This window comes from Thamnophis sirtalis, unplaced genomic scaffold, assembly GCF_051295495.1.
Source record: "Thamnophis sirtalis isolate CommonGarterSnake01/CBP01778 unplaced genomic scaffold, rThaSir2_p1.2 scaffold_2, whole genome shotgun sequence".
Lineage (NCBI taxonomy): Eukaryota > Metazoa > Chordata > Lepidosauria > Squamata > Natricidae > Thamnophis > Thamnophis sirtalis.
In genome coordinates, this window is record NW_028261382.1 from 151077320 (window position 1) to 151212500 (window position 135181).

A 135181-nucleotide genomic window follows, 5' to 3' on the forward strand; every position below is an offset into this window, starting at 1 on the left:
TGGTATCAGTTATTTTTCTGCTTCAATAACTATATAGATATGTCAGAAATTGGCCTGGATGGATTTCAAGTCCTAAAGTAGCTGTGATGCCAAGGCCAAAGAGAGGTTGCTGTGATTATTTCTGAGATAGTTAAGGTTAAAAGGAACATAGCTCTGGCAGTGATCAATAATTGCTGTTTTTGTATGAAGGCTGCCCTGGCAAGATGTGAAGTGCTGGTGCACCAACCACCGGCTAGTTGTGCAATGATTCTGTACATACTCCTGAATCTGATTTCAAGGCTCGTACTGGATTCCAAAGCCCTCTAGTCTTGGGGAATTTCAACCTCCATGCACAGACTTGATCTGGTCTTTAGTTTGGGGTGGATCATCTGAGACTGGAAGATATGAATATCTGTCCTTTGCCGTTGTTCTGATCTAGGCTTCCCAAGAGCATAAAGCAAACTCTTTGTCCTGACAAACCCCCCTTTTATTAATTTACATGAATTATGCTCATTCACATACAGCAAAGTCTTTCAAGGGAGGATTTACAGTCACAGACCTTATCTGCCTTGAAAAGCTGCCTTATCTGCAAAACCTGGCAAGCGTTCTCGGAGAGTCATGAGCCAATTAATTGAACTAATTTTGTCCTGCAAACTCTACTTCCCTTTTGCTCCTCTTTTATTTCCTCTGGGAGGGGCCACTCACGGTCTACTTGTGGCCCTTGACCCCTGTTTTTAAGCTGTTCCCTTTGTCTGGCAACTCTGCACATGTGCACACTGGGAATAGGCTCCAGCTGTTCATCTGTCTCACTGATGTCTGCCTCTGAAGGCATCTGATAACTGGCATACAGCTCTGGCTACTTTTCTGCCTTCGACACAGAGCCCTCATCAGATCCTTCCCCAGACTTCAGGACTGGCCCATGTTCCTCCCCTCTTCCTCACTGTCCAAATCTGCTGCTAGGTCCCCTGGCAGGCCACAACAGCCATATCCTACTTATCAAACTTCAGTTCTTGGCAGCCCTAGAATTCTCCAAGGGTTGCAGTTCTTAGACTTCCTAGGTACCTAGTAGTTGCAGAGAATTTTCAGAGGACATTTGAGAAGTATCCTGATAATTTGGCAGAAAGCTCCATTTTATAGAAGAGAATATATGCAGTTCAGAGTTGAAAAAAATGTCTAGAGTAAGGGTGGCTAAAACCAGAACTGCGCATGATTAATCATTGGTAAGAGCTCGTGTTTCAGACCACATAGTGATGATAAAAATGATGAAATGTTGGGTACCCATGTACAGATTCCTGCCTAGTGGCACTGTTCAGAATTACTTCAGCTTTTTGGAGGAAAAATGCTGATATGCTCCTAGGCGCTGCACAACTGCACAACTGATTGCCTGAATATCTAGAATTTAATTTCATGTTTTCCACTACATACTGAACTGCCTATTCCTCAGAGACTCTGAGATTAAATTCTACCAGGATTAAATCCTAGATATTCAGGCAATCAGTTGTGCAGTTGTCTTGCTGGGATTATGCTCTCCTCAGAATTAGTTGGCGCATGACTTGCAGATTTTCCTGTACTCTCAATTACTATTTAAACATCAGGATGAAACCATGGCCTTCAGTTTGAAGTGGTCAGGGAATGCTAACTCATGCTCGTATCATCCTTTGGTTGGAATACCAAAATATAATCTAGTTAGGACTATTTTTGAGGCAGTCTGGAAACTGCAGCTGGTATAGAATGCATCAGCTAGATTCCTGGTGTAATAATTAGGCTAAAATAATAATCATTCTGAGATTCCTGTCCTAGTTGAGTCTAGTCCAAAGTGCTAGTTATCACATTAAAGCAATTTAGAGCATAGCAGTCATATATATCACTCTATCACTCTTACTCGTCCTTTGTTTAGAAAGAACATACAATTATTGAAAGTTTCAAATACTTTGTTTGAAATATTTCATATGATCACAAACTAGAAAAAACTTTTAACAAAATGTGGGACTTGGCTATTTATTTATGTTGTTTAACAATGTGAAAGTAACTTTCATATTTTTGTAATTGACATGTCATGTTTTGGGACTTGAAATGTGGGATATTTTGTCACAGTCTGGTGATGTTAAATAAATAAGAGAATTATCCCACTCATCTGAATCTCCTTTCTCTCCTTAATATTTAGATTGCACATATTGTATCTCCTAAAAATTATCCATTGTATATGCTCAGAATTCTTTATCCATTCTTTTCATACAGCATGTATGGTGGTTTGATTTTCTGGTAGTCATGCTAACTGAAGCTGTACAAAATTGCTGTAAGATTTTAAATATTAAAATTCCCATCCAGTCATCTACTTTACTTTACTTTACTTTAATAAGATTTGTATGCCGCCCACTCCCTTGGGACTCTGGGCGGCTCACAACAAAAGTAAAAACATATAAAAAATTTAAAAATACAATTATTAAAATTAATATATCATCCATTCAATCAAGTGGGGCTGGATATTAATCAACAGCCCCAGGCCTGCCGGAACAGCCAGGTCTTGGTCGCTTTACAGAAGGCCGGGAGAGTGGTAAGGGTCCGGATCTCTGCAGGTAGCTCATTCCACAAGGCTGGTGCAGCTACAGATAAGGCCCTCCCCCGGGGAGCCGCCAGCCGGCATTGTCCAGTCGACGGCACCCGGAGGAGGCCCAACCTGTGCGATCTTATTGGTCGTTGGGAGGTGAATGGCAGGAGGCGGTCTCTCAGGTAGCCAGGTCCAATACCATGTAGGGCTTTAAAAGTAACGACTAGCACCTTGAAGCGGGTCCGGAGACTAATGGGGAGCCAGTGCAGCTCGCGGAGGATAGGTGTAACATGGGTGTATCTAGGTACACCCATTATCGCTCGCGCGGCTGCATTCTGGACCAGATGCAGTCTTCGAACACTCTTCAGGGGCAGCCCCATGTAGAGTGCGTTACAGTAATCCAGTCTTGAGGTGACGAGGGCGTGAGTGACCATTCGAAGTGCCTCCTGGTCCAGATAGGGCCGCAACTGGTGCACCAGGTGAACCTGGGCAAAGGACCCCCTGGTCACAGCCGACAAATGGTGTTCTAACGTCAGCTATGGATCCAGGAGGACACCCAAATTGCGGGCCCTCTCCAAGAGGTGTATAACTTCACCCCCCAGGCTAAGAGGTGGAATGTCTGGACCATCCTTGGGAGGCAACATCAATAGCCACTCGGTCTTGTCTGGATGGAGTGCAAGCTTGTTTGCTCCCATCCAGACCCTGACAGCCTCCAGGCACTGGCACATCACTTCAACTGCTTCGCTGAATTGGCACGGGGTGGACAGATACAATTGAGTATCATCCTCATATTAATGATATTTGATCCTGTGCTGGCATATGATCTCACCCAGCAGCTTCATGTAGATGTTAAATAGGAGGGGGGACAGGACCGAACCCTGCGGCACCCCATATTTGAGGGGCCTAGGGGTCGATCTCTGTCCCCCAACCAACACCGACTGTGACCTGTCCGAGAGGTAGGAGGAGAACCACCTTAAGACGGTGCCTCCCACTCCCACCTCCCGTAACCGTTGCAGAAGGATACCATGGTCGATGGTATCGAAGGCTGCTGAGAGGTCAAGAAGCACTAGGATCGAGGAATGTCCTCTATCCCTGGCCCGTCACAGATCATCGATCAGCGCGACCAAAGCAGTTTTGGTGCCGTAACCAGGCCTGAAACCCAACTGAAAGGGATCCAGATAATCTGTTTCATCCAAGGTCCGTCGGAGTTGAAAGGCCACCACCTTCTCAACAACCTTCCCCACGAAGGGGAGGTTGGAGACTGGGCGATAGTTGTTCAAAATGGCTGGATCCAGGGAAGGTTTCTTAAGGAGGGGTCTCACCACCGCATCCTTTAGGGGGTGCGGGAAGGATCCCTCCCGAAGAGAGGTGTTAACAATCCTCTGGAGCCAGCCACGTGTCACCTCCCTGCTGGATGAGACCAGCCAGGAGGGACACAAGTCCAGTAAACAGGTGGAAGCACACACCGCTCCCATGGCCTTGTCCACTTCCTCAGGAGCGACAAGTTGAAACTCGCTCCATAAAATCTGATCAAAACCTTCCCCCAGCACCTCGGCTGGTACCGTCCAAGTGGAGTCCAGGTCCGTCCGAATCCGAGCGATTTTATCCGACAGAAACTGAACAAATTCCTCAGCTCTACCCTGTAGAGGTTCGTCTGCATCCCTCCCTTTCAAGAGGGAGCGGGCTATCCTAAACAGGGCGGCTGGGCGCAATTCTGCGGATGCAATAAGAGCAGAAAAATGCTCACATTTTGCCTTCCGTATTGCCACTAGATAAGTCCTAATAAAGGCTCTTAATTGTGTTCGGTCGGATTCAGAGTTACTAGCCCTCCAGCGTCGCTCTAGGTGTCTCTTTTGGCGCTTAATCTCCCAGAGTTCCTCGGTAAACCAAGGAGCCCTCCTGGATCCACTGCTGCGGAGAGGCCGTAAAGGCACAATCCGCTTTAGAGCCTCCGTCACCGCTATATTCCAAACAGCGACCAAGGACTCCGCCGGACTGTGGGCCAGAGAGTCAGGTATCTCACCAAGTGCCGTCTGAAATGCCATAGGGTCCATCAGGCGCCTGGGGCGGAACCACCTAATCGGTTCCACCTCCCTACAGTGCGGGATTGGTTTCCGAAAGTCGAGCCTCAATAGGAAGTGATCTGACCATGACAAGGGCAAGATCTTAATGCCCCTCAAATCTAGATCATGTCTCCACTGCTCCGAGAGAAACACGAGGTCGAGCGTGTGTCCCGATGTATGAGTCGGACCCTGAACTCCTGTGCTCCATCAGAGCATTCGCCGAGCGACGGCAGGTTGAAATCCCCCAGCACTATAAGTCTGGGGAACTCAACCGCCAGCTCGGCTACTGACTCAAGGAGCACAGGCAGGGCTGTTGTAACGCAGTTGGGAGGTAGGTACATTAGTAACAACCCCACTTGACCCCCAAGGTCCAACTTCACCAGAAGGGACTCACACCCGACAATCTCCAGAGCAGGGATCCTACGAGGAACTAAAGACTCTCGGATGATGACTGCCACTCCCCCACCCCTTTCTCTGGTGTCGTGACTGGTGGAGCACCCGAAACCCTTCTAGGCACATTTCAGTGAGGGGGACTCCTCCGTGGTGGTGGCAATCCAAAAAGGTCCCTAGGGGTTCAACAAGCCGGGCGGGCACAGTCAAAAGATGTTGCAGGCACTGAGAGTTAGTAGAAAACGCCACCATCATCCTCACGCCGCCGCCATCAAGCGGCAAAGATCGTTTCAAAACCGCTGAGAGTTGCGAGACCTGAGATCATCCGGGAGTGATGACCTCCCCAGCAAACTGGCCTCTTTGATTCCCCCGGATCTCAATCATCCCCCGGGACCTCTCCAAAGGATTATACTGCCTGTTTGTAAGGTTTCCCAGCATTTTCTCCGTCAGCTTGAAATGGAGCGGAAAGCGGAGCGGCCATTCCAAGCTCGCACATGCGCAGAACCCACCAGCAGACCTCAACCTTTGGGCACCAAGGACTGGTTCCACAGAGAGAAATATTTCCACGGACCGCAGGGAGCATGGTTTCATATGCTGCCTGCATCCTGCGGATGGGGCTTTGCTTGTTTGCATGGCCTGGTTTCTGGGATGCTGCAGCCAGGTACCAATCCATGGACCCCTGATCTACACTGATGCAGAATTAGTTCTAAGATCAATTTACAACTTCCAGGAGCTTCAGCTGGAAGGCTCAGTGGTTATAAATAAGGGACCTTATAGGCCAATGCATGCCAACACCATCATATTGAGAAAGGTGAAATTGTGTATATTAGAGAGACATAGGGAGACTTTTGGCGTTCTGGCAACAGATTCCACTGTCCAAATTCCACAGTTTTCCCATGAAAGAAAATTAACTGCAAATTTGGAGATTCCCTCCCCAAAGGAACCTATGAATTTATGTTATTGAATTTAAGTTTATTAAACTATATGCAACAACTTCACTATAGTCTAAGGTGACCAGACGTCCCACTTTTGGCGGGACTGTCAGGCTTTTGAACAATTTGTCCCACGTCATTTTAAAAAAGTCCCGATTTTTAGATGGGCTTTGCAATACTTGCAATGAGGGTTTTTACCCAGGGGTGCATCCGGCTTTTCCAAATAGCAGTTAGCAATAGCAGTTAGACTTATATACCGCTTCATAGGGCTTTCAGCCCTCTCTAAGCGGTTTACAGAGTCAGCATATCGCCCCCACAGTCTGGGTCCTCATTTTATCTACCTTGGAAGGATGAAAGGCTGAGTCAACCCTGAGCCGGTGAGATTTGAACCGCCGAACTGCAGATAACAGTCCGCTGAAGTGGCTGCAGTACAGCACTTTAACCACTACGCCACCTTGCCCTGGAGGCTCCCAGCTGTTTCACCCGCAATAGCTGGGCTGCAGCTGCTCCATCCCCGGAGGGGGACACAGATGGGGGTGGGTGGGCTGAGTGCTCTTGGCATCGGTGCGATGCTCCTCCCAGCTCGGCCCCACGCTTTGCACATATGCGCCTGGAGTGGAGGTCCCTGCAGAAGATAGGGCGTTGCAGCCCGCCTCGGCAATTGCAACAAGCCTGCCGGCTTCCCCAGGCAGCATGGCTGCCCTGCTCCCCGCTGCTCTGCTTGAAACGGCTTCGATCGGGGCAGCTCTGCCTCGCCTTCTGACAAAGACGCTTCCAGCACCCGGGAGCTTTGCTTCAGAAGGAAGCGGGGCCGGCAGAGCAGGTGGACTGTCCCCGGGGAAGGAGCTGAGCCTGGGGTCGCAGCCTGTGGGGCTTTTATAAGACGAGGACAATAAAAGGTGCCCTTCTCTTCCCTTCCTCCCTTTCCCCTTCCTCCCTTTTGCCTCCCTCCCCTCTTTCCTCCCCTCCCATCTTTCCTTCCTTTCTTCTTTTTTCTCCCTCCCTCCCTTCCTCCTTCCTTCCTTCTCCTCCCATCCCTCCAGCCCAGAGGAGAAGCAGCTGCTTCTGGAATTTCTTGAGAAGTTTCCTTGCCTGTTTTTCTCCTTCTCAAACGCCTTCTGATGACTAACCAATTTTAAAATCTGGTCACTTTACTATAGTCACTTCCTGATTCCTACATTAGAATGGTATTTCTTTCTTTCTTTCATTAAACAACTATCAGTACCCTGTTGTTCACCATCAATCATTACATTTTCCTACAGTGAGAATGAAATTAGAATAAATACTTGAATATGTGTTAATAGGTAACTTGTTTAAGATTAAAAATTGCCTTCTATGGTCCAAGTAATCTTTCACACATATATATGAAGTTGACATATGGAAATATATACTGTATTTTTTGGTAGTATTGATGGGCAAAACCTATCCACTTACAAAGGCCATTTGTTAAGAACTGCAGCAAAAAAACCACCAAGAAAGCTTCAGATCCACCCACAGCTTTTTGTTGAGAAGTATATGCAGCCCCTTTAAGATTTGTGGTTCAGCCCAGAAAAAAGGAACAGAAAAAGAAAGAATGTACATGCAATGAAATTCACTTTTGGTTTTTGTCCCTCCTGCTATTTTTGACCCTATAAATGGTTGCAGACACCTGCCATACATGCCTCTAAATATGCTGATAAAATATTCTTGGTATGTTTTTGTTAGAGATGCCAGCTTTCAAACAACAGCTATATTACGGGAACAGATCTAACAGTTCTATCTGTAACTGGTCCTGCTCATAACCTCACCTAAAAGTTTACTTTTATACTAAACACCATAAGAGTATAAAGGTTGTTAATTTAAACATCTATGATTTGGATTTTCAAGGAATGCTTTATGACAATATTTTGGATTTATTTTTAGTTTTAAATCTAAAAATGAACATTGATAAGTCTAGCACGCAGCAAGAAAGTAGCCTATTCTTTTTTCAACAGTCATGTCTAATGCACCCTCTAGCGTTTATTTTTTGATGCATATACACAGAGCAAGAGGCTCAGATTGCACAAAGAAAAAGACATTAGAGTTTAATAAGCAAAGACCCATTAATACGATTAGATAAATAAAGATAAAGATTCCCCTTGCACATATGTGCTAGTCTTCCCAACTCTAGAGGGCGGTGCTCCTCTGTTTCAAAGCCAAAGAGCCAGCATTGTCTGAAGATGTCTCGTGGTCATGTGGCCGCCATGACTAAACGCCGAAGGCACCTGGAAGGCTGTTACCTTCTCACCAAGGTGGTTCTTATTTTTCTACTTGCATTTTTACATGCTTTCGAACATGCAACATGCATCTACTTGCATTTTTACATGCTTTAGAATATTGGCAAAAGCTGGGACAAGTAACGGGAGCTCACTCTGTTAATGGCATTAGGGATTCAAACCGCTGAACTTCTGACCTTTTTGCTCAACAAGCTCAGCGCCTTAGCCACTGAGCCACCATGTCACATGATTACATAAATAGTTCATGACAAAATCTGTGATGTTGATAGAAATTAGAACAGCAGTCTACTTTTCTCTTAACCTGAAGAGAATCCATTAATATTAGTGGTAAATACGATTTTCTGGCAACCTATTTTTGCCACTGAGTTTAATTACAAGTGTATTTTTATTAATAATAATTTCAGTTCCCAATACAAGTTATATGGTTATATACATATTTATAAATATATGTTATATGTGGTATTTTGCACTGATAGTTGTTATATAACCAATTTCATTGTATTTAAGTACAATGACAATAAAGATTATATTTATATATTATGCATTGATAGAAGTTTTAAAAGTTAGCTAATTGAGCTCCCTATAGAAAGACACTTTTAAAGTATGTATTAATCTTAGAAGAAAACGTATTGCAATATTCTTTAATTAGAAAACACTAAATTTCCATTTTATATATTAATTTGCATAGTTGAACTATAAGTTATTAAAAATTGTGTTAACTTCACTGTATTATAGAAATGGAAAACTTTATTACTATTTATAGTCTTCTTATAATCTGGATAATTATAATTAATTAAACTCTTTGAATGGGCTGCCACTTTTGTGGAACTTCCTTTGGAGTGGCTTGTTCATAGACTTTTGTCAGTAAAAACTTCCCCTAACTATGGAAAAGCATTAACTTGTTCTATGGGATTTCCATTCAAGTATCAGTTTTATATGATGCGGCTCAGGCCAAATATCACTTTGGAACTAGCTTTATTAAATAATTATAATTAAAGGGTTAGATAGAGTACATTAATAAAGATGATTAGGGCAGCTGGACATTAAAACATATGATAAATGGTTGTAGGAACTAAGTATATCTAGTCTAACGAAGGACTAGGAGTTAGATCATAGCAGTCTTCCAATAGTTGAGGTCTGTCACAGAGAAAAGGGATCAAATTATTCTACAGAGCACACGAGGACAGGAGAATAGATGATGGGTGGAAACTTATCAAGGAGAAATTTACTGTCAGTAAGAATTAATGTGTAATTGCCTCCAGACAATGTGGATGCTCCATCATTGAAGGTTTTTAAGAAGGGATTGGAGAGCCATTTTTCATGAATGGTATAGGGCAAGGGTATCAAACTCGTGTTGTCATGGCGTTGTCATGGGACGTATCACAACTTTCCTCCTTTGCCAAACTGGGCATGGCCAACATGTGATGCAAGCCACAAGTTTGACAGCTCTGGTATAGGGTCCTTTGCTTGAGCAGTTTAAAGTAGAAGACCTCCGAGGTCCCTTCCAACTCTTATTCTGTTATTTTCAGGCCTACTTCAGCATGTGTCATAAAAATATATCCTGCATATAGAAGGATGTTAATAAATTTCGTAAAGATCTTTAAGTATCTGAGAAGTGGGGAAATTCTGAGAAATCATTTCCTTAATGAAAGAATGTTTGAATATATAATACATCCTTGCCTGACAGTTTAGAAATGGTTATTTTCTGTGTAAAAGAGTTATTGGCTTCAATATGGACTGTACAAGTATCTGTATAAGCATCCAGGTCATGGTTGCCCCAAAAGTGCTGTTGGAAGAAATGTCCTTCTGGGTTCAGTTCCAAGTAGGGAAAGAGACACTGGAAAAATGTAGGCTTCTTGGAAAGATGGTGTTAATGGTGGACAGGACCACATGGTTTGAAGTCCTGAACAGAAAAAGTGATCATGTGCTTCAAGATGTTGGGTGAAGAAGAGACGGAGATGCTGAAAGTTCCTGGCTTTATGCCCTCTCTGGCCTTTGATCTTGATCTTGTATTCTGATTGGTTGTCAGACTCCCATGGGGCCATGCAGGGCTGTGCTTTGAGTCCAAGTTTGATTGAGCATTGCTTCTTCCCAGGTGTCCTGTGGTTTCTGTAGAAAGCTAATCCTACCTTTGTTATGTAGTTATGTATAGTAGACAAGCTTTTTTAATGGCCCATTGCCAAAGGTGGGAGCTATTAAGAGTGAATCTGTTTCCGACCTAAAATCATGTTTCTCCATCCAGGGAAATATAATAGTCTGCCTTTTCAATATTTCCCAGGATATTTCATTTTTCTAGGAGGGGTGGGTTTTAACTTCCTACAGTGCTTTATCCAAAAGGCAACGTGACTTCTTTTTTATTTAGTTCTTTGAAATGTTTAGCTTCTCATCCAAGAAGCTTCTTCAGTTATAATTCTGGCTTCTATATTTAGCTTGATTAGATTTTTCCACAATATATTTTTATTTATGGAGCCAAATGCTGCATGAAACCCTATATATAGATGCTTACTCTTGGCTCTACATTTCACTTTAAAATGGTATCTAGTGAATCAATTGTGTATGCTGGATTGCCTAGATCTAAATGACTATTCTTCTGTTAATAAATTCCTCTCAACATACAATCCTCTATTCTAACCAACTGTTTTTTAGCATACATTTTGGCTACTATTTCTAGGAAGTTGACAGGACTTTATCTTTAGGATGTCCCTTATTATCTTTTTTTTTTATAAACAGGGTCTATGATAGAAATTTCTCATTATTTTGGAATGCAACCAGTATTATTTATGTAGGAGTACAGCCCTATTAATGGTGGCGAGGGCATAGGTGACTTAAGAAAAGAACTTAACCAACATTCTGCTCTCCCCCAAGATGAAAATGTAACAAAAAAGAACAAAGTAATAGTGAAGTAGCAATATCTGAGTCCAGTCATGACACCAGCTTCTATTACTGTACTATTCTTCTAGATCAGTGGTTCCCAATCTTTTTGACCATGCCCCAACCTAAGCATCTTTAAAATCCTAATTCCTCCCCCCATATAATTGTTACTTTACTCAGAAAGTGAACTCTCACATGGAGGAAGCTTAAAAGGCCATTAACTTGGTTTAAACAAGGTTCAAATTGCCCCCATTAAAAATCAAATTGCCCCCTGTGGGACGTGGGCACCAGCTTCTACACATTAGGAACCACTGTTCTAGATCATATGAAATGCATCTTAATGACACAAATATACAATGGTGATACTGCCAGAAGATCAATTTCATGCATACTATACTGCTTCGTTAAGAACAATTAAAATTAGGTTGTCGGTGGCCCTGCTGTTTTTTAAATAGACTAAAACTGATGCTTTGATTTTAACAAGTTAGCTTTTAAACGACATTAGAAACGAGCTTAATCTATGTGTTGTGAAGAGGTAACAGTAAATTCGCGTCTTGCAACAAGCAGATTCAGAACTGGAATGAAAGTCACACCTTTACGTTTTAGATTTGTAAAAAAAAGTATAAACCCACTTTAGAATGGATTGAGAATTAAAATAGCCGAAAATCAAGCAGCTGCCATGAATCTTATAGCTTGAAAATGCAATCAGCAACTTAAGTCAATTGGGATACTCTGGAAAACAATATTTCGCCATATTTGCTAGTTTGATTTGTTTAAAAAAAAGAGCAAGCAAGGCGCTTGCCTCCAACTGAGACCATTCCTCCTCCTCCAAAGTGGGAATGGAGAATAAGCTCGTGGCGCTCTATTCACAACAGTATGTGGAGTTGGAATCCGGAGGGACTGGACGATCAGCCAATAACAATCCAGGCTCGGGGCAAACCTACTCCTTGGTTTCCTCCGATTGGCTTGTCGGAAGATGGGCGGGGAACGCGCCAAATCTAACGCTAGAATTTAGGTCCCGCCAAGAAAGCAGCGCCAAAAAGAAGGCCGCTTCGCTCTTCTACCTCGCAATGCCGGCCGACTTGGACGTACAGGGGACTCCCGCGCTCCCCCAGGAAAAGACCCATGCCGCCTCCGGCTCTTCCCCATGTCACGGAGAGTTCCAGTATCTCCAGCAGGTCGAGCGGATCTTGCGCTTCGGACACAAAAAGGAAGATCGGACCGGGACAGGGACTCTCTCCATCTTCGGGATGCAGGCGCGGTACAACCTCCGAGGTGAAGTTCAGTCCCCCCCACCGACCCCATCCTCTCCTTCGGTTCCGGGCGCCTGTGGCTTTCTTTTGAGGAATTCAGGGGTGGGCGGGAAACCGCTGCCGGTTCTGCAGCCTTGGCGCTGGTCTTGGAGCCTCTCGCTCTCAAAAACGGTAACCTGGTCAAGTCCCTTCTCGGGGAGCTTTAAAGGGCACCGAACTCGCCTTGGAGGATAGAACAATATGCGTTAAAAAAGGCCGATTTTTTATAATCCGTGAGCAAGAGAGAAACGGAGACCACCAGAGCCGAAGGGGCCGTGGGGAAGCCGGAGAAGAGCAGAAGATTTCGAGACCGAGACCAGCACGGTTTCCATTATCCATCTTCGGTTCGTGACTCCTTGCTCCGGTTCTGCCTAATTTGGCGGGCAGCCATTAGGTCCGAAATTCCTTGCTTAGAAGCACTTATGGGTCACTTATATATAACTTGTCTCAAGCATTAAACTTGTCTCAAAAGAGGAGCAGTGATTCCCCCAGGTGGCACTCCCAAAATTTATTTAGTTATATATTTATCAGATTATAGCCCATCTTTTATTTTGGCAGAGGATAACGGTTTGAGGAAGTGCTTATAAAGGTAGTCCTCGACTTATGACCACAATTAAGCCCAGCATTTATGTTGTTAAACAAGACAGTTGAGGAACTTTTGCCACATTTAAATGACTCCCTGCAGTTATGAGTCAGTAACACGATTTAAGTGAATTTGGCTTCCCCATTGGCTTCACTTATCAAAAGGGATCTCATGACCCCAAGGAAATGGTCATAAATCACTTTCAGTGCCGTTGTATCTTCGAACATTCACTAAATGAACTGGACTACCTGTATTTTCCTCACAGCAGCAGCCCTGTAAGATAGTCTGGGCCATGGGGGTCTCCAACCTTGGCAACTTTAAGACTTGTGCACGTCAACTTCCAGAATTCCTCAGCCAGCTTTGCTAGCTGAGGAATTTTAGGAATTGAAGTCCACAAGTCTTAAAGTTGCCAAGGTTGGAGACCCCTGGTCTGGGCTGAAAGAGTGGCTATCTCGTCACCCGGTAGGGCTCCAGCTTCTATCACTCTGTGAGCTTTTTGAGGCAGTGCAGACAAAATACGTCAGGAGTATTGACAGTACCTTTATTGTAAGGTTGCAGTAACAGAATCTTGCAAGTCTGGAAGCATTTCTCCTGTCCTTTGATAAAAATAAAATAAAAGTCTGAATACTATATATTAGTATTCCAATATGATGAATTGATTAAATATTTATCTGGATTGTGTTTAATGGCTCTAAATTATGTACTGCTTAACTTTAGAAAATGTTCAGTTTATATATAACTCAATTATCTATTTTTTTAAAAAATTTCTTTCAGATGATTTCCCATTGTTAACAACTAAAAGAGTATTCTGGAAAGGAGTACTTGAAGAGCTACTTTGGTTTATCCAGGTATAATGCATAGTAATGGTTTCAGTCAAAATTTGATTAGACCCATTGAAAATAAAATAGAAATTGAGGTTTATTATAAATACAAATAATAATGCAATATTAATTCAGCAATAAATTATTCAGAGAGTATTCAGATGAGTCATGTTAGTCTTCTATTGGAAGCCTACAGAGATTTGTGGATAGAAGAGTCCTGGGTTAGATGTATCAGCCTACAAACCACAAAAGGCATGGTACAAACGTGGAATTAAGTATTCAACATTATCAATAATGAATAGTCTTTAAACAACCCCCCCCCAACAATATATAAGTAAACATATCTAAAATTATTGATGAGGCTAACAAATATATGTTAAAATTAATCTAACAATAATACAAATCAATGGGGGTCACCAAGAATAAAGTTAATCTTCAGAGTAGGTGGAACAAACAAGAAATAGAGGCACAAAACTGGACAACCTGAAAAGAGTACATCAGAGTATTGATTGGATAGAAGTGACAGATACGTATGTTCTCTACCAAGTTAATTATTTAAAATATGATACCAATACATGCATGTCTCACTTCTAAAAGAAAAGCATACTTCAGACTTCAAGTGGAGATTTGGCGAACTGAAAGGAGAAGACGAGTGCCCACATATGCTCTAGATCAGGGGTCCTCAAACTTTTAAAATGGGCCAATTCACAGTCCCTCAGACTATTTGGGGGGACAGAACTGGGCGGATGGGCGTGGTTAGGTGATCATGTGACTGCGTGGGCGTGATCAATTTAGCAGTCATTAAACAATACACACAAATGAAACTAATTTGTTATGCTCCTGGGGGTGGAAAGGTTAGTTGGTTGGTTTGATTTATGGTTTAATTTATTTGTATGCCGCCCTTTTCCCTGAAGGGACTCAGGGCGGCTCACAACTCAAAAAGGGAGGGGAAATACAAACAGAGTTACAAAAACATAGAAACCATACATAGTTAAAAGCACAACAATCATACCATTCGAAGTGGGGTAGCGAGTCTTTAGCCCCAGGCCTGTCGGAACAGCCAGGTTTTAAGGGCTATGCGGAAGGCCTGGAGGGTGGTGAGGGTACGAATCTCCACGAGGAGTTCATTCCAGAGGGTCGGAGCAGCCACAGAGAAGGCTCTCCTCCGGGTAGTCGCCAGTCGACACTGGCCGGCTGATGGAATTCGGAGGAAGCCTAGTCTGTGGGATCTAATTGGTCTAGTGGAGGTAATTGGCAGTAGGTGGTCTCTCAAGTACAGGGATGCGGCTGCCTTGGAGGTGTACATCAAACTCCCTCCCTCCCCCCCTCTCTCCCCTCCCTCTCTCTGGCCTCCTCAGTCTCCAGAACCACTCAGCCACTCAAAAACAGGCCCGGTTTTGGCTTCCTGAGGCCTCCATGCATCCCATTTTTGGCCTTCTCCTCAGCCTCCAGAACCACTCTGCCGGCCAAAAAACGGACCCATTTTTGGCCTTCTGAGGCCTCTGCACGTCCTGTTTTTGGTCTCCAGAAGGTAGGTGGGGCAGACTTGTGGTCCCTCGTGTGCCGGATTAATGGCCGTATCCAGTCCCCGGGCTGTAGTTTGAGGACCCCTGCTCTAGATTACTGCTTCTTGCATGGAGGCCACAGAATATGCAAGAGGTTTGAGGGTTTGAATGCTGGCAAACAATGGGACTATCCATTTTGCTCCTCTATCAATAAATAAAATAATTAAACAGGGTGGAGACTTTTAAAGAATGCTAAGAGGAATATACTTCAAATGCTACCCATTGTTCTTTGAAGATCTCACTGGATTAATTTTTCTAATTTTCCCTCTGCCTTGTGAAAAGTGGAGCCTAAAACAACTTCATGATTTGTCTAGTTAAAATCTATTGTCTATAAATCCATTCTAGTACTATTAAAAATTTAGATTACAGTAATGCAATATATTGCATCTTGCTAAATATTATGAATATAATGTACGATACTGAAAAGATTTCCCTATTTTTATTTAAAATCAGTTTTAATTTTTTCCCTATGATATTAAAATAATTATATTTATTATTTTTAATAAAATATTCCTAAAATAGTAGAATAAGAGAATTTGAAAATATAATGCATACAAAGTAATTAACAAGCAGAATCATATTTGGATTAAATTCAATAAATTTTGTAGAATAAGAACAATATAAAATTGATCTGTCAAGGAAATAACTTCACAATCACTGTGTTTCTTATTTATAAAACCATTTATAAGCACCTGCAAAGATGGAGTATATATAGAAAGCAATATTAGACTATCTGTATACTCAAACTGGTACTCTGAATACTGCTTTACTGAATTGTCACGGGCAGCAATTAGAATCTTATCAGTTAATGTTGGGAGATGTTTTCTTCCCTAAGTGTTTGGAAGTATTAGAAATTGATACTGAATTCTACAAATGTAAAAAAATGACAAGAAATCTAAAGAGTTTATGCTAAATGCTGATAAATGATTTCTTTCTCATTACCCACAGGGTTCTACAAATGCAAAAGAACTTTCTGCTAAGGGAGTTAAGATTTGGGATGCCAATGGTTCTCGGCAATTCTTAGACAAACAAGGATTTTTTTCTAGAGAGGAAGGAGACTTAGGTCCTGTTTATGGCTTCCAGTGGCGACATTTTGGAGCTGAATACAAAGATATGAATACAGGTAAACATGGCTGAATATTTGTTTTCAAGTATCCATAAAAGTATACTTTAGGATACTAAAGATGTAATTGTTAAAACTGGCTTGATTCCAAAAAATGTTCAGGTAATCTTCATTTAATTACCCTAATAGGACTGGCAACTACCACAAAATGAAGCAGCTGCTAAGTGGAAAACCACATGACTATGCTTTCTGAATGGAAAAACAAGTGTAAATCGACTTGATTTAAATCAAATCCATCCTGATTGGAAATAATTAATATTTTTTTCAGTAGTTATGTAAATAATACAAGTATGTATTGTTGGTCCTGACCTGTTTAACATGGAGTAAACTACTGTTTACATCTATTGTTAAGTACTTTGATCAGTATGGAGTAGGAAATTTAATTAACAGCTCAAATTTCTCCTAGAATTAAAATGGATTTACACTATCACTAGTTATTAAATGGCTTACATTTCTGCCCTTTTAATCAGATGACATCATAAAAATATATTTTGTATTCTGTTTTCCAGACTATCTAAACACCGATGCACCATAACTGATGCTTCCTATTTGGTTTATTTAGTAGACATTTCCAGAAGGAACTTGCAATTCTTAAATACTCTTGTGTTTAGTGAAATAATCTCATAATAAATGAGCTAAACAACTATTAAGAGTGAGATTAGTTCTTGTATTGAAAAGTATTATAAATAAGCTTGCGTTCACTTTTTTGTAGATTATACAGGACAAGGAGTAGACCAACTACAGCAAGTAATTGATACAATCAGAAACAATCCAGATGACAGAAGAATTATAATGTGTGCTTGGAATCCTAAAGGTATATTATAACATTTAATGCTGAGTCATTAAAGATTTAGTTATCCATGATAACACTTGTTAGGAAAAATAATAATCGCTATCTTAGAAAACAAAGCTATCCAGGATAATTGCACAAGCAGAATTCTTCTCTTGGACTATTCTTTTTTTTTAATTTGGCTTTTTGTTTTGCTTTTCAGATCTTTCTGCAATGGCTTTACCTCCATGCCATGCTCTCTGCCAATTTTACATTTCAAATGGTGAACTTTCTTGTCAGTTGTATCAGCGTTCTGGAGACATGGGACTGGGAGTTCCTTTCAACATAGCTAGTTACTCACTTCTTACTTCAATGATTGCCCATGTTACAGGCCTGAAGGTATTCTTATCTTATTTTCATTGGAAGTAAGGAAAAACATAAACAAATCTCAGGGTTAAAACTAGTTTGGCAACGAGTGAAACTATCAATATTTTCAGAAAGACAAGAGAGAGTTAAATTCTGGCAGGACTTTATACTACTCTGAAGAATGAGAGCTTAACAGCATCAGCAAATGTTCTAGTATTTCTACTTGAAAAACATTAGCTAGCATGAGAAAATTGTATAGCCATTTGAATTCCACTTCCTATGCTTACTGTAAAAGACATGGTATTTGCAATGGGTACAGTTTGGTACTATGTATTTATGAACAATTGGGCACAAGCACCCCCAATTTTCATGGGAAATAGTTTATGTGCTTTAGTGGTAGACTGAATTGTTCTATTTATGATACTTAACAGTGCATTCAACATCTGGCACTTGCCTCAGTTGGAAAAAATTATATACTGAGGCTTAAGTATGGTGAGATGCAGAAGGAATTTGGTTCCGCTTCGTGAAGATGTATAAAGATGAGTGGTAAGGGAGGAAAAAGCCTTGTTGGCAGTATTGAAACCTCTATGTAACAGGACAGAATTACATATCTTATAAACTTTTGCTTATCTGCAAAATTCATTGCAGTATTTGCAATAACTGAAATAAAAGCAATCACTACATGACAAAGATTGATGGATTGTGGAAGTGGGAAAAATGAAATACACATTCAAACTTGATTCAGAAAAAGGAAGATGCAGTCCTACTATGAATCTATGTAGTAAGGAGTTGGACCTTGTTGGTGCAGGATTAAGTTCCCTAAATAGAACATATTGGGTGATTTAAGACATTGTATGAGAAAAATAGGGATTGAATGAGACTGCTCTTCTTTCCCAAACAGGTGAGATCTGTTTAGGAAACTTGCACTTGAATTCAACAAAACATGAGCACAGTTCTACTGCTTAGAGCTTGGAGAGAAAATTGCATAATCCTGATCCCTCCCCATGTATCAGATGAATACCTGGATGGGAATTCTGTCCTAGCCCAATCTATCTCCCTTGGTTAATGCTGTAGTAGATGATAAAATGAGGGAAGGCTCCATTTAAAGCAACCTTGGTTCTCAGAAAAGCTGCGACATAGACGTAAAGATATACTTTTAGAGTATGAACAAACGGGTATAGAGAATAATGACAGTACATTCATAAAACAAAACTTGTCTAGCAGCATATTTCTTCTGTTTATTCTTAATTCATCACTAAATAATACTCTTTTTTTATATAGCCTGGTGAATTTATACATACATTAGGAGATGCTCATATATATTTAAACCATATTGAACCCTTGAAAATACAGGTAATTATATCAGTTGATTATTCTCATTGTTGTTTTAATATCATTAAAAGCATTATGTGTACTGAATACTCCTCATTTCCATCAGAACCTGGATGACGTATAACTTTTAAATCTGTCAGTAGTGCTTGACATTATCAACAATTCATTGCAACACTGCAATTGGAGGAGATAACATGTTAGCATAATCATTATATAGATAATATTTTTCTAACTCCAGTCTAGGTTGGAAAAGAGATGCAGTGAGACTTCTGCTATCAGGATCTGAATGGGTCAAAATAAACAAAAGTTGTTTCCCAACAAAACTGAACACTGGCCTAGAAATCTTTAGGTTTTCTGGCAACTTCTTTTCTAGATCTGGAAAGGGTTGTGCTACCTTGGAAGAAGTTTGTCTGTGACCCTCTGTAGCTTTATGGATATCCTGGATTAATGGTTACTGCAACAAAAAAAAGGTGGAGTGTTTGGCTCCATTTATGTCCCAATTACTTTGTGATTGCTTTATTACAATGTGCTGTCTTTGGGCCTACTTTTGAAAACCACTTGGTACCTTCGGTTGTTGCAAAATGCAGTGGCTTACAATTTAATAGTGTAGCATTTTTAAAGCTGTTGAATTGCTACTGGCACATCATCAGGTACAATTATGTATTATGTTACCCTATAACTGTGATGGCGAACCTATGGCATGCGTGCCACAGGTGGCATGCGAGCCCTCCGGGCATGTGACCTATCACCTAGCTTAGCTCCACCGCACATGCGTGCACACCTTCCACTGGCCATCTGATTTTTGGTCTCTGCCACGCATGCATGGGGGGGGGGTGTCATGCAAGCATGCATGGGGGGGTCATGCACAGGGGAGCATGGGAGGTGCAGCAGGGCACACCCCCGTGCCCCATTTTTGATCCCAGGAAGCTTCAGGGGGGCCTGCTAAGCCCAAAATGGAGCACAGGCAGAGACCAAAAATCAGATGGCCAGTGGAAGGCGTGCACGCATGTGCAGTGTGTATGTGTGTGTGGGCACATTGCATTATGGGTGTGTGCGCACACGCACTGTCAGTTTTAGCATGCAAGGAGAAAAAGGTTAGCCATCACTGTCCTATAAAATAGATTTTTTTACTGTTTTAAATAAAAAACTTACATAATTTACTAATAAAAAGTATATTTAATAAGCAATCAGTTCAACACTTAATTGAACTCTATGTCATGTAATGTATATATTTTTAAATTTCAGCTTCAGAGGCAACCAAGACCTTTCCCCAAGCTCAAAATTCTTCGTAAAGTGGAAAACATCAATGACTTCAGAGCAGATGATTTTGAGATAGAAGACTATCATCCACACCCAGCGATTAAAATGGAAATGGCTGTATAATGAACTTTTTCTGCTACTGTTTTAATGTTCAGCCTGGAGTGAATGCATTTAAGCATTTGTATTCACATCGCTCAAAAGGTCAAAAACTGTTTTTAAATGTTCGGTTTTCGTATGAAGCTTAGATCTGCAGTAGACTATTATATATGCACTGAGCATATAAAGGGTTTCTGTAGTTTGGAATTATCCAATAAATCTTATGTGTTGTAATAAATGTTAGATGAAATCTTAAGGGAAAGATGTACTGCATCACTCATTTTTCAAGCTAACCTGCCAAAGTTCTAATAGGAAAATACTGTAGAATAGAAAAAGCAACAAACATAGCTTGGGGAAGTAGGCAGTCAGCAACTTTAAAATGAAATAGATTACGGTAATTTGAATGCTTTCCAAAATGGCTGTAAAAAAAAAAAGAGAACTATCCAGATTGGTTTACTGAGCTGTCCCGTGCATACTTATGCAAAAGACTATCTGAGCTGTAAGAATTGGGATAAGATTGAATAGCTTATGCACTACCTAAAAGCTACATTTTTTTTTCCAAGTAGTGGAAGCAGATGAACGTTATTAAGACAGGTTCTCCTAAGAGTAACAGCTATTTGTTGGTTAAGCTACAAACTCTGCAATTCTGTGCATTTCCCTGCAATTTGCAGGGAATTTTCATTTTTACCACAGATTGGCAAGACCTTAATCTCGTGCATTTTAACTGCAAAGTGAAACTAGTTTTGCACTTATTTTGAACGGTAAGAAAGCTGGATTATCATGTCTTGACATTCATATCCTAACATTTTTTAACTTCAAATACAGCAAGTTTATAAGAATAACACGATTCTGTTAATGAGCTATACTCTTCAAGTGTATAGAAATATTCTCTATTAAGAACTCTCTGGCCTAGAATAGATAAATTTGGGTGATAAAATAGGTAGAGCCAACAATCCAATATCAGGAAATTAGGTATTTCTGCTACTGATCACACCACCAAGAACAACATGCCTTTCCAGCGGAGCCATTTTATGAAAGAATTCAAGTTACAAGTGTGCCCTTTAGTTCGAAATCTAGCTCATCATCAGTCCCTGATACTCCCATTAAAGTCTCAAAAGCTTTCCTGACTAGGATAAGTTGATTTCACATTGTTTTCAAAAAATTGATGTATGTTTTAATGACTACAATCTGCCATCACTGTTATCTGTCCAAACTGTTGGTCCAATTGCTATTCTATACTAAATATTCACCAGAATTTAAATATCTAGATTCAGGCTTTTAACTTTTATTTTCTATAAGGAACAGCCACCTTAGAAAACATTGCATCACGGCATGCAGTTAAACTTTACTTGGAACATTTAGTCTTGGCAGATACATTTTAAAATGCAATTTCTTCCATTACATAATCCTGTAGTTCTGGAATAGTTTGAAGATAAATGAATCATCTAACTTCTTTAAACTTAGCTATTAAAAGCCTCCTATTTTTAAACTAATCAAGGACATTCATTGGCAATACAATTTATTTTTGTTTTATGTCAACAGAGGAAGCTTTCTAAAAGCACTTATTTGACTCCTGCATCTTGATATAACATCAATGTAAAAAATAGCTGAATTTTATCTTAATTTGGGGAAAAATTGAATATGAACTTGTTTTACGTTGCATTATGAACACAAGAATTTCTGCCAGATTTCTCCTTGTGGAAACAGGTATTTCTTTACAGAATCTTCTTTCATTTCAGAGGAATATCCAGCGTCCTGAAATAAAATTTTCATGTTTAAATGTACACAAATAAACATGCCCTACTACTACTACATATTTTAATAGCAATATGAACTCAATGCATTATTGATTAAATTTGATTTGTCAACAATTCTTGAAAGCTATAAAGAAGGGAATATTTAATGTCTATTAAATCAAGCAGGGGACACTGTAAAACTACTGCCCCACATTAAGCTAGGCTAAGAAAGAGAGTTGTTGAAATTCCCACTGTAATCATGATGAAATGGAAGATTTCACCCTCCCACTTGCTTCAAGGTCCTTGAAAGTATTTTAATAACATATATAAAGATTATGAGGCAAATATGGATGTACAAAGCTCATTTGAACATCCTTTAGAAAACAGCCTGACACAAATTGGTAGATAGTGCTTTGAACAGTGTGGAATAGCAGAATTGGAATGCTAAGAAATCTTGGAATTGAATCTTGCTGCCTTACCTTTTTATACTGTATTAAAAAATCATGGTGAGACCTCTGAAAATATTTTAAATATTTAATGCAAGCAGTACCTGGGGTGGCATGTAAGATGCATTCATGATTACTACAGGAGACTTGAAGTGTTCATGCAAGTGGTCTACATATTCACACATCCTAAAAAGAAAAAAAAATGAAATATATTTACGATACAAACGAACTTGCATTTATTAATTGCTCTTCCATCTATAAAAATATACAGGTTGGCCTTAACTTATGACTATAATTGAAACAGATTTTTGGTTGTTAAGTTGTTCCAGTTAAGTTGAGGCATCTCCATGACTGGATCCAATTTTACGACTTTTGTGACAAAAATGGAGTTAAGCGAATCACAGTGGCATTAAGCAAATCAGTCATTAAGTGCAAACCAATTCTTCACCAATCATAATCATACTACCCTGGGACACTGCAATCAGTGGTAAAGGAGAAAAAAGCACCTGTTCTGGCCCATTGTCATTTCAAGTGGTTGTTTAAGCTGTAAGTTGTAAATTGAGAACTCCCTGTAAATACCAGTTAGATGAACAATGGAACTTGCCATGGCTGGTATTCAATTCTGTTTCCATTTTAAAGACATTTTCAAAGTTATACAAAGAAAGAGCTTTATTCTGAATCTTCTCTAATCAGAAATTAATTTTTTGTTGCTTGATCACAGCTACACACAAGTACTTGCTTTAAGTGTTTCAAGATGCATTAGGGAATGGGAAGTAGTGGTGGGTTGCTACCAGTGGTGGGTTGCAGGTGGTACGCCCCGGTATGACCGTACCGGAGCCTGCCCGGAGGAACCACTACCTGCCCGTACTCCTTAGCTGTCCTTTAAAGCCTTCGGCACTTCCACACACGCACATGGCACATATAGTGCCTTCACAATGCTCTGCCGAACAGCTGGAGTGTCGTGGAGGCTTGCGGAAGCGTCGCTGGAAGGTAAGACGCAAGGGCTCGCGCGTTCATGTGGAGGATACCGGGCCCCGTTGCAACCATACCAGTTGCAACGGGATCTGGAACCCACCACTGGTTGCTACTGGTTTGGATTGATTCTCCCAAACTGGTAGTGCTGCCTTCAAACAGAGCGGACTGATTCTGTTTTTTTTTTTTTAATTGAGCCTGCCTGCCCCTGGGTTATACTTTATTCCAGCTTCCGAAGCCCAGCTGATCTTGAGCAGCAAATTGAGCTGAAAACGGCTCCACAGCTGTTTTTCTTTTCTTTTTTTCTAATTTTTGTTCAATGGTGCACATGTGTGCAGCACGCAGTCACTGAATCGGTAGTAAACTGGTTAGGAACCCACCACTGACTGGAAGCTAAAACATGAAAAACGGTTGCAGGAACTGGGTATGTCTAGTTTAATGAAAAGGACTAGGGGAGACATGATAGCAGTGCTACAATATCTCAGGAGCTGCCACAAAGAAGAGGGAGTCAAACTATTCTTCAAAGCACCTGAGGGTAGAACAAGAAGCAATGGGTGGAAACTAATCAAGGAGAGAAGCAGTTTGGAACTGAGGAGAAATTTCCTGACAGAACAATTAATCAGTGGAACAACTTGGCTCCAGAGGTTGTGAAGGCTCCAACACTGGAATTTTTAAAGATGTTGGATGACCACTTGTCTGAAGTGGTGTAGGTTTTCCTGCCTAAGCAGGGGGTTGGACTAGAAGCCCTCCAAGGTCCCTTCCAACTCTGTTATTCTAATATTAACATGACAAGAAGCAACAAAATCTCTTACCTCTTTTCAAGGCTGCCAGACACTGAAATGTAGTCAAATATTATCAAGTGCTGGACCAACTCACAAAGTCCGACCCCTCCTGCATGAGGACATACTGGAACTGGGGGGGGGGGGGGGAGATGTAAAATTTATTAATAGTTTTTCCTTCAAAATCCCTGCCCAGACTAGATAATCCTTTCCAACTGGCCCTCCATAAATGGGATGAAATTTTCATTTGTCATCTCTTACACTATCTAGATTGGAGTTCAGCCTCTGGAAAGCCACATGTTGTTCATTACTGTTACAGAAATATGTAATTTGTTTTGCTACATAGTTCACACCTCTGGGTGAAGCCAAACTTTCAAAATAACTATAGCAGCTACAAAGAATTATAAAATGTGTTACTTCTTGTGTTTCACTCTGTTTTTTAACATTTCTCTGTTCTCTCTGTGTTAATGCTGTGTTACAGCATTTCCAGGAGTCTTACTTTGAAACTTCTTGGCCATCAGCAATACAGACAAGTTTTCATTGACACTTCCAAGCCTACAACTGTCCACCTGGAGGTAACTCAGACTCTGAGCCTGTAGGAACTGCTTGAACATCACTCTGTTATGGCACTGCAGATAATGAAAACACACACATTCTCTTAATTCAAAACACTGCATGATTAGAAAATGCTTATAAAAATATCTGATAAATCCAAGTCACTTAAGAGTATTTCATTCTGGATATTTGTGCCTTTATGTTCCAAAAACGTACACTGCATATTTCTCAAATATTTGGACTCTGGATAGGATAGAAAGTGACAGTTTCCAGCAGGTGGGCTTCAAAAATTTCAGCAACGGGTTTTCTGCCTAGTTGCTGGGTGGGCGTGGCCTAGTTGATCTCTTGCACCACAGCCAAGGAGGGCGTTTTCACCTTCCCCAGGCTTTGGAGGCTTTTATCGAGCCTTTGGGAGGGCGAAAACTGCCTCCCCAAGTCTCCGGAGGCCCTCTGGAGGCCGGAAATAGCCTGTTTCCAGCCTTCTGGAACTTCCAGGATGCCTGTTTTCCCCCTTCCTTGAGCCTCTACATGGTCCCTGCACTTACCTCGCATCCAAAACGGACTGCATAGAGACTCCTGGGAGAGGAGGGATGGGTGGGGTGGGCCAGCCAGGAGTGGGATTAGGAGGTTCTCTGAACCGGCCAGAACGTTAGCTATGGGTTCTCCTGAACCTGGGCAAACCAGTAGCAGCCCACCCCTGGTTTCCACTCTCTAAAAGTGTAGTATACTATTAAACCAGTTAGTTATACAAATGCATAGAGATATGCTAGTGGTTAAAACAGTCCATTTAAAAGTCGTTTTGTGCTATAATTAACCCTGTTTTAAGCTCATTAAAATTAACTTGTTTACAGCCTAATAGACTTTTTCTTAAACTTATAAACAGTATAAAGAAAAGTGTATTTATGGGTATTACAATAATAATAAGCATGATAAAATAGCAAGATGTAAGTTGACATAGTGCATTGGAATACAAGTAGTCCTTGACTTATGGCTGGTTGCTTAGCGACCATTTAAAGTTACAACAGACCCCTCCCAAGGTACTTACAACCCAGTTCCAAATTTCCAAACATCATCAGCTACACCACGCCCCTATGTGACTACTTTTTGGGCCCATGGCAACCAGCCAACATTTACGGCCATTTGCAGTATTCCACAGTTATGTGACTGGGATGTACAATATTTTTACTGAAAACTGGCATTTACTTCTGGTTTGTGGTCATGGGTTTCTTTAATGACCCACTGCAAAAATGTTGTAAAACTAGGTTTATAAACCTGCTTTATAAACCATTACAACTTACATCATGATGACCTGTTTTATAAACCATTACAACTATCTATAATGTGCAGGTTCTATTACGGTATTAAGTCAAGAACTATCTGTATCTATTTTTCTGCAAGGAAGAATAGACAAGAGTAACAGAAGTGAAGAAGCTGAAATGTTCTGTGACTTTAGAATTCAAACAGAGAAGCATCTACCGCACAATACCCAAGACTTAAGAATTGCTGGATAATGGATGCTGCAGTGCCTGGAAAGACCAGAATAGAGGAAAAAGATCTGGGGAAATACCAAAATACAAAGGTCTGCAAACAGAAGCAGAAGAATTGTGGAAAAAGAAAGCAAAGATAGTACCAATAGTAGTAAGTGCCTTAGGTGCAATCTCAAAACACTACTTGGACACCACCGGCATCAACAAAATCACCATCAATCAATTGCAAAAGGCAGCTTTACTTGCTGCAACAGCTTACACCCTGCAGCAATTCCTTTAATACCATTAAAAAAAACCTAACATCTGCCTATACCATGGGGAGGACTCATAGCTGGATAAAAATGTAAAATCTAATTTAAACATTTAATTGAATGTGATATAAATAATTTCCAAATAAATATTTGACTAAATATAAATCCTAAAATAAACAAAAATAGTTTGCTGAAAGACAATTTTATTGCTGCTTCCTCTTGTTCTACATTTTACATAAACATTGCAAGACGTACCCAGAAGGTAGAAGGAAGAAAGTTTAAGTCATTAATTTAATACAATTCTGAGTACATACCTACTGAGCATGGAGTCCAGCAGGGATTGCTCTATGTAAACAGATTAAATACTGATGCCATCACATACATACATTGTGTAGTCATGTCTGAAAATGTTTGTAATTTAAAAAATGCCGTAAAAATGCATTATCATGATGGCAAAAGTAGTGTCTTCTGCTAGAACTTTACTTCCAATGACTATGTAGCTTTTTCCATATTTTCTTGGTCACAAAATTTGTAATTTGCTACTAATGTCTTCTGCAATCTTTCCAACCTCCTAATCATACTATAATTGTAAAATTTCCTACCCAAGACTCCTCAGAGGATTTGAGATTAACCAAGGTTGGTCAGCTGCTGCCCCCTACTGTAGTCAATTGTAATTATGCAACATTACAATATTCCTGTAAGGGAATGTTGTGAAATGCAGCTAATTTCAACTGATAAGAACTGATAGGATACAAAGAGGCTCAAATCAGCTAGGCCTGGAAAGGGATCCTTTGAAGTCATGGGAATTAGCTCTTTCTCTCAAGGAAATATTTCAGCCATCCCCATCTATCAGACTTCTTATGACAGATCTAACTAGTCAAGAATGAATATGGATCAAGTATATGGTAATTATATCATTTCTGAGAAACCTAGCCACATTTTAAGGTTAAATTAACTGAATGGTAGTTCACAAAATCATGGTTGAGTCCATACTTATTGTTTCTTTAATATATAATGGCACCAAGCAGCAACAATTTTCTGATTTTATCAGAACTATCAGAACAAAATTTCCCAAACAGAATTCAAGACAAATGTAGGTAAAGAAAGCTATGGTGAGGCATCCGAAAGTTATCTTGTCAACATGCAAAATATATAATTAATGATTAGTAAATAAACTTACTTGTTCTCCTGTTGCAACACCAATCCCTAATGGTGCTAATGCCTAAAAAAAAATGTGTCCAAATATAATTATTCACAACACTTAAACATAATGCTATTTCTGCACTTTCTCCATATTATATAATTAGAAGACATTTGAAAGCATCAATAGAACTGCTAGTATTTTTGCTTTTTAATTTTTAATTATTAAAAAACCTACTTTTTAATCCATTAGTTGATTATATAAGTATTACATAAACAGAAGGCATGTGACCATAAAGAATGTGCTTAAGTTATAAATGAGTATAGTTATGTACATTAAACCATCATGAAATCAATAGTTCTTACATAGTACTGTATTTCTACTATGGTGCACAGATAAGCCCCTTATACTCTGTACTCTAATGAAGTTTGAAGTATCTGTTTTGTATATAATTGGGACGTTAGATACAAATATATTAAAACTACATGATTCACAAGAGCAGTGCTGACTAGCTCATGTATGAAAATACATTTCAGGATTTTATTATAGTCTAAAAAACATGAAAATAATTTAAATTTAATGGAATACATGTTGAGTATGTGAAAGAATCTTTTACCAGGCATATGTTAATAACTTTTGCTAGAATCCTGAAGTTCCAATGTAGCTCTCCAGCCAATAAATCAACATGGCTTCCGGTGGATAGCAAGTCTATTAATTGAAACAACTTGTCTTACCTTAGCAATTGTTGCATGTCCTAGAACATCATCAGGAGAAGTTGGTTCCTCAATCCACAGTGGTTTGAACTCAGCTAGTTCAGTGACCCAGTCTATGGCTTCTTCCACCTCCCATCTTTGGTTGGCATCCAACAACTATTAATAAATACAGTCTAAATTCGGGTTGGTGCCATTGATTGTTCCTGTAACTCTAACATTAAGATAGTTGTAAAGTGACATAGGCTTAAGACAAGTTCCCTACTGCTAAGATGGTCAATGGCTTAAATGACATGGTATCTGCTGGCTAACATTGCTGAAAATTTATTTTGAAAAAGGGTTACTGTTCTTTTTTTATTTCATTTTTTTTTAAAAAAAGGTTACATTTAGCAAGCATGCCAAGACTAAAATCAAATTCCTTTATATCCTGCTTTAGGAATAATCCTAAAAAATTCAGGGCACTAATAAGATGACTTGACTAATCTGTTTCCAATAAGTTATTTTCCCTATTTTTTCAAATTCTACAGTAAAATGTAACCTATTTGGCATCATAAAAATGTACATACATACCAGTATATTTTCAGGACCAATCATTTCTCTAACAAGTTTGCATCTCCGAATGTCATCCTGGAGATCTTTTCCGACTTTCACTTTGAACCTAAGCGCACATTTGCAATGAAATATGAACTACAGTATTTCTCAATAACTGACAAACCTATGACAATGTTACTGTAGAAAAACATTCACTTGTATCATTCCATATTATAAATATTATCAGGGGGAAAAAATGAGTGGGAAAGTTCCATTGAGGTTGTCTCAAGTAAGAGGAGACTTTCTAAAATTCAAGGAATTTGACATTACATCAGGATTAGTTTATTTTAAACCTGGGCATTTTGAACTTTCCCAATCCATGTAGGCCAAGCAAGCCATCTGCAAGATGCTGGCAGCATGTGAAACCATAGTTCCTCCTATCTGGAACAACCTCTCCCCATGGAACCAGTCCCAGGTGCCCAAAATATTGGAGGCCGCTGATCCAGGCAATGTAAAATATATCTAGTAAAATGATTCTTCACACAAACATTAAAGGAAGTACCCTAAGATCCTCAAAACTTTTCTTGCTCAATCTTTAAGTTTAATTCCTGATGACTACATGGCCATGGAAACACCATGGAAGTATTTATTTTTAGACGTTTCTTTTCTTTAACATCTCTACACCTTCCAGCAGTGTTTCTGAACTTCAAATCAAAGTTCAAGTTCTATTGCTTTTTCTGAATAGAACATAACAGAATACAATTCTTTATTGGCCAAGTGTGATTGGATAAACAAGGAATTTGTCTTTGCTGCATTTGCTCTCAGTGTACATAAAAAAATACATTCATCAAGAATCATAACACAACATTTTGTGATGGCCATACAATACTAAATAAGCAATCAAATCATACTAGGAAACTAAATAAAACCATATAAAAGTGAGGATGAAAATCACTGCACTACATCCTTGAACTTTCTTGTGGCCTTCCTTCCAAGAATGAATCGATTCCAATGCTGTGTAGCTTGAAGTCAGCCAATATTGATTTGATGCTGCTTGACATCCTAGCTCAAATCGTTATGAAGATCTGAAAGTGATGCACTCAGTGCTGTTTTCCGTGATAAAATCTGAACATAGAACACCAAACCTCTCACTGTGTCCATAAAGAAGGGGGGGGGGAAGAACACTGGCAGAAAGAGAGGTTGGTACCCAGAGCATGTTGATGAATTGAGCCTCAACTCTTAAGATGCCTATTTAGCTTTAGGAATTCAACAGGAACTGTAAATCAAACTCAGCCAGTGATAGTTCTAACATCTTTTTCTCCTTACAAATATTTAGAAAAAAATGAGCTGAGTCAGCATAGAGTTGCCATCCAGAGCCCTAACTCATCAGATTTACTTTCTGTGATAGGCTCTTCACAAACTAAAGGGTATTGGGTGGACGGCAAAACCCACAGATGTATATAGCAATATAGCAGTAGACTTATATACCGCTTCATAGGCCTTCAGGCCTCTCTAAGCGGTTTACAGAGAGTCAGCATATTGCCCCCAACACTCTGGGTCCTCATTTTACCCACCTCGGAAGGATGGAAGGCTGAGTCAACCCTGAGCTGGTGAGATTTGAACCGCTGACCTGCTGATCTAGCAGTAGCCTGCAGTGCTGCATTTAACCACTGCGCCACCTTGGCTCCATACTTGTCAATATGGTATATATGTTCTCAGTTAAGCCGAAAAAATGGGTTTGGCTTATCTGCAAATGAACTTATCCACAAGTATGCAGTTTTCTAAAGTACTCATTTCCCCCTGCATGTTATCAGATATAAACTCATCCATGGATAAGCCAATTGCCTAATCTTTCATCAAAATACCATGAAAAATGCAGATTGGTTTATTCGCAGGTGGCCTTTTCATGGTATTTTGATAAAAAAAAATTGAGACTTGGCTTATCCACAAGGATATATGGGTATGTCACTGCAAGAATCAATGGTGTGAATAATCTGCTTTGGATGGGAAGACAATCATCCATTTGATCTTTCTATCCCAGCAATTTCTGATAGTTAAAAGCCAGTGAGTTTTACTTGTTATGGGACAGCACTAAGGGAAAAACCAGCTCAAGTATACATTCAGTAATACCAGCTCACGAAATGACTATGGACCAGTCTTATTTCTCTGGGTAGTTGCATTTACGGAAAAACTTGCAGAGAATAGCGTATCTGCTGCCAAAAAAAGGGAATGGAATAAAGAAGTATTACTTGTGATACACCATTTTCAAAAAGCAGAATTTCTGAAGTTCATTGAGAAAGTACTCCTGGTAAAATTATAAAAAGCACTGTCAAATTCAGAAAGAGAGCCAATGTAGTGTAATGTTTAGGGTGTTGGACTGACAGTGATAAGACCCAGGATGAATCAGCTGCAGGAAGGAACTCACTGAGTGATTTTGCCCATCATCTCTCTCAGTGTCATCTACTGCGCTTAGAAGCCTGCACAAGAAAAACACTACTGTACCTGGTCCATCCATCCTTGAGAGCTTCAGTGCATAGCTGCCAAGCAAATTACATCAGTCAGATCTCTAGCAAGTATAAACTATCATTTATATGTGTGTGTGTATAATGTATATTATAAAAAGCTGTATGGTTTCCGCAGAAAAACATTACATAAGTGACCCGTCTGTTAATGTCTTCTTTAAGGTTGGCTTTTAAGATTCATTGGTCACTTGGCCTTTTCTAACAAGTTATCGTATAATGGCACCTACTCCAACCAGCAAGGCTAATGACTGGGGTGACTGGTCTGTGGCTCAGCCAAGTCATCTGAAGAACAACCATTAGAGAAGTCTTGATAAGAGCTCTTGCTTAAAAAACAAGAAATGTGGGTGCAAGTAGCAGTTACAACACAAGAGTTGGGAGGGTGATATCTTCACCCCTGTTGCAAGCAGAAACAGGGTGCATACATAAAACTGTAAAAGGAATATGATTGATTTCACAAACTCTGCCTACCATAAGCAAGCCGTCAAATGGGACAAATAAACAGAATTAGTTAAGCTTCTCTTGGCAAATGCTAGAACTGAAAGTGGCAAAGGCAGAATTCGGCAATGCAGATTTCTGATAACTAACCTTACTACATACAACAGCTAATGAAGCTGTTTTGAAAGAATTTTAGCCAGACCTAAGCGTCAAAGCAAGTCATACAGGTAGTCTTCAACTTATGACTATTTGTTTAACAACGGTCCAGAATTATGGACCGTTGCAATCTGGATACTTGGCAATGTGTTTGCACTTACAACCGGTTGCCCAAGCACTCCTGACCATCATTTGCAATCTTTTTGGCAAGCTTCCCCAGTCAATGTGAAGCTGGCAGAGAAGGTTGTAAGTTGCAGCTGCCTGCCAAAAGGACTCCCCCTTGTCTCTGGAGCCTGGCTGAGATGACTGCCAATGGAAACTCAACCTTTCTGGCAGGATGCAGAGATGGAGATCAGAGACTTAAGATTTCAAGAGCCAAAATCCAAACAGAGAGTGGAGAGGCAATGCGGTAAGGTAAGGACCATGGAATGTCTCAGGCAGGGAGGGAGACCCTGGAAAGGCTAGTGGAGATTGCATGCAAATCTTTCTTCAGGGGCTGAAAATGCTTCTTGGATTTCAGCAGGGGATTTTCAGCTCCTGAGTGGAGCCTACCAGGCTCTTCCCCAATCCCCCTGCACACCTTACCTGGGATTGCATCTGCTTAAAGACCCTCAAGATTGCTTAACAACCACAACCAGGATTGTTGGGATTACGGTTGTTGAACAAAACAGTCACATGGCATCTTACTTAACAATGGAAATTTCAATCCCAACTATAGTTGTAAATCGGGGACTACCTGTAGCGAGATCAAATACTGCTGCTTTTTCTTCTTGCCAGTGCAATGTAGTAGATTATAGGATTCTCTTAGTGGGAGAGACTATTATTCCACATGGTAACAGATTAGTTTGGTTTCTGGCTATTTGCTTCTGACTTTGCCAGAACTAATTCATGTAATCTCTCTGCTGCAAAGACATCATGATGAGTGTCAAGATGGCACAATAATAGGCCAGTAGTAAACCATCTACAACACATCCAAGCCAACCAAGATTACATGTCACCATTTAGAATAGAACTTGCTTTCAGAACTTCCCCCGCAGTGCTAATTCAGTTATTTTTTGTGGCATATTTGTGCATCTCAAAGCTGAAATGAGAATAATGTGGAAATAACAAACCTGCTTTAGGCAATGGTCTGGATAACCTAACCAGGCACATGATGTGGTATAAGCTGGGTAGCCATGTTTTAACATTTGTTCTTCTACAAATATATAAAATGATGCAAGCAGTTAAATGTGACATTCTTGCAACAGATTTCATTCTTATTATTCTTATTCCCCACAATGTGATATGGTAATAATTCAGAAAACAATTCAGAATAAATCAAAACCTTAAATTTCACCAAAAAAAAGTAGCGCTGCAAAAGAAGTATCATTGCTTTCCCAGCAGGTTGATGTTATTTTTTAACATCCTAAGACCATCCTAAGATACATAATAATCCAATAATTAATTATTGATTTGACAAGGAAATAAATACTTTGTTGCTTACCCCGTTCTTTTTTTCCTGCCAAACCACTCTGAAGAATCGCTAGTGAAATAAAAATAAAAATCAGACCCAAAACAGATCATTAATTTTGTTTGGTTTTTAAATATGACCTGTTAGAGAGAGAAAAAAACCTGATACAGATCATTTTGCACACAGATAGACTTGCACAATGAAAAAGCTTGTGAATTTTCCTGAAGTGCTGAGAACGGCTATCATTTCTAGGTTGCAAATATCCAAATGACTGCTAGATGGCAGTAAGTAGTTACAAAAACCACAGTTATCTTCTGTTGCAATCTGCAATGGTAGTTATTTGAAGGTTGACATTCCATGTACAGCAGGCATAACAATGAAGTTAAGAGCACTTAGCCTATGAAACAGAGTTGCCATGCAAAAAGTGATGTTTTAAGTCTGCTAAAGCAATATTTTTTTAACTTCATTTCACTTGTAATACATAAATACAGAAAACCATTCCACAACGTGTAGAATGTAAAGGTTGCTGAGTTACTATATCATTATTGATTGAGATATTTAGTTTTTCCTAGTCTGATACACAGACAAACCCCAAAGTATCAAGACTGCAAGTATCATCTTTCATATGCTGCTACTGAACTGGAATATTTAAGGTGACCAAAGAGGAACATGATGAAATATATACAGTAATAACTACAGTATTTAATTAACACATTTAAAAGTTCAAGCATATTCCCTGAGTAAGATAAAACAGCTTGAATTTTTAGGCCTATTAAAACAACTTACAAAAAGCTTCTTCTTCTGTTAATGCATCAGTAATGTATCTGAAATCTATGCAAGATAACAACTGCTTGGGGTCCTATAAAGAAAAGGAGAAGGAAACCATGCTAGAATTAGCTAGTGAAATGACAGAATGATATACAGTCCATCTTCGCTTAAGCTCCCACAGCAGAGGGATACAGTTCTTACATTATGTCATAAGATTTTATATGACTTCAACTTCCAGTAGAGGGCCTGAACCCCATAGAATACATCTTTCTATCCGTAGTTGAAGAATCCCAGTGTAGGATGAAACCAGGCATGTAGCTCCCAATAGTCAATGTAACTATAAAACGCTACACAGGATACATACTGTGTACAAATAGAGAAATGCTCCCCTCTAAGAGAGGGTGTTGAAGTAATAGAAAACAGGGTGCAGACTACCTGCACATGAAGGATTCCAATGCAGGACAGTGGCTCCTGGTGGTCAGTGTAACTATTAAGACTAGACACAATGCACAAATGTTTTCACTTGTGTGCAGGAGATAACATCCATGTGCAAAAACTAGGCTAAGTCGGTAAGCTCTTCCTTAATTGGAAGTGATATGCACATCCTCATTAAAACACAATGGCTTCAACTCACACACTAAGTAACTCAGAAGAACAGGAACAATGTCTCTTCCTATATAACAAGGTCATTCTTTTGTACAATATCTTATCTATACACCGCCAAACCTCTCCTGCTTGTCTGTATGTAACCTTCAATTGGGTGAAATGGCGCATCATAGGGCAAAATGTTTGAGCCAAGGCACCTCAAATGGACTAATGCACAGAATATGTCAAAAATTTAGAAACCATCACCTCTCTCTGATTGAAATTTCACAAAGTTGTGGCTGCTTCAAATGCTGCCACACTACCATGATTACCGGTAGTTGCAGACAAGCCATGATTATTTCCTGCCAACTTTCCTCAAGTCGATGGGCGAACTGCCAGGAAATGTAAATTTGATCATCATGACTGCTGATGTTTCCTGCCAGCTTTCTGCAAGCAAAATCAAAGGGAAAGCTATCAGGCAGTTGCAGATTGGAGGCCAGTGTGCAGGTAAGTGGCTGCTGCCAGGTAAGGGAGGTCATAAGGGGATGAATAAGAATGTGGTTAGGATTGGGGAGGGTGCGAGTGACATGGCACAGAACAGGGAGGGTGCCTGAGTAGTACAACGAGGGTCAGAGAGAGTGCAATGCTCAAAGATGCATTGCAGGTCAGGGAGAGTGCAGGTTGCAGACAGTGTGCGTGGGTTCACAGCAGGGGTGGGTTCCAGCAGTCACTACTGCCGATTCGCTCGTGGGCACGCTGCGCGCGTGCACTTGATGCACAATGCATGTGCATGCACAGTACAATAAAAATTGTTCTGTACATGCTCAGAAGCCAAAAACAAGATGGCGCCGCCTATGGTGCCACCCGGAGAACCAGTTCGGGGCTATGGCAGGCCTGGGTTGCTGCTGGCTCCAGGGACCCAGACCACCAAACTACTACCGGTTCGGCCGAACCAGTCCGAACTGGTAGGAACCCACCACTGGTTCACAGGTATCTGACATCATATGAGCACAGAGGGAATAGGGGAAGATATGCAGATGGGGGAGACTTATCTGAACAAATTATATTTTCCTGTCAGCTTGCCAATTGGCTTTCTTTCCACAAGCAAAGTCAATGGGGAAGCTGGCAGCAAGTTATAAATTGCTTCTACTCTCATGCTTTTTTAACCTGCCCAAAATCATTCTATTAAGTTGTTTAGGTAAATAAATATCTCTGAAATGATGACAGGTCACGGGGTATCTAGTTACAATTATTTTAAAATGGCATCATAAAAGCATTGCGTCTTAAAAGCATTACATTAATCACTTGAGATTCCAAGATCAGAAAATAAATAAATACACCAGAAATATAAAATGATATTCATCGGTGATTGTTTCAGGCAGAAAAAAAGTTTTGAACAGAAATCCAAAAAACCAGTGTACAAGATTATCTACCTTCAAATGTAAATGTAAACATATTTTAAAAAAATATATAATATTGACAGTTTACTTAGTTATATTCTCAATATATTTAAGCACACTAAGTCAGCATCCAATGCTCTGAAAGAAATATATTATTTTTCAATAATGGCTTGAACTTTTATTTTATTTTTTCTTACCATGTCAACCAGGAGTTTCCAGAGAGGCTTTAAAAAGTGGGGGGGGGGGGCAGGGAAGAGAGAAAGAAACATTCTGAAATTGTTAAACATAGAAGTATTTTAGAATACAAAAAAATCATATTAGACATAAAGCAGGCCAATCCACAAGCCAGGTATATACATTGTTGATCCAATCGCTAGAGCTTGCATAGTAAGCTGTGCCTGATAAAGCATCTACTACATCATTCATGGTGCCAGCTTTGAACTACAAACTACAAATACTTTGAAATCAGAGTATCTAGAAGCTGCTTCCACATAAATTTACTTTACGTTTATCCTGTAAAGTTCCTGTACGTATTTCCTTGCCTGCAAATATTTAGCAGGTTCTGTCAGATAAAGAAAGAGCTATCCCTCTGAAACCTTTTAATTTCTGGACTTTTTACTTTTTACTTCTATAGACTTGGTACACATGTTTATAAATTTGGGATGATGAATAAGTAAGGTGTGATTCACTCATTTAGCATATGTGTTTGATTGTTGCTACTTTGAATTCTATTTTGTTTTTTATTTCATTGTATTAACCTATAATAAAACCCTGCCAAATATAAGCAACTTGTGGCTTGCCAGGAGTTGCTGAACTATTATTTCCACCACCACAAGCCAATATGATCAATAGAGACAGATGCCAGAACTTTGTAATGTGCATAACAGTTTCTAGAAAGTTCTCTGTTTTTGGTCCCTGGTCTAATCAATTAAGTATCCTACAAAATATGATCATGTGGTGCAGTGATATTTGGAGGAGACTTCTAGATTGTCAAAATGTTCTGGCAATTAAAGCAGTTCTACCTACTCAACCAGCCATCACATTTTTATTAGATGTGAAAGACAGTTTTAAAAATAATCTATTTTTATTCAAAAAACTTAAAATACAAAACACCAAAATTAAATGACAAGAGGAGAGGAGGAAGAGTTGGATTTTTATTCCAAGTTGAGCATATGTTGAAAGGCACTCTTGCCTTCTGACTATGATTTGAAGACCCAAGATAGAAGCAAAACAATATATAAAAGTTACAAAACCTTAAAGTGTTATATAGTTTTATTTCCAAATAAAAGGATCACATTATTGTAACCTACTGTGAAGAAAATGATAACATAAAAATAGCACTGTGAAGAGAAGACTTGAATGACTCAGACTTATTTGTAATAATTGGATGATATATAATTTTTACAATTTATGAAAATATTGGTCAAAACCACAGAAAAGCACAAAAGCATGATTTAAGCAATTTTAATCCCCAACATACAAAATACTTAAAGGTAGTGGGGTATGTTTATGTTTATCCATGGAAAACAGAGCCCTGCTGAATAGGATAGAAGAGAGCATTAATTGTTCAAGGACAAAGAGTGATACTTCTTTTTACTTGTTCTAAATCTTTACCTTTCCTTCTTGTTTGGCCCAGAGATCCCAGACAGCATTCAAAATGGCAGCTGTGGCCAAATGCACAGCTCCTTTCTCAGGACCAATCTATTAGCAAAGCAAAAACAAAACGCATGTTATTAAATTATTATGACAGCCAATCACAAGTATGTAAGGTTTCTATCATTGCTATCATTTGTGGATTACTGAACTGGGCACTTTCAAGAAAATGTTGGGTTTTAAAACTGCTAGGCACACATTAGCTACACAATGACTTGTCTTATAGAATTAAAAACTATTTGATTCCATACAGCTATGCAAGTCTATCATCCTTGTTTAGCAGACATGTTGCAAATGTTTATTCATAAGGAAGCACTTAGATTTAACTAAATTAAATACAATACTGTTCATAGTGGGTAGTCTATAACTACGCCAAAAAATTTTTTGGTGCCTTTCAGTCAATGTTGACTCTTGATGACTGCCTGATCTAGGCCTAATGTTTTCTGACAATGGACACTGTGTACGGTGTTTTTTGCAAAAGTAAACAAACCCAAAATGTGTCGCACAAATCTCTGTGTCTTAGAGTGAATGAGTTTTAGATAAGGAATTTCTTCCTATGTGCACCTTCATTTTGGGAGTGAGAAATTGAATGGGAAGGGGGAAAGAGTAACTGCAAAACCAGCTTATATGTAATAAATACATTGGGTTGGAAGAAAAAAACCAGAAAAAAGGAGAAAATGAGATGGATAACCATCTTTTGGCTGTATGTTATTGGTTCTCAAAAACTGGTTATAATTCTTCAGAAATTCACAGAAGGAATGGAAGGAAAATGGAGATCTGCATCAACAGCTATTATCAGTGCCTATTGCCTGAGTCATCTCAGTGCATTCTTTGTCTTCCCAAAGCCATGTTTCTTCTGGAGCTGTGTATTCAGACCAGTTCAAAGAGTAGGCATTGGTATATCCTTTGTTTGAACTTCACCGACATGCGACATGGCTGTTGAGTCTTCCCAGGTTCTGAAACCTAATTCAACAGGTCTAGTCTATAGATGCAAGAATGACTAAGGCAGAATCCTGGAGATGTAAAGCTCAGGGCCTAAAAAGTATCACAGCCACCTCAGAACAGTAACTACAACACAATATCTTGTGAGGCCTATGCCAATATCAAGATCATGCTACTGATCTGAAGCCAGGTCTGTTAAGGACACCCAACTTCAGATGTCTCAAAGATGATTCTCTTAAACAAAAGTTTGCAAGGAGAGGACAGTTCAGAGTTGATGGTCCAACTTCAATGATTCCATTGAGGGAGTCCTGCTACTGATGGAAAAATGAAGCTCAAAATAAGCCCCCCCCCCAACCCTCTTTCTTGTTTGGCCAAAATATCAGTGTTTAATACTAAGTTTGCCAAATGAGGATTACTCAGAGGGACTCCTAATTCAGTCCCCTAATCCAAGGCAAATTTACAAAATGTTTAGCCCTTCCTCAGGTATTCAAGGTGATCAGTGCTTTTTATGTGTTACCCAATCAATGTTTCAATAGGATGCTATATTTTCACACAATGGGAATTTTATTTCTATAGGATTTGTTGGCATTATCACATATGCAAATTGGGGTGATGGGGAATGAGAATCTTTATAAACATTTGTTTTAGTAATTCCTCTTCTCCTCAAACACCTATCATGTTATCAAGGCCTTATAGGCTTATATAGGTGGAAATGGTGCCATATTGGGATTTTAGGGGTAAGAATGTCTCAGGAATAAGGGATTACTGATCAAATTTAGGGCTTCATTACAATATGCAGGCCAATCTCTTTCTGATATTCATCAGATCAATGGGATTTTCTTTCAATTTTGACCTTAATGATGTTAACATTTTTCAGATATTGTCAGAAGCTGAAAATAGGAAGAAAATGGAGAAAATAGGAAGGGAACTCAAGGCTGCCAAAGTTGGAAATATGAAAAGTCACAAAATTCTATGACTTAAAAATGTAAATGAGTAAGAGGTTAGATGACAAAAATATAAGAATTCAAGTAATTCAAGTAATTCTCTATTTTAGGTCATACTAATGCACTATTTTCATTGAAAGCCCTATTTTATGTAGTATTTTGTATAAAGCAACTATATAAAATCAAATTATGTTCTATTCTTATGTTCTTAAAGAACACTTGCATGCATATATTAGCCTTGTTGAAAATATTGAAAGTTATCTTACCCATCGGAGCTGCCCATCACTGGTGAGCTGCCTGTAGAAGCCTCGAAAATCACTGATTATGTCATCCAAATCTTTATTAATTATATGGATTGACAGTGCATGGACTGCACTGATAACTGAAAGAAATAATCACCATCTGGAGATTACTACAAATGCAGCATTATCTATTTATTTAGAATATGGTGAACAATGGAAAAGGAACTAAAATATAAAAATAAATAAATAACAGAATTGTTATCTAAGAAACTCTTGTTATTGGGTATATATTAAAGTAACACGCATAGACACCAAAGTTTGGCCCCAGAATCTGCCTCTTTTTCTATAAAAATTGAAATTTTAACACTGACATTGTGAGGTCTAGGAGTGTTTTTCTACGCACACACAATTCAACTCCAATAAACTTCAAATGTGGGATAAAAAAACCAGGCAGCTTGTTTTAAGGCCCGCAATATCAGTATTGTAGGTGTTTTGTAATGGAGAGAAGGTAAGCAACAAGCACAGCAAGGTAAACGCAACTATTAAATTTTTAAAAAAATCTATAAATATTGCTTGCTTACAGGTCAGTACAAGGCAATCAAACTGGTCAGTCCTAGATGGATCAACCCTGACTGCTCTTTAGAAGGTCAGGTTCTGAAGATGAAACTCAAATACTTTGGCCACCTAATGAAAAGGAAGGACTCACCGGAAAAGAGCCTAATGCTGGGAATGATTGAAGGCAAAAGAAGGGGGCAACAGAGAATGAGGTGGCTGGATGAAATCACTGAAGCAGTATGAGCTTAAAAGGGCTCTGAGGGATGGTAGAAGACATGAAGGCCAGGAGGAACATTGTCCATGGGGTTGCGACATGACTTTGCAACTAACAACAGCAACAGGTCAGTACATGATTTATGATATTGACTGATAAAGTGAAATGAGGTCATCATATTGTCAATTTGGGTTTCTGAAATAAATCATGACATAATGTGTTGTATTTAAACTGGCCTTTGAAATGGAAATGGAATACACCAGAAAAGTTTGTCCTGAAGAGGATCTTTTCCAAAAAGGAAGCAAGACGAAAACTTTTCATGATATGCAGGGAAGCCAACCCTGGGTTAGCATAAGAACTTACCCACTTCGGTGCCTTTTCCCAGGGTAAAGGTAAAGCCACAACCTTTCAAGCCATTGGGAGCATCCGTTTCTATGACCACGTAGGCTGCGGAATAGTCTGGATCTGGATGCTAAACAGAAGAATCAACAAAAGCCTCGACATTGGGAAAAGCAACGCAAACGCGCACAGGTCCGGATTTACACGCCACGCGACTGAAAACCGGCGCGGCGTCTATAATCCAAATGGTGTTAAAAGTCCAGCAAACGGAACTTGCCTGAAGTTAACTTCCAGGCAAGCAGGCCGCAATCCGGGGGGAAAGGCAGCCGGAGCTCCGTTTAACTTGGATAAAGAGCCCCCCAAGACGAGAAAGGAACAGCGCGGAAGAACAAGGCTCTCTCTGCAAGTTGCCGTAGAATTGGGTCGAAGAACTGTTCGGCACCTTTGCGCACCCGAGACCGGGGGTGCTTGCCCCTCCGACCTCCGGGCCGTCGCTCTGCCCGGCACCGCTGCGCTTACCATGGCATCTGACCCGTGTTGGGCCAGAGACGTGGGAAAGCGGACGTCGCTCACAGCCAGAGCCCGGATCCTCCCTCTCCCCATCCCGCAGGCAGCGTTCGGCAGTCGAGGAAGCGGGACAGCGACTTTTGCGCTTGGGAATGGCTCCTTAGACGCCGATTGGCCCGCAGGAAGGGCGTGGCGAGCCGAGAAGGGGAGGGAACAGGAGGAAGGGAGGGAGGCGCCCGGCTTCTTTGCAATGCGTCAGGTCCCCCCCCCCCCCGGTCAAACAGAGGTTGAGCTTTTGGTTGTAACCTCTGCAATCGGTCGTCAGGTCAAAAGGAGCTGCCGCTTACGACTTCCAGTAACCATATGAATACCTGCAGTGTTTTGGGAGAGGGGGGGCGCCTGGCAATAATTCAAAAGTGGCTTGGTTTTTTTTAAAAAAATCCTTTTTTTTTTCAATTTTGTGATTTTCGGATGGCGTGACCTCCAAGGCCTAGCCACATCCAATCCTTATATTTTTCTAGTTTTAGATAACGTCGTTAAAAATACAGATCCTAGATGTAGTTGGCTTTAAACCAGACCGCCTGAACGTCAAACCTTTCCCCACCTCCTCTCTTCTAAAGTCATCACGGGATGTTAACTCCAAGTTAATTTTGGCTTAATTTTATTGCATAACAGCAGTATGCAATAACAGTGACATATGTCAATTAAAAATGTTACTGTTGAACTGGTTCAATTCATATTAATTATATATTATATAATTATATATATTAATTAACTATACAATTTGACATAATTGCATTTAGGCTTAATTTTATTGCACAATAATAGTATATATGTTGGCATAAGCATGTGTACTAAAATATAATTTACTATTGTATTAACAATGATTACAGTACTGGAAGTGCTGAAAATCCAATAAACATAGGAATTGAAAATGTAATAAATTTACTATTGTAAATATATTTTAGAATTTTAGAATTTTAAATTGTTGAAACTTTTGGAAGGACAAGTGTCCTGAGTACCAGTTTCTATTTTACAGCTGATAAATACTATTTTGGGCTCCATAACAAATTTAGAGGGATGTTACAATGTTAACATGTATCATGCTACAAGCATAGTGTTGGGGATGCACTTATAAGAGTTGCTGAAAAAAAGCTATTCTGTCCCAATTCCCATACAATATTAATCATTTTTTCTGCTTTAGTAACAGAAGGTGCACTAATTTATTAAGCTTTGGGAAGTTTAATTATGCAAAAGTAATAAAATATTAAAAATATTTAAGCTTGTCAATATAGTATGATAGGAAAACCAAACAAAAGGTTACCACACAATGTAGCTGCAACAAAACTGATACACAAGGCTTGCACTACAGTTTCTATCAGAAATGTTACACAATAGTTTTCAATACAATATAAAAATCATTCTGAACTGATTAACAATGATTACAGTACAGGAAGTGCTGAAAATCCAATAAACATAGGAATTGGAAATGTAATAAATTTGCATTTATATTCTGAAAATTGTTCTAGTAATTCTACTTTAAAAAAAATACAATGTTCCTGGAGATGCTGGGTCATGCTGTACAGTATTGACAGAGGAATAAGATTGTGAGAAGGCATGGAATAAAATTCACAAAAAATAATGTGAGGTTATATTGGACTTTCCCATTGAAATTTCCAACAAAACTAGGAGCCATATCAGAAAATTGTGGCTCCCTTTATTTCAAACTGAAAATGTGCAGAAATTGTGCTTATTGCTCTGTCCAATAAAGGACAATTAATTTAGTAGGAAAATTACCACCCAGACAAAAGGGGGCTACAGTACTTTCCCAACAGTTAACCAACAGATCACATAGCTGAGGAAGAGGAAATTCCAAGATCTGTACTTGGAATTACATTGTCACAGGCAGCTCCTTGTCTACCCTTCACTTGTCTTCAAGATTGAGGAAACATACTTCATCTTCTTAAGGTTTTTTTTGTGAGAGCCCATCATACAGTATCCACCAACATTTCTAAACAGAGACACTTAATCCCAAAGACCATGAGATGTATGCATATCAATTGTGTTTGTAAAGTAACAAAGTGCCTTATGCACACATTTACAATATTAGCAAATATAACAAAGTGCCTTATGCACATGTAATGATTAGTGTTTTCCAATATTTAATGGAAGATGACAGTGCATTTTAAAGAAATAGCATTCCAGTTTCATACAGGGGAAAGAGACTTTGTGGGAAAGAAAGCACACTCTCTGGCTTACTCCTTCTGCTATTAGATACCAGTTAAACAAATCAAGAGAACTTAATCATGCTTTATTTAATTGCTTCTAGGCCAGGATCTTTGACTGCTTTATATTTTCATTAGGCAAAAATGCAAATCAGGAATAATTTCTGATTTCAAATTCTTGATTTGTGATCCTGAGCTTGTTATTCACTTAGCAAGATTAAATAAATCAATATTGGACATTTCTTGATTTGCTTAGCTTATACTGATAGTATTGCAGTATCCATGCAATAATAAAGCATGCTTGCTTTGGCTTATTTTGATATGCAAACCTATACAGAGAAAGGACTAAAACAATTTCTAATATTTCTAGGGCAATAGGTGAATCATGGCACCTGCAAGATGATGTATTATGTATACTGTTGAAATCTATTAACAAATGCAAAATAAAACAATATACTTCAGATTCTTCTCTAAAGATCAAGAAATATAAAAAGAAATGGAGCAGTGCTATGCATGTCAACTTGTAATTCTCGCTGAGTCAATTACATTTAGTTAATTAAACTTAATCCCAGATAAGTATATATAGGATTGTTTCATTTCAAAGCAACTTGGAATTTATCAGGTTATTTTCTTAAAAAATAATTTTGTAATTAGAACTTTAAAAGCAATCTTGTGAAACAAATTCAACATCAAGTTTTATAAAAATAATCACACTTTTACATGTATTACTATGTATAGAAAAGTGTTGTGTTGAATTATTTGCTCACATTAAAATCTTGAGGTAATACACTATAAAACAAGGAAAAACAAACATGGAAAGTATAACGCTTAAAAATACATATTTTTTTCAATAAACTTCTTAAATTACTGTTTTTTAATTTCCTTACTATAGATTTGTTACAATGATTTGTTGCAATTTTAATTAAAATCCAAATAACACCAGACTAGGTTTCTGGCATATGCATTATTATATAAACACAACTGCACTACCTATTTCAGAATATAAAAGAAATTACAATCCTGTATTATTTGCTACACAGAGCCCTTTTAAAATTTCAAAGTTATGGGATGTATAAATGGGAAAAGAAAATGCCACTTGATTGCACAATTTTATAAGTTTATATACAATATTTTTCGGAGGATAAGATGCACCAAGGTTTTAAAGAGGCAAAAAAAAAAGAAGTTTTTGCACTCTGCCAGCCTCCCAAAAACAGCCCATTTTTTTGTGAAAACAGACCTTTTTTTTTTCAAAAAAAGAAAGAAAAAAAAGGCATGAATAGCCTTTAGGGGGCTTGCAGAGTGCTCCTGGATGGGTGGTGGGGGCCAAAAACGAGCATTAAATGGCCCATTTCCCCCCAAAACAGGCTCGTTTTTTGTAAAAAAAAAGAAAAAAGGAGGGGGCATGGATAGCCTTTAGGAAGCTTATAGAGTGCTCCTGGGGACTGGGGGGGGGGGGGTAAAGTTGAGCAAAAAATGGGCCTTTTTTTGCTCATTTCTTCCCCCACCAGCCTCCAGGAGCTCTTTAAAGGCTTCATAGAGGCTATGCACAGCCATTTTGGTGAAGGGGGCAGGGTTTCGGGAGGCAAATGCTGTATTCAGTGTATAAGACACACCCAGATTTTCAGCCTCTTTTTTGAGAGAAAAAGGTGCGTATTATACTCTAAAAAATATGTTAAGTTTCACCAGAACAAAGTCGGTGGGGTTTTTCTGATAGCAATAATGATCATTTTCACAGAAAAGCTTTGAAGTGCAACATTTGTTTTGAGTGGAAAATTCTAAAATGCCAAGAGGATTTTATTGCTTGATATGATAGAGGTTATGATAGCTCCTATCGTGAGGAGTGACGTATGTGTGCAGTTTTAATATCATTAGCTGAATTTGGCTTAGGTGCAAGGTCTGTTCCTATAGTTTAAAGCTATACATAATGTCTATGAAAAGTCCAACTTCTCCCACGAAATGCAAGGAGATGGATTCAGTCCACTCTAATAACAGCTTTTTGAACTGATGCTTTTGTGAAGAGTTTTATGAACCAATATGCAACCATTTATTGTCTAGTTGACTGTAAATTACTGTTTATTGTTAGAAAGATGGGCTACTGTCCAGCTATCATTATCCCAACACTTACTATGTTGGCTAAATCCAGATTCTGACAACTCTGTGAACTGCAAAAATGGGGAAACAATTCACACGAATCCCTCCATCTTTTACCTCCATCAAAATATATTGTGGGGGTTGGAGGATGTTCCAGAATAGCATGAGGGAGCTATGTCTGCCAACATAGAAGTTCATTTCATTCAGATCTCGATCTGATCCACCGCTTTCAGATCTTAAACAGTATTTTTCATAAATGCTTTGACAGAGATACGTAACAAAGAGAAGCTGTGCAATCTAGTGAATCCCTGAACATTTTAATTGGATAACCTTCATAAGCATTTGCCACTTTATTTCTTTTTTCAGATGTGCCTTCTAAAAAAAATTAAAATAAGGAACATGTTTCACTAGAATTGGAACTTTGAAACACTACATCTTGAAGGTTAAGATGTTACCTTAACCTTATCCCTCTGATTGCATTTTGCAGTTTCAGGTTTAACATTGTACTCTAGTAACTTAATTACAAAATGAATTAATGGTTTCGGAAGTTAATTTCATTCTTAATTGAACTATGTAGGAAATAAAATATGCTACTTTCCAGTTATGGTATAGTAATATAAAGTTTCAGCACAGTGCAACATGCTTTTCAGTTCCATTATTGAGGTCTAGTATTTAATCAAGTTTATCATAAATTACTTGCTTTAAAAGTAAATTGTTTTTTGAGTTGAAGTAAACTCTTGGTGTCTTCACATACGTATCCATATAGTATTCTTGGCAACAATACAGGGTTAATTTACCATTTTCTTCATCCATATTTTTTTCCATTTTCCTATCTAGTCTACAGCCACAGTATTCCTGAAACTAATCAAGTCTAATTTCTAAGCTCAGAGAAGGTTGGTCAGGTGCTGGCATCTGCTGAGAGCTACCCTAGGAAATGAGGCCCTAGAAGAAAACTTTATATTAAAGCCCTCTTAACTCTAACATAATAGTATTGTTGGTCCCATAAACTATTTTGTTATTGTTATTATTTGACCATTTCCATTCATAAGTTTATTTAAATAGCTGATGTTGCCTTTAATAATGACCTAAATGTTAGGAAAAAGAGAAAAAGAAATCAGCAGCTCCACTTGTTATAGCAATGTTAATTTTACCACCCATTTTTTTCAGTGTATTTCTTTTGGACCCTGATATATAATATGGGAGAAAAATATATCATTGATACATTTAGGTATTATAACACTTTAAAAAGTGGTTTTGTGCAACCGTATTTCAGAATTCCAGTTTGCCAGCTAACAAGAGCATGCAAATTGCAATTTGCCTTCTTTTGAGTTCTTTCAATTAGCAAGGAATTTTTTTTAAAAAAAAGTACTCTACATTTGGCATGTTTGTGCATGGGATGTAAGCCATCAATTTATAAATTGTCTCCAGGCTGGTACTGTGGTTCCGTAGCAGTAAAATAATCTTCTAAGAAAGACTGAATGTATTCAAACGTTGGCCTTTCATCGGGATCTTTCTTCCAACAAAGTTTCATTAATTCATGGAGAGATTCTGGGCATCCCTGAGGACAAGGCATTCTATATCCACGTTCCACTTGCTCTAAAACTTCCCGATTGACCATTCCTAAAATTAAAAGAATAGCTTTAATGTTTATATTTTATCAAGTTGAAAGATGGTTTCAAAAATCTGTCACACTTTACTTGGAATGGGTATTTATAGGTTGTATTCATGCATAACATTAAAGAATTTTTAAATTGTGGTTTGCTGAACTATTGAAAATTATAGCTTGTTTGGGGAAAGTCGAACTATGATTTGAAACTAGAATTTATATTTGGATTACTGAACACAATAATGGCTTAATGTAGTATGTCCAATTGTTGTTTCCCACTGTATTCCCGGTGTATTTTTGTGCCTCATCTGAGACACTCCAAAGAGATGCAAGAGAACAGTAGAAAGAAAAGAAAAAAAGTAAATAAAGAAAATAAAAGAAACAAGGAAGAAAATACTTGTATAAACACCACAATTATTTTGCTCATCAAAGGTTAGCTTTGACTTCTTTAAAAACCTATGGTAAAAATGATCTGGCATAATGGCTGTTATTTATAAACACAGTGAATTTGATGTTTTAAAATAGTGTCTCTCTATATTTTTAAAACATTGAATTGCAGCTTCTGTAACATGACTAGTTTGCATTTACTGTAATGTTTTCTTAAGTATTGTATGAGGTAAAACAATTTAGTTCATCAGAACAACTGATTGTCAATAACCCTGAGCATAAGTAACAGATTTTGAAAGGATATAACTAATACATTAGAAATTATTTCCCCCTCCTTTTACCTGGGTATGGCACACGCCCCTTTGTTACAAGCTCTGTCAGCAAAATTCCAAACGACCAGACATCAGATTTAATTGTAAACCGACCATATAGTGCAGCCTCAGGTGCTGTCCATTTAATTGGGAATTTGGCCCCTAGATAATACATAAACATTGAAAATAATGCATTTTAATATTATAATTTCTAACATTTTTTAAAATTATTTTGGTAATGCTTTATTTCACCTATTATCTATCTATCTATCTATCTATCTATCTATCTATCTATCTATCTATCTATCTATCTATCTATCTATCTTTCATATAGGAAAGGATAATTTAATAACTCTTATATTGTTATAATAGCATCCATTCTATTAAACGTAAGAACTAATCTGGAAATTGGAACTCTTTCTGCTGGAAAACAACTGCAAAAGTATCTTTGTTATACTGAAAGAGAAAAGTCTAATTAAGAATACATGTGGGAGTAGAGCGTGGGTGACAACAAAGTGAGTAATACTGTCAAATTAAACATATATTTAATCGTACTCCTCTCAAGGCTGAGGTTGTTCTACCCAGATAATGGAGGAAATATATGCATTTTAGTATGCAGGTTAGTAACTACTGTAAAAAAAAGTTGCCATTGTTAATCTGTGTATGTGGAAAACTAGCACATAATTGTTCTTTCTATTATGTAAATCACTTGCAGAATGTACATAGACAACTGTAAATTTCAGCACCTGCCTAGAATCTGAAGTTCAGATTGTACTGTTTCTTTATACTGTTTCTCCTTTATAGTGCAATAGTAATGCAATATTGGGTTTTCAATTCAATTGTATAGAATGTGAAGGATGTGTGTTTGTGTTTTATTTTTATTGTTATAATATACACTGAAAATGGCATTTATTTTTGTTGTATAAGGTACAATGACAATAAAGTAAACTTAACTTATAAACTGCTTGGCCAATAACCCTGAATATGAATCATGGTATGTTGCAAAGTTTGATAATAAAATGAAGCCTTGTTCAACAACAATTTTACTTTTGAAGAGATAAGGCTTTATTTTGGCAATTTATATTGTTAATAAATCAGTTAACAAATTCAGAAAACTGTTTTAGAAAACATAGCAGTGTATTGAATAATCCACTTTAGAGAATATCCAGTTTCTATTGCTAGTGACTATAGTAAATGGAAAAAATAAAGAACATTCAGCTAACTCAGAAAATATTAAAATTAGTAAAGCACTTAGTCAAACTAGAACATAGAGCATAAAATCACAGGGTTGGAAGTACCTTAAGATCTTCTAGTCTAGCCCCCTGCTAAAGCAGGAGACCCTATAATATTTCAGACATAAACTGAATTGTACAAATCAAGAATTCAGATAATACATATTAATAAAGCAATATTTAATATACTGGATAGTACATAAAGAATATGTAAATACCTTGTCTAGCAGTGTATTCATTGTCTTCTATTAATCTTGCTAATCCAAAGTCAGCAATTTTGCACACCAGATTATCCCCTACAAGTATATTAGCTGCTCGAAGATCTCTATGAATGTAATTCATTCTTTCAATGTATGCCATGCCATCAGCAATCTTATAAAAAAAGTATCTTATTAACAAAGCAGTCTTCAGTCAATGAAATACTTAATACAAAATCATGAAAATGATTCTGAAGTTACATGTTACAAACACAGTAGGAGATTTACAATGTTTAGATTTCATAACATGTAACAATATTATTTTGGAACAGAATTAAAAAATCTTAAATTAGAAAAGTCTACACATTATTCTTTTTGTTCTCTGTGTATTACACATGCATGTTGCAATTGTATAAAGCAATTTTCTAGAACATTCTCAAGCTAACTTTTTTGGTGGAGGTTCATGCTTAAAGTGTCTGCTTTCACTGAATTGCCCAAAATTCTCTTTCTGGCTGCCACCGTGGTAACCACTCAAAACTTCTGTTTTAGGAGAAGGCGGGGCTTAGCAGTGTGAAGACGGACTTTCAGGCTGCTCCTGAATGTCCATCTATACCGGAGCATCTGGACGGTTCTTTTTTGGAGCTGTCCCGAAGAGACAATGAAAGGTAGGGGGAGATCCAGTGGTCCCAGAGACGTTCGCAAAGTCTCTGGGGACCCAGGAAAACCCTCTTTGCCAGTGACTTCCAGATTAGCCACAAGGCTATTGAAACTGCAAACAGCCCTAAAGAAAGAGAAAGTGTTTCCAGCTGGTAAGAACATTTTATTGTTTAGAGAAAAATGGATTGCTTAAAAATTCAAACTAATTTAAATTAAAGAATAGAAGAATCTAGCGGCGATTTTGATCTTTTTAATGGTTTTGGATGGTGGTTATCTTACTTTTTAAATGTTATTCACATGGATAATGGATATATTACTCCAACCTCTTCTGATTTTCTGAAAGCGGGCTGTAAACCAATTCACTATAATTTGGCTGTTTACATCTTGACACTTTTATTGCTTGGTTGTTTTGGCTTAAGATCTGATAAGATTGTACAGCTTTCAGTCTGCTTTTACTTGCAAATACTTCAGAGCTCTTAAGAAAGAATACTAACTGCGTATAAACATGGCGTCTATTCAAGCGTCTTTTCAAGTGATTTTTTCAGCCCTACAGATGCTGTCTGATACAGAAGACAGAATTCAGAGAAAATTGGATTATTTGGTGTTTTTGGCAACAAAGTATGAGGAAAAAACTGAGGATGTTTTTCAAATACAAAATAAGAATGATGGAGATAAAGAATCTGAACTTGTTGATATTCGTGTCAATTGGTTTACTTCTGAGGGAGGAAAGAATGGAATGTTTGAAGAGGAGTTAAATGGAGAAAAAAATCTACTTCAAAAGACAGGGTGCAGGAGGAGAAGGAAACATCAAAGAATTTATAGTTTATGAAATACTATTTGCAAAACATTTGATACCACTGCTGAGAATTAAAGACAAGCTGATAAAGGAAATAAAAAGAGGGCGTCAACATTATATGAGAGGCACTACAGACAAGAAGGTGCAAAGATTTCTTCGTATGGACTTGTTCATAAAGATGTTTGGAGAATTGGACCCACAAATGGCAGCAGATATAACATTGTTCTGTTATTGGAGAGATACAGGTTGATAGATGGAAGAGTATAATTCAAAATTAGCTAAACTTAGTTAAATCCATTTGTAATAGGTATAGTTAAATAAAAATTGATAATGACAGTAATGTATACAATGTTGAGTTGATATGATAAATAATAATTGGATATGAGAAGGGAAGGTTAGAAATATCTTGGACTATATATAAAGATTATTAATAATAATTATTATAAAAAAATAAAATAAAACTATATACAGTTAAATCTTAACTAATAGGGGGAAAATGCTATGATATAGAATATAATTAAATAAAGGAGAATGATAATAAATTATATATATGGAGGATCAGAAATTTTTGGTATTAAATATTATGGATGTTTAGCTAAAACAGGATATGAGGACTTAATGTTAATGGAAGATTTTATAAATAAGTAAATGAAATGCCAGTATGTGGTTATGGATTGAATCTTGGTATATTTAAGGATGAAGGATGTTTAAATAACTGTAGTCAACTAAAAGTGGAGGTATGATGATGTTAATATAGTAAATATTTGAGTTAAGACATTCGAATTAATATAAATTAATGGAAGAGATGCACAAAAGCTTTTTGTAATCAGCTGATATACTTTTTTATAACATGTTTGTTGTGTTTTTTGTGTTTTTTATTGTTGTATCAAATATATAAATATATATACAATAGAGAGATACAAAGTGTGTCTGTGGGGGGAAATATAGTTAGGATAGATTAGATTTAGATTAGATTTATTACATTTATATTAGATTAGCAAAGGTAAGGGAATAAGAAATGATACTAAATTATATCTGGGTTGGCGGAAGTACCATCCCAAGGAAACATAAACTGAGATTTAAAATAGACACACCAACAACAATAGAAAAAGAAAGGGAGAGAGGAGGAGAGAATGAAAGGAAGATGGGGGAAAGAAGAAAGAGGTAAGGAGAGGAGGATGGAAAGGAGAGAAAGAGGAGGAGAGAGGGTAGAAAGGGAAAGGGGAAGAGCAGAGTAGGAGAAAGGTACGGGAAGAAGGAAGGGGAAGGAGAGGAGGAAGGAGGAAAGTAGAGAAGGGAGGGAGGTAGAAAGGAAAGGGAAAGGAAAGGAAGATGGAAGGGAGAGAAAAGGAAGGAGAGAGGGTAGAAAGGGAAAGAGGAAGAGTAGGAGCAAAGGAGAGGTAAGGGAAGAAGGAAGGGGAAGGAGAGGAGGAAGGAAGAAAGTAGAGAAGGGAGAGAGAGTGAAAAGGAAGAGGTAAGGAGAGGAGGATGGAAAGGAGAGAAAGAGGAGGAGAGAGGGTAGGAAGGGGAAGAGGAAGAACAGGAGTAGGAGAAAGGTACAGGAAGAAGGAAGGGAAAGGAGAGGAGGAAGGAAGAAAGTAGAGAAGGGAGGGAGGGAGAAAAGAAAGGGAAAATAAGGTGGTGTTATAACAGGAGGAAGGGATGGTAAACAAAGCAACCCTAACTGTATATTATAACCTATTAAATGAAATAATAAATGTATAAGAATGATAAATGTTAAAACACTTGTAACCAAAGGACATGCTGTATATGATGATGGGTTTTTTTGTGTGTGTGTGGGGGGGGGGTTCTTTTCTGTTTTCTTTTGTTTTTTGTTTTCTTTTATTGTTGTGGGTATGTGTTGTCTATGTAACAAAAATAAAAAAAAATTTAAAAAAAACTTCTGTTTTAGACTTTCCCTACATTATTTTTCACATTTTTTCCTTTTGTTTTTTTTCTTTTGTTCTTTCTATTTTTTGTGTTTTTGCTTTGTATTTTTCTTCATCAACACTTGACTTCTTAATCTATCATCCCTTGGCCTTCTTTCAGCAAACCAAAGGTTTAAGGGATAAAATCCTACTACTGGTAATTAATTCTCAGCTCTTGTTTTCACTTCAAGGAGTTACTTGCCTACTTACCATCTCTGTTTTATCCTTCAGATACATCTAATTTGATCAATTTCCCTTCGAGTAAGTATTGTAAATAAATCAAATTGCAGAGAGTAAATATCTACCTTCTACAAAAGTTTGTTCATGGGGCAAAGTTTACAGTTACTCTCTGATTTTTAATACCTGCTCTGGCTTTGACTCCCTAAGATCTAAGGGCAGTTTCTCCTATATCTATTTTGAATGTAACAGCCATGTATTTTTGACATTATGTCAGGCCATTTGATCTTGGTGAAAATAAGAAAGTGGGGTCAAACTTGAGAAAATAGAAATGAAAGTTGAAGAATTCCACCATAAATTTACCCCATCTTCTGCTGTTCTACTTTGGGGACATTTTTCATATCAGCCCTCATAGTATCTTACTGGATAACTGGGGACTTTCTTGGGAATTTATGTAGATGTTATCCATATGCTTCAGCTTTATTCTCTTTTAAAGTGTTTGTATGTGTTGCATCATTGACTTCTAGAGCCGAGGTGGCACAGTGGTTAAATGCAGCACTGCAGGCTACTTCAGCTGACTGCAGTTCTGCAGTTCGGCTGTTCAAATCTCACCGGCTCAAGGTTGACTCAGCCTTCCATCCTTCCGAGGTGGGTAAAATGAGGACCCGGATTGTTGTTGGGGGCAATATGCCGACTCTGTAAACCGCTTAGAGAGGGCTGAAAGCCCTATGAAGCGGTATATAAGTCTAACTGCTATATTCTATTTCAGAATAAGAAACTTATTTATTTGCATTTCTTCTTTACAGTTTGGGGAATTGAAACATATTCTTCCAGATGCTACTTCAATCTGAAACGAATAGTCATTGAGTGAGAACTACTTATAGTAGTTATTTAGAGAGAAGTTGAGCCCTCTGCCCGAATTGCATAGAGGTCCATTCTACTTGGCGCATTCTTTTTAAATTTCAACATAATTTCAACCTAACCTAAATCTTTGTGTCTTTGAGGGAAAATCTAGCCTTTGTCTGATGCAGTTACTGTAGTAAATATGGGGGAGCCCGGATTCAATCTAGTTGGAGTTTATTTGCATTCAATCAAGTGGAATATTATGCATCTGGCCACGTTTCTTTCTTATTAAGAGCCAAGGTGGCGCAGTGGTTAAATGCAGCACTGCAGGCTACTGCTAGATCAGCAGTTCAGCGGTTCAAATCTCACCGGCTCAGGGTTGACTCAGCCTTCCATCCTTCTGAGGTGGGTAAAATGAGGACCCAGATTGTTGGGGGCAATATGCTGACTCTCTGTAAACCGCTTAGAGAGGGCTGAAAGCCCTATGAAGCGGTATATATGTCTACTGCTATTATTATTGACTAATCAAGGTTGAATATTGTATTTTACTTATTTGATTTTGAAACAGTCCAATCACTTTGCTGGACAAACCAGCATATAAAGAAAGAAGATGAGAAGCAGAAGACGATAAGGAGAATAATGACTGATGAAACAAATCAAGGGAAAAGTACTTTAAGAGATTTAAAAATGGAATTGGATAACCTGGAAAATACTTTTGAAAGGGAAATAGGGGCGTGGGTGGACACTCTGGAGACCTGGCAGCTTAGGAGGATAGAGATGGAAGAAATATTCAGACTGAATGGTGAAGACACAGATGCTGATAGAGATAAAGATCCAAGAGAGGAGTATGGGAGGCAAGCTAAAAAAATGAATAAGAATTGAAGTATTAAAATGGGCAAGAGATGATGGATAGAAAGGAACTTTTTTTCTAATATAATGATGGCCTGATTAAAGGTAGAAATAAGAATACACACCTTTATATAAAGCAATAATTAGATAGAAAAAATGGAGGTTGTAAGATGGTATTATTAAGTATGTTTAAATAATAGGATAATTAGAACTGGAATGGCGTACTGAGACTTTGAATAACCAAATAATGAAGGACTATGTCTTAATAAAAACATGTGTATTAATACTAGAATTAGTAATAGTGACCTGACTAGGAGCTAGAATAGAGGTAGAAATAAGAAATAGGGGGAATATTAGTAGATATATTTTTTATATATTAGAATATAAGTAATAACTATATGGAAATATTAGAAGTTAAAAGATGGTATTAATATGTATTGAAATATTGAATAACCACCCTAAAACAAACATATATATTAATACTAGGATTATCTAAGTTTGATTAATGTTGTTGTTGTTGTTGTTGTTATTACTATTATTGCTATAATTCAAAATGAATTATACCCAGAGGCCATACTGTTCATGTCTTGATACTGATATATACAAATCCAATAAAACTTAAAAGAAAAAGAAAGAAACAGCCCAATTCCTCAGCAACTCTGGGCAGTTTGTAATTAAAAGGAAAAGAATAAGAAACATATACCGTGTTTTCCCCAAAATAAGACTGGGTCTTATTTTCTTTTGACCCCTGAAATAAGCACTTGGTCTTATTTTCGGGGAGGTCTTATTATTTTTGAGGTGCAGGAGGTGGTGAGCATGGTCAGCTCATGGCTGCTGCTGTGTTGCAATATTTTCAGGGAGAGCTTATTTTGGGGGGAGGGCTTATTTTAGCTCATGCGCTCAAAAGCCCAGTTGGGCTTATTATCCAGGGAGGTGTTATTTTTGGGGAAACAGGGTAGGTAGTTTTTGTTTAGCAATGGCCTCATTCAGAGACATTTGCAGTTATGAAAGTGATGGTAAATATAACTTTATGATCCTTCCTCATATTTATAACCTCAGAGGTCTATAAACACAAAGGATTTACTGTTACACTCCAGCCTAGCCCAGAGGAACTCCATTAATGCAGTCTACCCTAGCGCTGGTATATTTCAGAGCACATTTTTAATAGTAGTTCACCTCCTTAAAGATGAATTGTTGTAGCATATATGCTCAGATATATTTGGACTGTGGCACAGGATTTGATATTGCAATTGTGTTTCTTTGACATAATTTTTTATGGTTTGGGAATGATCATTTTATGAATGTTCAAAACCATTGATATACAGTATACTATATTGCAGTAATTCTCAAAAGCATCCTGTTTCTCTCTCAGATGCATTCTTTTTTCCAAACTGGACAGGCGTTCTATTGTAAGTGTATCCTGTGATTCTTCTGCTCACAAGGATAATCACAAAGCTTTGTTAGGACAGGATCATCTGCACAGACCTATTGCATTTAGCCAAGAGCAAGTTTCAACATAATTTTCTTGACAAGAATCCCCTACAGTATTCTCAGGTGGAAGCCATATGCACCATCCAAGATTCCAAATGCTATGATTGATGGCTTGGAAAATTAGCCAGTTACATATGATTACCTTTGTACAAATGACAGTTTTCTTTGGAAACAATGCTATGCCTTTTTAACAAGGTAGAGTGGGCTATCTGAATTACCTAAAAGCTGTAAAGAGCCAGTGTCTGTGTTTTGCTCTGTGGAATTAGTTTCACAATTTCTTTGTTCTTAAAAAAGAAAAATCTTCATATTCACTAAAATTATTTGGTGATTATCAGTCTTTCAAAGACATGATGGTGGATTTCTCACATTTTATACTTTTTAAATCCTCAAATTACATGTCAATTTGTCACATCTATTTTCTGGCATCAAAGTTCACCCACAATGGAAAGACTATTTGCTGCTGTCTCAACTTGTCTCCACTGTTCAACTCTTTAACTATCACTTCATTCCATAGGTTACCCTTTAAAGTAATATTCTGGACAGTTGTTACATCTTCAAAATATGCCAATATTCTTTCCAAGCAAACTAGTTGCTTCTAAAGAATTGCCTCATTGTACATTATGTAGCTAAGTACAAAGCTACTCTGTGTCTTGATTCTACCTTCATTCTGAACATATTTTCTAAAGTCTTTATGAGAACATTGTTTTTTCAGCTTTCCTCCCTTATTTGACAAGCCACATTGAAACAACCATTTAAATATGAAAAGGACTTTTATCTTTTACCTTGACAGCATGAAATAATTTGATTTGACTCTACCATCTTTCATTTGCTGCTTAAGAGCAGTTTTCCCACTATTTTATTGAAATGTTTTTATTTGACAAACTACAACAACTGCCTGTGCCACCTGTTGTTTGTGGGCAATTACTGCAATGGCTGAATCACATATTAAGGGCTTCCGTTATTCTGTAACATTAGATTATAGCAGTTTTGAGCCTGCTATTATTTCACTCATTTTGATGTGATCATTGATAAGATAGCTCTTCTCCCATTCATTGTGTTCATAGTAGGTTACAAGTAAATAGCATGAAATGAGATTAATATTCTTTATTTTATACACACACAAACGCACACACACACAAATGGCTGTGTGTGTGTATGTTCAAGCATAACTCTGGAACACCCCGAGCAATTTCAACCAAACTTGGTACACAGCTGACTTATTCTCTGGAGACAAATACTGTGGGGGTAACACACCCCTAACACCCCTCGGGGTGTATTCTGTTATGATACAGCCTGTTGTGCCTTCAAATGGCTTATACTGTACTGCCATAAAATCGCTTCTACTGTACACCGCAGTGGAGTTGCCATGGTAATGGCTTCACAATACTACAAAAGGGGGCTCCCTCTGGTAAGGGGGAAAATCAAGAAATTATGTTTGGTCCAGACATTTTCCTCTAATAAATAAATACCTGGGCAACTCCGGGTTATCAGCTAGTATTCCCATAATGAGTAATAAGTAGAAACTATGTTACTTGCCCAAAAGAGAGAATTTGGGAGCCATTGCACTTGCACATGTGAGCACAAGATACAAAACATTGATTTCACTATAAATAGGGTTTGCATTGGCACATAGTAGTCAGTGGAACTGAGTACTGGATTCATGTTGGTTTTATTAGCTTTGCAGTAAAGACACTCATTGGAAATCTACAATCTTGGAATGATTATCTGCTACTGCCACTACTTATAAGTATTTCTAAAAAAGGCCCAACACTTATAATCCATACAAAGCCACAACTGATAACAAAAGGTTGCTTACATGTTATCTGTCATGTTGATTCACCATGTTACCCACTGCAGGGATACTTTCTTTCTTTGACCATACTGGCAGTCTGAGGAGTTCAGTATGGGCAGACACTTTAGTTGAGTCTTTTCCAAGGGGTAATTCCCTTGGGGAGGTGCAGACAATGTCCAGGGAACATGTGAAGTACCTTATAGTTACACTGTTACAAAAAAATTCTACCTTTCCCAAAGTTTCATTGTATTGTTTTCATTGTTCATTTGTATTCATTTTGATGTTTAGATTTTTAGGGGAGTTGTGTATATTAAAGTTATACTAAGGCAGGGGTTTCTAACCTTGGCAACTTTAAGACTTGTGTACTTCAAGGAATTCTGGAAGTTGAAGCCGAGAAGTCTTAAAGTTGCCAAGGTTGGAGACCCCTGTACTGAAGGGAAGGTGTAATGGCAAAAACTTTAAAAATTTCTGCTTTACAGAATCTTCTCAACAAAAAATACTGAACCAGAGAATGTTCCAAAATGTCATAAGATGCAGGCACAACCCTATAGAGATGGACCACCTGAAGATTTATGGTTATAATCAGACCTTTGACCGCATGGCAACCAATTTTAGCCTTTTCTATATTAGTCAATGGCTGTAATATTGGAATGTTTTAGTAATCAATATTAAATATTAAAGTAATAAGTACCTGTGCAGCCATATCAACCAGTTGTGGAAGCTTTAAATATTTTCCTTCTCCTTCCTTAAGGAAATCTAGTAAGCTTCCTACAGAAAGACACAAAAACCATCAGTGTTTTCTTTAATTCAGTTATAGTAATGGTATCACAACACTTCAATAATAGTTCAGTTTCAAAATCTACACTTACTTCAGGCATAGTTAAAATAAAATTCTATTATAAAAAGCAATACTTACATGGTTACAATGTAGTATTTTGGAATTAGTAGCAATTTTGGGTATGTACAAAATAAAACATATTTAAACAAATCCTTTGGATATATGACAGTGTTAACAGACATTTACAACAATTTAAACATAATGGCTGTATACGTGAGGTTTCCTCATCCTCCTAAGAGCAGATGTCATAATTTGTATGGTATATTTGTTTTTATTTATTCATAAGTTACATATGCAAATAAATATGAATTCAATATTGGATTTATTTTTCTATGCCACGGGCAGAAGTCAAGTAGTGTCGCTTCAACTGTGGTTTTTAAATTAGTGTCACAGTTGTTAAGCAAATCTAGCTTTCCCCTGATTCTGCTATGTTAGAATGACACAAAAGCTTATCACATGATCCTGGGATATTGCAACCATCATAAATATGAATCAGTTGCCAAGTTTCTGAATTTTGATTACTTAGGGATGCTTTAATGATCGTAAGTGTCAAAAATGGTCCTAAATCACTTTTTTTCAGTGCCATTGTAGCTTTGAAGGGTCACTATACAAACTGTTGTAACTCAAGGTTTACCTGTGTTTTTAAGCCTTTCATATCTTATGTCCCATCAATTAATCTGTAAAATACCCTGGATCTCACCTTGACAAAAACCTCTTTTTCATTTATAATATCAATTCGTTTCTTACAGCTCCCATTTAGGATAAAATTTTGAAGAAATGCCATATTTTTTGGAGTATAAGATGCACCAAGATTTTGAAGAGGGAAATTTTTTAAAAAAAGTTTTTGCACTCTGCAGACCTCCCTAAAAGGGCCCGTTTTTCACAAAAATGTACCCTTTTTGTCAATAAAAGGGACATGCATAGCCTTTAGGAGGTTTGTAGAGTGCTTCTGCGGGCTGGGGGGGGCAAAAATGAGCAAAAATGGCCTGATTTTCATGAAAACGGGCCTGTTTTTTTTCCAAAAAAGGGCATGCATAGCCTTTAAGAGGATTATAGAGTGTTCCTGGGGGCTGGGGGGCAAAAATGGACCATTTTTGTGCTCCCCAGCCCCCAGGAGCACTCTGGAAGCCTCCTAAAGACTATGCAGGACCATTTTTGCAAAGGGGACAGGGTTTCAGGAGGCCAAAAATGGTGTATTCAGTATATGACGCACCTAGATTATTAGCCTCTTTTTTTGAGGGAAAAGGTGTGTCTTATACTCTGAAAAATACGGTAAATAAAGTTCCAATGATTTCCTCTGTGTGCCATCTAGACAACTTCTGAGTTATATCTGTGCTGTGTGTATCACTGGTGGAGGACCAATGAATCACACAAACATTGTGCTTTTGTGGATTCTTTCCTCTTCCACAAAATATGACTAAAAGTGTTTGCTTTCATTGTCATCAATATATATTGTCATCAATATATATTAAATTGTGGTTTAATATATAACTGAGTACGATACATAATATTAACTATATTGAACTTTATTCAAACAAGTTATAATGCAGCTATTCCTTAAATAATGCTTCATAACATCTATAGTTCCTTATCTTTACAATAACAAACTCCAGGTAGATGAAAACAAAAGCAAACATTTCCAGTTTCCCATTGTGACTGTTGAAGTCCTCAGAATACAGTTTAGTGTTACATTTGCTCATAGGCGTAATTTAGGTATCTGACCTGAGACACTTTTAAAGTACATCAGTTTTCTTTTTGGGACGGAAGAAATAATCTTACATATGGCTATTTCCACAAGCTGCTTCTTTCTTTAAAGAAGGATAATCCTTGTCCACAGAGCTATATCATTATTCATGTAAGGAATCCTATTATCTCTACAAAGATATTCTGATCTTTGTAGGAAATACTAGACATTATTATGATTATGATTATTATTCTTTATTAATTAAATTAACAGTCAACTGAACATTCAAAAATGCATCACAAATACCAATGACTGGTCCTAATGATTGATACGGGTTGCTGCCAGCATCCTAGGTATCAACTAAGTACCTTCTTAAAATATACGATGTTCTGAGTTGCACAGTTTTTTGCAGTTCGGCTGGTGTTATTGCAGGAAACTGCAATTTGTTGATGTATCTTATAAAATTCTTGGACATTGTACCTAGTGCCCTGATGGCAATAGGTATCACTGGTATTATTATTATTATTATTATTATTATTATTATTATTATTATTGTTGTTGTTGTTGTTGTTGTTATTATTATACAATTGTATCACAGCGGCCAGTAAGGAAGCAAAGTGGATACATGATTTTGAGAAAAGCATTGGCAACAAACAAATGCAAGTATTAGAAATAACAACTGAGATGGTCAAAAATCGAGTAAAAAAGGTAAAGAATTGGACATCACCTGGAAAGGACCAATTACATGGTTTCTGGCTCAAATATCTGACCAGTTTACATGCAATATTGGCCAGGCAACTGAATGAAATTTTACAAAAGGGCCAAATTGATGAATGGTTGACAACTGGAAAAACATACTTGATTCAGAAAGATGCAACTAAAGGAACAACACCTGAAAACTACAGACCAATAACATGCTTGCCAACAACCTTCAAATTACTCACAGGCATTATTGCAGATAACATGATGGATTATTTGGAAACAGACTGATTATAAATTGCGGCACAATTCAGTAGCACAAATGATCCATTGGAATTTGTGCAAAAATTATAATATTAAAATATTATAATATTAAAACAGCAACAAACTGGTGGGAACATCAGCCTGAAAAAGTCACAGAAAATCAGATGGTCAAGATCTTGTGGGATTTCCGTATACAAACCGACAAAATACTGGCGCATAATACACCAGACATCACACTGGTTGAGAAAAATAAGGTCACAATCATAGACATCGCAATACCAGGTGATAGCAGGGTCGCCGAGAAGGAACATGAAAAAATTGCAAGATACCAGGACTTAAAAATCGAAATTCAACGACTATGGCACAAACCAGCAGTGATAATTCCAGTGGTAATTGGCACACTGGGTGCTATTCCAAAAGCACTGGAATTACATTTAAAACAGTTAAAAATTGACAAAATCACCATCAGTCAAATGCAAAAAGCCGCACTGCTTGGATCTGCACGCATATTACAAAAATACGTTACGACGTCCTAGGCCCCTGGGTGGGGCCCGACTAGTAACCAATGCCAAATCCGGCGAAACAACTGGCCGCTGTGATACAATTGTATCATTATTATTATTATTATTATTATTATTATTATTATTATTATTATTTTATTTCACATAATTTTAATTTAATAATTAATTCATGTAAAAATCCGACTCTATTAATGCCTTTTATGTACACCTGGCAAATGCTTCCTGAATATGTTTCCTGCTGACTGCCAGCAAAGATATTAAGAAAATAATAATACAAAATGATAGCTTGTCTTTTTTTTTCAGGGGAAAATTTACTTATTTACTTATTTAATTTAAAAATCTGATTGCCACTTGTCTTAGAACCATAATTTTGGGTGTCTCACAACAATGATATAAAACCAATATTATACAAAAATGAAACAACCCACCTCCCAATAAAAACAGAAAGAAAGAAACTTGTTGCCATAACTAAACTTCCTAGGTGCAACCCACCACACTATTTTCTAACTCTGACTTAACAATCTACAATGAAAGCCTTGGTATACATTTCTAAATATCTACCATGATAAAATACTTCTCTGTCTATTCTGCTCTAATAATTAAATAGTAAATTCATACAATACTATTTTTTTCCTATTTATTTTCAGTATAGAGATAAAATGTACCTTTTGTCATGAATTCAGTGACAATGTAGATAGGCTCCTCCGAAACTACAGCATAAAGTGGAACAAGTTTATCATGCCTTAATTTCTTCATGATCTGAGCTTCTTGTAGGAAAGCTTCTGGCATCATTGTACCAGGTTTTAGAGTTTTGATTGCAACTTTTGTTGTTCCGTTCCATGTTCCTATGTAATAAATGCATGATATTATCGTTTACACTACAAAGATTTTCAGTGTAATATAAATGTTGCAGCAGGGTCAGTATTTGTAAAATAATCCATTTTAAAAAATGTTGAACAGGTTAAAAACAACTTGTGCCTTTAGTCTATTGTTTATAAATGATTTAAAGTGATTCTCTAATTCTTAGGCAGATGTTTTCCATTTCAGCAATCTAAAATCCTTTTTTAAAATCGGGAGATATTAAGGCACAGAACACTTGGATTTAATGATAAGAGTTACGGTTCTCCCATGTAACACTTACCCATCCAAACTTCACCAAAGCACCCTTGGCCCAGCTTAACTTCTAGCCGTAAGGATTCTCTAGGGATTTCCCAGGCGTCCTTTGCTAAGCCCTGTGTCTGAGGTTTCACAGTTGGACACACAGTTGTTAATTTGTGACACAGGCCGTCAGCATGATCTAGCAATCAGAGAAATATTTCTTATATAGTCATGTATTTTAAAGTATACCCTTCTCACAAATATATTCATTGGGATATAATTTACTTCTACGATCAGCTATAGTTTTTAGAACCTACCTGTATAGTGTTTGACCAGCTTTTGTAAAGATTCAAATTGTGCTCTTGTTGTTATATAATATCCACCATTGTCAAGTTTTCTAATTTTATAGTGTTTCACATTATCACCTCTAATCTCATCCCAATCACGTATAGAAAGGGAATAAGCACCTGAAAAAATAATTTAATATTTGATTCTGTAAACACATTTATAAAAAAATTACAAATTCATTATAATTTAATTTATTCAGTAATAAAGTTAAAGATAGATACCTTTTGTAGTTTCACTCTCTCGTACTAAAAAGATACCACGTTGATTCCCAGGATTTAAAAGCAATCTTTCTGCATCTTTCCTGCCCATTTTACCAAAATACCATCTAAAAAGTTGAAAGATAAATACGTTCAAGAAAAGATTTAGTTGCAATATTTGATTAACATAGCAACGGTATTAAATTGCAAAGATGAGACCGTGGAGCATTCATTATAACAGGAGCTTTCCATCTAATTCCATCTTTGTACTTTTAAAATAGACGAGAAACCAAAGTTGCTTCTAAATGTGATATGATCACACAGATTCTTTTACAGGGAAGATACGATCTAGTACTTTTATTCAAAAAACAAAACAAGAAAATGTCTCATCTATTCCATTCAAGATTCAGTAACAAACTAGTTTTAAATAGTACATGGAGAGTTCCAAGAGCAGATAGCCCAAAACACTGTTTTAAAATTTTGAAGAAAAACAAGACAAGTCAGTTGGACTAAAGCAACTACAGGTGAAACCAGAAAGTATTGTTTTGTCATTTTGTTGTTCCTGTATGCTTTCTGCTTTAAATGTGATTTTGTTAATTTTAAAAAAATTAGCAAACACGCCAAGCATTGTGTCAGTGGAAGTACTATATTGCATTTGAGTGACAATAATGCCATATAAACAAGCAATAAAATGAAGCTGCATATCTGAACCTGCTGAGTTCAGATATTATTTAGGAGAAGGAGATATTATTTATTTATTTCCTTTATTATTTTTATAAATAATTCAAGGCAGAAAACATACCCAACATAACTTTCTTCTATTTTCCCCACAACAACAACTCTGTCAGGTGGGTTGCACTGAGGGGCGGGAGTGATTAGCCCAAGGCCTCCAAGCTGGCTTTCATAGCTAAGGCAGGACTTGAACTCATGGTCTGTTGCTTTCTAGCCTGGTAATCACAAAGTTTATAAGCAATTCTAGGTCAAGGGAACCGTAACAATTTGCTTAGAAATTCCATGTACTTCTAAGCTCAGAAACTAGCCAGAAGATTTAAGGAAGCAGCTTGTGGCAATGTTAAGGAGTAACTAGCAGCTAAACTTTGCAAAAAGTATACCAAGTTTTAAAGGTTGTACATCTTACACACACCAATACAGATTTGCAATGGTTCCAACAGAAAACTGTTCCATCAGAATATATGGTGAAGTCTCTATTATGAGGAGGTGATATATATGTCAATATATTTTTCTTATTAAATAAGAATGGGAAATTTTGTGACTATTTGCAGATCTGTTATGTAGGTAAGGAGAATTAATTAGGTTTATTTATTTTTTTCAGCATCCAACGAGTGTGGATATTTTTAATGTTTTAATGTTTTTAATATTTTTAATGTTTAATGTTGTATGTCTGGGTCTTTCTTTGCTTTTCTTTTTCGTACACAGTTTTTTTGTTATTGTTACTGTTGGGTGTATGTTTTTAACACATGTGAATTGATTCATTAATTCTAAAAATAATCTAAACGTACATTTTAAGAAAGTCAGTCTATATAAAATATAAGATATTAATTTTGTTTATTCATGTAAGTGCTGTAATCGAAGACCTCTTGCATTTAATAATTCTTTTGAATAGACTTATTAAATTATACTGAATGCTACTGAATAATTAGAGATAAAAATGATTAAAGACATTATAAAGTCTTACTCTTCTGCTTGAATGGAATCTGCCGGAGCCACATAATTGCTAGGAATGTAGCCACTCTTTCCTGTTGCAATAGATCTTGCTTCCCACCAGTCTCCTTCCCTAAGGGGAAGGAAGGACAGGAAAAAATGTAATTACAACTGAATAAATATGAACAACAATAATAAAATTATTTTCAATTATGAAATACTGTGAACTGATACATCACCACCATCATCTTAACTTAAGATGTCTGTTTACATCAGTGGTAATCAACCTGGTCCATACTGCCCACTAGTGGGCGTTCCAGCTTTCATGGTGGGTGGTATGGGTTTTGTCCAATACTGAAGCACTTTTATTTTTTTTAATTTAATTGACTTTTTTAAAAAAAATTCATAGCATTATTTAAAAATTTTCATTAGGTTTTCAGAAAATCACCATTACTATGGAACCGGTGGGTGATTAGAAAATTTTACTACTAACAGAGATACAAAAGTGGGTGGTAGGTATAAAAAGGTTGATTACCCCTGGTTTACATCTATGAAATAGCACATCAGTTAGACCTTAATAGAATTGTTCATTGTCCTATGTAGGGAAATACCATACAATAGGAAAAATCAGGGGTGGGCTGCTACGGGAGAACCTGTAGCTAATGTTATGGCTGGTTTGGAGAATCTCCAAATCCCACCCCTGGCTGGCTCCTCCCATCCTGTGCCTCTCCTCCCAGGAGTCAGTTTGCAGTTTGCAGTTTGCAGTTTTGGTTTATTTGTATGCCGCCCTTCTCCACGTGGTCCATTTTGGATGTGAGGTAAGTGCACGGCCTGTGCGGAAGCTGGGGTGTATGTGAAAACGGGCCTCCCAGAAGTTCTGGAAGGTTGAAAATGGACCCATTTCTGGCCTCCAGAGTGCTTCTGGAGCCCAGGGTATGAAGTCTTCGCTTTCCCAGAGACTCGAGGAAAGCCTCTGGAGCCTGGGGAAGGCAAAAAATCCCCCCCCTTGCTGTGGTGCAGGAGGATGAATAGGCCACCCCCACCATTGACATGCCCACCGAGCACCCAGGCAAAGAACCAGTTTCTGAAATTTTTGAAGCCCACCTCTGGGAAGAACGGTTTGTTTTCTTTCTCTAGTAAACATGTGATAAATAAAAAACAGAATAACAGAGTTGGAAGAGACCTCAGAGATCTTGCTCAAGCAAATGGTTTTCCAATCTCTTCTTTAAAACTCCAGTGTTGGAGCACCCACAACTTCTGGAGACAAATTTCCCCTTAGTTCTAGGTTGCGTCTCTCCTTGATTAGTTTCCACCCATTGATTCTTGTCCTGTCCTCAGGTGCCTTGGAGAATAGATTGATCTTTGTGGCAACCACTGAGATATCAGAACACTGCTAATTTGTCATGCCTCGTCCTTCTTTTCATTAAACTAGACATACCCAATTCCTGCAACCATTCTTCATATGTTTTAATCTCCAGTCCCCTAATCATCTTTGTTGCTCTCCTCTGCCCTCTTTCTAGAGTTTCAACATCTTTTTCAAATCATGGTGACCAAAATAAACAGATGGATTTTAAAAAAATCTCAAAACTTCTAATCTGTCTCAAATATTATTATTGTCAACAAAAAATGGGCATTTTACAGAAGAATAACTGAAAAAACAAAATTCTCTTAATGAGACAAAAAACGATCATATTCAGAGAATATGATTTTAATATACTAGAATCTCTCTGCTACTAAAATTTTTATTAATTAATTAAATATACTTTTAAAAGTGCCTTACTGAAAATTGCCATATAAAAGGAACATTAAGGTCTATTATTTTGTGTGCTTCTTTCATCCTAATGCAGTGCATGCAATTAAAGTCTTGCTTTCTGTGTCTCTCCTTTGTGCAGGTTATTGGAACAAGGTGGTGAGGTGGTGGTGCAGAAGACCAGCAAGGCAGTAATCTTCCCTTTGTAAGTAGCTGTCTTTATTGTTTTGTGTGCTGGTTTCATCCCAATGCAATGCATGCAATGAAAGAGTTCATTTCTGTGTCTCTTCTTTGTGCAGCCCATTCGTTGGAGTCAGTGATACTGAAGACTGGCAAGAACAGTCATCTTTTTTCTGTAAGTAGCTCTTTCATTGTTTTTGTACTTATTTTAATCTTACTGTAGTTCATCCATTGGGGCAAATAATTCAGTGACATCGTCTTGGCCACTCCCACCCAGTCACATGATTGTCAAGCCACTCCAACCCAGTCACATGGCCGGCAAGCCACTCCTACCCAGTCACATGGCCATCAAGCTCCCACAAAGCAGGCCACACCCACAGAGTAGGTTTCAAAATTTTTTGAAACCCACCACTGATGTACAGGTAGCCTTGACTTATAATTATTTGTTTAGTTAGAAGTTACAACAGCACTGAGAAAAGGGGCTTATGATCATTTTTCATACTTATGATCGTTGCAGTACCCCTAGGGTAATGTCATCAGAATTTTGACACTTGACAACTGCCATGTATTTATTATGGTTGAAGTGTTCTGGGGTCATGTGACCACCTTTTTGAGACCTTCTGACAAGTAAAGTAATGGGGAAACCAGTTTCACTTAACAACTGTGTTACTACCTTAACAACTGCAGCTATTCCCTTAACAACTGTGGCAAGAAAGGTGGGCCAAAACCCACTTAACAACTGTTAATTTAGGGCTCAACTGTGGTCACATGTTGAGATCTATCTGTATGTACCTATCTTAGAAATAAAGATAAAAGATATATTATATTAAAGGCATGTAGTGTAATCCAATTTACCTTTATAACTTCCAGAATGATCTGTTCTGTAGAAAGCAAAGAAGTAAAGAAGATGACTTTGATAGAGATATGCAAACTCTTTTGCCAAAAGAGTAAAACATTTTTAAAGGTCACAATGTCAAGATAGCAGCTCATATAGACACTTCCCTAATTCACTGAGTTATAAGAAGATAGAGGAGATACAACACAATCAGACTTGTAAGATTGATATCAGCCATACTAGGTATATGAGATCAAAAAAATTAACTCCACTAGAGTTTTATTGAGATTGGCTAGAATAATAATAGAACCTTGCAAGTCCGATTATGTTGTATCTCCTCCTCCTCCTTATAAGATCATTTTTCTTACTCTCTTATTCTCTGAAGGCTTTTCCCTATCAGCAACAATACTATTAGCATATTTGGAGGAATGTGAATGGGTAATAGTGTGTAATTAATAGCAATAGCACTTAAGACTTATATACCACTTCACAGTGCTGTAAAAGCCCTCTCCAAGCAGTTTATAGAGTCAGCATATTGTCCCCAACAATCTGGGTCCTCATTTTATCTGCCTCGGAAGAATGGAAAGCTGAGTCAACCTTGAGCCTGGTGAGATTTGAACTGTCAAACTGCTGGCAGCTGGCAATCAACAGAAGTAGCCTGCAGTATTGCATTCTAACCACTAAGCCACCATGCCTCTTATTAAGCAATTAAGTCCACAAGTTGGCAACAATACTTACGTATTATTGATTATCTGAAAGCGTTCGCCTTTCTTGAATGAAAGATCATCTCTAGTTCTTGCTTCATAATCGTACAAGGCCACAAAAACAGTAACACCCCCTAGGAAAACCCAAAAATATGGCATTAATACTTTTTCCTATATAAGGGAAATAGATACAAATCAGATTAAACATGTACTATACAAAAGCATTTCACTAATTTTATTTTGAAGAAAATAGATAAATATTCTTATTAAAAAATGAGAAATGTTTATAGCTTTAAAATAAAAACATCCCCTGAACTTATTCATTGATTTCATAATGAGCTAGTCTGCAGCCACATTCGAGGCAATCTATACATTTGATTAAATATATTAATATTATTAAGAAAAATCTATTTAACATTTTCATGGTTAAAACAACTTCAAACTAGAAAAGTTGCTTTTCATGTTAAAGTTTTTTTTTAATTTTTTTAGATATTTTATTAACATTTATAGGCTGCCCTTTTCCCTGAGGGGACTCAGGGCGGCTCACATAAAATCAGGAAAGGGGGAATACAAACAATGACGTAGACACACATAAGTAAAAATAATGAGCAACATTCATTCATCATTCGGGAGGGGCGGCTATCTTTGTCCCCAGGCCTGACGGGCTAGCCAGGTCTTAAGGGCTATGCGGAAGGCCTGGACGGTGGTGAGAGTACGAATCTCCACGGGGAGCTCGTTCCAAAGGGTCGGAGCTACTACTGAAAAGGCCCTCCTCCTTGTAGTTGCCAGCCGGCACTGGCTGGCAGATGGAATTCGGAGGAGGCCCAATCTATGAGATCTAATTGGTCGCAGGGAGGTAATTGGCAGAAGGCGGTCTCTCAAGTACGCAGATCCACTACCATGAAGGGCTTTATGGGTGACTAGTAGCACCTTGAAGCGCACCCGGAGATCGACAGGTAGCCAGCGCAGCTTGCGGAGGATAGGTGTTATGTGGGTGAACCGAGGTGCACCCACGATCACTCGCGTGGACGCGTTCTGGACTAGCTGAAGTCGCCGGATGCTCTTCAAGGGCAGCCCCATGTAGAGCACATTGCAGTATTCCAGCCTAGAGGTCACAAGGGCCCGAGTGACTGTTGTGAGAGCCTCCCGATTCAGGTAGGGTCGCAACTGGCGCACCAGGCGAACCTGGGCAAATGCCCCCCTGGTCACAGCCGTCAGGTGATGGTCAAAGGACAGCTGTGGATCCAGGAGGACTCCCAAGTTGCGAACCCTCTCTGAGGGGTGTAAAATTTGACCCCCCAGCCTGAGTGATGGAATATTGGTCGAATCTTTGGGAGGGAAGCACAACAGCCACTCGGTCTTTTCTGGGTTGAGTACAAGCTTGTTAGCCCTCATCCAGTCCATAACGGCCTCAAGGCCTCGGTTCATCACGTCTGCCGCTTCATTGAGTTGGCACGGGGCGGACAGATACAACTGGGTATCGTCCGCATATTGATGGTATCTTATCCCGTGCCTGCGGATGATCTCTCCCAGCGGTTTCATGTAGATGTTGAATAGTAGGGGGGATAAGACCGAACCCTGAGGCACCCCATATGTTAGGGGCCTAGGGGTCGATCTCTGCCCCCCCACTAACACCGACTGCGACCTGTCCGAGAGGTAGGAGGAGAACCACCGCAACACGGTGCCTCCCACTCCCACCTCCCGCAGTCGTCGCAGAAGGATACCATGGTCGATGGTATCGAAAGCCGCTGAGAGGTCAAGGAGAACCAGGATGGAGGGATGTCCTCCATCTCTGGCTCTCCAAAGATCATCGGTCAATGCGACCAAAGCGGTTTCTGTGCTGTAACCGGGTCTGAAGCCTGACTGGAAGGGGTCCAGATAGCTTGCTTCCTCCAAGGACCGCTGGAGCTGGAAGGCCACCACCTTCTCAACAACCTTCCCAAGAAAGGGAAGGTTGGAGACTGGGCGATAGTTATTAAGAACAGCTGGATCCAGAGATGGCTTCTTCAGGAGGGGTCTCACCACCGCCGCTTTTAGTGCGGCGGGGAAGTTCCCCTCCCGAAGAGAGGCGGTAACAACCGCCTGGATCCAGCCTCGTGTCACCTCACTGCTGTTAGTAGCCAGCCATGAGGGACACGGGTCCAGTACACAGGTGGAGGCACTTACAGCCCTCATGGCCTTGTCCACATCCCCGGGGGCAACATCCTGAAACTCAACCCAGAGATGGTCTACTTCATCTTCTTGTGCCTCGGCTGGAACTGCAGAGGTGGAGTCCAAGTCCGACCGAAACCGAGCAATTTTGTCCGCTAAGAATTGGGCATAATCCTCAGCTCTGCCCTGCAAGGGTTCCCCCGCTTCCTTCTTATTTAGTAGGGAGCGGGTTATCCTAAACAGGGCGGCTGGGTGGGACTCAGCGGACGGAACGAAGGTGGCTATATAAGATCTTTTCGCTGCCCTAAGTGCCCTGGTGTATTCCTTGGTGCTGGTGGTTACCATTGCTCGGTTCGATTCGGACTTATCGGACCTCCATCGGTGCTCTAGGCATCTCCTCCGGCGCTTCATCTCCCGGAGTTCCTCGGTGAACCAAGGAGGTCTCCGGGATCCGCCGCCTCGGAGGGGCCGTAGTGGCGCAATCCGGTCGAGGGCCTCCGATGCTGCCGAGTGCCAAGCAGCAACCAGAGTCTCTACCGGACTGTGGGCGAGAGTATCAGGAATAACCCCAAGCTCCGTCTGGAACCTTAACGGCTCCATAAGTCGCCTGGGGCGGAACCACCTGGTCGGTTCCTCCTCCCTACAGTGGGGGTTTGGTCTCCGGAAGTCAAGCCTCAGTAGGCAGTGGTCTGACCACGACAGGGGTATGATGTCGTTACCCCTCAGACCAAGATCACAAATCCACTGCTCCGAGAGGAATACGAGGTCGAGCATGTGACCCGCTGAATGGGTTGGGCCCCGGATTACTTGGGTCAAGCCCATGGCTGTCATGGAAGCCATGAACTCCTGCGCCCCATCAGAGTTTTCACCGAGCGACGGCAAATTAAAGTCCCCCAGGACCATCAGCCTAGGGAACTCAATTGCCAGCTCAGCTACCGACTCGAGGAGCGAGGGGAGGGCTGCTGCAACGCTGTTGGGAGGCAGGTACGTTAACAGCAGACCCACTTGACCCTTGAGGTCCAACTTTATCAGCAGAGACTCACACCCGACAAGCTCTGGAGCAGGGACCCTACGAGGCACTAACGACTCCCGGATAACAATGGCCACACCCCCACCCCTTCTCTGGGCTCTCGGCTGGTGCAGCACCTGAAATCCTTCTGGGCACAGCTCTACAAGGGGGACTCCTCCCTCTGGGCCCAGCCAGGTTTCAGTAATACATGCCAGGTCTGCCCTCTCGTCTAAAATTAAGTCCCGGACGAGAGGAGCTTTATGTACCACAGACCTGGCATTTAGCGACAGCAGCCTGAGTCCAGGGTCCTGACTACTTGCGCCATCTGGTCTCGGAGTGGGACTCATAGGGCCGGAAGGAGGGATCTCTGTAATGTAGCGAACCCTCCTTCCTCGGTAATGGCCTGCCCTAAAGTCCCCGCCATATCTGCCCCTCCCTGTTACGACCCTCTCCCGTGTCTCTGGTCCCCTCAACCACCCCCATGGCCCCCGCATCTCCCAGCAGGTCCTCCGAATCATACATACCCATGCACTCCCCCAAGCAGTCCCCACGTAAGAGTTAAAACACAGAAAATTACAACAATATAATAGTAAAAAGTGGGCATTCATTCATCTCATACGTGTCCCATGCATATCCCATACAAAGAGAGAAGAAAAAGATGAAAGAAAAGAAAGAAACTAAAATAAGTTGCGCAGTTGATTAAAATTTAAGATGCGAGCTCAGATGGCAGAGTTGGCTCTTAGTGCTCAAGGTTGAAGTGGCTGAAGATCAATTACAGTTCAGGTGGAATATATGGGGGAGTGTCTTATAACCCCTCTCTTCTGTTATGACACTACCTGTAGTTTTGTAGAACACATATGAATAGGATATTCAGATGTGTTCATATGCTTATCATAGGCGTTCCCAAATCCTATACATCAACCAGAAAGGTATGTAGCAGTTTTTTTTTTCCAAATTTGATAATTTTAAGATATGAAGATTTCAATTTCCAAAATTCTTCAGCCAGTATTCTGAGAAATGAAATCTACACATCTAAAAATTGCCAAAGTCTGAAAAACACTGGTCTAAAGTGAAGGTATATTAGTTATTAAACATTGCTACAATCCTCAATGGGATTGCAAATTCGAATTCAATACTAATGCATAAAGTGGCCATCAAATTCTGCAAATCTTTCTTGTTCTGGTTAAGAATGGAGAATCAAAGCCAGTACAAAATCCATTGTTTCGTTTTATCTCCATGTGCACCTTTCATTACTTTTTCCATAAATGTTAATATTTGCATAATGGATTCTTTTTTAAATACAGTTGACAGTTGCTCAGATTATTTTATGTCTAAAAATCCAATAAACAAATCTCTATTAAAAATGTCTAAGGTTTCCAGAATTAGCATTTATATTCAAACACTAAAATTCTTTCAAGCATTTGGGAGAAAACAGCAACATAAACTTGCACAAATATATCTTTGATATATTCTGGTTTTTGCCAATAGAGGCTCTGGAGAATGGTGAACTACCCGAAGCATTTGAAATGTATGTAGGGTCAACGGCACTATTTCTACTAACAAATCTTCTAGTAATAAATATTTCTGTTGCAACTATTTGTCATTTAGATTAGCGTGTGCGTAAGCATACACACACACCTCACATAAAAATATAAATAGGAATATTAATCCAACATAAAGGTACTGTGATATGATATGAACTTGATTCTAGGGCCAAAACAGAGTATTTTTTTCCTACCTGAAGCTCCTACTGGATTTAACCTGATCATGGATTATTAACAGATTACTCTGTCAACTGAACTCATATAGTTTCACGAAGGAAACATTGTAAGAAACCACATAACTGAAAACTATGCAGACAAATAATTCCAGTATTATGTGCTTTTATTAATGTGCTAATGTATTACTATACTAGGCATATTAATATACATTACTGTTCATTAATTTCTCACACATATTTTACACTGTTAATTCTGTTAGCATTTTTCAAATTAAAGGAGGTCTACAAATGTTTAAATTAATGTATGAACTTGCATTTTACTGATTTATAAAGAATACCCAACATTTGTATTGTATAAACTCAATAACTTCAGTGTCCAGGGGAAGAATGGTGGATTGAGGATGTTTTTGCAAAAGTTGAACTGACAACACATCAAACAACAAGAAACCAGTAGACTGGTTTCATGAAATCTTTCTAGTTACGTACCGGCCGATTGCCCACATGTGCTGTTCCTTGCTAGGAGATCAAAGGACAATGGTCTCACAGGTGTGGGCATTGGAGATGGTGGGAATAGCCATTTTGCTTGCAACCATGTTCAGCATCTTTTAATGGACACTGTATTTGCTAGCCTCACTTTCTAGTCACTTTTGGAAATTGCTTATTAACGTTAGAGACTTTTGAAAAGTGACCTATGTATTTTTTCCTTAATAAATTTACAAAAAATGTTGGCTAAAGAAGAACTCTGTATGATGGGATAAAGAAGAAATTGTAGAGAAATCAAATCCCATGACAATTGTATGAATGAACTAAAGATTAAAATTGTTAAGAGTAAAATTAAGGAATCTAAGTTGGTTTACTTTATCAAGGTTAAAAAAGTCCCATTGTTATTTCTGGCAATCCTTTGTGGATTTCTGCTAACACCAGGACTGAAAAGATATTTTATGCATTTGTCTAGAGATAAAGGAAGGGATTTGGGAGGAAGAGATAATTATACTGTTTTTATGAACCTAAGACCTCCCCAGATAATAAGCCCAATTGGGCTTTTGAGCGCACGCGCTAAAATAAGCCCTCCCCAAAAATAAGCCCTTCCTGAAAATATTGCAACACAGCATCAGATATGAGGTGACCACACTCACTGCCTCCTGCACCTCAAAAATATAAGACTTCCCTGAAAATAAGGCCAAGTACTTATTTCAGGGATCAAAAGAAAATAAGGCCCTGCCTTATTTTCGGGGAAACATGGTAGTTGTTGGCTTGGAGAGGATGAAGAATACAACATGTGTTTACACTTGTTGTGATGAAGATTGGAAATCATTTGAATTACTTTATAAGTAACTCAAAGCAGTGAACATACATAATACTCCTTCCTCCTCTTAATTTCACCACAGCAACAAAGCTGTGAGGTGAATTGGCTGAGAGTGTGTGACTGGCCCAAAGTAACTAAGCCTAATGCAGGACTAGAACTTAAAGTCACTTGGTTTCTAGGCCAGCATGTTAACCACTCCGCCACACTGGGTCTCAACGAGATGTACTGAAGAATTTGACATACTTTAGACAACATTAGTAAGGTGAAAGATTCTCAATACTTCCTCAGTAGTATGCTAAGTGACACTTCACCTGAGAAGCCCATCATCTGGCACTATAATCAACAACCTTGTCCACCCTTGTGATTTACTTGGAAAAAATAAAAGGAATAGTTTACTGCTGCTTTCTCAATACAATATAAATTGATCTTTTGCTCTAGTCACTAAAATGATCATCTACCTCGGGCATCTTCTTGTACTGTATTGCTGCTGTCCAATACACAGTATATTGCCTGCTTGCTTTTAGTTGGGTAGCTGGGATGATCTTCATGTCAAGGATGATCTTGCTAGGAGTATTTATGCTTGTTGTCTAGATCAGGGCATCCTTCATTCACCCCTCTCAGGAACTTTCCCATGGCCACAATGTACCAGCAAAGCAGCAAACCTGTGGGAGTATACTTCCACTAAGCCCCCTAACTGAAATGCTCACACATTTCCATCCCTAAGCCTGATGCAAAACTGGGTTCTGAATTATCAGAAATTCAATATACACTACAAACATTCCCATTTAGAATTTTTTTGGCTGAAATTAGACCAAGACATTTATATGGAAAGACTTAATTACCTAATTTGAATTTTACTTAAACCATTTTTAGTGGCTGGGTTTGTAAAGACCAAAACATTCACCGTATGTATTTTTTCTCTAAACACTTACATCGATTATAGATGATCATTTCTGTAAACAGGCTTCTTATTATTGCTACCATAGCACAACTCCAAACCAGCTATCGTAAGGTAGGTGTGTGTGTGCGCGTGTGTGTGTTAGTAGTAATAGTAGTGATGGTGGTGATATTGGGAAGTTTGCAGCAGCTTTTTGAAGCTTTGTAATTTAGTAATATGATTAATTAGAGGTGGATAGAGGTTTCTCAAATGAGAATGTAATTCTTTGAGCACAGATGGATATTCAGGTTTTACCAGAGGTGTCCATGAATTCAAGCCTGAAGTGGGCCAGAACACTGAGCTCCCTGCATTCTATTCCATGCTTGAGATTAGTTTACTGCATGCTGGAATGCTACCTTCATTATGACATAAATTATGATTATTAGGTGCCAAAATGTTTCAATTTCATATTCCCCACTCAGTAACTAGCAGGTTTAAATCACATCTTTATTTTTTTTGTAGTCTAGAAGTAGTGAAGCCAATCAATATTCCTATATTTTTCAGAAAAAAACCCACATGTTTTCTTACACACATTTGTATAAAATAAATTAGCAACAGACTAAATGAAAGAATGGAACTCAAAATAAGGAAATGTCAAGATTATTGTTCATATTTTAAAAACTTTCTATGATTTTAAGGTGATGAATTTCATTTTCTAAATTATTGAAAATTATGTTGTTGGGTTATAAAATACAAACATGACAAAATAAAATGATAAAATATCCTAAACTTTTATTTACAAAAAAAGACTTGAGGTATTTTAAAGGGATGAACACTTGTTTTTGACTTTTCCATCCAAATGGAAAAATAGTTAATTCCTGTAGCACTTTGTAAAAATACTGATTAAAAATGCAATACCTGCTGGATATAACAGTGAGTGATAGCAAAACCTGCAGCCTTTCATCACAATACTTCTATGCCAAAGTTTTGTTGAGAAATTGCCACAACACGACATATTTATCCAATACTACCCTACCTTAACATTTAGTAGAGTGAATCGTATTTTGAATTGTATAGGACACTGAGGTAACTGAGGTTCTTTAGATGGTCAGGTGACCTTGTTTTTTCCTTATGATTAAAGGAATCATTGGGTCCATCTTAGTGGGGATTTGTATTAATAGAATCTACACCCAGACAGGCATGATATTCACAGAGGGTACTGTTCTGCAAAAAAATCTTTAAATTTGATGACTTTTCAAGTTTGCACCATTGGAAAACTTGTACATACATATATGAATTCATGGATGATCCTGAAGAATCTGTTACATATAAATCAGCATCAGTCCTACATAAAACCTGGGAAGTTGATAAATGTACTAAAGAGAAGTCAACCATTAGTAAAACTGCTGGGACTGTTGCACAGAATGTTGTTTTGTACAATTTTATTCGCCGTATTTTTCGGAGTATAAGACGCACCTTCTTACCCCAAAAAAGAGAGTGAAAATCTGGGTGTGTCTTATACTCCAAATGTAACCACCTGGGCCGTCTGAAAAAGGGGCAGGCGAAGCGGGAGCTGCAGAGATCATGATGGCTGGAAAGGAGAGAGGTTTCGCTTTCAGGGCTCCCGCTCGGCTGGGCTCCCGGGAGGGCTTAGGAGGTGGCAGCAATGGGAACGATCTCCTTTTAATGAAAGCTTTTCTCAGAACGCTAGATTGAGAAGTTAAAAACCTGAAATGGGGTACAATCAAGCTTGAGGTTTTGGCTCTGAGATCGATCCATCCAAAACACTGGTACCACAATCTCTGCAGCGCCCACTTTACCTTCCCCTTCTCGGGCAGTTCCAGGCACCAGAGATCGCGGTAATAGCATTTCCAGGTGGCAGCGCACCGATCTCAGGAGCCAAAGCCTTTGAATCAAGCTTGATGTACCCCATTTCAGGTTTTTAACTTCCCAATCTAGCGTTCTGAGAAAAGCTTTCATAAAAAGGAGATCATTCCTCTTCCCTTCCCTTCCTCCACTCCCCCAATCTCTCCGGATTCTCAGGAGCCAAACCTTTGAATCAAGCCTGATTGTACCCCATTTCAGGCTTTTAACTGCCCAATCTAGCATTCTCCACCCCCCCCCCATCCCAAATCTCTCCGGATCTGCTTATTGTTATTGCTGCTATTGCACCCAGCCACTGTATCTCTTTGCTGCATGACAGATCCCACGGATTGGGGTGGGGGTGGGGGTGGAGGAAGGGAAGGGAAACAATCTTATCTGAAGTCCTTTCTCAAGATGCTATATCTTCACTTTCTCTCCAGGAAAAGCTATTGGCATTGTTGGTATCTTGGCTAGAAGAAGTAGTGCAGGAAGGAAAGGAAACTTCGGAATGCAGAAGCACCAGGTCAGGAGTCTTCCTGCAGCCTGGGACCTGCTTTTGCCCTGAAACTAAGGAAGCAGGGTTGGCAAGAGGGCTGTGAACAAACCTGTTCAAGGAGGCAGCCTTGCCGGGTTGTTTTCTTTGGGCTTCCCTTTTGCCACTCAGGTGCCACCACAAGAAACCATTAATCCAAATTGAAGGGATCCCCACCCCTTCTTGCCCAATTGGCCGTTCCTGGTCGAACGCAGCGGTGGCCATTCAGCAGCCCCCATGTGTCTTTCCTTTCTCACTGAAGACAAGAAGCAAGCCAACTGCCACTCCTTGGGCCAAGCGGCTCCACATTCTCCGGTCAGAGGGAACAAAATAAAGTGCAGAGAGATATGTTTAGTCCTGCCCTGCCATGGGAGGGGTAGAGAAAAGTGGGTTTGAGATCGATAAAAGCCTTACTCTTTAGGAAGATCGAGCCTCCATGTGTCACGTTTCCCCCTCCCCCCCCAAAAAAAACAGAGTGCTCCGGGGGTTGGGGAGTGCAAAACCTTTTTTTAAAAAATTTACCCCTTCAAAATCTTGGTGCGTCTTATACTCTGGTGCATCTTATACTCCAAAAATGTGGTAGGTATTTATTTTTTAAATCATCTTTTGCATATTGCTTAGAGCATAGGACACTCATATGGTCAAGCTTTTCTCTAATACTGCTTTTGCAGTATCTTACAATATATTTTTAAAAAAACATATAACACATTTTAGACTAAATCATGTGCAATTCTATTACTGAAGGGTTGTTGTTGTTGTTGTTGTTTTGCTATCTGATGGTAATTTTAAGACCAGGCTTACCTGTTAGACCACTAGGATATTGACATGGCACTGGAGAAAATGAAGAAGATGCTCCTCCGAAAGGTGTCATACCAGATGACCCACCAAAAGGAGTCATGGAATGGCTATTAAAATTAATCGATGATCCTTTTACTACAGGTGACTGATTAGCTTGGGTTGAATCAGATCCATAATTGCTGACAGGGGAAGTAATTGTATCTGGAGTATTCTCAGTTCTATATTTCATGGTGGGACTTTTGTCTTCCTTGCTCTTAATGCACCCCATGGTCTTTTCTGTAGAGAAAACAATATTATTGCATGTGAATATTTCATTATTGTTTAAACTGTTCACTAAATATTTATAACAATTTGGAGATCTTTTTAGATTGAAACATATTTATTCTTTAAAACAAAAATTTTAAACATTGAATTAATATTCTATGGAATATTAGTTATATTCAATAGATTTTATAATCATACTACTTTATTACAGCCAAAACTCAGAAACATAAATTATATTAAAGATATGTTATAAGGGTGCTTTTCAAAAGGCCACTGGTTTTTTTCCTTGAAAATATTTCATTTATCATCCAAGAAGCTTCTTCAGTTCTGACTGAATAGTGGGAAAGCTAAATATAATAAACTAAAACAAAACATGGATAACATCAAACTGCTCAGCGAATAAACTGAGCAATAACTTGCATTAACATGATGCTTAATTTCCATTGCTACTGTTCAGTATCTTAATACAATCCAGTTGTAGATGATTTGAAATACCAAAGAAGTTAATATAATTATTCCAGCATTATATAGGTATTATAGATACCAGTAAAATAACAGATGTTGGACTTTTCAATATCCCTGGTTCTGCTTGGGAAACATGTTTCTCATTAAAAAAAATCTTAGAATAATTTCCCTGTTATACTGTTAAGGCCAGATATTATCCCAGCTCAGGAGAAATCTTTCTTTATCTTAAGAAAAATAAGTAAGGAGAAAAAAAATGGCTGTTGACCAAAAAACCTTTGCCATTCAAATTCTCAAGTCTTTATTTTCATATTATTTACACTTTGTAGAAATGTTACTTGGCATGGTTCTACCCTAATAATCAGTATATAAGTCCTGCTAATTAACCACGTTATTAGAGTTTGTTCTACATACACAGTAATATTATTTCAGATTGATGAAAAATCATCATCCATTAGTATTAGAAGTAAACCTAAGAGAAAGACCTGAAGCTTTAGTAAGTAGTTTAACATCAGCCTTCATGCCTTGCTTTCAATTTTAGGCATTTGTGTTTCTAATCAAAGAAGAGCATTAGCTGTTACTTTGAGTCTAATGAGTAAAAACCCTAGAAATTTAGTCTGAAGTATTTCAAAAAAATTATTTCCAACATAGAAACCCACCTCAATTCTGCATAATACTTGGGCCAAGGTTTCCCATTTGGAAAAAAAAACCCAACACCAGCTGGTTCCTTTAATAATAATAAAAATAATTCCTGTTGAAGATTTTGATACTAGTGCCCCCCCCAGGCCCCCCCGTTTCCCTCAGGACAGAAAATCACTTCCAAGAATGTAAATGTATGAAACTGTTTAATGGATTTCTCTCTATATTCCATCTTTGTATTTTGTCTTTGCTGGAAAATTTTATATTTTAATCCATTGAAATGGAATAGTTTTGGTAATCTCTTTTTTCTTTTTCTCTCTAAAGCACAAAATGATATATGGTTTGATAATGCCACAGGCCAACTAGACCAATGCTGAAAATGACAGGCCTGAAGGTAATTAAGTTGAATCCAGGCACTGATTTGAATTATATGCTGAATTAGAATTATATAATTAAAAATTAAATTAGCATTTGTGAGTCAAGCTCTTCTAATGCAATAGTTTTCTTTCAATAGGGGAAACATTACATATATGAAAATTAAAAAAAAACAGCTTGCAGGAGAACTCATAAAACATAAAAAGTAAAAGATTCCTATACGGTACCTTTGTGGATTATCACCAACATGTACACTGATATATAACCAATAGATAAATAGATCTATTAGATAAATTTTTAAGACACAAAATTTTAAAAAAGCACTGCATTTCAAATAAGATAACTAGAAGAGTTATCTTTATCTAGCAGCTAGCAGACTGCCAAGGAGCTACATGAATTTTCCTCATTACTTTACACATTTACATCAGAAGTTAAGTATTGTTAAGTTTCTTAGAAAGCAAAGAATACACATTTGAATTCTACCAAAGACTGAAAGTTTTTAGTAGAAGAAATATTGCATTTATATGTATGTATGTATGTATGTATGTATGTATGTATGTATGTATGTATGTATGTATGTATGTATGTATGTTTCGGCGAGGTCTCACTTGCCATCTTCAGGCTGGGTTTTGGGCTTAAAGCGTGGTCGAAGCTGCCATCTTTCTATAAATCTTGGTGGGGTGTGTGTGAAGTGCTGGCTTTGTAGCTGGGTAGATTTTGCATGGTATTTCATAGAGTCCTTCAATCTGCCCAGCAACATACATTGGACAAACTAATGGGAGAATAAATGCACGCATCTCAGAACACAATAACACATTCAAAAAAGAATAAAAAACTTCCTCCATCTTCCAGCACCTTAAAGCAACAGGACATGAAATTGATTTTGAAATAACCAAATTAATCTCCAAAACTGAACACTTCAACAAGAGAATAATTATGGAAGCCATCGAAATAGAGAAACACCCCCACAACATGAATAAACGTGACAATACCTCACGCCTACCAGACATTTGGAAACTAGCCAGTCAACAAACGAGTCCCAGCCACGAAAACCGACACCGGACCCAGAACAACACAGGATGCAATCACCAATCACCCTCACCAGACTCAAACCCAAACCCATCCCATAGACCAAATGCAACCGCCATCCAGAAGCCAAACCATGGCGGCATCACCAACTGCTGCTCCCCCCTCTGGCCCCCACACAAAGCAAACTGACACACGCATGAATACATGGCCAGACCGCAAACTCGGAGCCAAACCAAAGCCTGGGATGTTACACCACAGCCATCTGCTCAGGGCATTACATCACAGAACTCAGGAGGTTACAACTCAAAGGCTCAGGATGTTACAACGTAGCCAACCCCCCAGAAGGTTGCAGCAAAAAACTCAGGATGTCATCACACAGCCATTACCCAGGTCATTACAACACAAAAGAACAATAGGCACATAGTCAGTACCTCAGCCACACAGGATGTTACGAAACAGCCGACTAATCTGCAAACATCAACTCTATCAACTAATCAAGATGTTACAACACAGCCAACCAATCCGCTTACAGCAACAGAGCCAGCATTCCACACCCACCCACCAATATTTATAGAAAGATGACAGCTCCGATCACGCTTTGCTCGCACAAGCACAAAACCAAAGGCACCAGCCTGAAGATGGTGAGTGGGACCTTGTCGAAACTTCGCCAAGATCTCTCAATCTTACACAGGAAAAGACCAGAATATGCCAAGACGTGCATAGATGTATGTATGTATGTATGTATGTATGTATGTACTGTATACATACATACATACAGGTACACACAGACGTGCAATTTGCGTGATCATCAACTTATAAACTTATAAATTGTGACTGATAGCTAATGTAAGATTAAAACATTGAAAAACCCTTTGAAGAATATAAAAACCACAAACTACTGAATGAAACTAATCCACAGGGGGTTTGCTGTTCCAAAGGTAGGTCTGCAATCAAAACGATAGGTCTCCCACATGTTAGTAGATGACATGATACATAGAGTGGATTTGAAGCATGCTCACTCTTGAAAAAGAGTTAGGAACAATAAGAAATAAATAGTCTTGCAAATAACTCTGCTTAATGCAATTAAAGGCTATACAGTGGTAATCAGCACCCTGAATTGTACCTAGACTAGCCCAGTGAGCCAGTGCAGCTTTCAAAGTAATAGTGTTAATTGGTAATCAGCACCCTGAATTATACTCAGAAATCTATAATGAGCCAATGCAGCTTTACAGAGTAATGGTGTTAATTGATAATCAGCACTGTGAATTGTACCCCAAAACCTATAGTGAGCTAGCGCAGCTTGCAACATAATGGTGTTGATGGTGTAGCATACTCATAACTGCACATAATACTGCATCTGGACCACAACTGTAACTTTAGATAGTCTTCAAGGGCAGACAATATAGAGCCCTTTGCTATATAGGCAGTCCTCTACTTACAACCACAATTGAGACCAAAATTTTCATTGCTAATTAAGGCAGTAATTGAGTTTTGCCCATTTTATGATATTGTTTTGTCACAGTTAAGTGGATCACTGCAGTGATTAATGAATCATGTGTCATTAGACAAATTTGGCTTCTCCCATTGACTTTGGTTATAGGAGGGGACATGGTGGCACAGAGTCTTAATGATGCTGGATGTACCCAGTAATTGCCAGAATTCTGGTGGTCTGAGTCCAGCTCCCTGGAACAGGGTGAGCTCCAGTCACTTGTCCCTAGCTCCTGCCCATCTAGCAATTCAAAATCATTATTTGCTGGTAGATAAGTATGCCATTTCGATAGTTTCACGTTTCGAGTTTAATAACATTTGTATGCCGCCCACTCCCATTGGGATTCTGGGTGGCTCACAGCAAGACAAAAGAAACATTTAAAATTTAAAAATAGAAAATGCAATATTAAAATTCCACATCATCCATTCCATCTAAGCGGGGCTGGATATCAATCAACAGCCCCAGGCCTGCCGGAAGAGCCAGGTCTTGACGGCTTTATGGAAGGCCGGGAGAGTGGTAAGGGTCCGGGTCTCTACAGGTAGATCGTTCCACAGGGCCAGTGCAGCAGCAGAGAAGGCCCTCCCCTGGGGGGCCGCCAGCCGGCATTGTCCGGTTGACGGCACCTGGAGGAGGCCCAACCTGTGCGATCTTGTTGGTCGTTGGGAGGTAAGTGGCAGGAGGCGGTTTCTCAGGTAGCCAGGTCCTAAACCATGTAGGGCTTTAAAAGTAATGACTAGCACCTTGAAGCGTGTCCAGAAACCAATGGGGAGCCAGTGCAGCTCGCGGAGGATAGGTGTAACATGGGTGTATCTAGATACACCCCATATCGCTCGCGCGGCTGCATTCTGGACCAACTGTAGTCTTCGAACACTCTTCAGGGGCAGCCCCATGTAGAGCTCGTAACAGTAATCCAGTCTTGAGGTGACGAGGGCATGAGTGACTATTCGAAGTGCCTCCCGGTCCAGGTAGGGCTGCAACTGGTGCACCAGGCGAACCTGGGCAAAAGCCCCCCTGGTCACAGCTGACAGATGGTGCTCTAACGTCAGCTGTGGGTCCAGGAGGACACCCAAATTGCGGGCCCTCTCTGAGGGGTGTATAATTTCACCTCCCAGGCTAAGAGGTGGAATGTCTGGACTAACCTTGGGAGGAAACATCAATAGCCACTCGGTCTTGTCTGGATTGAGTGCAAGCTTGTTCGCTCCCATCCAGACCCTGACAGCCTCCAGGCACTGGCACATCACTTCCACTGCTTCGCTGAGTTGGCACGGGGCGGACAGATACAATTGAGTATCGTCCGCATATTGATGATATTTGATCCCGTGCTGACGTATGATCTCACCCAGCGGCTTCATGTAGATGTTAAATAGGAGGGGGGACAGGACCGAACCCTGTGGCACCCCATATTTGAGGGGCCTAGGGGTTGACCTCTGTCCTCCAACCAACACCGACTGTGACCTGTCCGAGAAGTAGGAGGAGAACCACCTTAAGATGGTGCCTCCCACTCCCACCTCCCATAACCGTCGCAGAAGGATACCATGGTTGATGGTATCAAAGGCCGCTGAGAGGTCAAGAAGCACCAATAGAGGAATATCCTCTATCCCTGGCCCGCCAGAGATCATCGATCAGCGCGACCAAAGCAGTTTCTGTGCCGTAACCAGGCCTGAAACCCGACTGAAAGGGATCCAGATAATCTGCTTCATCCAAGGTCCATCAGAGTTGAAAGGCCACCACCTTCTCAACAACCTTCCCTACGAACGGGAGGTTGGGGACTGGGCGATAGTTGTTTAAAATGGCTGGATCCAGGGATGGTTTCTTAAGGAGGGGTCTCACCACCGCATCCTTAAGAGGATGCGGGAAGGATCCCTCCAGAAGAGAGGTGTTAACAATCCTCTGGAGGCAGCCACGTGTCACCTCCCTGCTGGTCGAGACCAGCCAGGAGGGACACGGGTCCAGTAAACAGGTGGAGGCACTCACCGCTCCCATGGCCTTGTCCACTTCCTCAGGAGCGACAAGTTGAAACTCGCTCCATAAAATCGGATCAGGACCTTCCCCCAGCGCCTCAGCTGGTACTGTCCAAGTGGAGTCCAGGTCCGTCCGGATCCGAGGGATTTTATCCGACAGAAACTGAACAAATTCCTCAGCTCTACCCTGTAAGGGTTCGTCCGCATCCCTCCCTTTCAAGAGGGAGCGGGCTATCCTAAACAGGGCGGCTGGGCGAGATTCTGCGGATGCAATAAGAGCGGAAAAATGCGCACATTTTGCCACCCGTATCGCAACTAGATAAGTCCTAATAAAGGCTCTTAATTGTGTTTGGTCGGATTCGGAGTTACTAGCCCTCCAGCATTGCTCTAGGCGTCTCTTTTGGCGCTTCATCTCCCGGAGTTCCTCAGTGAACCAAGAAGCCCTCCTGGATCCACTGCTGCGGAGATGCCGTAAAGGCACAATCTGGTTTAGAGCCTCCGCCGCCGCTATATTCCAAGCAGCGACCAAGGACTCCACCGGACTGTGGGCCAGAGAGTCAGGTATTTCACCAAGTGCCATCTGAAATCCCATAGGGTCCATCAGGCGTCTGGGGCGGAACCACCTAATCGGTTCCCCTTCCCTACAGTGGGGGATTGGTTTCCAAAAGTCGGGCCTCAGTAGGAAGTGATCTGACCATGACAAGGGCAAGATCTTAATGCCCTTCAATTCTAGATCACGTCTCCACTGCTCCGAGAGAAACACGAGGTCGAGCGTGTGCCCGCTGTATGAGTTGGACCCTGAATTACCTGGGTCAAGTCCACAGCTGTCATGGAAGCCATGAACTCCTGTGCTCCATCAGAGCGTTTGCCGAGCGATGGCAGGTTGAAATCCCCCAGCACTATAAGCCTGGGGAACTCAACCACCAGCTCGGCTACTGACTCGAGGAGCACAGGCAGGGCTGTTGTAACGCTGTTGGGAGGTAGGTACGTTAGCAACAAACCCATTTGACCCCCAAGGTCCAACTTCACCAGAAGGGACTCACACCCGACAATCTCTGGAGCAGGGATCCTACAAGGAGCTAGGGACTCTCGGATGATGACTGCCACTCCCCCATCCCTTCTCTGATGTCGCGGCTGATGTAGCACCTGAAACCCTTGTGGGCACATTTCAGTGAGGGGGACTCCTCCCTCATGGCCCAGCCAGGTCTCAGTAATACATGCCAGGTCTGCCCCCACGTCTAATATTAGGTACCGGATGAGGGGAGCTTTGTAAACCACAGACCTGGCATTTAGCAACAGCAGCCTGAGAGCAGGGCCCTGACAACTCTCACCATCTGGTCCTGGAGTGGAGCTAACAGGGCTGGAAGGAGGGATCGCTGTGACGTAGCGAACCCTCCTTCCCCGGTAATGGCTAGCCCTATAACTCCCGACAAGTAGTGGGAAACTACAAATAGTGGGAAACTGCAGACTGCATTCTGTATGGGGAGCTGGAACCAATGCTGGATCTGCCAGAGTGCATCGGCAGAGGGGCAGTGGAAGAGAGCCCTGGATAATAGCAATAGCAATAGCAGTAGACTTATATACTGCTTCATAGGCCTTTCAGGCCTCTCTAAGCGGTTTACAGAGAGTCAGCATATTGCCCCCAACAATCTGGGTCCTCATTTTACCCACCTCGGAAGGATGGAAGGCTGAGTCAACCCTGACAACCCTGATAAGTCAACTTCCTCTGAGAATGCTGCAGGCCAGTTGGTGAGAAGTGGTGCAGTGGTGCAATGAACGGACTAGTGACTGCTGCTAGGAGGTCTACCATGTGTATAACACTGTAATCTCCCTGGCCTTTATGCCATGTGCTAAATAAATCTGTTTGTCGGAAGGCACTGGGAAGAATGCAAATGGTGATCCCATGACGCTGGGACAATGCCACTGTCGTTGCCAAGTGCCTGAATTTTGATCACATAACCATGGGGATGCTGAAATAATTATAAGTGTGAAAACTGGTCATAAGTAAATTATTTCTGTGTTGTTGTAATTTTGAACAATCACTAAATGAAAAGTTGTAAGTGTAGTTCAAGCAGGACATAACCAAGGAATCAGTGAGTGTGAACAGATCTTCTTGATCTAAGAATATTCACAACTGATGCACACTAATGGATTTGTACAAACTCTCTTAGCCACTGCTGTCACCTGATTTTAAACAGTGCAGAGTGTTGAAGAGGATCCTCAAACTGCATCTCTATGGGGAGTGCAATCCATGCAGAACTAAAAATGGAAGTCTCCAGATCAAGGGACCCCCAAATCCATCAGCCACAGTCTTGACAGGGTTAAACCAGAAAAGAAATATTGGAAGCTGTTGTACATTGTCCAGCACTGTTGGCTTCAAGGATGATTTCCTGAAGAGATAGACCATTCCTTCCAAAAGTCAGAGAAACCACCCATTCTCTCAAGAACGCATTAAACACTGCCCTGAAATCCTGTCCAAGTTTCTCTCTGTCCCTTTTTATACCAAACCAAATGAAGGCAGAGAGTTAATTTTGAATTTCTTTCTTAAGTTTGCTTCAATTTCTGTGTAATGTTGCTACAAATCACTCCTTAATTGTTCTTTCATACCTTTCCCAAGATCATCTCTAATTTCCTTTTACATTGACAGCACGCATCACATTCCCTCTGAATCTAGCTGTAGGGTGTAAGAGACTCAGTACCACCGTAAGAAAGTCTCATGACAGTCGCTGAATGTAGCCAGCCCACCAGAAAATTCACTCTTGCTCCCACTAAGCACTGTTTCCTGGGTCTCCATCAAGTGGAGATTGGGAATCAGACTTGAGATCCACTGCTGCTATCACCATTTGAGTGAGCATCACAACCAGCTCTGTAGCCATCATCAGGGCAGTGCTGCCAGATATTCCTCAACCCAGGGATTACCATGTGCCACGAAACTGATCACTATTGGGCCTTCAGCTGCTGCCACTCCACTTTTAAATCACCACACAGTTCAGATGTCCACATAATCCTGTTTACACCTAGATCAGTGGTTCCCAACCTTTTTTTGGCCATGCCCCACCTAAGCATGTCTAAAATCCTGTGACATATAATTCTTACTTTACTCAAAAAGTGAACTCTACTCATGCAGAGGAAGCCTAAAAGGACATTAACTTGGTTTAAACAAGGTTCAAATTGCCCCCATTAAAAATCAAATTGCCTCTCTGTGGGACGTGGGCCCCATGTTGGAACCACTAGCCAAGATAAAATGTCAGCCACTAATAAAATTATTTACCTCGGCCATCCAAAAGGCAGTCTCTGTTAAAAACAGCCATAGCGTTCAATTTTTTTTATTTAATTATGAGCAATCTATGATATCCAAATACATTTATTTGGTCCAAAAGAGAACAGTTTCAATTATATTGTAATGCATCCACTTCTGTTTATAATAGCTTGTTGCTATGCAGTATAAATATAGTTATCAATAGATACAACACAATTCTGTAGTTAGAACTGGTCATCCCGAGGAATTTTAGAATTTGGCAGAAGGATTTAATCTATGATATCATCAAAACAGCACAAGCAAATATTTCAGCCACATTTGCACAACATTACATTGATTGGAACATTTAGCTATTTTCTGTTTTAAGTTTTTCCAAAGCTTTAGATATTTTCAATATTTGGGGGGCAACATTCTTGTTGTTTCTCTGGAAGAAACTGACATGTTATAATTTAATGCTTTCTTTGACAATAAGTGCAATAGCAAGACAAAGATAAAAATGTCTTCAAATATTCAAACCACAGGGAACATAAAAATATTTTATTCACATTTATTTCTAGAATATGTTTTAAAATTTGACAATTTACTAGGAAGAATGTGAATGAGAAAATACATGAACCATAACCAGAACTATAAAATATTTTAAAACATATAAAATTGTTGTGAATCTTTTCACTAGAGTAGAATGCCTTGCCAGTCCATAGTTTAAACATTTCTATACACAGGTATTACTTCTCCCTATAAACCTTCAGGAATAATTTTGAAAAAGAACATTGGTCTTACCTGAACGTGTCTTTTAAGAGGAGGGGAGGGAGTGGTCACCTTTGGGTATTCTCAAAGCCTGATTGGTCCAAAGACTGAGAGCAAAGCCTTAAATACTGGTGCCTTCCAATCCTGGCCTAGTTTCTCGAAGTCGAACGATACAACTGAAATAACAAAAAAACAACAGCAACCAAACCCCCGGGACCACCCCGGCCCTCTCCTTGGCCCCAACGAACACAACTCAGGGCGTGACCACTCCCTCCCCTCTTCTTAAAAGACACGTTCAGGTAAGACCAACATTCTTTTTCCAGAGGAGAGGAGAGAGTGGTAACCTGTAGGACATACCCAAGCTATAGTCCCAGGGAGGAAGAACAAGAAACCACTAGGACCCAAGGGAAGCATCAGCCACCACCCTCTGCAAGACCCTCCGACCAAACGTCGCATCCGCAAACGCGAAGGCATCCAGACGATAATGTCGGATGAAAGGCATCAGAGAAGCCCAAGTGGCTGCACAACAGATGTCCTCAAACGGGGCCCTGGTGGCCCATGCCGCCGTGGTTGCGGCACTCCTGGTAGAATGGGCCGTGATTCCCGACAGGGCTGGATGACCCGAAGCCCCGTAAGCTTCCACAATGGCCTGACGCAGCCAACGGCCGATGGTAGCCAAGGACACCCTAGAACCCAGCGTCCCCGGCTGGAACGAAACAAACAAGGCCTCTGACCTACGGACCCCCTCGGTCCGCCAGAGGTATATCCGCCGAGCGCAGCGGACGTCCAACCGATGCCAGAGCCTCTCCCTATCATTGGACGGACCCTGGCAAAAGTCGGGCAGGACGATCTCCTGAGCCCTTTGAAAGGGAGTATTCACCTTCGGGATGAAGGTAGGATCAAGGCGAAGCACCACCCTGTCCTGGTGAAAATGGCAAAGGTCGTCCCTGGAAGACAGGGCGCCCAGTTCTGAAATACATCGGGTGGAGGTAACCGCCACCAGGAAGACCACCTTCAGAGACAAGAACCATAGATGAACCAACCGGAGAGGTTCGAATGGGGCCCCCGTCAAGGCCCTGAGCACCAGGGAAAGATCCCACATGGGGAACCTGTGGGTGGGTGGGAGGCCTGAGATTAGCCGCCCCCTTCAGAAAACGCTTGATCAGGGGAACATGGGAGAGGGAAGAAGACCCTTTGACCCCAGGATCAAAGACAAAGCCGCCACATGGCGGCGCAACGTATTCTGCGAAAGCCCGCCTTCAAGGCCCTTCTGGAGGAAATCCAGATGTTAGGAATGGTGGCCCTATCGGGAGAAATGCCCAGAGGAGAGCACCACCGGACAATGGCCGTCTAGGTGGAATTGTAAATGCGGGTCGTCAATGGACGCTGAGACGCCTCGATGGTACGAATGATGCCAGAGGACAGATTAGCCCCCCTCAGAAGCCGCTGTTCAAGAGCCAGGCGGTCAGATGGAGCCACTGGGGCTCCGGGTGAACCAGATCCCCCTGCAGCAATAGCAATAGCAATAGCAGTTAGACTTATATACCACTTCATAGGGCTTTCAGCCCTCTCTAAGCAGTTTACAGATACAGCATATCGCCCCCACAGTCTGGGTCGTCATTTCACCCACCTCGGAAGGATGGAAGGCTGAGTCAACCTTGAGCCGGTGAGATTTGAACCGCTGAACTGCAGATAACAGTCAGCTGAAGTGGCCTGCAGTACTGCACCCTAACCACTGCGCCACCTCGGAGGGACCACCGACAGCTGGACTAGGTCTGCGAACGAGGGCCTCCTGGGCCAATAAGGAGCCACCACAATGACCAGGGCCCTCTCCGCCACCACCTTCCTGACGGTCCCTGGGACGAGGGGAATGGGAGGGAATGCATAAAGAAGGCCCAGGGGCCACCGGCTCCTGAGTGCGTCCGTGCCCTCCGCCGACCTGGGCTGGAAATGGGTGAAAAACCGAGGAAGTTGGGAGTTTGCGGGCAATGCAAACAGATCCACCAGAGGAGTCCCGAACCTCTGACAGATCCTCCGAAACAGCGATGGGTGGAGCTGCCACTCGCCATTGTCCAGAGTCGCCCGACTCAGCCAATCTGCCTGGACGTTGGAAAGCCTGGAGATGTGTTCTGACACCAAGGACAGCAGGTGTCTCTCCGCCCAGCCACCCAGCCGCAGAGCCTCCAGCCAGAGGCCCCGCGAGTGGGTCCCCCCATTGTCCATCAGAAGGAGGATGTGTCACCCCTCCACCGAGGACTGAAAGTGACGCAGAGCCAGGCGTGCAGACTTCAGCTCCAGCCAATTTATGTTGTGGCGGAGGTCCGAAGCCGTCCACCTGCCCTGAGCCATCCGAGAACCCACCAGGGCCCCCCACCCGAACAGACTCGCGTCTGTGGTGGAGGTCACCCTGTCCAGCTCCCAGAAGCAGCAGCCCCACTGAATGGCCGGGGAAAGCCACCACGTCAGAGAGACCTGGACCCCCGAAGAGAATTGCTCAATCACCCCCTCTGAAAGGGGATGAGCTCCCACTGGAGAGGCCGAATGTGAAGCCTGGCCCATGGGACAATCCCAATGCAAGAGACCATCTTGCCCAATAACTGTGATAGAGAGAGGATGGAAGCGAACCACCTTCCGCGAACACTTTCTGCCAGTTGACGAAGGCTGCTCTGACGTTCCTGGGACAGACGCACCACCCCCGACATGGAGTCTATGACCGTTCCCAGGTGGAGAATATGCGTGGAGGGGGAAAGATGGCTTTTGGCAAAGTTCACCGAAAAGCCCAGGCTCTGAAGGCTCCGAATGGTGAGCCGAAGGTCTGAGATGGCCTGAGGAAGAGACCCTGCCTGAACCAAGACATCGTCCAAATAACATTGGAGCCGCACTGGGATAGAGCGTAGATGAACCGCCAGGGCCGCTAGAACCTTCGTGAAGGTCCGGGGAGCCGAGCCCAGCCCAAAAGGAAGAGCCCTGTACTGGTAGTGGCGGGTCCCGTGTGAGAACCTCAGGAACCGGCGGTGAGCGGGCAGAATAGGTATGTGAAGATAAGACTCCGTGAAGTCCACGGAGGCCAGGAAGTCCCCTTTCCTGATGCCCTGAAGGATAGATTTGAGGGAGGACATTTTGAAGCGCCTGTACACCAGGAACCGGTTCAGGCACTTGAGATCTAGAATCGCCTTCCAGCCCACCGTGTTCAGAACGACAAATAGATTGGAGTAGTGGCCCAGGCCTCGTTCCCCTAGAGGAACTGCCTCCACTCCCCGAATGTCGAGAAGGTGGGCAATCGCCTGATCCATCAGGTGGTGGTGCTCCCGGCTCCGAGATGGAGGGAACGACCTGAAGAGGTTCGGAGGGGTGGAGAGAAATTCTAACCTGAGACCATGACAAACCGTGGCTCGGACCCAAGCGTCCGACGTGATTTCGTCCCATTGATCCGCATAGAGGGAGAGGCGGCCACCGATGAAACGACTCAGGTTCGAGTCACTTCCCCCTACGGTATGGATGGCCACCTCCTCCATGAAAGGGCTGCCTGGACTGGCTCTGGAAGCGATTCCTGTCCTGAAAGGACAACCTGGGGAACTGCCTATCAGATTGAAAAGAAGAAAAACGCTGGTTATAGCCGTAATCCGCAGCCCTATACCTTTGCCTACGGTAAGAGTGTGACTTAGTCTCGGGCTTCTTAGCATTAGAAGGAAGAACCTTCTTCTTGTCCTTATCCTCTATTAGGATGGGGACGAGGGCCTCCCCAAAAAGATTGGGCCCCTTGAAAGGGGCAGCTGCCAAATCCCACTTTGCCTTGTTATCCATCTGCCAGTGATGCAGCCAAAGGAGCCTACGAGAGGTGACAGAAATGGCTAAGGCACTGGAAGCAAACTTGACCGTGTCCAGGGTCACATCAGCTGAGAACTGGCAGGCCGCCATGATCTTAAAGAGATACTGGGGGAGCCGCTCGTCCTGGATGGGAATGTGCTCCTGGAGCTTCTTAAGCCACATGACAGTGGCGCGGTTAAAGTAGGAGGCCGAGGCCGCGGACTTGATAGCCCATGCTGTGGCATTAAAATTCTTCCGCAAGGTAAGCTCTGCACGCTTATCCTCCGGCTTCAACTTATCTGCCACGTCGCCCGATACCACCAGAGAGAAGGAAACAAGGGCGGCCACCGGGGTGTCAATGGCTGGCAGCTGAATGGCTTGAGCAAAGGTTTGCTCCACGTTATAGTACCAGCGGTCATTACTCCCAGGAGCCGAGAAATTGGAGGGGCGAGCCCACTGATTGGTCAAGACCTCCAGAAACAGGGGAGGAGCCAGAATCTCCTCCTTGTTAGTGGCTGTGGTAGCGAACATGGCCATGTCAGGATCCCTAGGGGGGCACTGAAGGATCCCCTGTTCCTACCTTGGTGGTCTGCCTTGCCTTGTCCATCCATTCTCATCATCCGAGAAGCCCATGTCCTGGAGGTTCTCCCCCCCCCAAGAACGAAGCTTCGCTAACCATGGAAGGAGAGGAAGCCCAATACTGGGCCCTGCCTAGCCCCCCATGCCTGGAAGAAAGGGAGCCCTTGTCCCGCTGGGCAATGCCCTGTGAGATGGCTGCAGAAATAAGCCTTTTAATACCTTCAGGGAGGTTATCCAAATCCTCTACATCCCCATAAGCAGAACTAGGCCCCTGAGGTGCCAACCTGCGAGAGATACAAGGGCCCCTAGACGTACCCTCCAAAGGATCACCTGAAGGGGAAGGGGAACCCCTCCTTCCGGAATAGGCCCGAGGCCAGTCGGGGGAGCTCGAGGAAGAAGCAGGGCTAAACCCCCTAGGGGAAGACCGGCTAGAAATAGGCCCGGGGGGGGGACCTGGATCTGTCTCGGGATGGGAGCCTGACTGACTGGCCTGCCTCTCTGCCCTGGCAAACGTCTTCTCAATCGTCTATGCCTCCTGGCCTCCTCCCTGGTCGAGGACCTAGAAGGGTGCTGGGCAGCCAAGGATCCGGGGGGGAAACCCCCCACCCCACCTCCTGCTCCAGGGATTCCTCACCCCTAATCAGGCCCACCGCCTGGCCCTGGGGAATCTCCGCTCCCTCGTCCATAGCCCACTCACGTGTCCGACGAAGGAAGCAGGAACACAGGCCTCCGAAGGTCCCACCGGGACCAGGGTCTAAGGGCCTGTGGGGGAACTAGGCCAAAAAATCTCCTGCCAGGCCTCACCCACGTAGCAGGCTGAAGTAAAGGCCCTGTGCACGTGGCGGCAACCAAAATGGCCACCGGAACTCCATGTGCAGGCGAGAGGCAGTTAACAAGTTCAAGCGGCTCAGCCGGGTTTCCAGGAGCCGGCGCCGCGCCAAGCAGAATCGGGGAGAGTCACGTGGCGTCCAGGTATGCTCTCCTCACCCCTGCTCGTTCCACTCAGCAGCAAGTGAAATGCCAGCGGAGCGGCAGCTGTCCAGAGTGATCAGCTGCTCCGCAGGCAGCTTGTGCGCTCCACGTGGCGCTGAAGCCGCTGCTGCCACCGATCCTTACAAGGAAAGCTGCTCCTCTAGCAGCTGAAAACTGGAGCTGGCACCCCCGCAATCCCAGGGATAGGGCTGAGCCTCCGGACATGGGGGCAAGGCCAAACGCCCCACAGGGCCCTCCCCAACCGCCCGAAGCAGAGATCTGTCCTTTGGGGCCGCAGCTGCACAATTTAGAATTTAGAAAATCTTTTAAAGTGCCCAATTAAGCCAATGGAAAGCCAAATCGCAATCAAAATAAAGCCTACCTATGGAATATTCTCAAACAGTACTTGGACCAAGAAAGACTAAGAGAACTGGGCCAGGATTGGAAGGCACCAGTATTTAAGGCTTTGCTCTCAGTCTTTGGACCAATCAGGCTTTGAGAACCCACAGGTGACCACACCCTCCTCTCCTCTGGAAAATGTACATAGTTATGACTTGGAAAATAGATACAGGTTCATGACATAACTCACATTACTATAACAATGGATTGATTTTGAAAAGCAGAAGGAACATACTTATGATTCAACACAAACAAGACTATTATTGACCGGAAATAGATTAATCATTTCTATAAAAAGATTTTGCTATTATTGATCTACAAGGCCTCTTCTTAAATTCTGGGGGTGAGGGTGTTGGTGGAATGGAATGCAGTTGCATCCTATAGTGACTGGATTTTATGAAAAAAGAATAAATAGTAAAAATAGTAAATAATTTATATAAATGGAGACATTAATATGCAAAGAAGCAAATAAACATGATAGCAAATATTTAGTAGATTTGAGATGGAGACAGTTATTTTGGGCAGAGAAAATTTAAAAATAAATTGTGTACTAGTCCATTTTAGATTATGACTGCAGACTTTAAACTTGGATTCAAAGTAATGAATAAGTTATTAGAATGGATACAGAAATATCAATCCCTTTTCCTTCATACAAAACTAAAGCTAAGGTTATCATACTGAACAAGGGAAGCACACAGAAAAATCCTGTCTTCATTTCCAACCGCCCGCGGTGATTTTTGTTCTGGACGGCGGCAGTGAAAGCGACGTTGCGCTAACGGCGGCATTTTCAGCCTTGTTTCTTCAGCCGTGGGGAGCCCCTGGACCTGTGCCGGACTATTCATCACCTTATGGAGGGGGTGGTCAGCCTGTGACGGTACTGGGCGAGATTGGGCAGCTGGTTCTATCTGCCGCCACCGCGGCTCTCCCGGGCGTTCCCCCTCCTCTTTCTACTTGGCTTGGCCTCTCTTTTTGGCGCGGCTTCTCCTCCACTCTGCTGTCACCGCTATGGGGCCTCTTGTTACTCGACGCTTGGCTCCTTCAAACGCGGCTTCTGGACTTTCGATCACGGCTCCATCTATTGCAACCATCGCCACCGGCTGCTGCTATTATCTGAGAGTCATTAGTTCCTCGCAGGATCCCTGCTCCAGAGACTGTTGGGTGTGAGTCTCTTCTCGTGAAGTTGGACCTAGGGGGTCAAGTGGGCTTGTTTTTGACGTACCTACCTCCCAGCCGCGTCACAACAGCCCTGCCTGCGCTCTTAAAGTCAGTAGCTGGACTAGCGGTTGAGTTCCCCAGACTGATAGTACTGGGGAACTTCAACCTGCCATCTCTAGGTGAACGCTCTGATGGGGCCCAAGAGTTCATGGCTTCCATGACAACCATGGACTTGACCCAGGTAATTCAGGGTCTGACTCATACATCGGGACACACGCTCGACCTCGTATTTCTCTCGGGGCAGTGGAGACGTGATCTTGAACTAAGGGGAATAGAGACCTCACCTTGTCATGGTCAGATCACTTCCTGCTGAGACTTGATTTCCGGAAGCTACTCCCCCACTGCAGGGAGGTGGAACCAATTAAATTGTTCCACCCCAGGTGCCTGATGGACCCATTGGGATTTCAGAAGGAGCTTGGAGAGATACCCGACTCCCTTGCCCACAATCCAACAGAGTCCTTGGTTGACACCTGGAATACAGCGGCGACTGAGGCACTAGATCGGATTTGCGCCTTTGCGGCCTCTCCGTGGCAGTGGATCCAGGAAGGCACCTTGGTTTACCGAGGAACTCCGGGAGATGAAGCGCCAAAAGAGACGTCTAGAGCAACTCCGACCGAACACAACTAAGAGCCTTTATTAGGACTTATTTAGTGGCGATACGGGCGGCAAAATGTACACATTTTTCCGCTCTCATTGCATCTGCAGAATCTCGCCCGGCTGCCCTGTTTAGGATAACCGCTCACTCCTGAAAGGGGAGGACGTGGGGGAACCCTTACAGGGAAGGGCTGAGGAATTTTCTCTGTTTCTGTCGGACAAAATCACTCAGATTTGGACGGACCTTGACTCCATTTGGACAGTACCAGAGGAGATGCCGATTGAGGGCCTTGATCAGACTTCTTGGAATGAGTTCCAGCTTGTCACCCCAGAGGAAGTGGACAAGGCCATGGGAGCGATGAGTTCCTCCACCTGTTTACTGGACCCGTGCCCCTCCTGGTTGGTCTCGACCAGCAGGGAGGTAACACAAGGCTGGCTCCAGAGGATCATGAACACGTCTCTGCAGGAGGGATCTTTCCCGCAACCTTTGAAGGAAGCGGTGGTGAGACCCCTCCTTAAGAAGCCTTCTCTGGACCCAGCTATCCTTAAAAACTATCGTCCAGTCTCCAACCTCCCTTTTTTGGGGAAGGTTGTTGAGAAGGTGGTGGCCCTTCAACTCCAACGGACCTTGGATGAAGCAGATTATCTAGACTCCTTTCAGTCTGGTTTCAGGCCTGGTTACTGCCTTGGTCGCGCTGACCGATGATCTCTGGCGGGCCAGGGATAGAGGACATTCCTCTATCCTGGTGTTCCTTGACCTCTCAGCGGCCTTCGATACCATCAACCATGGTATCCTTCTGCGACGGCTGGAAGAGGTGGGAGTGGGAGGCACTGTTTTACGGTGGTTCTCCTCTTACCTCTCCAGCAGGTCAGAGTCGGTGTTGGTTGGAGGACAAAGGTCGACCCCTAGGCCCCTTAAATTTGGGGTGCCGCAGGGCTCGGTCTTGTCCCCCCTCCTATTCAATATCTACATGAAGCCACTGGGTGAAATTATTCGCCGGCACGGGATTAAATACCATCAATACGCGGATGATACTCAGTTGTATCTCTCCGCCCCTTGCCAACTCAGTGTAGTGGTGGAAGTGATGTGCCAGTGCCTGGAAGGTGTCAGGGTCTGGATGGGAGTGAACAAACTCGCACTCAATCCTGACAAGACCGAGTGGCTGTGGATGTTGCCCCCCAAGGACAGTCCAAATATTCCATCTCTAAGCCTGGGGGGTGAAACCTTACACCCCCTCAGAGAGGGTCCGCAACTTGGGTGTCCTCCTGGACCCGCAGCTGACATTAGAGCATCACTTGTCAGCTGTGACCAGGGGGGCTTTGGCCAGGTCCGCCTGGTGCACCAGTTGCGGCCCTATCTGGATCGGGAGGCACTTCAAACGGTCACTCACGGCCTCTTCACCTCAAGACTCGACTACTTTTTCTGCTTTCTGTCCTTGAAAATGACTTTTTTTGAAAACAATAACAATAAACTCACTAACCTTATGGATTAATATACAAACAACGGCAATTTACAAAGAATGTGAACAGGAAACATAAAAAGAAAAAAGGATGCTTCCATTTATAATATTCCCACTTCCTATCCTGTAGCATTCATTCTTCCCTTCTGCATGTCAGCATTTCGACCTTTCCTCTTGTTTTATTATCTTCCATGTACCGGGAAAGCAAATGAAAAACAAATGACATAGTAACTTATATACAGGAACAGAGGCAGTTTCCTTTAATGGTCTGTCACTTCCTTTCCCAACTAAAAAGCAGATATAGGAAAGTCAACTCCATCATGCACATTAAGAAAAGCAAAACATAGTATTTCCATCTTTGATTGGCAGGCTCTGATAGGCAGACTTGGCTTTGTCTGCCTATGCCTATTTGGCTTTTTTCTTTCTATTCTGGATTCAGTATAAAGAATTACATCAATCTAATAAAACATTATCTTTTCTCTGCTGTAATTGGCTTGGTTTAATTAAAAAAATCTAGTAATGGACTGTTATTTTAATATATTAAAAAGCAGCACTTTGACAAAGGAAGGGCAGGCAAGACATGATAGATTCAATGTTTAGCTCAGTTACCATGTCTAATCACATCCCAGTACTATTCATATTCTGCATGTGAACAATTGGTGAGACACATGTAGTGGCTTAAATGCATAAATCATTTTTGAAGGAGAATGGATTAAATTATATTTAAAAAAAAACAAAACACCACAATTTTAAAAGATGTAAACATAATGTAATGAAATTGTTCTATTCATATTTGGTTAAATAGGAGTATTTATCAAATTAGAACAGCCCAAAATTATGCCAACACCAGTTGACAGTGCCTTTTTACAACTTCTTTCACACTCATGCAAAGTTAAATCAATTTGGCACTCTTTCTGCTAACCAATTGTGTCCTTAAAGTGTAAGAACTATTCATTGAGCTGAATTGCTCTATTAAGGACTGTTAGTTGGCATGGGGAATACTGAGTTGACTGACAATGTGCTTCAGTCACCAAGAAATTGCAGCAAGATTTTCTAAAAAACACAGTTGGGCTCTATTTAAATGAAGCTAAGTAAATAGAGAATGTTTCCGGAAGAGACTAAAGGTTTGGTGGCCTTATGGCTTAAGTCATATTTGAAAACAAAACCAAACATGGGTATATTTTATTTTTAAAATGCACTAATTGAATATTGTATCTTCAGTTACCCTTTTGCCTTTTTTAAATGAAGAGTATTTTGTATTATTACCAATTATAAACAACTATTTACAAAATTGTGGATTGTTAAAGATTCTAATACTTTAGCAATAGTGCAATACAATGCACATCAACTCAGAAATAAATCCCACAGAATTAAATGGGGTTACTCACAATGTAAGTAGATTAATTCCTATGGAATTTATTATTTATTCAACATGTTTATAAGAAATATGTAACATTAAATACACACACGATATGATATATAATACTGGTAAATTAAATAGCTCTTCATTAATAATTTCACTTCACACAGGTACCATATACACTATGCAAACATATCTAATATAATGAAAGAAATAGTTGCATGGTCCATTTCTGGAAAAGCCATCTTTAAATTCAAAAGAACTTAGTGATTATTGAGTAAGAATCTATTGCCTCTATTGAATAAACAGTTTATAAAAGTTTTACTCTACGTTGCAGTCAATCCTGAATTAAACTGATTATTGAGAGCTGATATGCACATTGTTGACTAATTATATATAGTGTGACAGAAAACTATTCAATGGAATAACCCTATTAAGTGCTTTATTTTAATTAATTTTAATTATATATTTACACTGAATTAAATAAACTTAATTTTTGCCCTTGCCCTGTCCACATTAGTTATTTGAATGTAATCCTTAATAACCTACTCGAAAGCCAAGTACATGTATTAGATGAAAGTGATTACATGCTTCTGCACTGAACTAAGTCATTTTTAATGTGGCTTCAATCAGATTTTAGGACTGAAAGATACTTACATCATGAATTTTAATTGCCCTAGCAATTTTAAATATCATGACACTGGTATTTTAGTTACTTTTTCTCAGTGAAATGTAACTCACAGGATTGTGGTGATTAAAAAATTGAAAAATAATCCTCATATAAGCTTCTTTGAGGTCCCAAACAAAAGTGAGATATAAATGTAATGAATAAATAAATAGTATCTTTTTGTATTAATAATTGCTATGCAAATTGGACAGCAAAGATGACTAACAAGCAAGTACTGGAGCGCATAACATCAGAAATGTCACTAGAAGGCAAAATCACAAAACTGTCTCTCACTTTGCCATGTCAGGTGGAGGAATTCACTGGAGAAAGCAATTATGTTTAGAAGAATTGTGGTAAAAGGAAACCAGGCCATCAAAGAACAAGGTGGCTGGACACTATCAAAGCTGACAACAGAACATAGAAAAACTCAAAGAAATAGTGCAAGATCGGAAGACATGGAGAGACCTGACCCATAAAATCACCAAGAGTTGGACCAACTTAATAGATGACATCATTATCATCCTCATTACCACGGCAATTAAAGTTTGGTTAATTGGTTGCCTTTTTACTGATACACTGATTCAAGAAAACAGCAATATTAGACATTTCAAACATTTTTCTGTCTCATATCACTAATTTGAATTTCTAAAGGGTTCAGATATCTTCAGTATTGCTCATATCAACACAGTGTTGCAGTGCTTTAAACCCCAAGCCTTGTAGTTTTTCCTGTAGAAGAATAGATTTGCTGTTTTGCCAGACAGGATACATTTCTATGACAGTTAAACTTAATCATGTTAGTTATGTGAACTGCAACATTTTTAATAATATATGAAGAATTACCATAAGTATCTATTTATATATGATGATGTGAGAGAGGATATTATATTCTATGTTGAGGTTATCTCTGATGAAAGAGTCAGAAGGCAAAAAATCAAATATAATAGTAAATGTGTAAAACTATAAAAATTCCCCCAAAATTCTTGAGGGTTTTTCTTTATTTATTTTTGCTGCAGCTAACATGACTACCACATTATAAAACCCCATTTAAGTTTAACATTAGCTAGTTTAGAGTTAATCGAGATTGTTGACATCCAGTCCTAATAAATTGGGAGATATTACAAATATTCTAGAATATGTAGTGCCAATAAACAGCTCAAGAAAGGCTAAGTTGCTATTAATTTATATGAAATGTGGATGATGTGGTGCAAATACACTGGAGTTGTTCACAGAAATATTTGGCAAACATTTAAAAACTGTAATGAGGGCATGATGGATCATCTCTGTTCAGCAGGAGCTAATGAATGTACATCCAATTCCTGATCCAGAATAATGTCCTGTTTATAATTTCTGAAACATTCACTCAACAAATTGACCCAAATGAGAGGGCATGTTGTACCTAGAAGACTCATCCATTCAGGATCCTACATTGGCAAAATCTTTAAAAGAGATTGGCATTTTAAATGTTTCTATCTAGAGATTGAAATGCGTGACACCTTCCTGATCTGAAAATGAAATGACCAGATGAAATAGCTGCTTGACAATGTAATTATGGGGTTTATGTGGAACAGAAAAATAAAGGAAAATGCCAAGAAACTTAGTCCATCTGTCTTATAGTTGATTGAAAACTTATTATCTAACATCTCTTGCATTGGCACAATATGAGAATATTGTACTATGTATACACACAAAAACTTCAACTTTTTGGAGGGAAAGAGGCAATCACTGCATAAGGGGTAAGGTATAAAAGAGCACCAAAGCAAAACCACTCTTAATCCTGTCTTAGAAATAAACATTTTGATCTCTAGTTCACATAAGTACCATATGTAACTATTTATATTTTTTAAAAATGCAAATAACAAAACCTTCCTCAAATCATTTTTTTTCATGTAAATTACAAAGTCCATTGTATGACCAGCAGTAATAAACAGAGCATTTTTAACTGTTCCTCCAAGGAGACTTTTCCATGAGAGTTAATTGTAATAAGTGATGGCATAGGAGCATCAAACTATGGAGCATCATAACTCATTTGCTAGTTCCTGTCAGTCATATACAGGCAAAGAACATACTGCTTTTATTTTCTATCTCTAATACCGTTTAGTAAAATCTATTCAGGTTAGATGCTTAAATATAACTCTGATGAACTCTTCTGTTATCAGGACTCTGAATTCGTAATCACTGGTTAAATTGCGTTAAATTTTACTGGAAACTGGTTAGCCCATAAACATCTGATTGATTGACTGGAACCTCACGTCTTCAGAGAATCTGTGTGATTGATTCACCTCTCTAATTGGCACAAGATTTTTCTGCATTAAAGTCCTCTTCTGTAGCATAGGACAGGGCATCTTAATTAACAGGTATAATAAGAGTCCTGCTATTAAATTGTGAAGTTTTTCAGTGATGACTAGATAGATAGTAAAAACTCAGTGACATTCTTCCACTTGGGTCAATATATAGGAGTTTCTTCATACTACAGGCTTGACTTTTGCCAACTTCCTCTCTTTTGATTCTGTCATAATCGCTCTTTCCCCAGGCATGCAAAAATGAATTGGGACTTCTTTCATGATCACTAAACTTGTATAATGAGTTAATAGGCGTTACAGTGCAAGGGCAGTCATTATTTCTTTATTGCTTCTTCTAGTTGCTGAGTTCCTGGTTTGCAAAAGGTTTCTATTCTCTTCAACCTGGCTCCTGATGGAGCCTATCTGTTTACAGTATGTAGGTAAAATGACAAATAAGAGAAGTTGTACTATGAAGTGGCATAAGAGGATTTAAATCTATCTATGCAAAAATTCCTCCCCCCCCCACTTTGGTGATTTTATTACGTGCCATGAAATGATATAGAATAGAGCATACTATGTTTTCCCACCACTACACTCAATGGATTTCATCTATGTTTAATTGGCATGGGTGCATTAACATGCCATACTATAATTTAAGAGGGTTGGTACTGTTGCCACAGCTCTGTATAACTGTTTATGAAGATTCTCAGTCATCCAGGTCATGGTTGTCCCAAAGGTGCTTTTTCAAAAGGCAACTGGACTTATTTTTCCTGAAGACATTTTGTTTCTCATTCAGGAAGTTCTGAGTCACAACTGAAGAAGCTTCCTGGATGAAAAGCGAAACATCTTCAAGGAAAAACAAAGTCCAGTTGCCTTTTGAAAAAGTACCTTTGGGACATCTATTATAAATACTGCCTTTGACTTTATGCCATACTTTCCTTTTAAAACTTAATCATGTTGGCTATGATTGGCCATATGACTGACACATTGGATTATTTATTAGGTTTATAAGCCTGTTGCTTTGACCTGCTAAATGGAGAGAGAGTGATCAATATGTATTTTTAATTCAGGTGAAACAGTTCTATCTTCAGAAATTTCATTTATCAAGGTAACAGGTAATTCTTGGTTTATTAGCACAATTGGAACTTGAATTTCCATTACTATGTGATGTGGTTGTAAAGTGTGATATCACATCACATCATCACTTATTAACTGCAATCCTGGTTGCCACTCTAACTCCAGACACATGGGTTCTTAAGTGGAGAGTCCCAGGTAAGAAGCACAGGTGTGCTGTGGGTAATGGGGGAGGCCCTGGGAGACTTGGTGCCTGATTTCTGGGAATGCTGCAATGTGTGTGAGCTCAGGGAGGCTAGGGAAAGAGGGTGTGATGTTTGTGCATGCATATGTGCAAGATAAGAAAGGCCAGGAAAAGAATATGCTGTGATTCAAGGACTTCATGATATGCCATGGCCCTAAGACCAGAAGCTGAAAAATAACCTGACTGATAGGCTACTGATACCATCAAGATGCTGAGAAATTAGGCATATTTCTAGGATTCCTATTTCTGATTATGGATTCACCTGTAGGAGAAATTGTGGCAGTCCTATCTCAGAATCTATAGGAATGTCCAAAGGAAAAAGGGAAATATAATTTTCTAAGGCAAATATGGGATGGAGAATGAATTACAGGTGAGAATAGATTATTCAAATGTAGATTATTCAAATATAGCTAACTAAATGTTGCTGGTTTGGAACATAACAGATCATATTTGTCATTGCATACCTAGAATTATCAATGCAAGTACCAAATCATGTAAATTCTCAGATAAAATGAGAGTAGGTAGGAGGTGTGTTTCCAAGACAACATATTGCCAGAAATATGCAGTAAGGTTGAAGCACTTTAGTCAACTCAAAATATTTTTCAGATTAAACAAAAGACTCCATACATTAAAACAAAATAAAGAAATGGTTAAAAAAGGCACAAATGAAAGGCATAAATACACAAAATCTGAGGTTTAATATTTTTATGTTGGTGAGTTTATTAGATGTTGCATTAAAATAAATGGAAATGCTTTCAAATACATGCACTTAGCCAGTATAGATTCCCCAATCTATAATAGTATCAAAATTCCTCTGCTGTGTCAGTGATTCTTAAGCAATAACTCAGCCTAGGATGCTTACCAAACTTCAAAAGTACTGCTTGTTTCTTCTGCTTTGCTTTTAAATGAGATACTTTTTTAAAGTGTTATGTCATTATAGAATATAAGAAACAATGAAAACTTTCCAAGATGTCTAAAAGTTTGGAATTTATACAAGAAATGAATACTTAAAATTCATTGTTCTTACAATGTTCTTTTATCAAAATAGTGATATAAAATTGTAATTGTTATAACAACTGGGAAAACACTGGCCTTGTTCACATGGCACACACCAGAAGTAAGCAGGTCACATGAACTTGAAAAGTAGTTAGCATCCCAAACAATGAACCCTAATTGAATTCAATGTGGCTCCAAACAGAACCGGTTTGAAGTTAAATTCCTCCTGCCTTCTTTAGAACATGTTCTCCAGACATCATGCAAAGAGGCTTAATACATACTTTGTACATTCTCTTTCACCTATGCTTTATTTATACAACAGAACTGGTCTGGATTGGATAATGCAGTGAGTTATATTCTGGTTTAGCAAAAACAAACAATCATATTCTTGACTTATGATTCTGATTTGCAAGGAAAATCAGAAGGTCTGATTCAGACCTTAACACAAAACAAACTAAGGGTGAAAACTTTGCTTGTTAGCTGCTATCATTGGTAGCAATCCAGGTGTAAGATTTGATTGTTTTTTAACAGGCTGAAATTCTAAATAATTCATACTGTCCAAATCAGTTTTGACATTAGATATTTCACCTCACAAGATTATAATCTGAAGTATAAGTATATAGTGGTTAATTAGTTTAAAATACCACGCCCAACTTCACAGTTGATTAGAAAGTTTTAATTGTGAAATTATTTATATAAATTACATGACTTATAGCATTTGTAAACAATTCTAGCTTTTTTCATAAATACTTATTTTAAAAAGGTTCCTGTGTTACATTTGGACAGTAGATTAGCCTTTTTTCTCCTTAGAAGCCCTTAAGTCACATATAAATGCATACTGAATAGTGATTTTTCAGAATAGTATATTAATTGTTGGACTAAAAGACATATTTTTAACAAATCTTTACAATGTTTAAATTGGATTAACTTGAAATTCCCTTATATCATGTCAGAGAAAAGGACCCTCTACCTCAGTATTGCCTACACCAAGTAGAAGCATCTCTAGGGTCTAGACTTTGTCTGTGCAAATTGTGTACACTAGTAAGGTATCACAACACTGTTTTAAACAAATTCGAGCTTCTAAAGTACTGATGATTTTATTAAGCCCAAAGAACCTCTCCTTGAATTTATTTTAGGTCTTGTCTATATCACATTAATGAAACATTTTCTCTACTGCTTTACAAAGTGTAATATGTTAAATTGTTTTGACTTAATTCATTGTAAGTTACTTTGACTAATAATTTAATTTGTAATATTTTATTAGATAGTATGCCTTATTTAATACAACTTGAAGTAGTGCGCACAAATAATTTAAGTTCTCCCTTTTAAGATATGCAATGGGAGTCTCTTACAAAATGTACATGAATTCCCAATACATATATTAACTATAATGAGGCTAAAGCCAAATCCCATAATTTAAAATCCAAATATACATAGGATATGGAATAGGATGCACATTCACTTTCCTAGGTAGACAAATGTTTACTTCTTTTTAAAAAATAAAATATAAAGTTTGTCAGTTTTGATAGTAATTAGGAGAAATTGATCAAAATGTGTCAGAAGGTGACACTAAGAAATTTAACAGAAATCAATGCAAATCCTGTATATGTTGTATTGTACATTGTCTTTCCAATCTAAAGTACAGTATTTCCCTAATTGTCTATTTTCCTTGTATTATTGTACAATATAAACCATTTACCACAACAGAAGAAAAAAGGCAAGGACTTGAAGGAAGTCCAAGGTTTTTTTTTTATAAATCTCATATTAAAATTTAATGAGTCTTAAAACCTGGCTCAAGTTTCTCACTTAATTGGTTGGCAAATAAGCTACATCTACATTGGGACCGAAGTTAAAAAATCAATGCTCAGTTATTCTCGATTACAACGCTACTTTTTGCTACTTTTGTTGCAGCCCTGCTCTGCTTAAAACGATTTACGCCCAAGCCATGAGAAACGACCTTTGTAATCTTAGCAACAAAAGACACACTTGAGACGATCTACGTACAATCACGGGGCACGAACTTATCTAGTCGACCACTTAGCAGGAAAAGTGACAACGAAGGGAGAGCAACGAACGATTCGAACCTCCCCGTATCCTATTTCCTCCTCCGCCTTTCCAACGAAAACAAAAGGGATTGAAAAAAGAAAAACCAAACAAACCCGAGTGCAACAACTTGTCGGGAAAGTCGGTCACAACGATCCCCCCTCTCACCCCCCCCTTCCCGCTGGCCTCAGACTCGCAGGTACAAGCAAAGCAAGGAGAAAACAAACGGGCCACCGGAAGAGAAATGGGAGAAGAAAGAGAATCCCAGGGCTTTTTTTTAAAGGACGAAATGCCGAAAGGAAGCCTTTGAAGGCTTTCCACGCCGCGCGAGGGCTGCACGCGCAATCGCTCCTGGAAAAACCCTGCCAAGTAGAGAGGAGGGGAAAACTTCCAGTAAAAACTTTTTTTGTGGGGGGGGGAGAAGGGAGACCCTCCTCGTCCCGCGCAGGTCTCCCAAAGCTGCTACTTGCAGGCGCGAGGCTGCTACGAAGCGGACCGAGCAGCTTCCCCCACGGGCTGTGGGCAGGATCGTGCGGGGCCTAGAGTTCTCTAGGCGCCGGCGCCGCCGCGCAACAAGAGCGGAGAGGGAAAGGCTCGGGGAGGAGGAGGAAGCGCTGGAAAGTCTCCTCACCTGCTGTCCGTGGGTCACTCCGGGAGAAACCGCCGAGCCTCCCCCTCGCAGGGGAGAGGGCGCTCTCGCTTCCGCTTCAGAACGAGCGGAGTTGGTCCGGCGGCGAATCTCGCTGTGTGGAGGGGGGGGGGGCTCGCGTCTCTGCTACTCCTCGGACTCAGCTACAGTCCGACGTGCCACAAGCGCCCCATAGCCTCCGGCCAGGGACTCCCAGGGAAACGGCGAGCCCTACCGTCGCCTCCAGAGGCCGTATCGCAAGCCCAGGCCGAGAGGAGAGGGAGGAGCCGGGATGCTCGCCTTTCCACACGCGCACCAGGAGGCGGGCGGCGAGGCGTCGGGTCCCCTTCAAGGCAGCCCCAGTTCATCATCCCGACCTAACATGGCGGCCGCCGGAGACCCGGCTAGGGAAAAGGGAGAGAGGAGGGGGTGGAGGCGGCGGCAGCTGTTGCTGAGAAGCAACTCCGGCTCTCCCGACGCGGCGGAGGCAGCTTCTACTTTCGTAGCTTCACTTCCAACAGCGCCCCCTTCCTCTGGGAGCCGGAAGCCCTGACCTCCCGCTGCCGGGGGTGGTTGGTTGGAGGTCAGGACCTGCAACGTTGAGAAGGGAAGTGGGTATTTCTTGAAAAGGAGAGTGGGAAGGGAGCAGGCGATTCTGAAACCGCAAAGTTTCTAGGACAAGTTTCGTTCCCAATAGCAGCAGCGTTAAACTTTTTCAACATGTGCAAAATGCTGCCCGCGTTAATCCCCACGAGCAGCTTCACCTTATGCGGTGCTGTAAATCCATATTTCCACTGAGCGAGGGTGAGGGCTAGAGACTGCTGAGAAAATAAACCTTGCTTCTTCCATCTGGTTCGACAACCCTCTCGAAGTTCGTTGAACAGTTCCTTCCAGTGCAACTTGCTTTCGTTTAAAGTTAGTCTGTAGAATAGAATGGATTCAAGCAGTTTAAATCAGGGGTCAGCAACTGGACCACTGGTGATCTGCGAGAAAATTTTGGTGGCCCACAGAAAAATTATTTGCATTTTTTATATTGCACCATTTATCTTTTTAAAAATTCATATTAGTGGCGCTCAGGATCTGAAATTATGAATTTAGTGGTCACCTCTGATTTAAATGATCTATTTAATAAAATAACCCCCATCCTGCCTTTCTGACAGATGCAGCTTATAAAGTACCAGAATTGTTTTGCTTAATGATTGAATAATCATTTACAACCTGAGACTTCCCAATAATGATCCTGAAGAATGTTTTTCTACTATTCCTTTCAAATAATCAAAAACTATTTTGCTTGAAACAATATCAGCTACAAACATATAAGCAACATTAGACTGCAAACAGTGTCTTAATGTGGTGTAATTACAGGCATTTCTAGACAATGCTGTAAGTGTTGTGCATTTATTCTTCATTTGAAGAATGTTATGACAGCACAATAGTTTTCCAATTATGATATACTTTTTCTACCACAAGAAGTCAAGAAAGATTAGGCTCCTCCCATACTAGTAGGTCTTTACACTACCAATCAACACACTATTCTTTTGTAATAGTACGGTAGCATGTTGGTTGGTCTAAGGGACACGGTGGCTCAGTGGCTAAGACATTGACTTGTCGATCAGAAAGATCAGTTTCGTGGTTCAATTCCCTAGCCTAGCGCCGCGTAATGGATGAGCTCCTGTTACTTTTCCCAGCTTCTGCCAACCTAGCAGTTCGAAAGTATGTAAAAATGCAAGTTGAAAAATAGGGACCATCTTTGGTGGGAAGGTAACAGCGTTCCGTGCTCCTTCGGTATTTAGTCATGCCGGCCACATAACCATGGACAGCACTGGCTCTTCGGCTTTGTAATGGAGATGAGCACCGCCCCCTAAAGTCGGGAACGACTACCACCTATGTGCGAGGGGAACCTTTACCTTTACCTTATGTTGGCTGGTAGTGTAAACACCTACTACAGTAGTATGGGAGGAGCCTAACATTTTCTACAGACTTAAAATCTGTTATAGGTCAATATAATTATACTACCGGTAATTTTGAAAAGGACTGATATTCAAGGGTGCTAGAGGAGTTTGTGTGTGGATTTTAAATGACATATTTTGTGGCTATGATTGTGTGATCAACGTGCTGTCTTTTTACAAATTCAGTACTTCTGCATTAATATGACCTAAAATGTTTTCTGTTCTCCATACAAGTCCTAAAACTAGATACAGGCAGTCCCCAGTTTGGTCAGAATGGAACCTGCCCCTTGTGGTTGGAAGTCATAACTCTCATTAAGCAAGATGCCCATCAATCCCATCCTTGTTCTCCCTGGTGTTGTTGTTAAGCGGAACACAGGGTGCTTTGGGTGGGGAAGGCACTGGGAGACCTAATCTAGGGCCACTTCATTAAGCACTCCATACTTTGCTTCCCAACCCTCAGGGTCCCCACTGGCTTTCAAACTGTCCTCTCCATCCCGTATCACCTTCTGTAGGTCTCATTTTGGACAATCTAAAGATAATGTTGGTGCCTGGTGGTGCAGTGGTTAGAATGTAGCATTGCAGGCTAACTCTGCCCACTGTCAGCAGTTTGATTCTCACCAGTTCAAGGTTGACTCAGCTTTCCATCCTTCTGAGGTTGGTAAAATTAGGACCCAGATTGTTGGGGGCAAGAAGCTGACTCTGGTAAACCACTTAGAGAGTGCTGCAAGGCGCTATGAAATGGTATATAATGCTAAGTGTTATTGCTTACTTGCTCATTTATTCATTGACGAAAATGAATCAAAGCTACATAGTTGGGACAAGGGTATGCAAACCTCCAGGATTATCAGTTTCATTTGAAGGGAAAATTAGCATCAGGTACTTCAATCAATGCAATGATAATCAAATGTAGTATGAAAAGTCCTGCTTTATTTGAAGAACAGTATTCTATCAAAGTCTGATTTTCACATCACATATATGTCGAAGTGTGTAATGGCTCAAATAAAGGAGATTTCTAAGGACCTTCAAAAACATTCCTCAATATTTAGGTGCAGTTATTGCTGCCCTTGTGTGCCCTAGGAGTCACACTAATTACTTTTCAAAATAGAAATGTTGTTAAAGATTACAATTACAATAGCCCTGTTTCAGGTGATACAAGCTCTCTTGGGTAATGAGGCCTTCAAAACCTTTTGCAGGGATGTGCAGAATAATTTGTTCAGCCTCTGCCAAACAAAATGGAGGAAGATAACTGGAAATAGCAATAGCAGTTAGACTTATATACCGCTTCATAGGGCTTTCAGCCCTCTCTAAGCAGTTTACAGAGTCAGCATATTGCCCCCAACAATCCGGGTCCTCATTTTACCCACCTCGGAAGGATGGAAGGCTGAGTCAACCTTGAGCCGGTGAGATTTGAACAGCCGAACTGCAGAACTGCAGTCAGCTGAAGTAGCCTGCAGTGCTGCACTCTAACCACTGCGCCACCTTGGCTCACAATATGACAGCTTCAGAGGATCCTGAATGAAATGAATTATCTGGATCCTTTTCAGATTTCAGATCTGGTTATGGAACAGAAATGGCATTGATTTTGCTTTTGTATGATTTCTTGAATGACAGGATGGATAGTTCTGCATCCATCCTTGTTTTCCTTGATTTCTCAGTGGCTTTCAATACCAGCAACCATGGTATCCTTATGGACTGACAAATGATTGGGAGTGGGTGGCACCATGTTGGGCTGGTTCATCTATTTTCTATGGGGTCAATTTTAGTTGTGGTTGGGGAGGATAGATCTTTCCATTTACTCTCTGCTGTGTGAGGTGCTGCAGGGGTCACACCTGTATCCTCTCCAATTCACCAGCTACATAAACTGCTGGGTTACCTTATCTGTCACCATGGTTTGAGATATGATCAGTGTGTGTATCACCAGTATCCCTGGTTAATTAACCAATGCAGTGTACATCCTATCCCAATATTGGGGGCTGGAAAGGTCTGGATGGAGAACAATAGGCTTCAACTAAACCCTGGCAAGATTGCACTGCTTTGGGTTTTGAGATACTGGAGTTGCACTGCCCAAACAGGTCCTTGGTACAATCTGCAGGTTGTCATGGAGTCACAATTCCTGCTTGAGGAGCAGGTGGCAATTATGGCTAGGAAGACCTTTGCATAACCTCATATTGTGTGCCATTTACACCTGTTCCTGGATCAAGAGGCCCTACTCTTGATCACTCATGCACTGGCCACTTCCCAATAGGACTATTGGCAATGTACTCAATATGAGGCTGCCCTTGAATGGTATTCAGAAACTTCAGCTGCTTCAAAAAATTGATGAGAGCATTTGTGGTAGTGCATATATTACACCTCTGTTGTGTAAACTGTATTGGTTACCAGTTTGTTTCTGGATCCAATTCAAGATGCCGGGTATTTGAACTACTTTCTTCAAACATGAAATTTGATGTGTCATGAAAAGAGCTTTGGCTCTATTGAATCTGGGTCACAGCAAAGAGAATAATTATACAAAACTGGAAAGAAATTTATTCTTCTGAGATTAAGGAATAGAGTTAAGATATGATTTTATTATCTATTTATGAAAAGCCATAATAGCTATTAATATTGATTCTTTTCATTTCATTTATATGGCATTTACTTTAGGTAAATACTAACCCATTGCGTAGAAATTACCTAGATGGTGTACAAAGATTAACAAAAGCTGAAAATTAAACATGATCCAACAGAAGAAAAATAAAGTAATAGAGCAGTATTTCTCAACCTCAGCAACTTTTAAGATGCATGAACTTTAATTCCATATTCATTCTGTTTTTTTAAACAATAAAATATCTCCTCAATCCTTATATAGGACAGACAGACACACATAAGGAAAACAACCTGTCTGGGTCAAGTGCTTTTGTGTCTCTCTTCAGTCTGGGTCAATCCAATTGGGTACAGGAAAAAAAAAGAACCTGTGATGCTGTGACATGACAGCAACACACATTGTGTCAGTACTATTTCAGTTTTGTGGCATCATATATGCTTATTTATGTCTTGTTGATTTTAACTGGACTTATTCCAGATGTGTCTTTGCAGATTATTCTTTGGAACTCCTTTGTTATTATTTGAAATGAAAGTTAACATCACAGTTATGTCTAATGTATTTCATAACAATTCTTCTGTAACTTGACAGGGGAAAAAAAGAATTAACATGCTTTCTTTAATCCCTGGCAGCATCTGTTTCAGACTATTTGCTCCTTAAGTAAATAAAGTTTATGTGTGCTCTTCTAAGGTGGTGTTTTTAAATTAAAAAAAACACACACACAAACTATTTTTAACCATAATATATACATGATTGAAAATCATTTTTGCACCCTTGGTTATTAATTCTGTACCTTTGTCTTTCACATTTGTTTCATAAATAGTTACAGCAATAAGCCGGATTACATTATATAAAGCAAATGTATTGCTGTTTGCTAATCTTTATCTCTTGATTTCCCGTCTCCGTTTGTTGGCACAAGACTGTTGCTTATGGTTACTTTAAATAACTATTCCTTTGTTTAGGTTGTTTCTTGTCTTTCATGGGCAATAATATGATTGTCTTGCAGTTCTGTTAGGAATTGTATTGTACTGTATATATTATCCATCTGGAATACATTTGTTTCCAAACAATTTAAATAATAGAAATGAAATATTTGAAATTGCACTTCTTTACATATTTCAGTCATTTATAGTCAAATGTGCTAAAAATAGTAGAGCTTTTCTATTTTTGACTTAAAAATGATGTTGAATGTAAATTATGAAAAAAAATAATTATATTGAGATAAATACATTTTATGTTATTGCTAAGCTTAAAATTTTTACTATGTGAACAATTATTAAATTAAAGAAAAAATGGAAGCAAGTTGAAATGCTCCTCATGAGGTTATTTGGGTCATGGAGGTTTGAGAAATCCATTTGTCTCTTGGGATAGATTTGATTCCCGATTACTTCTTTTTTTAAAAAAGTGAGCATATGAGGCATTTAAAATAATTTCTGCTGAATATGTTAAGCTAAATGTTGTCATTAGAGTTGTTAAGAAAACTTAGTCATTTGAAGGACTGAATTCATTTTCCTAATGGAATCCCTTACCCTATAATGTAGTATTAAATTATTTTTAATCCAAATTCAGAGTAGTAATCTTTGCTAATATAAGCATGGATATGAATGCTGTGCTTCAAGTATATACCATATTTTTCAGACTATAAGATGAGTGATGGTTGGAAATATCTGTGTGTCTTAAAGAATGATTTTTGCGGCTGGGGGGAAGGGGCATGATACAATGCTGATCAGCTGTTCTATGCGCAGGGATTGTCACCGCCTATCACCTCCAATCGCTGCTGCTGTGGCCCATTCACCGTGACCCTTTCACTGTAGATCATGGTGATTGGCAGCCAATGGGCCACAATGAATGGCCATGGCAGCAGCAAATGGGCTGCGGCAAATGTGCTATGGCGAATGGACTGCGGCGATCTAGAACAGCTAATCAGTGGTATTCTGGGAAGCAAATCCAATTGCCAACCAGCTGCTTGGCAGTGAAGGCTCCAGTGTTCCTCGCCAGCAGCAGCAGCTCAGCTCAGTTGACCGGTGGTGGGCGCAATGGAACAGAGCCCTGACAAGCTATGTGCTGGAGCTACAATAACCTGCTAAAGCAGACCAGGTTGTTTTCTGTTTGCTGCAAGGACACTAGACACATGAATACTGGATGGATGCTGGAAGGCAGAGCAGATTTTTTTTCTTGTTTTCCTCCTCTAAAACTAATGTGTCTCAGAGCATCTTTTAGTCAGAAAAATACTGTATGTTAAAAAGTTTCAAAAAAACATTTGTATAGTATACAAAAAAGTGTGTATTTGAAAACACAGGGCTTTTCCTAACCTTTTTATTTATCCAAAATATGCAATAATAAAAAGAATGTAATGAAAAAAATGATACATAAAGTATGAGGGTAAAAGAAGATACTTTTTAAATGTTAAAATCTATATTTCTGTACCAGTTGTAAACATGGAGTCTTTATTTTTGGCCTTAACTTCATTCTTGGAAGAAACAAATTCATGTATGAAAATCTGTGTTTTAAAATTAATGTCAAGAAAGGCACCATAAAATTAGGGTGTTTGCCTTTTGATCCTTCATTAATTTGATGGGATTGTTCACAGATCCAGTTGATTATTGCTTGGCTAAATTCACATCAAAAGAGGAATGTTGTGGTGTACCTAATGAGAGAATGAGAACAAGAGCAGTGTTCATGGATGTTTAGTTCTCATTGAGTAAGAATGCAACTATTGAGGCAATCCGGGCTTCTCCAGGTTTTCCATATCCTCAAAATATTCAGGATTTGAATTTTCTATTCAAAGCAGAGTAACTTGTGATACATGCTGCTTTTAGATCAACAGCCAACTTTGGGAACCAATAAGCTAAAAGGCATACCTCAATAGCATATTCTGCAAAAATATTCAGGCAATTTCTTGTTTCTATTGCGACTGCTGTATTATCTCTATGGTTTGTTACAAATTTGCACTGTCTTTTCTTATAGGTTTGGGTTTCACTGTCCTAACATTAATTTCTCCACCATAACTTGATGTTACTGCTACCACTACCATGTATATCATCTAGATCTTGCAGTTTTAGAAGTATTTGTTTTATTTATTAAGTTTATTTGCTGCCCATTTTGCTTTGAAGTGACTCTGCAGCTTACAATAAAATATCACCATATCCAATTGTAATTTATCTAAATTAAATAGTTCTGAATTCAGAATTGCAGTGTTTCAGCTAAACTAGAGGGCTTTTTTTAATTTCAAGGGGTTTAATTAGACTCTCCTCCCTTCCCCCCAAAATCTCTGAAATAGTCTGTTCTTTTACTTTATTCTTTCAAACCTAGTGAATGCTGGAAAAATATTTAAAGGAAATCAAGACTGTTGGTAGCCTATCTCTAAGGGTACAGACTACACCTTTGTATCCCTATCTCTATCATCACTAATATAGCTATCTGAAAACTGAATAAAATTCAGGTGGCACTGAGGGAGAATCTAACAAACGAAGATTGAGTTTGAAAATAGTCTGGATTGTTCTTAGAGCTATGGAAAAAAATGTTCCACAATATTTTGCCCAGTGAAACAAACAATATGTTAAAAAGTTATGATATTTATCTAGTTACTTACCAAGCAGATCTAAATTATATCAAAGTAACGAAAATAACTTTCAATCCCCAAGACATGTCACAATTTTTGAGCACCCCTAATGTTTGGAAATTGAAAGTTGAAATTTTTGATACATTCTACTAGCAGTGCATCCACATAGGAGAAGAAATTGAACAGCAGCTATAAATGCTGCTAACTCCTCCATTCTAAGACCTCTCACATTCCTTCCTAGTTATGTGACCCAGATCAGAGTTATTACTAAGGGCTGGAAAAAAAATCCAAGAGTTGTGCTTTGCATTCTTTCCGTACATTGTTTATTGTAGTATTCTTAATTAAGGGTTAATTCCAGATTATACCTTGCACTGCACTCTCTTCCACATGGATAGATGTTTGGTTCTAACCTGCTTCTGGTTAGACAAAGACAGCTAAGGAAAAGTCTAGCTTGTCAAAGAGATTAGGGTGCAGAGAGCTTTCTTTGTAGTTAGTTTTTTATTATTCTAATCCGGATCCTCTGTATATAAAGACTAAATGCATGGGGAGCAAACAGGATAGCAGAAAAGCCTCTTTTTCTAATGATATCCTTTGAACTTGGATGAAGTCATTGTTTGGTCTACCAGAAGAAGAAAGAAAATAATGAGCAAAACATGCTTAACAGAAGTTTCTGTATTAGTGCAAAGTACGATCAGATTCCAGTATAATGCCTTTTTAAGAAAAACACTTGCAATACTTAATGGCACACATTTATCTACAAATATGGTAGGTTCCATATCCTAGTAATTGATTTATGGAGATGCTATGTACATAGCAAGGCAAAGTGATTTCATGTGCCATAGCTGTTTTCATATTTGTTCCTTGAGCATACTGAATTTAGATGGTGTAACTGGTTGGGTTAAATGATGGAGAAGGAAACAATACAAAGAAACAGAAAGGAAAGAAATAAGGTGAGAAATACCCTCTCATTAGAGTCAGAGCAAGATAGAATTAATGTGTGTAAATTGTAATAAACTCTGGTCTAAACATTCTAATTTGGAAGTAGGAAATACTGTAGGTGATATCAGTTACATGATGTAAATATTAATTCACTATTTTTAGATGCAAATATGTGTCTGTAATCTGAAATGGTGGATTGCAGGATTAATAAAACTGGGTAGATGTTTTGGATTCTTTTTGATATTGTTTTACACATTGTAATAATCAGCTACTGTACAGCTTCATTAGAAGCCAAAGCAAGCTTTTATAGGTTTCTCTTGTGACCATCTGTCACTGTATGGAGTCCAGTTACTACAACAAATAACGAGACCTGAGCTTTTCATTAGGACTTTCATAAATAGCTTTACTGAGAATAACTGGCTTTTTAGGATTCTTAAGAAACATACCACATTATTCTTCCTTCCTGAGAAGCTTTTAGTTCAATGTCTGATATTTATTAATTTTATTCCAGCAAGAAAATAGGGTTTGATATCTTATGGGCTTTTTCTACAAATACATACAATTTCTATTTTCAACTTTTGGTGATTTTATTTGATAAATGGTTATCTTCACCTTTTCATTTTGAAGGAACATTATGCTGCTGTCATTATATTTGTTCTATCTCTTTGTCCACATTTTCATCCATTCAATCCTAAATTGCCATTAAAGTTGCATTCTCTCAGGAATAGCTGTATCAAAACAAACACAGCAATAAAAAAGCTTAATTGTTTTCCTGCAGACATTTCACTTCCTGCCGACATTCACTAGGTATCTCAGACAGCACCAGTCTCCAGTTCAACCTTGTGCTACAGTATCTTTTATTAATAAACTTTATTTTGCGAGTTTATTTTTTCTGTTTCCCACTAAATTTTCATAATTCTCATAATCAAAATAGCAGGCAACATGCTCATCCTACCTAAGTAATTTTGTTTTTGTAGCAAAACCTAATGCCACATTTTCCAGAATATGCTTGGGGTTTTTCCCTCCTTTTTAGTCACCTGCAGTGATGTTTTTTCCTCTTTATCTCACGCAGATGTAATTTTTCATCTGTCTTGCAGAACCCATTCAATTTTTTGTGGAACGCTAGGTTTCCATAAAGCCTTCTTTGAAAAAGCCTTAATGAATGAAGGCGCATGGAGTTGCATTATTGAGTATTTGCAGAAAGCAGTAACGTGCAGTCAGGGGAGGCAGGGCCTCACCACTGTCATCATGAAAAAAAAAGTAAAAGGAAAAAGGCTGAGGTAGTTGCTGCCAGAGTCAGAGTGGATGACTCTGCTTAGTGCTTAACTGTTTAAAAAAGCCTCTAAAAAGTGCCCTCTACAGGAGGAAGAGGGAGAACTACGTGCCTCATTTAGTCTATCTTTATGATCACTTGAGCAGAGTTAAGCAAGGGTTAAAAGCTGAAAAATTCCTTATGTAGATGAGGCACGTGGTTCTCTTGCCTCCTCCTGTAGAGGGCGTTTTTTTTAGAGGCTTTTTTAAACAGTTAAGCAGAGTCATCCATTGGGGAATCTGGCAGCAGTTAACCCAGCCTGACCTCAGCAGCTCTTGCCTTTTTCCTTTTACATGTTTACATTTTCATTATGGCGGACAAGAACAGAGTTCAAATCCTCTGTGAAACAGTTGGAAAGGATATGTGGGTCGGAGGGAGGGAGAGGAATTCAAAATTAACGTAATTTCTAAGTAATTGTATTATTGTAATTTGTGTGTGTGTGTGTTTTACCCACCTCTGCTGGCACGCGGGCTGGCACTTTTTTTATGTTGGACATAGTGGCAGGGCTTTTGGACATAGCAGCAGGGATTTTGGACATAGCAGAAGGGCTTTTGGACACCCCAGCACTGTGTCCGCCATAGAGGCGGGATGCCTCTATGTCGGACACAGCGGCAGGGCGGCTTTTGCCTCTAGCCCCGGGACGGCAAGCCACCCTGCCACCCCAGCGCTAGAGGCAAAAGCCCTGCCTCTGTGTCTGACATAGGGCGGCTTTTGCCCGCTTGCCTCACTAGCCATAAACCTCACCGCACGTCACTGGCAGAAAGTAAATAATCCATATAATATAATCCAAGTTCCCCACTTCTCTGTTCGTTATTGTATTTATAAATGTGAAGCAGAACACAAAAAAGTCAGCTCTGCATTATAGCAAACTACTATCCAACCTGTATTCAGCTTAGAAAATTGATATTTGTTCGTTTCACATATACATAACAATTGATTCAGCTATCTTGAAGCCCTGTATTCCAGTGGAGGGTTTCCATTTTTTTTTTTACTACCAGTTTTCTCATGTGCATGACACTTCTACGCATGCGCAGAAGCTTTTGGGCAGATGGGCGGAGCTTCCCACCACCACCACTAACAGTTCACCCGATCTGGGCCAAACCGGCAGAAACCCACCTCTGTTGCATCCCTAAAATGATTTAAAGAAAATTACAAATGCTATTTCCATGCAACAAATTCCAGTGTTTTTAATAATATCTGGTATTCTGTCCACAATCTAAAATTGGTCAAAATGTCTTCTTGATGTGTGTAGGTAGGAAAACACCCTGGGAAGAGGTTTATATCTGCTCACTTCATAATTGTGTGTATGAAGTACAATAATTATGTTAAAAAAAAGCCTGATCAGGAATTATCCTAAAGCTCTGATCATTATTTTAGGCAAAACAAACTAGAATGCCCAATTGTTAGAAAATAAGATAATTCTGCTAATAAATCTTTTGGGTCTTGTCACTGGGATTACACTGTACCAATCTGTCTGTCAGATTAATTTTTTATTTTATGGTTTTAACAAGATATATAAAACTTGTTATTTAAATGGAAAAAATATATTACCATTAAATATTTATAAACTGTCAAAAAACATTTTCTGCCACTCTTGCTGGTACAGTAAACAAAAATACATTATATTTAGAAATATTTGTAATGGCAACATTTTGATTTTAAGTCATGATTTATGAGCTGTTAATTGTGGTTTATTTGGTTACAATACAACAGGGCCTTTTCCTGCAATCTCTGAGAATTGCATAGATCACAGGAACTAATTCATCTGTGGTTAGAACATTATGTAAAGAAAGGAGAAGCACATTTTCACAAATGATAAAAATACAAATTTGCTATTTTTTCAACAGATTTTTATAAAGACCCAGAGCAGACAATGTAATATTTTATAATCTCACTGAAAAAAACGGAGGGCATTTAAACCAGCAATGCCATAGCACCACCTGCTGAATGTAAATGGAAATTAAATTCATTCACAGAGGAATCTGATCTTTGTACACATCTCTTTTGGCTTAAAATTGCAGTATTAAAATGCATTTATAAAAATTGTAGATTTAGTGGAGTTAGAAAAAAAAATTAAAAGGAAAAATAAAATTATCCTAAAATAGAAAGTATTTTTTCTCTCCATTAAAAAAAAACAACAAACCTAAATTAGTATCATGAAGCATAAAAGCCAGACAACATATGGCCAGAAGACAAGTAGAGGCCCTTAGCCTGCCAGATGGCCATTAAGCTAAGAAGAAACAAGTGGCTTAACATTTGTTTCACATTTGTCAAGAGTCAAATAAAAGTGGTATACATACTTTGATCTTAACTTCCTCTCCCTGCTTTTATATCTTAAAACTTCAAGGGCAGGGATGGACAGAATTTTGATGGCTGCAAGTAATACTTAACATGATTCCATGGACCAAGGATGACAGTGTTGGGGCAATGCCATAAGCATAGGCATCAGTTGGCATCTTGTTTTCCTCTTTTGGGGTGGGGAGCAGAATTGGGGAGCAGAACGCTTTGCTTTCAAAATTAGGTAAAGCCCATATCAGGGCTTACAGTAAAACTGGGGAGGGGGTAAACTGCATATTAACTTTCAACAATAATAGTCAGAGTAGGCTTCCAGGGTCGCAAAACGGCTGCCTATCACCTATTCCTATAGGAAGCAATATTTTATATTTGCAGTAATAAGTAACCTTTGGGATGAAACGAGAAGCCCGTACCCTGGGCATGATGCAGTGAACTGCCAACACTGTTTGTAAAGTGTATGCAACTTTGAGACACTAAGGCAGGGGTGGGATTCAAATAATTTAACAACCAGTTCTCTGCCTTAATGATTTCTTCCAACAACCAGTTCACCAAACTGCTCAGAAAGTTAACAACCGGTTCTCCCGAAGTGGTGCGAACTGGCTGAATCCCACCACTGCACTAAGGGCTGATTTACTATCTGGGTGGTCTGCTGAGTAGTGCATTTCCAAAAAGTAGATATGGCCAAAATTAAATGCTGTGCGTTTTTAATTCAATATAAAATGATAATAAATTAATTAAAAGTAAATATGTTTGGTCTTGAGTGCTTTTCTCTTGCTAGTAAACATTACAGTTTCTTAGGAGCTGTAAGCAATAATATCTTAATCTGATTACCTAATGATGGTCAGAGTAAAAGAAGGAACAGCATGTACCCTGTGATATAATGTAATATTAGATACCCTATAATATTTAATAATTATGTTCTAGAGTAGGGTGGGGGACTATAGCCCATTTATAACTTGTGGACTTCAACTCCCAGAATTCCCAAGCCAGCTGGGAATTCCTGAATTCTGGGAATTGAAGTCCACAAGTAATAACAGAGTCATAGTTCCTCACCCGTGTTCTAGAGGATTTGGGAGGAAAGCTTCCCTCTGTAGTTCAGTGATTTGCCACACAGAGGCATATTCATGGACACGAGCAGGAGCTAAAGGGCTGGGCCTCACAATCTTTTTCTGCCTGTTCCATTTTTCATGAAAGAACAATCTGCTTTTATACAAAACTGCCAATGCAGCAGCAACAACAACAACAACAATCAAACAACAGTGATACACATTGTCATCGGGCACTTGGTACCATGTCCAACAATTTTATAAAACACATCAAGTAATTGTAGCTTCCTGCAATAACACCAGCAGAACTGTAAAAAACTGCGCTACTCAGAGCATCATACATCTTAAGAAGGTACTTAGTTGATACCTAGGATGCTGGCAGCAACCATTAGCACCAGTCAATGGTATTCATCCATTGACTGGTGCTAATTTTTGAATGTTCATTTTTGAATATTCAATTGACTGAGTTTCTTGTTTAATGAATAAAGTATATAATAATAATATAATTTATTGTGGGTTATTCACAAGGTGTTTTATTTGTTTAGAAACTAATACTTAGTTCATTTCCTGTGAAACTTTTACCCAAGTGTAGAACATTGGTATAGCATATCAGTTTTATGGTGTTTTTTTGTAAGCAGCTCTAAAGGTGCGCTGTGTCAAAAGGATATATTTGGGTATGGATCATAAGACTCCCTGCGATGCTTGGAAAGACTGCAGAGGGAAGACAATATTTTGACCTGAAAGATAATAAACCTGTTTGAAGTTTATTAAAATAGCCTTGAACCCTATAGTGGCAGTGTCTGCAAAATTGAAAGAATGGCTCAGCAGGAAAAAGAAACTGTAACATTGCAAATGATTATGAAATTCAAAATCTATTAGTTGTGACAGAGATAATTGAAAAGAGATTGGAGAATATGGAATACAAAACAAAAAAATATGTTGGAGAAACAGAGGATGTTTACCAAATGAAGAAAGTGGAGGACAGAATTCAAAAGATGGAAGAAAAAAATGAGCAAAGAGATAAGCAAACTGTGGATACTGACAACAAAGTGACTGTGGTTGGTAATGGCAAGAGTGGAATATGGAATGGGGATATAGATGGATTGGAACTCTACCCCAGACTTCAAAGCACAGAAGAAGAAAAGAGAGAAAAATTGATGGAGATAAGGACAGAAATCTTGACAGAAGCACTAGCAATAACCAAAGATAAGCTGATGGAAAGAACAGATGTTGGGTTTCAAGCTTTTATGAGATACGAAAGGAATAACATGTTGCCAAGAGAAATTTATACAAGATTTATTAAGAAAGTAACTAGAACATTAATGCTATAAAAGGCAAGAGATATAAGACCGTACTGTTACAGGAAAGATACAGGTTGATGCAATGAAAATGTATAATAAAAAATTAAGCTAAATTTAGTTTACTGGTAGTATGTATAAAATGAAGCGACAATAGCTATAGGTAAATAATGATTAATAATGATAATAATACATATAGATATATCAGTTTGATAATATGAAATTTTATATGAACAACACATGGATATTATGAGACGAGGCTTAAAAGCTTTAGAATATGTTATAAAGATGTATTGTGATTGGATGATTTTAGGATGATTTAATGGAATGTTATTATATAATCCTATTCTAGATTTTGAATATTATATATAAAAGGACGTAAAAACAATTATAGTCAAATTAAGGTTGAGATATAATAATTGTGATGTACATGAATATAGGTGGATTTAAAATATGCAATTTGATATGAAAAGCAGGTGGTGACTATGGAAGAGATGCGTGGAAATACTGTAACCAACTGACACACTTTGTACAATTTGTAATGGAATATGGTTTTTTTAATTTTTATGTTTGTTTGCCCTTGTTCAAAGACAAATAAAAATTGTTTTTTAAAAAAAATAAACATTTCATGAACCAGGTACAGAGACAGAAGAAATCAGGTCTCTGTTGGGAATATCCTCTTCCTTAGAACAAGCTCCCTTTCAGTTTTCTGTCTACAGCAGTGATGGCGAACCTGCTTGTGTGCCAAAAGCAAGGGGACCGTAGCGGGGGTCGTACACGGGCCACACCCATAATGCTTTGCGCATGACCAAAGTGTGCATGCATGCACAACCAGTGCTCCCCCCATTTTTGGTGTGCTTTTTTCGCCCTCCCCAGGCTCCAGAGGCTTTATAGGAGTCTGGGGAGGGCAAAGACAGCCTTCCCGCCACCCCCCCTCCGGAGTGCGAAAAACCAGCCTATGGGCAAGCCAGAAGCTCGGGAACAGACTTCCAGTTTGCTCATAGCGCCGATTTTAGTCCTCCTGGGCCTTCAGGAAGCCTCCTGAGGGCTCCTGAACACTCTGGAGGTCTAAAATCGGCCCTACAAGCAAAACGGAAGTCTGTTCCTGAACTTCCGTTTTGCCCATAGGGCCTCTGGAGGGTGAAAAATGGCTTCAAAAGAAGGCTGAAGTCAGTTGGCCAGCACGCACATGCATGCTGGCCAGCTGACAGGGCAAGCCTTGTGTGCCCTGGCAAATGGCTCCGTGTGCCACCTGTGACATGCATGCCATAGGTTCACCATCAGGGGTCTATAGCATCTATCAAATTTAGCAACTTTTAAGATATGTAAAGTTCATTATATTAGCTTAGGAACTCTGGGAACTGAAGTCCACATTTCTTTAAGTTGCCGAATTTAAGAAACACCACTCTAGAAGAAATAAAAAAAAAATCTGATTTATGACATTATGAAAAAGTATAACCAACAGAATTTCCTGATTTACAACTGGTCTATTTACAACCCAGCAGGCTGTGAAATAATCAAAATGAAGAGGAGATCATGCAAACTGAATCCCCTATACAATTATTCACAGATGGCATGGAATATATTTGCATGATAAATGTGGGTCACTGTACTTCTTTGACTTATTATTGTTATGTTAGCTGAAATCCACTCTGTTTTTGAAAAAAAAAACCTCTATTCCCTGCTATTTGTTTACAGCCTCAGAGCTGATACCAGTGGTGGGTTTCAATTTATTTTACTACTGGTTGCTCATGCGTGTGTGCAATGCTTCTGCGCATATGCAGAAACATCCAGGTGGGTGGGCAGAGCCTCCTGCCACTGCCACTACCGGTTTGCCTGATCCAGAGCAAACAAGAAGAAACCCATCTCTGATTGATTCTCATTAATTTATGGATCAAACAAAAAAAATATTGTGAGCTATAATGCAGGATCCCCCATCTTTGGAGCACAACTCTATGAATGATCACAAGCAAATGAGAGAGGGGATTAAAATTCATGGGGTGGCCAGAAAGATTGAAATTTGAACAGGCAGAAAGAATGGGTCTGAATCCTAATGAAGGCAGGAGAGAAAGTGTCTTTGTCATGTCGGTTGCATGATTAAAAAGGAGGAGAAAAACATGACTAGGTCTGGGCCCAAGTAGAAGTTCCTCATCAAAACCAAGAAGTGAATGTAGCAGCAGTAAGGTCACTAGATTGCCTGGTAAGCATGGTCTCCCTCATATACTTCTGCTGTCTTTAGCAGGTGATGTTAAGGGACAGAGGATAATAACTAGGAGGAATAGCCATATCCAATACAACAGTCGGATAAATGAAACATTCGGGGATAGAAGTGTAATTTGAGAAAGCATTTCAGACTTGACCCAATCCTAGTTCTCATGAAAATGAAGTGACTTATCACTTTGTTGTTTATATGTACACTGTGAGCTCATATATTGGGGATAAATTCCTTGTGTGTCCAATCACACTTGCTCAATAAAGAATCTTCTCTTCTCTTCCCTTCCCTTCTTAGTATTAGCACTCATAACCTTGATATTCTACTCTGATCTATCTTGATGAACTGATAGGAAGTTACTATGGCCAGCAAAAAGGTGCAAGGCATGAGAATGGTAAAGAGATCCTACTGACCTCCCACATGCACAGCCTCCTTCATTGGACAGTCAGCTACTCAATAAGAATCTCCCTTTCCATGTTACTTTTGCCCCTCAGTTTTCTTTCTTTATTTTTTTACACATGCCAGAAACTGGAAGCTCAGAACTGCTCTTCCAGTTTGCGGCACTCCCGCCAATGGTGGGATTCAAAATTTTACTACCGGTTCTGTGGGCATGGTTTTGTGGACATGGTAGAGGAAGGATATTGTAAAATCTCCATTCCCACCACACTCCAGGGGAAGGATACTGCAAAATCCCCATTGCCTCCCAATCAGCTGGGACTCAGGAGGCAGAGAATAAATGGGGAAGGTGCCAGTCAGAAGTGGTATTTACTGGTTCTCCGAACTACTCAAAATTTCTGCTACCAGTTCTCCAGAACTGGTCAGAACTTGCTGACTATCAGCTCTTGCTCCCGCACGTACACACTGGGCAGCTGCTCTTTTGGTTTCCGACACTCCCGTTTTGACACTCAGTGCCAAAAGGGTTTGCCAACACTGTTATAGGCTGTTAAGCAAACAAGGAAGTTATGAGGACATGGTAAGTTTGAATGGTTATTAAACCACTTATTGTAAGTCAGGCACTACTTTAAAGATGAATTGAACAGCAGGGACTGCTGGTAGTTCCTATTTTTCTACTGGCAAGTGTACAGGTGTTTGACATGTATGTTTCACATCCACTAATGTAAAACAATCATAAACTACAATGCTTGAATACACTAGGCATTCATATTTGTTAAAAAAAGTAAAGGTAAAGGTTCCCCTCGCACATATGTGCTAGTCTTCTCCAAATCTAGGAGGTGGTGCTTATCTCCATTTCAAAGCCAAAGAGCCAGTGCTGTCCAAAGACATCTCCGTAGTCAAGTGGCCGGCATGACTAAATACAGAAGGTGCACAGAATGCTGTTACCTTCCCACCAAAGGTGGTTCCTATTTTTCTACTTGCATTTTTACATGCCTTCGAACTGCTAGATTGGCAGAAGTTGGGACAAGTAACGGGAGCTCACTCCATTACGTAGTGCTAGGGATTTGAACTGCCAACCTTTCAGATCGACATTTGTTATGATATACAACCCCCCCCCACCATTTAGTACATGGTTCTCATTTGTCAGTTCTTTGCATCTATCATTAAACCTGATGCATTAGCACTAGGGAAAGAATAAGTATCTTTTACAAAAGCTAAAACATAACATGAATCATACATTGTCTGGAAGGCAATGACAGTCCAGATGACAATTATCTCATGCATTTTTCTAGTAAACATTTGATAATAAAATAAAACCATCTTTTCCAAAGATAAATGATGAGACTTTGGTAGTCTTATCATTTCCCTTTGGCAAGGATGATTTTATTTTATTATCAAATGTTTACTAGACTATTGCTTGAAAGTCTGAGTCTGGAAAAGTCCTATGATTTCTGCAATTAAATTTACTGCTGCAGAATCCAGTCTGGGTTGGTCATCAGAATCAGAGATGTAGGTTTTTTTCAGCTTTCTGACTTCTGCTGGAGCCCATCTTCAGGAACTTCTCATTCACCAGAATGTGTGCTTATGTGTCGTACTTATGTGTGGTGCCTGGATGTGTGTGGCTTTTTAATTGTTGATTGGGGTGCTGATAGATGGTTATTAAGTTGTTGGCTGTTGTTTCCTTCTGTTGCTAATCCTCTGGCTGCTAAATACCTGATAAACTAATGCAGAGGTGGTATTCAGCAAGTTCTGACCAGTTCTGGGGAACCGGCAGTGGAAATTTTGAGTAGTTCGGAGAACTGGTAAATACTACCTCTGACTGGCCCCGCCCAAATCTATTCTCTGCCTCCCGAGTCCCAGCTGATCGGGAGAAAATTGGGATTTTACAGTAACCTTTCCCTTGAGTGGGGAGGGAATAGAGATTTTACAGTATCCTTTCCCTGCCATGCCCACCAAGCCATACCACGCCCATCAAGCCATGCCATGCCCACTGAACTGGTAGTAAAAAAATTTGAATTCCACCACTGAACTAGTAGTAAATAATCACTCCTGTTGACTGACAGGGAGCCCACTTTCCAGCCTTCAATTATTTCCCTGGCTATTTTTGTGCTTGCTCTGCCAACAATTGTAGTACCTGTGAAATTGAATGTATGTCCTTTTCATTGCTATGATTGAAGCTTGGGAAATGGCCCTTTGTCACTCAACAAGGGTGCTGATTTACCACCAGAAAAGAAGTCTACATTCCCCCAACTCACCACCCTTTGTATCCATTCTTCATAAAGCCACCTTCCAAGCCTATAATGCTATTTCATGTTTCTTTTCCTTCCTTATAATACTTTTTCATCAGCAATGGGATGTCATATCATTAGGCAGTTTCAGAAATCGATTTCAGCCATATTGGGAATGTATCCTAAATCAGACCACTAGTTGCTCTACTTTAGTACTGCAGAGGTTATGCCTTCACGGAGTTTCAAACAAGGTCTTTATCAGGTTTAACTGGAAATTGTCAGGGACTAAAATTCTAGGCTTCTCCTTTTTTATTTTATCACAGGAAGGCCAGGCAGGCAACTGAACATAGAAAAAACAGATCCCTCTATTAAAACATAGACAAACAATGTACTGATAGTTTTGCCTTTAAAAAAAAAAGAATATTACAAATTGTTGACAGAATTATACACTTTGTTCAATTTCTTGACAAAAGAATACAGATGGTTCACTCAAAGACCAATTTACCAATAAAGGAAGTATCTGCAGATGTAGATGCTCTTGTGTGTGGGTATGGGTGTATTTGTGTGTGGATATGGGTGTATTTAAAAATAGCAATTACAAATTGGAATCCATAGAGGAAGAGAGAGAAAAATCAAATTAGTGCACCTATATACACATTAAACAGCAAACAATTCTGTTCCTTTTTTGTTTTAGCAATGTGAAGTACAGGTGATTTTTAAATGATTATTCAGGCCTATGTTCAGGCCTGGGGAGAACTACTATCAGAAAACGAGACCCCCAGCTGTTAAAAGAAAGAAAAACATATGCACATTTAACATCATAGCTTCTCAGAGAAATGGTAAGACTAGAAGTATCCACTGTATGTGTGTGAGTGAAAATCTGCAAGATGGCAATTGCAACATGATGCCTACCAGCTTGTATGTTTTGACATCCCACCCCTCCCCACCAAAATGCCCTTTGGCAAAACTTGGGAGGGTGTGTATATCACAAACTGTTGTTTGACAATCTGGTGCCTGCTCAAAATAGGATTGGTGAACATGAAAGCTTCCTGTTATTGCTGAACTGAAGCTCTCATCACCCCACATTCAGAGGGATGATGGGAATTGTTCTTTCATAACTGTTGAGGAGGAATATTTCTACCTATGATTCACAGAAAAGTATGTGGGCTAATTATGGCAGTGAGTAATTTCCAGAGCTCTCCAGTATCATGACTTCTAAAATATTCTACTGCTTTATTGCAATATCACAGCTAGAAGTGGGGCAATGATGTAGGGACAAACCCTTTTTGTTAGTAGTGAATCCAGAGAAAGCAGAAGACCATTGCTAATGAGGAGAGGTGAAATGCTACTTGTTAGGACCGGTTTGCCCAAACTGGAAGTATAAAAAGCTACTGGTTCGCCTAAACTGGTAGTTAAAAAATGCTATTGTTTTGGGCAAACTGGTATTTCTGACAATCAGCTGTGGCACACAAAGCAGGATTTCCTGCTTTCTAGCTAATCTAAATCAAGTTGCACAGCAGATTTCCCCCCCATCCCCCTTCTACTTACCTTTACAGGCGCTCTTGGTAGCAGGCTCCGCCCATCTGCCCGTACATTATCATGTCCATTTTTGATGCTCTGTGTATGTGCGGAAGTGGCTGATGCAAACTCACATTTGCAAACCTGTAGCAAAGGTAAGTAGATTTTACCCCTGCTAATGAGGCATCTAAACTAACTATAGTCTCTCTTCCTCTAGCTTCCTGACTTTTAAAGAAGAATATTTGTAGTCCAGGGTTCAAATGAAGGGTCTTTGCTGCTCTCTGAGCTTGCTTGTTTTCTTTCAGATGTTTCATTACCCTTGGCATCATCAATGCTAGTGATGTGCTAATGATCAGCTAGCACTGATGATGTTACAAACTTAAGGATAATGCAAGAAATATTTTCTCTGCAAGAAAACAAGCAAGCTTAGAGAGCATCAAGGACCCCTCGTTACTGACTTTTATCCCACTTTAACAGTTAATTCCTTTATATCAGAAGAATGTGAAACACCCCCACTTTTACTGGGGATGCTCAGATCTCCTGAGCATCCCCAGTAAAAGTGGATGGTGAGGGGGGGGGGGAGTTGCTTAACATCATCTGTCTGATATGGATGATAATGCTTTTCATTAATTCTTCTCTGGAACAATATATGAGGTATTTAAGTAGATATAATAATAATCAGTCCAAAGAAATGAAATTCTACCAGAACTTAGATATTCTTAGGTTATTGTGACTCAGGCAAAAACACACAGCCTCATTTAAAAGGCTTCTTTAAAAGTACTTTCTGAGCCTGTAGCTTAGTTTCCAGATGCCATCTTGTGGTCATAATGATCATTTCAAACTTTCTGGTCTTCAGATATAGTTATTTACGAATCATTGATGCAAATGGAAAACATTTTTTAGGCATTTATTACCTTTTATATCTGGATGTTGTTCCCACAGGCTCGAAATAAATGAGATGCTGATAAAACGAAGCAGGTTGTTTCATTAAAGACATAGCTGTTTGATCCTGTTGTTTGACTTTAATTATTGCCGCAGAAATGTGCACCATGACACTAAAGCAATATCTCATGCCTAATCAATAGTAAAGGCATCTAAATGCAGCTCTTTAGTAGAGCTTCTCCTTTTATTATAGAGAAATGCAGGTATTTAGCATTCTGTTCAAGAGGGGAATAATAGCACTCTGTTATTGTGACAAGTGAAAATATTACAAATAAAAAACCTCCTATCTGTAGGTCACCAGGATGACAAATAAAAATAATAATGATCACAGCGTGGATCAGCTGCGAGTGGTAACCTTGGATTATTTTATCATGTTCTAAAAGCTAGTTCCATATTTAAAATGGTCCAGATGTATCATGATAATTTTTCACATTACATTTTACAGCTGTAGTGCACCAATGAGGGTTTTTTACTATTGTACCAGGGTCCCCAACTCAAAAAGTGGGTAGTTCCAAGGCAATAAAATAGATATGATCAAGACAAAAATGACATTGAAGTTGAATTTAATGTAAATCAATTGAAACACAGTTAATCTATTTATATCTCCATAGCAACAGGGCAAGCAAACAAGTATTAGGCGCCCCACATTGCTGGGAAATCTTTGTCGCGCCTTGCTACACCTCAGCGGCATCTCGCCATGGCTGGAATGCCCGCGTTCACTCCCTTCGGGATGGCCGGCGAATTTTGGGCCGCATTCCTGGAGCGGTTCGAATGTTTTCTAATTGCCAATAGCCGGCAGGGGTATTCACAGGCTAGGAAGTGCGGGTTCTTCCTGACTGCCTGTGGTCACGAGGTGTTTGGGACGGCTCGCTCCTTCGCGGCCCCGCGGCCCGTATACGATTTGAGCTGGGACGAACTCATGGCGGGGCTAAAGGCTCACTACGCCCCAACGCCTTCTAAAATTACGCGCCGGTACGCTTTCCGCCGGTGTGTTCAAAAGGCGGCTGACTCGGTCAACCAGTTCCTCCAGGCGCTACGGGTCGCCACTATCCAGTGCGACTTCCCCGACCTGGAGGACAATCTGGCTGAGCAGTTCGTCTGCGGGCTGAAGGACATCTACCTCAGGCGGCGTCTCCTTGCAAAGACTGATATCACGCTGACTATAGCCGTCGAAGAGTTGTGGGCTGCGGAGCTCGCGGAGCTGTCAATGATGGAAATGGCCTCCCGTGCCTGCCCTGCCTCCCGTGCCTGCTCCGCCTGAACCAACCCCACTGCCTCCGCCGCCTTCCCCGCACTCCACTTGCCTCATTGACGAACTGGTTCCCTTACCTGACCCGCTCTATGAAGACCAGGTCGATCGCCTGAGGGCCATTCCCCGGCGTCCTCAGCCTCCTCAAGGCCACGTTGCTGCGGTGGCCACCGCCTGCCTCAGCTGCGGAGGCAATCACGCCCGGGCGTCCTGCCCCTTCAAGGCTTCCGTGTGCCGCCGCTGTGGCAAGAAAGGCCACCTGGCCCAGGTCTGCCGGGCCACCCTGCCACCTCCAGCTCAAGCCGACCCAACTCTCCCTGTCTACGGTCCTCCTGCGCCGCCTAGAAACCAACAGCCCCAACGCCAGCAAGCCCACCAAGCTGATTGCTACGCCCTGGAGGAAGACGTCCCTGCCACCCCTGCAGTGTCGGTCAGCCAAGCCTCGGCTGGTACATGAAAAATCACCATCACTGTCTCCATTGAGGGGTCTCCCTGCCTCATGGAAGTGGACTCGGGCTCCTCCTGGTCTCTCCTATCCTGGGCCACTTTCTCCCGCCTGTGCCCTCGAGTCCCCAAGTCACAGCTGTCTCCCATGGACACTTTGCTCAGGGACTACCAGGGGACTAATATTCCTACCCTGGGCTGCTATGGGGTGCGGGTTCAGTACGGGGGAAAATGTTGATTCCTGCAGGTCCTGGTAGTGCAGAAACCCCTACCGGCTCTCTTTGGCCTTGATTGGTTCACCCCCCCTGGCTTATCCCTTTCTGGGGTGCATTCTGTGGTGGAAACGCCCCCTGACATCACGGCTGCCCTACAGGACTATGCCGATGTCTTTAATGGCGAGCTGGGGCGGTATAAGGGGACCCCTATTTCCCTCAACTTAGACCCCCAGGTTGCCCCCGTCCGGCTGAAGGCCCGCAGGGTGCCTTTTGCCTTGAGGCCTAAGGTTGATGCCGAACTTGATAAGCTGTTGGCACAGGGCAGCCTGGTGGTATAAAGTATTCTATTGTGAGCAGAGGAGTGGAGTACTCTTCTCGTGAAATACCTCTGGACTCGCTCAATTGTATTGAATTGAATTTATTGAATTTATTTAGCTTGTATGCCATCCTACCTAAGGTGACCAGACGTCCCGATTTCAGCAGGATAGTCATGCTTTATAACAATTTGTCCCGTTTCCCGCTGCGTTTTTAAAAAGTCCCGATTTTCTGGTTTCATGTTGAAAGCCCAGTGGATTTGCTTAGGAAATCCTAACCGGGGCAAGACAAAAGACACCCTGTCTAATCCCTCTCTCCGTCTCAGTACTTTCATTGAAGATATTAAAACGTTAAAGCAACAAAACGGACCCCCCCCCGTGTCCCTTTTACTCACTTTTATAAGAAAAAATGACCAAGTACCATAGAGCTGCAGGAAACACTTGGCTAGAGAGGGAAGCGACTGTTACTTCCTGGATTTTCCGGAGGGGAGGGGCACAGAGGTTGGAGGCCTGCTCCAAAATGGTGGCAAAGTTTCTTTGAAAAATATTTCCCTGACTAATTTCACCATTTTAAGTTGCTCAGTTCTTTGTATTAACATCTACATCATTCTGGATTGACTTGGAATGCTCACTTGTGCCTGCTGGTAAGTGAACTGGGTTTTTAATGTATTTTAAAATAATATTTTATTTATTGTGCATAGGATTTTTTAAAATATTTTTATTCTGTGTGGATTTCTTTTTTAAATTGTCTTAGACTATTTTAAAAAAGATTCTATCCAAAATAAATTCTATGCACAATACTTTGAAATGTTTTATTTCAATTTATTCTGTGTGGATTCTTTTTTTAAATTGTCTTAGACTATTTACAAAAAGATTCTATCCAAAATACAAAATACCAGGTGCAGTTATTCACTTAAGAACTGTGGCAAGAAAGGTGACATAGTGACCAAAGTTACAATGGCATTGAAAAAAGTGACTGATGACCATTTTCACACTTAGTGACCATTTTCACACTTAGCGACCATTGCAGCATCCTCATGGTCACGCGATCAAAATTTTGATGTTTGGCAACAGATTCGTATTTATGATGGTTTCAGTGTCCTGGGGTCACCTTTTGACAAAGTCAAATGGGGAAACCAGATTCATTTATGCTACTAACTTATCAGCTGCAGTTATTCGCTTAAGAACTGTGGCTAGAAAGGTGGTATAATGGGTTTAGTGACCAAAGTTACAATGGCATTGAAAAAAGTGACTGATTACCATTTTTCACACTTAACGACCATTTTCACACTTAGCGAGCATTGCAGCATCCTCATGGTCATGCGATCAAAATTTTGATGTTTGGCAACAGTTACAATTTATATTTGTAAACTGTAGTTATGTTGAAATTTTAAAAAAATATTACAATACTATTTTTGCGCTGTATGAAAATTTTTGTTGCTCCTTATAAATTTTTCAATCAACCCCACCCCCACCCCTCCCGGTCAAAAGTGTCCCTCTTTACCAATCTGAAAATCTGGTCACCTTAGCCCTATCCTAATTGTATTAATGTCCGATACACAGTGTGGATTCCAGGCAGATGAGATCGATTGAAATAATTTAATATAACTCAATAGGAAATTCTTTCAAATGCAGCTATCACTGCTAACAACATGATTTTGAGAATTAAGTATATCTAACTGGCCCTTTTCATCTAGAAAACAGAGAATATCCAAAGCAAGTAATGTTCGAGCATTTATCTTTGTAGATGATCTGTAGCACATATGATAAAACAATATTGGGAGAAATGTAATGAGTAGTCTACACAATAACCACCTCAGTTCTCCAGCAAATATTTAATTATATTAGTTTTGAAGCTGGATAATGGTATCAACTTTATGTCAATATTTATAAATTATGCCTAGGCTTAGTCTAGATCTCTTCTTAATCAAATTAAATTGCTAATATAATTTGAATGCTTGTTAGGAAGATTTTAAATCTCATTAATTAAATTAAATTAAATTTAAATGTATGTATAATTTATCCTGGATCCAACTCTTTGTTGGCTTATTCTGTATATTATTTAGTCTCAATTATAACTTTCATCTTTATTTTAAATTTACCCAAATAAATATCCTAGTCTCTACTGAATGTTTTTGAAATGGATATGGAAATTGCCATGAGACAGAATAAGTCATATTATCTCTAGTTTGCAAAACCTACATATTCAGTCTTCCTGCTTTAATGCAACTCCAGAAGTATTTCACTAGTTTTACAATCAGTACAGCTTGCCTATAAATATAACAAAGGAAAAATGTCAGATCTTCCATTCTACAGAAAGGCAGCAATATTATATCATGCATATTCTGAGATTATTGGCATCTCACCTTGAAAAGTCTGCTGAGGGATGAATATCTAGTAAGATCAAGTAGGGTTCAAGAAGTTTGACCTTCGCAATTCAATTGCTTTTTTCAGAAATTTAATATCACATCTGATACCAAAATCTTATCATAGAATATCTATTATTTCCTACCTAGATGTGGTATTACCTGCAGGGAGAGGAATATAATTTGCATGGGTAGCTGGAGGAAATAAATTGTGCTGGATTAATAGCTTCTCCTACAAATCAGTTTTAAAGCTATTTTTCTAAAAAAAAAAACTTAAATTGTTTAAAAATAAAGTATTGGTATTCAGAAAACAAAGTAAATGGCCCCGTTTCTATTTTTCAGTGTCATCTTTAAATCAGAAAAGTTTAGCAACAGAATGTATTTTTTTTTTTTTTTATTTTTTATTTTTAATTTTTAAAGAGAATTTATTTTTCCTTAGTAGAGTTCCAACCAATATAGAAAATTAAACTAAAATTTCCATAATCAATGCATCAAATTACAAGCTTCCAATTAGGAAGACTTATTTAAAACATACTTCCAAATAGGAGTATGCATGTGTTTAGCATAAGGTAACTGCATTTCTTTTTTTT

At 39.9% G+C, this 135181-nt stretch overlaps 3 protein-coding genes across 3 annotated transcripts; 1 reads left to right on the forward strand and 2 right to left on the reverse strand.

Moving 5' to 3' along the window:
* The first annotated feature begins 12042 nt into the window (after nucleotides 1-12042).
* Nucleotides 12043-20501, forward strand: TYMS (thymidylate synthetase). The gene is made up of 7 exons (XM_014070101.2): nucleotides 12043-12313; nucleotides 13688-13761; nucleotides 16248-16422; nucleotides 17135-17236; nucleotides 17415-17590; nucleotides 18839-18910; nucleotides 20135-20501. Exons 1-7 carry the CDS (start codon nucleotides 12109-12111, stop codon nucleotides 20270-20272), a joined length of 942 nt encoding a protein of 313 aa, XP_013925576.2. The 5' UTR covers nucleotides 12043-12108; the 3' UTR covers nucleotides 20273-20501.
* Nucleotides 20502-21565: 1064 nt separating this feature from the next.
* ENOSF1 (enolase superfamily member 1) lies at nucleotides 21566-41727 on the reverse strand. Its single transcript, XM_014070103.2, has 16 exons — nucleotides 41578-41727; nucleotides 41083-41191; nucleotides 39975-40090; nucleotides 37784-37870; nucleotides 36367-36393; nucleotides 34203-34275; nucleotides 33450-33488; nucleotides 33079-33161; nucleotides 31356-31390; nucleotides 28893-28980; nucleotides 28347-28481; nucleotides 27652-27693; nucleotides 24678-24807; nucleotides 24212-24311; nucleotides 22532-22613; nucleotides 21566-22000 (listed from the first exon to the last, which is right to left on the reverse strand). Exons 1-16 carry the CDS (start codon nucleotides 41659-41661, stop codon nucleotides 21908-21910), a joined length of 1323 nt encoding a protein of 440 aa, XP_013925578.1. The 5' UTR covers nucleotides 41662-41727; the 3' UTR covers nucleotides 21566-21907.
* A 1037-nt stretch (nucleotides 41728-42764) lies between these two features.
* YES1 (YES proto-oncogene 1, Src family tyrosine kinase) lies at nucleotides 42765-107900 on the reverse strand. The gene is made up of 12 exons (XM_014070102.2): nucleotides 107729-107900; nucleotides 79187-79459; nucleotides 68962-69061; nucleotides 65493-65591; nucleotides 63821-63924; nucleotides 63569-63718; nucleotides 63295-63450; nucleotides 62819-62998; nucleotides 58839-58915; nucleotides 49636-49789; nucleotides 48216-48347; nucleotides 42765-47501 (listed from the first exon to the last, which is right to left on the reverse strand). Exons 2-12 carry the CDS (start codon nucleotides 79449-79451, stop codon nucleotides 47293-47295), a joined length of 1626 nt encoding a protein of 541 aa, XP_013925577.2. The 5' UTR covers nucleotides 79452-79459; nucleotides 107729-107900; the 3' UTR covers nucleotides 42765-47292.
* Nucleotides 107901-135181: the final 27281 nt, after the last annotated feature.

Bases quoted from the DNA above. Each gene is read 5' to 3' on its own strand.
- ENOSF1 (XM_014070103.2), bottom strand. From the start codon at position 41,661: ATGGGGAGAGGGAGGATCCGGGCTCTGGCTGTGAGCGACGTCCGCTTT. The intron at 40,091-41,082 runs GTAAGTTCTTAT...TATTTCTTTCAG, and splicing joins GGGAAAAGGCACCGAAGTGG to TTATCAGTGCAGTCCATGCA. The intron at 28,981-31,355 runs GTACAGTAGTGT...ATGTGCGCTTAG, and splicing joins CTCAAGGATGGATGGACCAG to GTTCAAAGTGAAAGTCGGAA.
- YES1 (XM_014070102.2), bottom strand. From the start codon at position 79,451: ATGGGGTGCATTAAGAGCAAGGAAGACAAAAGTCCCACCATGAAATAT. The intron at 69,062-79,186 runs GTAAGCCTGGTC...GGGTTTTCCTAG, and splicing joins ATATCCTAGTGGTCTAACAG to GGGGTGTTACTGTTTTTGTG. The intron at 63,925-65,492 runs GTAAGACTTTAT...TCAACTTTTTAG, and splicing joins GATTCCATTCAAGCAGAAGA to ATGGTATTTTGGTAAAATGG.
- TYMS (XM_014070101.2), top strand. From the start codon at position 12,109: ATGCCGGCCGACTTGGACGTACAGGGGACTCCCGCGCTCCCCCAGGAA. The intron at 12,314-13,687 runs GTGAAGTTCAGT...AATTTCTTTCAG, and splicing joins GGCGCGGTACAACCTCCGAG to ATGATTTCCCATTGTTAACA. The intron at 16,423-17,134 runs GTAAACATGGCT...ACTTTTTTGTAG, and splicing joins ATACAAAGATATGAATACAG to ATTATACAGGACAAGGAGTA.